The following is a 138,387-nucleotide window of genomic DNA, read 5'->3' as shown; positions in this document are numbered from 1 at the left end:
CAGCGCTGCAGACTCCGCCATTGGTCGTGCGTTGCAGCTGGAATCAGGCGGGAACGGGAGGTCGATTTAGTCCCCTGTCGTTCCGAGAGCTGACCATCGTCGGAGCCAAATTTAGTAACCTTCAGGGACAGTGGCAGAGGGGAATGACTGATATGGAACGGTCTCGATCCTGCGGCTCCTACCTCTCGGCGATGGAATTGTTTGCAGAACGATTTTCCGACCTCAGCTCAAAGTCCCTTGCTGCTGGGTATCTGGTTGACGCGCCGCGAGAGGGTGACTTGATAAATATGGAAGGCTTCCCACCTCAGCTTTCCTCTCCCCCTTTCTCATACCTTTAGTACAGACTACGCACGCATCTGGTCTCCAAACATCATGGCCGCTCCCCTGAAGTTCAAACCATATGTTCCCCTGCCGCAAAGGCAGCGAAAGAAAAAACACCCAGATCTCGCGCCCAAGGAGCGTCGTCATGATGCCACGTTACTAGAAACTTGCGGTGAAGACCGCTATTCACAGCAGAATGCAGAAGGCTTGTCGAAGATGAACGGTATGCCGCTGAAGGGAAATCGTACTGGAGATAAATTACTGCTGACATTTCAAAGACCAGGAAGTCGTGATGGCGCTCGATTGGTCCGGCCACGATTGGTCCGATGACATGCAGTTTGTCTCGCACCCCATGAACAGGTGTTATGCTTCCAATGCTGGTGGCGAAGAAGTCGACGAACACCTCGGCAGTGCGTTGAAGCCTGCGGCGGCTCAGCTTGCAGCGGACAATCCTCAGGCAATATCAGGTAGTCAGCCCCTGCCACACTGTTCATTTCGCGGGACTGACAGAATTTTATTCAGGTTCCATCGTACGGGTGGAAGATATCCAGGAGGGGGATAGCAAGGCCACTGAGAAGTCTCCAACGCTAATGGACCCGGCCGCTCCGGCAGCGGTGATGGTCCCTCCGGCAGATGTTGCCGATGACAATTTGATCCAGACAGCGTTGACCTGGCCCAAAGCCGGTACCGCCAAGCAGTCGGCGGATCTTTCAAGGCTCGGTATAGACCAACTCAGAGGTCCTCACTACTCCTCCCCTCTTTCCTCGCCGGGCTCGAGCGCATCTGCTCCTGCACCCGCCAATGCTGAGAGCTCTCTGAAGAGCCTCCTTGATGACGATGCGGGCTTCCAGCATTGGCTAAATGAAGGTCAACAGCACGTCATCGCACCGATATCCAACAGGACAAAGCGATTACTGGGGGACAGCCATCATGGCAGTGGCGTTGATGATCAACAGGAAACAAAACGTCTAAAGTTACCCTCCGCGGCTGAACGTCGCACTTTGCTGCATCAACCGGGTGTTTACGATAGTGCCTTGATCCCAGTCGACGATGGGATTGATTTTCAAGACCAGGACCTCAACTATTGGAGACTCGTCGCCTCAATGGCAGTCACGATCTCGATGACAATCGATCGGCTGTGAGGGCACTTGCCCGCTATCCCACGAGCGGCTCCCATCCAACCGCGGCTCATCAGGGCGGCCTTATCAGTTCTCCTGCAAGCTTTGGCTCTGACCCTATTGCTTTCTCTTCTGCGACGACGAGTCAACCTCCCCTAGACGGCACACAGCGGTCGCTGCAAAATGGGCCCCATTCCGCAATATCGTTCCGTGGAACGCAAGAGATGGAACAATCTGGACAATGTAAATCATGCGCGATTTTTCGTGCAGCTCTCTTTGAAGCACTGTCCTTACTATCCAACCCATTCCCTAAGGATGTTTCGGGCAAGGCAAGGCATAGCCAACCCGTGAGCAACACTCTGAAGCGGCATTACAACTTGCGCGGAAGGTCTACGGCTCCAGAGAGCAGTCGCAGAGTACCTGCCAACGCAGAGTCTCTGAGTCCTATCGACGAGAATCGCAATGGGAGTGATAATAGCATTTCTGGTAGCGACGAGGACGATCCTCTAATCGTCAAAAGCGGTAAAAGGGAGGTGCTTGCCAAGCGCCGCCGGTGGTCAGCGCTAGAGGAACGTCGCCTAAGAGCATGGAAGAGGGAGAACAAGTCGGAGTCCTGGATCGCTTCCAAGCTCAATCGGACGGTGTCGGCGGTCAAACAACAGTGGCGCAAAATGAGTGAGGAATAATTCAGCCCGAAGGGCGTTTATTCAGTCAGAAAGAGAGGCATAAAACCTCTTCTCATTGGCTAATTGGCCTCCCCTGTACTCAACTCGTGCGGGGAGTGGTCGGTTGGCAACGCCACCAAATGAAGGCCATGCCGCAAACCCCTGAGCGTTGACTAGGTAACGAGCTAGCCGTTTCCGAGAGCTTTTCTTCAATGCAAGTTTCCAAGCACACGCTTCCACTTCCATCGTGGGTCGAATCTATCGAACCCATCGGTTACTAACGGATTCTAGGTCAAATTTAGCTCCGCGGCCGACCTAGCTACAACATTCCCTGGCACCACCTGCGGGTGTGTATTGCTGCAGCCACGCAAGTCCTCGCAAAGCCTCCTGCCCGAGCAATATCTAGCAGTCTCGGTGGGAAAGAGGTGGATATATACGGTCAGATGGAGAACAATATGCCCGAGGCAGTCCGCAACTGTCGTACCTGCAAGCAAGATCTGCCTGAAGTCGAATTTCGAAGCGTCAAGGACCCTACGAAGTTTACAGGACAGTGTGCTAGCTGTAGGGCACACCGAAAAGAACGGGCAACCGAATCGCGAGCCGCCGTTACCGCGATGCGGAATATCGCCTCGAGACCATCGCTACGCAGAGCCACGAAGAGGACGGATTCGCTAGCTAACCTGACGCCTCCAAGGCGGACTGCGCCAACGCCTGCGTCTGTGACTGACCTACGACCTCCTGCCATGCCTGTTTTATTCCGTGGCCTGGCGCCTGCACCGGAACTGCCTATACCTCCGCTGGGGCCATCTACTCTAAGCCCTGTTGAGGGACCTTCCCCTTTTCCTCCTACCCTTGGCCTGCCAACAGTAGTTCTGGGCACGCCGATTCAAGACACTGCTTCTACAGCTCCTGTTGTGCAAGGCACTCCTATACCACAGGAATCGCTTCCTACCACTCCTTCATTATTGTCACAGGGTCATCACCGCGGCCGTTATACTCGTCAAGGCACACAGCCTCAAGCGCGGCTGTTTGATCAGAGTAGTGATCCGCCTTTTACAGGTGACCTTGACTTGCCCGCCCTTAGTAAGGAAGATCAGGCGCTTGTGCGAGAGTTCTATACTGCCCTGAATGACGACAAGATGCATAGTTGCATTCGCTGCCAGGAGCGTTGGTTCGATATGAAACGAAATAGCTTGAAAATCTGCAGCCGCTGCATTGGTCGAGACAGGAAGAAAGCCCTCGACGAGCCCTACTTCTTCAGCGCTGCGAATAACCTCGACTTTGGGGAAGTCCCCGGCAATCTACCCGATCTAACGATGGTTGAGGAGATGCTTATTGCTAGGATTCACGTACACGTCAAGGTCCTACAAGTGCGTGGCGCTCAATACAAATATCGCGGCCACGTTATCCACTTTCTTCGCAACATTGGTAGGCTATTTGAAGAGCTCCCAGTGCTACCGAAGGAGCTAGATATCGTGCTCCTACGGCCTCCTAATATGGAAGGCGACCTCGCTTCCAGCAACAGTTTGCTCGCGATTTCCGGGTACGCCGTTCATGCCTGTTGACCTGGCTGTATTACCTACAGCGCCACCACCCGGGCTATCGCGATATCGTCGTGAGCCAGGATCGCCTGCAACGGCTTCCTCTTGACGGCAGCATAGTTGCTTCCATTGCTAGCCAAGTGGCTGACATACCTGACGGCGAGATCCCACAAGGCCCTGTTGAGGAGGCTTGAAGAGGATCCTGCGATGCGGACGCATCAGCGATCCCGAACTTGCAGGTTACCGATACCGAATTAAACGCCCTGCAGTCCCGAGTCCTTGATGTTGCCCTGACTCTGAGCGTATGGCTAATGTTGAGTATATGTCGCATAGCGCGCAGGCTCACCACCAGATGCCATTGCCATCCATTCGCAGGACCCCTATCGACGAATTCAACCGTTCCCAGCCGCTGTTATCGCTTGCGTTCCCTACCCTCTACCCTGACGGCAAGGCCGACTTCGTGGAGCCTCGCCTACGGAGCATCACGTACCAGGACTACCTTGGCCATGCGATGAGATGGCATGACGGACGTTTTGCCCGCCATAAAACGTGGCCTTTCGTCGCCCTCAACACGCTGCTACGTGCGCAGGTCCGAAAGCGAAGTGACTACTTCGTCAAGCAACGCGACAGCCGCCGTCAACCCTTACACGCGCTGACCTAGAGGAAGCGATGGCTGAGCCTGATGAGCCAGAGGCTCAGGACCTGATCCAGTCGATCACGCGCCAAGCCGCGGTAATCAGGGGCACCCGGCCGTATTGGTATAAGCAAAGGAAGGAATTGGAAGCATATGCCTACAATCTGGGCAGACCTGGCCTTTTCGTTACTGCAAGTGCGGCCGATTACCACTGGGAATCACTATATCGTCACATGCCTCGATTCCAAGAGTGGAAAGCAGCTCCTGAGGCGGCGCGCATGGTCCTGTCCCGGCAACTACTGCGAGACAACGCCCACATCGCCGCCTACCACTTCTACAAGCGTTATACGCTTCTTACGACTATTGTCCTGAAGCAGAAGTTCAACCTAACGGACCTTTGGGGCCGCTATGAGTGGCAGGGCAGGGGGTCCAGTCACCACCATGGCCTATATTGGTTAAGTGGCCACCCAGACTTGGATCCTGACGATAATCGATCCCGGGAGCGATTTGCCCGTATCTGGGGATATCACGTATCTGCCGTTAACCCAGAGCCTCATCGAATACAGGCTCCTGGGGAAGGGAATCCCCTGATCAGCAATCTATTGGAGCAGCCCTCACCGTTCAGTTCCTATCGATGGTAGTCAACCGCGTGCAACGCCACCGCTGCAACAACTACTGTATGCAGCGCAATAAGCATACCAAGCAGGTAGAGTGCCGATTTGGATTTCCTCACGGACAGCGCCTACTAGCCTCCCTTGACAAGTTGCCTCACCCAAGCACTGGACCTTTAGGGGTGGGAGGAACGATGGCCAGATTAACCACTACAACCGCTTGCTTACCGTTGCATGGCTAGCCAATACAGATGTCTCTCCCTGCACGAGCCTCCAGCAGGTGATCGATTACGCAGCCAAATACTGCTCCAAGTCAGAAAAGAAGAGCGAGTCTTTTGCCCAGATTGGGAAGGCGCTGATGCCCCGGGTCAAGGACCACAACCCCCTGATTTCTTTCACGTCAAAGCTCCTGAATCAGCTAGTTGCTGAACGGGATTACTCGAAGCAGGAGGTTAGCCACTTACTCCTCGGCCTGCCGTTACAGGAGGGCTCACGAATCTGCCTATACGTTGACTGCCGTCATCCTGACAGACATTCCCGCTCCTTACGCATTGACGGCGATGAGGTTGACGAGGCCCCAACGTCTACGAAAAGTACGGTCAGCGCCCGGAAGCCCTGAAGGACCTGACCTACGTTTCCTTCCTCAAACACTGGAATTTCCGCTCTAGAGACCCTTCCGCATGGAAGCAATGGCGGCCAGGCAACGTTAACGGCAGGCCCCGTGTGTTGGTTTACTTTCCTCGCTATCAGGTTGCTCCAGAAGGCCAGCAGTGGCCAGATTATTGCCGTGTAAAGCTGACATTAAATCACCCACATCGCCGGCTTGATGAGCTCCTCACTTTCGACGGCCAGGCTTTTAGTTCCCACGTTCAGGCCTTCTCCTATTGTTGGCAGCATCACAATCATGGTGATGACCATTACGGCCAGCCAAAAGAGGCTCGATTACAGCCTCAAGATGATCAATATGAGGCTCTGCCTGTGGGGAAGAATTTGATGACGAAGACTGGATTCGCCTCGCTGCCCTTTACCTGACCACCCCTTACCCAGGAAGTTCTTGACCTTCTTGGCCGCCGCGATATCGACGTCAATTACGACTGGACACGGCATGTGGGTACATATCCGGAACTTCGAGATGGCTACTGGAAGGACCTTATCGCTAGCCACCCCATGGCCAACGATGTGGAGGTCCTTGGCCCTCAATGGCGTAATACGCTGAATCCACAACAACGGCTCGTGTACGACACATTCATGGGCCACTTCCAGGCGCGAAATCCCACTCAAATCCTTCTCCACGTTGATGGTGGTGGTGGCACCGGCAAGTCGTTCCTTATCAAGGTGCTTTCCTCCCATCTTCAGGCGGCCGCTCTACCGAATCCTAGCCCTATTTGCCGCGTAGCGCCAACAGGCGTTGCGAGTAACCAGATACAGGGCAGCACCATTCATTCATTGCTACGCCTCCCAGTAGGTGGTGCTTTACCGACCTTCCCCAGCCGACGCAGCCGCCCTTCAGTCCCGCCTACGGCACGTCAAATACCTCGTGATCGATGAAAGAGCATGCTGGGGATTGAGCAGCTCGCGCGGATCGATTCCCGTCTGCGACAGGCCTTTCCACAGCGTAGCCTCGAGTTCTTTGGTGGTGTGAGCGTCTTGCTTGTGGGCGATTTCTTCCAGTTACCACCAGTCCGGCAAAAGCCCCTGTATTCGACTAGCACCAGCCTGTCTTCGTTGGAAAGGAGAGGGCAGGTGGCCTACCGGTTATTTGACCGCACCGTCTTCCTGACCACGGTACAGCGCCAGGCTGGTGATGATCAGGCTCAGTTCCGTCGGGCGTTGCAGGAACTGCGTGAAGTCAAGTTATCCATACCGTCCTGGAACCTCCTTAGCAGTCGGGTACAGTCCAGGCTAACGCAGAGCGAGGTTGACAGCTTCAGGGCCGCTTTGCGGGTGTATTCTACCAGGCCCGGGTCAACGAATACAATTACGAGCATATGGTGCATCTCAACGCCCCGGCAATACAGGTGGAGGCAAAGAATCAGGCAAGGGCGCGGGCAGGCACCAAGCGACAATGCTGGCAATCTATCTAACAAGTTCCTGTTGCTAAGGGCGCCAGGGTAATGCTCACTACTAACCTATGGCAGCCAGCTGGCCTAGTTAACGGTGCCCAGGGTACTGTATACGATATCGCCTGGAACCCAGGCGCCGAACCATTGGAAGATCCCCCGGCCGTTATTATGGTGGACTTTGATAGCTACGATGGACCGCCATATCTAATAACTAACGAGGGCAGGAAAATCTCACCCATCCTCCCAGTCAGGCGTGATTTCTTATGGGCAACGAGACCTGCGCTCGCACGCAGTTTCCTGATGGTGGCGTTTGCTATCACTGTTCACAAATGCCAGAGCCTAACGAAGGAGCAAATAGTTACTGATCTCGCTACACGCGACTTCCAGGCCGGTATTAGCTATGTTGCTGTGTCACGGGTTACGTCGCTGCAAGGCTTACTCCTTGAGGCGCCTTTCGATCGTCAGAGCCTCTATAACCACACGCCGACAGAAGGTTTATAAGCCTGTCTCCCTACGTGCTGCGTTTACGGCTAACTACAAAGGCTAAAGCAGGGATGAAGATGCGCCTCGCTGACCAACAACGGCGTCAGGGTCAACAGCTGAGCGATGCACCGTATCCACCACTCTACCTTGACTAAACGACGTCTTCCTATAAGCTACAGGAAGGGGAGGTTCGATATAGGGTATATAGTTAGATTGGGCCAGTCAAGGAGCGGTTTAAACAGCTGGATGGCCGCCGCAGGCGAAAGGGGGGTTCTAGGGGGTCCCCCCCTAGGAAAGTTGAATTGCAGGAATACGATGTTCACCCTTCGGGCTGGATATTCAGCCGTTAAGCCCCTTGCCTTGGCAACTTAACGGGTGTTCGAAGTATTTTAGTGTACCGCATTTGTAACTATTGAGGGCCAACTCGCTCCTCCTACTTACAGCATGATGGATAACATGGACAAATATTCATAGGGCGAACCAAGTAGTATTTTATTCAGCCGAAGGCTGACTTTACATTAATCAGAATAAGTTTCCCAATATGAGGATTTGGTGCAGACAGTGTTGAAGGCTGTGTAGCGGATTGAGTGTTCATTAAAGGTTGAAGAAATCTTTAAGTAAAAACAGAGAAATGCCACCTTAATATATCACTTCCAAGCCACTGTCAGGGGCTCCTCAGAGAGCCTTTCAGGGGTTCAGGGGTTCTGATGACCCACTTCAACAGACAGGGATTATAAGTTTTTACAGATCTGATTGGCCGATGTTTTGTATGGGAGGTCTCTAAAGTAGGCTGGATTGGCTGGTGTCAGTAGATAAGTGGATATCGGGAAGCCACCAATTTCTCAGCTGCCCCTTTATTTGCTGTTGCGGCTCTTAGCCACGGAACAATTCTCTCGCAACCAAGCCCAATGCTCTCTCTCCACGATCAGGCATGGATCACGATTCTAGGGTTAATGATCGCCCTACGTCTGGTGTTGGAGTCCACTGTCCTTCTTGCAACCAAATAAAGCCGACGGGCGACTTCGTTAGCAGGAGGAAGTCTGCCAATAAAACTAGAACCTGCGTAGCATGTCGAGACCAGCGCAATTCTGAGGTACCTGACATTGTTGGTATGGTCTACTCCGAATATGCGTCCCTAACCCGATCAAGCGTGCCAGATCGAAAGCCGCAGTCCTCGCATTGAAGAAGCTGGCCCGTCGCCCCCCTTCACTCCACAGATCTACCCCGAAACGAACTGACAGAGATGCTGGCCTGTCCCCTCCTACTTCGAGGACCAGAATCGAGCCTGCATCGCCGGAGACGCTGCAACAACCTTCTGTAGTCAGCAGCTTATACGGAGAGCGCACCAGCCAGCCTCACGTCGTGCTAGGCACGCCGCTTCCAGCAACCCAACAAGGCTCGCGGTTCTTCCGGGCGCTGGCCCCGTCACCTGCTGAGCAGCCAGCGACCGATCCAGTCGCCTCCCGCTTTGATCCATCGAGTGCCCGAGGCAACGCAACCAGAATGAATTATTCTTACCTGGCTGCTAGATTCCACAAAGGCGGGAAGGTCTCGCAAGATGATCTCTCTACCGCCGGGGCTAGGGTTAAGCTGGCCGCTATCCAGCGCGACCATCGATCACGACGTCGTGCAGGGGAGACTGTGTCACTGACTCCTTCCATATCTCAACTCGGCGTCTCGGAAGGTTCGGCTGTCCTGGATAAGATATCCCTTGTGTTATCGTTGTAGCAGTGTGTTCGGGCTAATAGGGAAAGTAGATACGAGTCGAGATCGGCCGCAGCCGAGCGGGCTTCTAGATGGGGATCAGGTAGCCAAGGAAGGAGGCGATATAGACCAGTTTTCCGAACCCGATATGGATGCCGAGGACTATTTCAACCTGCTGCTTTCCCCCGTTCGACCGCGTCGCTACCGTGAACAATTAGGGGCTGATTGCGACTCCGATGCCGGGAACGAAGACGAGAACAACGATAACGATTCCGTGTATGAAAGTCCTGTTCGTAGTCGCTTGCAGCAGCCGTCTGCGCGGCCAAGACGCGGCCGCCGTGGTCCTGCCCCTGGCACAGGAGGGCGGCCGAGACAACCGGGAAGGCGAATCCAGAGACAACTTCGATGGCAAAATCGACTGTCGCGGCCGCCACGGCGTATTCGAAGTCCAGTTATAATTCCACCGGAAGAAATGGCGGTCTTCCGTGCACAAGATCCGGCGTGGACTGGCGACCTGGATACTTGCGCCTTGACGGACTGCGATAGGGCCACCCTCCGTGAGTTCTGGACCAAGCTCGACAATGACCAGATGGAATACTGCAGCCGATGCCGCGAGTGTTGGTTTCAGATGGAAATAGATTATGACGGCATTTGTTCGCGTTGCTATCGAAAGGATGACAAACGTGGCCCCGACGAGCCTTACTTCTTCTCTGCGGAAAACCTGCTCGACTTTGGCCCCGTACCGACCCGATTGCCCGAGCTCACACCTACCGAAGAGGCATTGATTGCTCGTGTCCATGTCCACGTGAACATTATGCTTGTGCGGGGGCAGCAGTACAGGTATCGGGGGCACGTCGTTCACTTTCTCCGCGAGGTTGGCTTGGTGTACAACCAGCTCCCTCTCCTGCCGCGGGAGTTGAACACGGTATTACTGCGTCCTGCCAACACGTCATCACACGCTAATCTCAGCCGGCAATTCACCCGCCAGTTCCGCGTGCGTCGCCAGGCTGTTATGATATGGCTAGACTACCTCCGCCATCATCATCCTGGCTATCGATCCATCGCCATCGACGACGAGCGACTGGGCCAACTGCCCGAGGACGGCAATGTGGTGGACGCCATCCCCCAAAGTCAGGTGGAGGCTGCCGATGTGGGACCGGAGGAAGATCAGGAGGCAGAGCCTGACCTAGAGGATGCGGCTGCGGTGCCTGACCTGTTGGCCAAGGACACGGAGCTCGATGCTCTGCGGTCTATTCTCGCGGGTGAATCCGAAGCGGATGCGGGGCAATCCCTTGCCACAGGCTCTCCAGGGCAGGCGAGGCACGAGCTCCAGCTTCCCAACATACGGCACACGCCGATCAATGAGTTCAATCGCTCTCATGCCCTGCTCTCCTTGGCATTCCCCTGCCTCTTTCCAGACGGCAGAGCCGACTTTGTGGAGCCTCGCTTGCGGTCCATTGAGTACAAGGATTACATCGAGCACGCGATGCGGTGGCACGACGGGCGTTTTGCGCGCCATCCAACCTTCCGTTTTGTCGCATTCAACACCCTGATGCGGTCCCAAGCACGTGCGCGGTCCAAATTCTTCGTGAAGCAACACGATGGCACCCGTGAGCCGCTCACGCGAGAGCAGCTTATTCAGGCGCTCGAACACGCTGAGGATCCACAGGCGCAGGCGCTGATCAACTCGATCACAAGGCATGCGGTGTCGATTCGCGGTACGCGACCCTTTTGGAATAGAAAGAGGCAGGACCTCGAAGCGTATGCCTACAGCTTGGGTTGTCCTGGCGCATTCGTCACATTTAGCCCGGCTGATTTACACTGGCGGAGCCTCTACCAACACATGCCCCGATATGAAGAATGGCTGGGCGCGTCCGAGCCGGAAAGGATGGCATTGTCGCGGTACTTGTTGCGGCAGAACCCTCACATTGCTGCTTTCCACTTTCACCGCCGATACTGTCTCTTTCGGGATATCGTGTTGAGAACGAAGTTTAACGTGACGGATTACTGGGATCGATATGAATGGCAAGGGCGTGGGAGTCCACACAACCACGGTCTGTACTGGATGGAGAATTGCCCGGTAACCGACATGAGGGACGAAACCGCTCGCGACCTTTTTGCACGCACGTGGGGATTCCACATCACTGCCATTAACCCGGAGCCGAACAGGACAATGCCCCAGGGTGAAGGGAATCCCCTGAGTGTGGATCCACTGGGCGTAGAGATGACATTCCTGCGGCTCTCGCAGATCGTCAACCGCTGCCAGCGCCACAGATGCAATACCGCGTACTGCTTGCGGGTACGAAAGAGAAGTGGGGACCTGGCGAACGATATGCAAGGGGCTGCAGCCGATATCGAGGCGGCCAATGTCGCCGATCCGGAGAGGGAGTGTCGTTTCAACTTCCCCCGTGCCTTGCGGGAGCTAGCCGCAGTCATCAGGAAAGAAGGTAAGTCATATTACATCTTCGAGGCTGCCCGCAACGACAGCCTCATGAACCACTTCAATCCTGCCATCATTCTGGGCTGGCTGGCCAATATCGACATATCGCCCTGCACCAGCTTACAGGCAGTCATTACGTATGCTGCCAAGTATTGCAGCAAATCGGAGAAGAAGACGGAGCCTTACTGCAAGCTCGCAGATCAGGTTTTGCCGCATACAACACACCACCAGCCTCTGTTGTCCTTCTCCTCTCGCCTTATGAATAAGTTGATTTCCGAGAGAGATTATTCGGCGCAGGAAATTTCCCACTTGCTGCTCAACATCCCTCTGCAGGAAGGCACTCGGATGGTTGTGTACGTCGACTGCCGCCCGTTGGAGCAGCATGCGCGGTCGTACCGCGTCGACGAGGATGTCAGCGAGGCTGTCGGCAGCTACCGGAAATATCTGCAGAGAAATGACCAACATGAGAGTATAACCTATCTCGAGTACCTGCAGTCCTACAATCTCAAGACGTGGAGGAGACTCGGTGCGAACGCGAAGAAGAGGGTCCTGTCCTATTTCCCTCGGTACAGGTCAGCGGAAGCGTCGCCCCAGTTTCATGACTTCTGCCGTGTCAAGTTGATGATGGCCCATCCGCATCGTTCTCCGGAAGAGCTGCTTGCTGTGGACGGGCGGCGGTTTGAGTCCTTTGCGGCGGCGTACCAGTGCTGCCGGCAGCGACACCATTTCCACGAGGACGACCGTTACGGGGAGGTGGGAGCAAATGAGCTGCAGGCAGAGGACGATGAGTTTGAGCGGGAGGAGTACGAAGAGCCTGTCGTGGAGGAAGACTGGCATGAACTCGCCCGTATGCTGCCTGACCATCCGCTGGAGGAGGACGATATCGACGTGCTGGGCCGGCGAGATGTCGACGTGAATTATGACTGGGCTGCCCACGTTGGACGGTATACCGATGACGGCATTCTCCAGGGCGACTTCTGGAAGCAACGCAAAGCCGAAAACCCCTTTCACCTTGATGTGGATCATCAGCCGCTCGAGGCTCGCGATTCCCTGAATCCGGAGCAGCGCCTAGTGTACGATACGGTGATGGGCCACTTTCTGACCCAGGCCTGTTCCCAGTTGTTACTCCATGTGGACGGTGGCGGTGGCACGGGCAAATCATACCTCATCAATCTGCTCTCGGCGCACCTTCAAGCCGCCTCGGGCGGAAGAGGGACGCCTGTTTGGCGTGCCGCGCCCACGGGCGTTGCGGGAAATCAGATATCGGGCACTACCTTGCACTCCCTGCTGCACCTCCCCATCAACAAGGACTTCAAGCCCCTGGCAGCGATCGACAAAGCTCAGCTACAGAAGAAGGTGAAGGACATCAAGTACCTGATTGTTGATGAGAAGAGCATGCTGGGTCTGCGACAGCTGTCATGGATTGATGACCGTCTCCGTGAGGCTTTCCCGAATAGGAATGAGGAGTTCTTTGGTGGTCTTAATATCCTCCTGGTTGGCGACTTCTTTCAGCTTCCCCCTGTACTGCAGAAGCCTCTTTATTACGACAAGGAGGTGCAGGGAGTAGAGATCAAGGGCAGGAACGCATATCGGCGCTTCGACAAGACGGTTTTCTTGAAGGTTGCCCAGCGTCAGCGCGGCGACGATCAAGGAGCGTTTCGTTCAGCTCTTGAGGAATTGCGGCTGCTTCAACTATCTACGGAGTCCTGGAAGCTCCTCTCCAGCCGTGTTCAAGCGAAGCTGGACGATCAGGAGGTTGCCAAGTTCGTCAATTCCCTACGAGTATACGCCACGAAAGACAGGGTGAACGAATATAATCACTACCACCTCGACCGGCTAGGCCGGCCTGTCATCCAGGTTATGGCTAGGAACGTTGGCCCCGGCGCTGCTGCTGCTCCTGACGACAAGGCAGGCAACCTTGCGAAGCAGATTCCCGTATGCATTGGCGCCCGTCTGATGCTGACGTCCAACCTTTGGCAGCCAGTTGGCCTCTGCAACGGCGCCCGTGGCACAGTATACGATATCGCCTGGGCGCCTGGAGCTGACCCCATGCAAGACCCTCCCTGCGTGATCATGATGGAGTTTGACAAGTACACGGGGCCGGTATTCCTGACCACCGCAGATGGTAAGAAGATTGTCCCGATTCTGCCAGTAGACAGGGACTTCCTCGTCGGAGCCACGCTCTGCACTCGTACGCAATTTCCCCTGATCGTATGCTACGCCATTACAGTTCACAAGTCGCAGAGCATCACCGAAGACATGATCGTGACGGATCTGTCCTGCCGTGACTTTCAGACCGGATTGAGCTACGTGGCCGTCTCGCGTGTGAAAACGCTGCAGGGTCTGATGCTGGATGCCCCGTTTGACCGCAATCACCTGACTTATGCGTCGCCGCCGGAAGGAGTTAAGATGAAAATGAGGGATCAGCAACTTCGCAAACGACAGATTCTCACCCAGAATCCGTATAAGATACGGTAGGTCACGCGTCTATGTAACTCCACTTGATGCTACCCGCGACAAGAACGACACTTTCCAAGGCACAGATGATTGTATAATTGTAGATACTGTACTGATTGTTCGGTGACTGCTTGTAGCCAGACTCGCAGCCTTCGGCTGATTGTACGCCTTGCACCACAGCCCTTAAAACTAAAGTGCAAGGTGTGGCGCAGTATTTTAAAGCTACTTCAAGCACGCTCCTATCTTACCTCTTCCCGACAAAGCCGTCGTGCAGCCAATCTCAAGTACGAAAAGAGCTGGCAGCGAGAATCCCCCGAAGCTTCAGCATCATCCTTCAATTATCTCACCTACACAACACAGCAACCAGAATCTACCCCTCGGACCTCGGAAATTCACCTGCACATACATTTTCCTGAGCACAGCCCGCTCCTCGAAGTACCCTGAGCCGCCCTGAGCCGATCCTGAGCCGCCCTGGGCTGCCCTGATGACCTGAGCTGCCCTGAGCTGCCGGATCACCGCCTGAGGCCCTTGGCTGCCCTGAGTTGCCGGTAAACAGTGACAGGCTTTACCCAGCTTGTGTGCAGGGTATCGACAAACCATTAATGACTAAGTTGGCACCATTTTCTAAGACACTGATTTCACTCGTTCCCACGCCCAGTACTGAGCGGCTGAACATTATGCTGCATGTTTGTCCGAGTCGGCGATACATAGAAGATCTGTGGCTTACCCTGCCTATCGAGCTTGCCAAAGTAGTATTGTCTGTCACACAGACCAAATGCCATAACTGTCAATTGCGCACCACTTGTTGGAGCGCGCACGCGCACGTTCGAGCCCTGTGAAGTGAGCAAACCATCACGAAGCGATAGAGCCAGTCCTGACTGAGGCAGGAGCAGCGAGTCCTAGCAACAAGCTGTGGAGCGCCGGCGTGGCACCTAGCACAGTGGCAGACGGCGGTAAATCGATTAAGTTATTCAGCTTGCTCCACCTTCACGCGACCAAAGGGGTCTGCAAAGTGCGAGTGCTGGAGAGGATGAATCGAGGGGGATACTAGATAGACTGGTGGATAGGATGGATGCATTCTGCTCCGGGACGGACGGCCTCAGTGGTAGTGAACGGGGACACGTCCGAGCAACAAGTCTTGCCCCAAGCAGGTCTGCCGCAAGGATCACCACTGTCGCCAATTGCGTTCCTGTTCTTCAACGCAGACTTGGTGCAGAGACGCATCAATGCAAAAGGTGGCGTGATCGCGTTGGTGGACTACCGGTACTACTCACTCAGCCTCGGTGACGGGGCCAACGGCGGAGGCGAACCGAGAGGGCATCCAATCAATCATTGCCGAAGCGCTCCAGTGGGAAAGATGCAGCGGCGCAACGTTTGAAGCGGGCAGAACGACTATCATTCACTTCACAAGAGTAATGGAGCGCACCTGCGACAGCGACACACCGTTCATGACCAAAGGACAAGAGGTCATACCGAAGAGCAGCGTGAAACTCCAAGGGGTGGTCATGGGCACGAAGCTTTCGGTGCATGGAGCAGATAGTTAGAGCGGCCGCCAAAGGGCTCACGGCCGCATGTCTTTGCGAAGACTGAAGACGATATCCTGCAAATGGCGAGAAAACTGTTTGTCACGACGGTAGCGCCAACCATGCACTACGCCTCCAGTGTGTGGATGCAGACGTGCGGCGTGAGAGAGGCGGCTCAGCTAGACAGGGCCCAGAAGGTTGGGGAACAGGCTGTCACGGGAGCCTCCGGCACAGTTGCAACAGTGATAGCCGAGGCTGAGGCCGGCATCGCATCGTTTCGAGAACGGCACGGTCAAGTCGCGGCGAGGTTCTAGATCAGCCTGCGGACGCTCCCCAAGACGCATCTTCTGGCATCATCAAAGGTCAGAGCGAGCAAGCGACTCGTCTCGTCGATGCGAAGGATTGCCTCGATCATCGCGGAGTCAGACACAGAGCGAATGGAGATCATCCACGAGTACTCTCTGGCACCACGGAACGACCGCGTCGTGGGCGAGCGGGATCAGACACAGGTGGTCAAGCCAAACGACGTGGAAGATATCGTCGTCGCCACTCCCAGCTCGCAGAGCGTGGTTGGAATGGGAGGTGTCGTTCACGACACTAGCCTCAACAGCACGAGCGAGCTGGCCAGCTACTCGGTCACCCTCGGATTGAGGGATGAGCAGAACCGGTACATAGCAGAAATCGCGGCAGTGGCAACGGCGCTGGCCGGCCAGACTGCGTCGCCGAGATTTGACGATCATGACGAGCAACTGCTCGGCATTGGAGGTAATCAGGCGGGCACGCCAACAGTCTGGCCAGTGCACAATCCTACAGATATACGACGCATCGATGCAACAGAATCCGGGTGGCGAAAAATATGCCTGTCAAACGATTGTCTACATCTTTTCGAACCCGGCACCAGATGCCCTCATTATGCAGCTGACCAACCAGTGCTTGAATGCTGCTCCGGCCTTGGTGTAGGTCCCTTCTCGTCGCCGCAATCCGATTGTAAATGTCTCGTTGGCTGGCAAGGTATTCGAATGGTTATGAAGGTATGTTATGATATCCGAGGATTACCAGACGCCACAAGATCTGAAATATTTGTAGCGTCGCGCTCTTCGAGTCGGCGATGCACTGGGCGCGCCGACGGGTCCCCGCTTGGTGAGTGGTTGTGCTCAGCGCACTCCTTGTCTGGTCGATGGCTGAGAGTCCAAGTGTGTCCATCTAGTGACTCTTTAGCTAATATTGAGAACTTGTAACCCGTTTTGCGACTAGAGGTTTGGCGTGCTCGTTCGACTGTGTCTTCGGTGGCAGTCTGTTCCGGTCGCAGTCTGTTCCGGTCGCAGGCGTACACTATTTTACCCTCCCATTTGGAGTCTTCTGGAGGCGGTGATGGTGTCGGGAAGAAAGACAGACATCAGATATGTGTCAATTGCAGCGCACCTGTTGGAGCGCGTTCCACTTTTGCCTGCGTGGCGCAATGGTCTTCGCAACAGATGGCCGAGCGGATTTCCTTTGCGATGGAAACGTTTGGGCTGTTGCCTACTAACCGCTTTGGAGCCAGGAAGAGGGGTTTCGCAGAGCAGGCTCTCGTGCTCCTGCAAGAGAACATTTACAAAACATGGCGAATGGGAAAAGTGCTTGGTCTTGTGAGCTTCGACGTCAAGGGCGCGTATAACGAAGTGTTCAAAAACAGGCTTCTACAACGGCTCGCAGCGAGAGGCTTGGCAGATGATCCCCTGGATGGGTCGATCGTCGTCGAAGAAGCAGGCCTCAGGAGCTCCCACGTCAAGGCATATCAGCACCGTGGAGAGCTCCTGCTAGGCCTGTACCTGTACGACTACGTATCGCTCGTCAGACTCAAACGCGATAGCAACGACGGGAGCTGTGCAGGTTGGGAGAGGCCCTGTCGAGGATGGGCGGCCGCCAGGAAGACGTTGGGTTCAGGTGCTCAGGCGGCCGGGAAAGCAGGCCACCGTCTGCCTTGACGGCGACCTGAGCAGGACTTTGCCCACGACGATGAGGATTCGTATCGTCGGGGGATTATGCGGAAACCGTTTCGCCGGCGGATATGGGAGATCCCAATTTTTTTTTCACCATTGAAAGGCAGCCGTGCAGCAACTTGCGCTATTTGTACCATGGGAGCTCTTCCTGTGCGAAGAAATGGGCGACATCAACAGCATCTGGGCGCGGGCGCGAAAGGCGCTGGCTCCGAGAATATCATGTCTCATCAATAACGTGCAACTGCTTCGACGACCAGCCGAAGACGCAGAACGCGACGCCAAGAGATGGGCATCCACCTCCGGAGATGGCTATCCGACGGTCGGACACGTGGGGAGGGACGATGCGGGCGCAGAATCTACAGTGACGTATCAGTCTATCAGCATCGGAAACGCAACGCGGCTGATCGACGTTGTCCGAGGTGCAGTGGACTCGAATCAGATGGCGGCTAAGTCGCCGGAGCTCATGGCGATGATGCAACAGCTCTGTCGGTTCCAACAATCCGTGCTGCGCTCGACGGCCGAGCTGGAGGCCGCCTGGTAACCCGAACGAGGGCGAGACGGATAAATATGTAGGGCGGGTATTTTCCGGGGCCGCACTACCACCGCAAAATCAGGTCAGGCCATCAAGTCGCAGCAGATGAGTGCTTCGAAGGAGAGGGAGAGGATCATCCAAAGCATACCGGTACAAGATATAACCGTGGTCCGGGAAAGCGACCGCCGCGCTGCATCGCGGAGAGTCATGGCCGGCCACGGGGAGGACGATGTCAAAATGGCGACGGCCGGCTTCGATGAGACCTGAGACCCCAGATGTGTCCTGGGACCATGTGTGTCCTGTCCTGGGATCCAATTGTGTCCTGGGACCGTGTGTGTCCTGGGATCCCTGGGACCATGTATGTCCTGGGATCCTCTTGTATCCTTGGGACCGTGTGTGTCTGTGTCCTGGGACCTTGGGACCGTGTGTGTCTGTGTCCTGGGACCGTTGTGTGTCCTGGGACCGTGTGTGTCCTGGGACCGTTGTGTCCTGGGACCGTGTGTCCTGGGACCGTGTATGTCCTGGGACCGTGTGTGTCCTGGGACCGTGCATGTCCTGGGACTATGTGTGACCCCGAATGCTATAGCACCTGCCGTCAGTCATGCGGTGTGTCCTGGGACCGTGTATGTCCTGGGACCGTGTGTGTCCTGGGACCGTGTGTCCTGGGACCGTGTATGTCCTGGGACCGTGTGTGTCCTGGGACCGTGCATGTCCTGGGACCGTGTGTGTCCTGGGACCGTGCATGTCCTGGGACCGTGTGTGTCCTGGGACCGTTGTGTGTCCTGGGACCGTGTGTGTCCTGGGACCATGTGTGTCCTGGGACCGTGTGTGTCCTGGGACCGTGTATGTCCTGGGACCGTGTGTGACCCCGAATGCTACAGCACCTGCGGTCAGTCATGCGGATCGTGCGACTGAGCCAGGTCTGAGTTGTGGGATCTGAGCGGCAGGCTATTACTGCATAACATCGCCCAGAGAGCTTTGAGAAGCAGAGCTTTCTCATAACCTGTGACCAAACTGTGCTGGCGGTGGATGGTGGCATCCGTCAAGGCCCTAACCGGTTAGGATTGAAGTTGCAAACATTGCCCTGACCCCGTTGCGAATTATGGGCAGGCTCCGCCCAGGGTTGCAAGCCAGATTCACTGCACAAACCCTGATTCTGCTAGGGTCAGCCTCGCACAAGGTTAAAGTCTGGCGAGCCCCCTTAGCCGTCCTGTACGCGATTTTTATTATCCCTGTACCTAGACCGTATGAAGCAAGGGGAAGGTAACTTACGTTGGGCACAGAAAACGCGGGGTGTCGCTCCTAGACCCTTCCCCGATCATGGGTGCCCGTGACGGCCCCCTTTCCGCTCCCTGTGCCCGATTTTTAGTCTCCCTGTGCACCTTACCGTACTTAGCAAGACTCCACACGTAGACGCGTAACACACCATAATACACACAATTGGCGTCGCGGCAAGCAGTGCCTCCTGATACAACACCACAAGCCAAAATAACTCGTGATAGCCACCCACCTCGCAATACCACATCGCGTCTGCGCAGCTAAGTTTCCAGAGGCACACAACCGCCACAAAGCAGCTAATCAAACCGTTCTTTTGTCAAGATGCTTCTCCAGCCCCCGCCAAACAATATGCCACTCTTTGAGACCTTTGACGATGCGTTTGACGAGCTCCAGCGGCATGCGCGCTGCCAAGGCTACGCCATAGTTAAGTTCAAGCCAAGCAACTACGAACATGGGCTCCACGCCGTTACGACATCGTATGCGCATGCGGCGGCCGTGAATACAAGTCAGCCTCGTTAGGACTCCGGAAGACTGGCACTAGGCGGACTTCCTGCCCGTTTAGAGTCAAGGTTGTGCGCCTGAAGCTAGAGGAGGCCTCTGGCGAGTCTCTGTGATGTGCCCAAGGCACAACCATGAGGCCAATAGGCCGGCGCCTTCCCAGAATACCGGCGCCTTCATCCACATCAACTCCAGCAGGTTAAAGATTTATCTCGCGATGCTGGCTTAACGGCGCGGCGGATCCTTCTTGCTCTTCGGGCTAAGAACCCGCGGCTACTTGCAACAGAGCAGGACATCGCGAATATCTGTGCCCGGCTTCGTCTCCGGGAGCTTGGGGCACATACATCCACACAAGCGCTTATTGCCAGGCTCGACGAGGAAGGTGCCTTCCATAAAGAGCTACTTGACGATGAGGATCGCTTCTTCTACCAGATTGTGGGCCTTGACCCTGCCTTGCGGCTTTGGGCACAACATTCACACCTCATGATGGCCGACGTAACGAACAACACGAATAGATATGGCCTCAAGCTGCTAGAGATCAATGGAATCACTGCCTTGGGCTCTATCTTCCTGTGGCTTTCTGTTTAATCCTTCCGAAGACACGAACGCATTTACCTGGTGTTTTATACAGCTTCGCGAGTGGTTACAGTCAAAGGCAAGGCTAAGAGGCGAGGCTGACGGCAATGCCTTTATCCCACACGTTATCATCACGGACTATGACGCTGCTGCGCGCGCTGCATTGTCGGCTACCTTCCCGGACTCGCAGCTACAGGTCTGTACGTGGCATATCATGAAGAACATCACTACAAACGTGAAGAAGCGCTGGCTTGGCGACTATGACGATGACGACCCATTTGACCCGCCGCAAGAGCCCCAAGACGATGAAGACCCCGGGCGCTCTGCAGCTACCGGAGCCACTGCCGGAAAAAGAGGCCCCTGTGCCTTCATAACAGCCTTCCGGTCCGTAGTGTATGCCCCGACCGAGGACGAGTTCAACAGCCGCTGGGGCATCGTCAAAGGCGCCTTCTCAGACCAGCACATTATTCTTAGGTATGTAGAAGAGATCTGGATGCCTGTACGAACACAATGGGCGCGCGCTTGGGTCTGCCGTTACCGCAACTTGGGCCACACAACGACCTCGCCTTGTGAATCCCTTCACTCAAGCTCTCGCACCTTCCTTCGCAACGGCCAGTCGAACCTGCTTGAATTATATCATGCCTTGCAACTACAAGCCTCAACCTCACGAGAACACCATGATCGGACCGTTGAGCGCGAATCACGACGGACTCGCGACCCGTTCCGGCTACCATTATATGAGGATGCCGTCGAGAAGGCGTCATATCGGTCTCTCGAGCTTGTACAGAAACAGGCACTAGCCGCCTCGGCCGGCCTCCTCAAACCACAAGAGCGGCCACTTGGGGAATGTGGGAATAGCTTCACTGCCCAATACGGGCTGCCCTGCAAGCATATTATCGCCTCGTACCTCCAGGTCCAAGGGGAGGGGACTAGCCGCAAAGTTATAGCTACAAGACCCTTGCCCTTGAACTTGTGGGACAACCACTGGCTTCTACGGCAGGATCTTGCCGTCACAGACCCATACAGACGAATTCGCGATCCTCGAGTCATTGCCCGGCGCCGCAGACCAGCCAGAGCCATAGCCTTTGCACCTGTGGCCACGACTGCAGCCGTTGCAACAGCCGCTGTAACTGCACCTGTGGCCTCGTCAGCAGCGGCAGCAGCAGCTACCCCACCAGCTTCGCAACAGTCACAGCCTCGCGGGCAACAGCAACAGCGGCAGCCAGTCTTGCAGACAGTGCTTTCGCGGCTTGAGGCTATTGGCAACTATCTTGGCATTGGGCCGGCTATAGCTTCGTGGTCGGTGTCAACACCACAAGCCGACATCGTGATCCGTCAAACGCCTACACAGCCGACCTCATACCAGCAGCCGCAGACTTTCCGGCGCTCAGAGTCTGCCACCCAACTTATGCGGCGGCTACCCCTCCGTCTTCGAATATCACGAGCCGCCGCGGCCGCCGCGTCAAGGAGGTTCTCAACGGGGGCATCGCGAGCGCCCTCGTCTCTTTACCCTTGGGTCCTCGACCCCTCTTTCTAGCACCCTTACATCAGTGGAAGGAGGATTCATGCCGCTCCCGGCTTCGCAGATAAGTAACGCTACAGTTAGAGGAAAGGGGGAACGCTCGCCACGGCGGAAAAGAGGCCACGCAATGCGGCAGCCGTATGAGCTTGTAATGCGGCTAGAAGATATGGAGGAAATGTGCGAATAGCTTCAAGTTCATAATGTTCAACGCAAGACTCTACAATCCGTGACTACCTTCTAATTGGTGTGTTGCACACACAAATGCATGTCTTGGCCGATTCGCGATGCTTCTACCTAATACGGTACCATGCACCACCACCCTTTCGCCAACCCCACCCTTTCGCCAGGCAAAAAAAAAAAACCACCACCAAAACTCAACTATTTCATTTATACAGAATTTGGCCAAAATAGAAGTTATTGGCAAGCGGTCACTTCTCATAGATATAAAATTGATTGGAATTCATTTTTCTGGTCTCGTGCAGTTGCGTGGGGCACGTGATGTATGCAAGCCATTGCAAGGAAATATCACCATCTTAATCACCAAATTCCTCACCGCTCTTTCCCAACATTTCTCATGCCAGTCTCTCACAACGCAATAAAAATGCCTTCATCGCGGCCTCGTTGGAAATATACAGAAGACGACGTGGCCGAGGCTATATTAGATATCACCGATAACGGCTGTTCACCCTCTCAAGCGGCTCAGAGATGGGGAGTGCCTCGAAGGACTCTGATCGACAGATTTAACGGCCTGACGGCCATGAAAGAGCAAATTCAGCCTGGTCAGCGTTTGTCCAAGAATCAGGAAGATAAATTGGCTTTCTGGATTCTTCGTCAGGAGTCTCTGGGATATGCTCCGTCCCACAATCAGATTCGCGCTTGCGTCATGGGCTTGTTAAGACATCAAGGCGAACAACCAGAATTAGGACGCAACTGGGTAGCCAGATTCATCGAGCGCCACCGAGACCTTAAGACTAAGATCGGTAGACGTCAGGAAGCTAATAGGTTTGAATCCTTCACGCCTAAGGCGGTTCATTGGTACTTCGATGTCAGGGAGGGCCAGTACGGCTGGATTCGGCCTGAGAACATTGTTAACGTTGACGAAGGAGGCATCATGATCGGTTTTGGCAAGCCGCCATTTCTCTTTTCTCTTTATTTTCGAAATTTGACTAACTAGACTCTCTTCGTTAGGGTTGGATAGCCTGGTGGTCGGAAGCGCGGACCCAAAGCGAAAGGCTCTTCTCAAGGGACCACAAACTCGAAATTGGACTTCGTTTATCGAAGCTATCACTGCGGACGGCCGTTCCTTGACTCCTGGCATAATATTCAAGGGAAAGGAACTCCAAAAACAGTGGTTCCTTCATGAATTCAAGAAGATAGCGAACTGGCATTACATAACTTCACCAAACGGGTGGACTGATGACCACATTGGTGTTGAATGGCTTGAAAGAGTCTATTTGCCCCAGACCAAGCCTGCCGAGGAGTCCAATGCCAGATTAATCATTCTAGACGGCCACGGGAGCCATGCAACGGTACTGTCTTTGTTTACCTAGCCAAAGGTCGCTGCTAACGGAGCGAAGGACGAATGGATGGCTACATGCTTTTGAACAACGTTTACTGTTGCTACCTTCCTGCCCACTGCTCACGGCCTCCAGCCATTGGACAATGGAGTATTCAACGCCTCCAAAGCTGCATATCGACGAGAGTTGGAAAAGTTCGCTTCCTGACTGATTCTGCTCCGATGGATAAGGTCAATTTCATCAGAGCCTACGCCAAGGCTCGTGAAGTGGGAATGACGAAGAAGAATATACTCTCCGGCTGGAGAGTTACTGGCAATTGGCCAATTTCGCGAGCCAAAGCTCTACGGCACCCAGAAATCCAAGAGGATAGGCGGAATGACAGCCCAAAAAGGACTCCGGAGCCGGCGCCGTATTTTGGCTCGGATGATACACCAAAAACCAGCCGCCAGATTCGCGATCTTGGGCTAAACAAAACACCAAAGACACGGAGACGGTATAACGTGATAGCCAAAGGCTTTGAGACTCAACAACAGACGTTAATGGCGCATGCCATGAGAATTGCTGGCATGGAGGAGGAACTGGCACGTCTGAAGAGAGGGAAGAAGAGGAAGGCTATTCCGAATCCCAATAAACGTTTCATGACTCTGAGCGAGGCTCTAGCCTCTGGAGAAGCCAATCCAGAAAAAGGAAGCGAAAAGAAGCATGTTGTGGTGAACCATAGCTCTTCGGGGGAGTCAGGGCCAGAATCGGAGGCTGCTTCAGTTATTGAAGTCAGAGAAGAAACCATACTACCTCAGCCCACCACACGATCGGGGAGGCCGGTCAAAAGCCCTAAAATCCAATAGATACATCAATTGTAAATTTACACCAGGCAACCATTTGCAAATAACTTTTATTTTGGTCAAGTTGTGTGTAAGTGTGGGAATGGTACTCATCCTTTGTATGCATCCGTCTCTGATCACATGATCGGTACATGACCCTTATGGTCACGTGTACGGCTGAGGACAGCGTGCCCCCTCTTCTCCACGCTGGCCTCGCCTCCCTAGATAGAGAGACAAATCCTCATAGCATAACACGACACACCGGTTGAACGACGTTCCCAGTTTGTCTCATGCTCGAGACCTACCGACAGTAAGTGAAATAGTTAAGTTTTGGTGGTGGTTTTTTTTTTTTGCCTGGCGAAAGGGTGGGGTTGGCGAAAGGGTGGTGGTGCATGGTAAGGTGCACAGGGAGACTAAAAATCGGGCACAGGGAGCGGAAAGGGGGCCCAGAAAATTTCCCCACCGCCGCGACCCACACTTATGGCAAGACAAACCGAGCACGATGACGGCGACGGGAGACCAATCGGTTCCACGCGAAGAACGGGTCCTGCTCGCCGTCAGGGCCTATCAGCAGGGCCAATTCGGAAGTACCCGCAAGGCTGCGGCCGCATACGACGTCCCTCAATCGACAGTATCTGATCGACTGCGCGGTGTCATTCGCCGACGCGACGCTCAGATGAACAACCTGAAGTTGACGGCGACGGAAGAGACTGCCCTGGTACAATGGATCTTGTCGATGGACGAGCGAGGATGCCGCCGACAGTGGCTTACACTCGTCGGATGGCCAACTTATTGCTTTCCGAGCGAGGCAAAGATCCTGTCGGGGAGAACTGGGTGCGGAAGTTTGTTGGCCGCCACGGCGAAATCAAGGCCAAGTACTCTCGCCGATACGATTACCAACGCGCCAAATGCGAAGACCCCCAAAAGATCCAAGGATGGTACGATCGAGTCGCGGCGACGAAACAGAAATGGGGGATTCTTGACGAGGATGTCTATAACTTTGATGAGACGGGGTTTCAAATGGGAGTCGCTTCAACGGCGAGAGTCCTTACCCGGTCTGACCGGCGAGGTCGGGCAATGCTCACGCAGCCTGGAAATCGTGAATGGGTTACCGTGATCGAGTCTATCAATTGCCAAGGTTGGGCTTTACCGGCGAAGGTTATCTTCCAGGGCAAGTTACACCAAGCAAGCTGGTACGAATCAGGAGTGCCCGATGACTGGCATATCGCCGTTAGTGAGAACGGCTGGACTTCCGACGACCTTGCTTTGAATTGGTTAAAGGAAGTCTTTGATCCGAATACACGGCGCCGTACGGTTGGTACGCATCGACTTCTTATTCTCGACGGGCACGGCAGCCACGTCACGCCGGAATTTGACAAGTACTGTACGGCCAATTCCATCGTGGTACTCCAAATGCCTGCACATTCCTCACATCTCTTGCAGCCTCTTGATGTCGGGTGCTTTTCGCCGTTGAAAACAATATACGGCCGCAAGGTTCAAGAGAAAATGCTCGCTGGGATCCATCATATCGACAAACATGACTTCCTTCCTATATACTTAGAGGCTCGCCGACAGGCACTTTCACCGTCGAATATCCGAAGCGGATTTATGGCAACAGGCCTCTTTCCGTTCGACCCGAACAGGGTATTATCGCGGTTACAAGTTCAGGTTGACAAAGTTGGTAACGATCACGGCGACAAGAATCCAAGCCCCAAGAAGAGCCTGAAGCAGCCAAGACTCCGTATAACGTCAACCAGCTTACCACTCACGCCGAAAGGCTTCTTCAACGCCGGCCACAAAATACAGACTCGCCAGTCTCACAAGCTATCAACCAGCTTATCAAAGGATGTCAAATGGCCATGCATAGCACCGCCCTCCTTGCCGACGAAAACCGGCAACTTCGGTCAGAAAACCAGCGGCGAAAGCAGAGAAAAGAACAGCGCCGTGAATACATTGGCGACGGCGGTACTCTATCGGTTGCAGAGGGCACGGCTAGGATAAAGCGACGGAGAGAAGAAGAAGAAGAGCGGGTTAAGCGACGGAGAGTGGAGGAAGAGGAGAGGACCAAGCGCCGGCGAGAGAAGGACGAGGAGCGGGCCAAGCGACGACAAGAAGAAGAAGAGCGGGCCGAGCGACGGCGACAAGAGAACGAGGAATGGTTCAAGCTACGGCGAGAAAAGGAAGAGGAGCGGGTCAAGAAACAGAGAGCAAAGGAAGATGAGCGGGCCAAGCGACAGCGGGAAGAAGAGGAGGGCCCAACGACAGATAGAAGAGGAGCCAAGTGTCCCAAGACAGCGTGCACCACCACGGTGTAGTAAATGCAGGTCTTTTGAACACACTGCCCGTACGTGTAATAGATAGTCGTAAATCGAGTTACTTGTCTCTTGGAGTAAATATGTCGTGGTATTGTGCTCAGTTTGTCTCGCCGTAAGGTACGGACGGGCCTTGTCGGTGGAGAATTTTTGACCGAGTAGGGGGTCTGACCGGGAAGGGGGTGGATTACGTTATTGGCTCCCAAAAGAAAGGTTGATGAGGCTTGTAGATATTGATGTGCCAGTGTAACAGTGCAACATGGGACACCCTGGAAAGCATATGGAGGGCAAACTGAACGCCGTAATGGATGATCTCGGAGACAACTCATTCTGCCCGTCATTCTGCTCAAGCTGCACCGAGGCCAAAATGACAAGAAAGGTCTCAAGGGAGCCAATGTCTGCGGTGACAGAAAAGCTAGAGAGAGTCCATATAGATCTTTGGGGGCCAGTTGAGCTATCACTTCAAGGAATGAAGTACCTACATGCTGACAATCACCGATCAGGCTACCGGGCGAGTTTGGGTTTATTTCTCTAGAGACAAAACGAGAATTACCATGCCCCACCCCCCTTTCGGTAACACCCACCTTTCGGTAGCGCATTAGAAAATATCCCCACCAAAAACCATCAATTTCACTTACACGGATTCCAGCCAGCTTTGAAGATATTCACAAGCCGTCACTTGGAGTAGATAGTGGATTGATTGAATTCTACTTTTCGATGGTTGAATGTTTGTACAGGGTCTGCGGCCTGTGCGTACCTTGCACGCGAAATTACCATCCAACCCCCTAATCTCCTTCCGCCTCCTGACGATGATTCTTCTCGTTATTCCTCCACCACATGACCAAAATGACCTTAAAGCGGCCTCGGAGTATTTATACGGAGGATATTATGGCTAATGCGATAATTGATGTCACAAAAAACGGCTTGTCGCAGTACCGCGCCGCCCAAAAGTATGACATACCTCAGCAGTCTATTTCCGACAGACTCAAAGGCCAGGTAGCCCTGGCTGATCAGATCCAGCCTCGTCAACTCTTGAGTAAGTCTCAGGAAGCTCGCTTGGTTTCTTGGATCCTCCGCCAAGAGTCTCTCGGCTATGCTCCCTCCCACAGTCAGATCCGCGCATGTGTGGAGGCTCTTATAAAGCAACTGAACAACGAGCGGACAGTGGGGCGCAACTGGGTCTCTAAATTCATCAATCGCCATCCGGACATCAAGAACAAGCGTGGAGACGTCAGGAAGCTAACCGATTTAATGCTTTTACGCCTCGGGCGGTTCACTGGTTCTTCGATATCAGGAAAAGGAGTATGGATGGATTAAACCAGAAAATACCGTGAATGTTGACGAAGGCGGTATTATGTCTGGCTTTGGTGAGTATTTGGCTTGTCTTTCATTACTTTTACTAACCAGACTCTTTTGCCAGGTTTGGATAGTCTTGTGGTTGGGAGTGCAGACCCAAAACGGAAGGCCCTTCTGAAAGGGCCACAGTCCCGCAACTGGACCTCATTTATTGAAGCTATCACCGCGGACGGCCGTGTCCTTACCCTGGCATTATCTTTAAGGGCAAAGAGCTTCAGAAACAGTGGTTCTTGACGGAATTCGGCAAAATAGCCGACTGGCATTACATAACGTCGCCCAACGGATGGACGGACAACCATATCGCTATTGAGTGGCTTGAGAGGGTCTATTTGCCCCAGACGCGACCAGCCGATGCCTCAGATGCTAGACTGATCATATTAGATGGACATGGAAGTCATGCAACGGTGCGTTTCTTTATCCACCTCTGTAGGAATTACTGTTAACCGAGACCAGGATGCATGGATGGCCACATGCTTTTGAACAACGTTTATTGCTGTTACCTTCCTGCCCACTGCTCTCATGGCCTCCAGCCGTTAGATAACGGTGTATTCAATGCCTCCAAGGCAGCTTACCGGAAAGAACTTCAGAAATTGACCTGTTTGACCGATTCTGCGCCTGTTCATAAGGTCAATTTTATACGGGCATATGCTAAAGCGCGCGAGGTTGGAATGACGGCAAAGAATATATTGTCCGGCTGGAGGGTCACTGGGAATTGGCCGATCTCACGATCCAAGGCATTGCGGCATCCAGAAATTCACGCGGACATTGTAGAGACGTCTCCAAAGTCCGCGCCATTTTTGGGTTCTGATGATACGCCAAGAAACAGCCGCCAGATTCGCGATTTCGGAAAGAACAAGACTCCTGGCACCCGGAGACGATACGCCGTGATAGCTAGAGGCTTTGAAGCCCAAGAACAGACGCTTGCCGAGCACAGCAACAGAATCGCGAAGCTAGAGGAAGAAGTGGCCCGGCTGCAGAGAGGCAAGAAGAGGAGAGCAATTCCGAACCCGAACAGACGGTTCATGACTCTCAGTGAAGCTTTGGTGGCTGAGGAAGCCATTCCCAAAATAAAAGCCAAGAGATAGCCGTTGTGCTGAATTCTGACACAGAGGAGGAGGCGGTCTCAGAGGTGGAGACAGCTTCAGTGATTGAAGTCAAGGTGGCACCTGAAGCCCTTCCAGTCACCACCAGATCCGGGCGAATGGTAAAAAGCGCCGGTACATATAAGAGCGTCCATTTTCTACGGAATGATATATTTTTGTGTTTATAATGTTAAGTTCTGATCATATTTCATGTAGTTCAAATGGTAGACTTTTGGTGGAGAATTTTTCAATTGCGCTACCGAAAGGTGGGTGTTACCGAAAGGGGGGTGGGGCATGGTACCGACAAGATCAAAGCCTGGGTAGTTGTGTCGCGAAGAACGGCCCATGGTCGAGTCAACCAGGTCACCCATGGGTAGCTAGGGCAGCAAGGGAGCTGATAACCAGGTCTGAACGAGGAGGCTGGAAAGCTCCTCTTAAAAGACTGGAACATCTCCAGTCGAGAGGCTGGGAACCCCAGGTCCCCAGCCTCCTGAACACATTACCTTTACTACGAAAGAGGGATATAAATAGGGGCTTGGGTTTAGGCAGAAAGGAGGAGGACAGAGACACGGAATACAATATGACCTTTCTGCTGACTTTCTTCGTGAGAGTTATGAGCCCGGGAGAAACAGAGTTTCTGGAACTTCCGTGTGCACAATATTGCGCCTTCAACAGTGCCAGCAGGCACTCCCATTTATCGAAGATCAAATCCATCTGATCACTCATACCTTTATCCCTTTACCCTTCAAATCGCAATGTCGAAGAACACCAATTCCACCCGCCGCACGATTCTCTCAGAACCTCAGGACTGGGATAAGTGGAATAAGGAGCTTCGTGCGAGGGTTGACGAGACCATCCATGGACTAGTATTTGAGGAAGGAACAGTCCCGTTACAATCCCCCGTTCGGCCTACGTTTTCCGAGTTTGCTGCCGGTGTTATAACCTATGCAGGCCTCACTTCGGCTCAGCAGAAAGCTTTCTCGGCAGCCACTTCACATTATGAAAATATGCGTAAGGAATACCTATATGAGAAGAAGCTAATTAAGGAAGCTAGAACGGCAATTACGGAGTCAATCGGCACAGCAAAGATGATTTCGTTGCGTGAGGAAGATACACTTCGTCAATGGATGACAACACTGGAATCTTCAACCGCCCCTACCAAAGGATTTATGACTGAGCGAATCAGGAAGCTTTACTCGAGTCATCTTCGAAGCTACTCAAAGAGCAACAACATCCCTGAGTGGCTTGTCAAATGGGAAGAGATCATACAGGAAGCTATACAGTACTTCCTAATGGAAGTGCTTACTGGCCAGTGGCTGCGAGATATTGCAACAATCATTAAGCCCTTAGTGATGGCTATGCAACAATCTTCCTTGAAGAGAGCAGGCGCCTTGACGAGGATGCGGCTAGAAAGATGCAACAAGCATTTGATCGACCTGCATATGTGGCAGCAGCACCCGTGGAAGCAGCAGCGGCCCCGCACCAGGAGTAGCGGCACCAGCACCCGCAGCCTCACCTTCCCGTTGGACGTTCCAAATTGTTGCAAGAAAAATCAGGGAAATTGCGGAACAACAACCGCAAAGAGGAATCAAGCGAGGCGGGGCTTTTCTTACAGATGACCCAATAGACGATTCGGAGCCAGAAGCACAGCCGAAAAAGAAGAGAAAGCGAAAGGAGGATACAAATCCTTCATCTTCGTCTCGAAAACGCTGCCCTGCTTGCGAAAATAGGCACGAGCTTTCAGAGTGCTGGCAGCTGTTCGAGAAAAACAGACCTTCCTACTACAGGGAAAACAGCAAGCTACGAGAGAAAGCAGAAAAGGCTCTAAAAAGTGACCCCGAGCTGCAGAGGAGAGTCAATGAGATCAACAAAGGTTTGGCTTAGCAACTAAAGCCAGTTGGAAAGATTGTTGGCACAGCAAATCCCGCCTTCGTCTATTCAGCCGATCAGAAACCGACCTCTATAGACTACCCACTCCGTCACTCGACCCTCCTAGACTCGGCGGCCTCCTTACACGTCTGCAATAACCTTTCCGCTTCCGCTCCTTTAGAAAGGCCAGGAACGAATATCTAGTCACAGGAGACACAGAAGTCCGGATAGAGGGTTACGGAAGAGTCAATGTTACGGTTACAGCTCCAGACGGAACCTCCGGCAGCTACGGTTAAAACGGGTTGCCTATTGCCCGAGATTCTCAGCCAACCTTGTTTCTTTTCAGTCTCTTCAGGAAGAAGGGATCTACTGGGATACCTTTACAAATCCAACCCAGCTGGCCTATAAGGAAGGGAGGAAACCAATTTGCGTCTTATTCCGAAAGCACCGTCAGTTTGTGCTAGATTTCCAACCTGCAATGCAAGACGACCTCGATGAGGCAGCTTTTAAAGCTACAAAGGCACGAAGAAGGACCTCTCGAGACCCTAGGCCTGTCGCAACAGCTGATTCGGACCTTTGGCACGCTCGCCTCGGTCACCCTGGCCCTCAAGCACTCGAAATGCTTGGCCAACGAAAGGGTATTCGCATTAAGGGCCCAAGGACCGTTGAGTGCGAACTATCGCACGGAGGATGAGCAAGTGGGCATAAAGATCAGGGACTGGAAGACTCTTGATTCTGCTATCTAAGGTGGGAAAGAGGCGAGATCTTTATAGACTGCCTGAATATGAGAATGGAAGGGAATGGTAGTGAATGGAAGCATCTGATCGGATCATCTGGAAGCCACTGATGCGTTGATGATGCCTCCTAGAAGTTTCTGTGGAAGAAATGTGGAAACGGACTGTGCGAATAGGGGTCAGACTGTTGGAGGCTGATATCCTATGTGTGACATACCCCCCCAGGTTGTGCTGGCTAGTGGGCAGTGCAAACTGAAGAAAGAAACTAGATCCCTAGCAACGTAGAGTCTGATACCAAGGAACCATTGTAATTCCCTTGGTCTGTCATCGCGTACTTCCTCTTGAGGGCTGCAACCATCTCATCAGCTGCGTCCTCGTTTTCCTTGCGATAGAGGAAAACAATATCGTCAACGAAGAAGAAAACAGTGAGCCAGTCGTTCTGGAAGATGCAGGGTTCGTCGGGACACTGTGTAAGACCAAGCTCTCTGAATGCAGCAGTGAGTTCCTTCTGCCAAAGAAGAGGGGACCGTCGGAGGCCATAGAGGGCTCGCATGAGGCGAAGAGCCCATCCCTGTCTGTAGTATCCGTCTGGGAAGGCTACATAGACCTCCTCCTCGTCTTCTAAGAGGGCGTTTGTGAAGGCATTAACTGCGTCGAGCTGTCGGGTCTCAAGGTCGAATTTGGCGGTGATGGCCATGAGAATCCGGAAAGAACGTCCTGCAAGGGTTGCTGCATAGGTGTCCTTGTCACCTAGCTGTTGAAGATCTCCTCGAACACAAAGACGGGCTTTGAACTTTGTAAGAAAGCCATGCTTGTCGAACTTATACTTAAAGACCCAGGTAAGTGGCAAAAGCTTGCCCGTGACCTGGTCTCTGGGGACCGCTCTGAAGGTTCCTCTCTGTTGGAGTGCTTTCCACTCGGCGTGGGCTCCTTCTCTGAACTGAGGACCAAATCTGTGGGTGCGAAGTTCCTTATACGTCGTAGGTTCGGGAGGAAGGTGTCGTCTGTGAAGTTTTTTCTCTGCCGAGAAAGAAAGAGCTGTGGAATTGACCCTTAGTGTTGGTCGAAAAGCACTGAGCTTGCGAGGCTTTGGAGTGCGGGCTGAGCGCCGTGGCTGAGAGTCACTCGGACCGGGGTCCGGTGTCGGATATGGGTGCTGAATGTCATGAAACTCATCCTGATCATCCGAGTCCTCATGATCAGATGGTTCGGGTTGTACCACAATCGTGGTGGCGTCTCCTTGGTCTGAGGTTGAGGAGATTGCTCAACGGGGTCAGGTTCAGGTTCATCGATTTGAGTGGGGATTTCCTCGTAATCCGACTCGTCCTCGATGTGGGCTGGAAGCTGTACTTCCACGCGCTGTGGGATAGGTTCTGGTGGCTGATCATTTCCGTCATAGAAGATGCTTTCATTGAAGGTCACATCTCGGACCCTTCGGACTTCTGATGTGGACGGAATCCAGATCCTGAAAATGTTCGTGGAATCATATCCAACGAGATAACCGATTTCTGTGTGAGGGTCGGTCTTTAGGTCCTTCTTCTGTCTGTTCTGAAGGGCCTGGGGTGTCAAGGATAGGCTCTGCAGCCGTATGCCTTGAGAAACGTGATGTCAGGCTGGTCTTGCTGGTAGCCTATGTCTCTGTTGTTGTCTCGCAGCCACTGATGAAGCAGCTGAAAGGCGTTCGGAAGCTGTGGTTCTGCATGGGCGATCTGTTGTGCAAAAACACTGCAGCTTTCCAAGTCTCTGGCCAAAGATCAGATGGTAAATTGGCATCAATTCCCATTGTTCTGGCCTGGGCAGATATTACCCCCCCAGATCGCTCTGCAGAACCGTTTTGAGCGGAGTGTAAGGGGCAGAAGGTTCATCTTGAATCCCCTTTCCTCGATCCAGCTCTCATACGCACTCTGAAGAGAACGATCGTTATCACGGTGGATAATGCAAATGTTGAGATTCCATTGGCGTTGAACCATTGCCTCGTGGTTTCTCAAAGCAGTCATAACGGACCCTTGTGTCGCGTCATTCAGAAGGTAGATGAAGATCATGCTTGTAAATTCATCTTTGATAAGAAGAACAGCTTCCTTGCCGTTGAATGAGGTGTTCATACTGAAGATATCAACGTAGATTCTCCAGAATGGTCTGGGGCTCGGTTTTGAGGGGTTCGGCGAGAGACGACCTTCTTTCCCTTCCCAAGGGAACACGCGGTGCAATCGATGGTAACTGGGCCTTTGATCTTCGAACCCGTCGTGTTCTCAACAAGATGCTCTAGGGCTTGAGCGTTCAAGTGACCTAGGCGCTTATGCCAAAGCGTAGCATCTGCTGTTTTCACTGCGCGAGGTGCAGATGAAGATGTGAAGTTGGAGGCGTGAGAGTCCTCCTTAATCGGGTTGAACTCGATGACCGGTTGACGAAAGCGGCGTTTCGTATGAAATATAATCTGATCGTCTTTAGAGACGCGTCCAGATAGTGGATTCCAGTTGTATCCCTTCGCAAGAAAGCGGTCGAGGGATGCGATGTTGGTGTGGAATTTTGGCACGAAGGCAACTTCGTTGAGCTGAAAAGTCCTCCTTCTTCAAGCTTCATACGGACTGTGCCGTAGCCAAGGATCTGAAGTTGACTATCGCCTGCAAAGAGCTCTTCTGGCTCTGCAAGGGCGGTGTAGTCAAGAAAACGGGATCGGTTGTTGCAAATGTGTGTGTCTGATCCGGAATCAAGGATAAAGGAGTCATACAGCGGGTAGACTGCCTTTCCCGTCGAGAAACTGGTTGATGGAGGTGTTGAGGGAGGCGGTGTGTTGTCAGGAGCTGGTAGAAGACCGGCAAACGCTGTGCCTTTAACGGAGGAGTCGGACGATTTCTCCATTTCCTTCTTCTTGAAGTCTTGTGCTTTCTCCGTCATCTTCTTTGCCCATGGATTGGAGTCGAGGATTTCTTGATCTTCTTCTCAACCTTCTGATCAGGAGTCCAGCCATCAGGCCGAGCTGATTTGATGAGATAGAAGCAATCTACGAAGCGGTGATATTCTCCGCAGACACACATAGGAACACCATCAGCGTTCTTGCTTGAAGACCACTTAGGCTTGTCCTCTTCCTCTCCGATTTCTCTCCCTTGCCTTGGAAGGCAGCTCCGAATGATCCTTTGCTGTTGTTGGCGGCCTTGATTCGGTGAGCTCGTTCAAAGATCTCACTGATCTTAATGCCGTCCGGGAAGTCGGTCTTCCAATCAGGCTTGCCGAATACGGCCTCGTCTTCCATTTTGTTGACCCAATAGTCTGTGAATGGGGCGTTGATGGACGAAACAGCCTGTAGGAAATCTTGGGTAGGGCGAAGGTCCTGGACATCAGGAAGCCCTAATTGCTTTGCCTCAGTGAGGACTTTCTGCCATTGGGTGACCCAAGCTTCGATCTTGGTCCTGTTTGGCGACTGAAGGGTGGAACGATAACGCTGAACAACTTCCTCTCGAGTGCCCAGTCGGTTGGGGCCACACGAGCCTGAAGCAAGGCAAGTTGCTTTGCAACGTCGTGTTCCTCGGCAATGGTGCTGTAGTAGTTGCCGATGGTCTTGACGATGTGTTGTTGAAGGCTGGCGAGTGCCTTCACTTGATCCCTATACCCTTGAAGCTTCGAGCGGTATTGGGTGTGGAGGAATTCGAGACGGCGAAATTCCTCCGAGGTCAGATCCACGAGATCAGATGCTTCGTGGTTGATTTGTCGGAATGTTGGTTCAACTGGCTGCTGAAGAACCGGCTTACCCTCCTTGACGGCAGGGTCCAGAAAGTCCCAAAGACTGTGGGACGTGGCGAATTTCTTGATGATAGAAATCCATTGTTTCCAGTCGCAAGGGCCGTTGAGCACGGTGCCCTTGGAAGAGCCATCAAGATCTAGAGCTGAGCTCATTGTGGAAGCTATTCTGCGCAGCGGAATGAACGAGAATAAGATACCCAGTCAATGGCAGACCGGGCTCATAACTATCGCACGGAGGATGAGCAAGTGGGCATAAAGATCAGGGACTGGAAGACTCTTGATTCTGCTATCTAAGGTGGGAAAGAGGCGAGATCTTTATAGACTGCCTGAATATGAGAATGGAAGGGAATGGTAGTGAATGGAAGCATCTGATCAGATCATCTGGAAGCCACTGATGCGTTGATGATGCCTCCTAGAAGTTTCTGTGGGGAAATGTGGAAACGGACTGTGCGAATAGGGGGTCAGACTGTTGGAGGCTGATATCCTATGTGTGACACGAACCATGCGCCCAAGGAAGGGCCTATAGACAGGTCTCAAGGCGAACCCCGAATAAGGATCGAAGTCATCCTTGCGAAGAAATCTGGATCGACTGGACCGACCTATCCCCTGATTATAAGGGATTCGTTCGAGTGATGTTCATAACAGACGCCTATTCAGGCATGATTTTCCCTACTTTCTCCGGACCTATCAAAACAAACACAACTGGGGGCACTTAGGGACTTCGTTAGCTGGATGAAGCTTCGATTTGACTATAGTGTAAAGACCATTCGTTCAGACGGAGAACTCTTTACTAAGGCAACTAAGAAGTGGCTTCGAAAGAAGGGTATCTCAGCAGAACCTCGTCCCCAAACACCCAATCCCAGAATGGAGGTGCCGAGAGATCAGGAGGTGCCCTAATGGAGAGGGCCCGCAAGATGAGGATAGCTGCAAAGCTTCCTCACGATCTTTGGAAAGAGACGTGGAAGCGGCCTGTTATTTGAAAAACAGGACCCCACGGAATCCAAAAGCCAGACCGGACTTATCAAGACCTTCTGATCAGGAGAATCTGCATCGACAGCTGTGGATGACCCCTTTGGAGCTATTTACAAAAAAGAAGGAACCCGACCACAACCAGCATGCAACTCTTCAGGCGTACGGCTGTAGGGCCTACGCAATGACTGCCAACGCACAGTTGAAGAGGAGAAGGCTACAAAAGCTCGATCCAAGAACTCACATCGGCTACCTGGTTGGTTATAGTTCTACGAATATCTTTAGGATATGGGTTCCCTTGCTTCGGAAGGTTATTTCAACCCGGGACGTTACATTCGACGAAAGAACCTTCTTCGACGGCAAGCTCGAGCAACCACCGCTGCTTGCAAATATCGACGAGCTAGTCGAAAAAGTCTCTATTCCAGAGGATCAGCAAGTAAATCAGGAAATCCTTGATGAAGAATCCGAGTCTGAGGAAGAAGACCTCTTTGAAGAAGAATCTGACGAGGAGGAGGCACAAGACCAAGAAAAAGCCAACGAGGAACTCTTGCTAACGCCGCCGCCATCTGAAGATGAATTTCAAGCCGTTCTATCAGTATTTCTTCCTGTCGCTACCCCTGAGGGGGTGGGGAGGAAATCTGCGTTAATAAATCCTTCGGTTTCGACTCCTAAGAAGAAAAGAGTTACCTTCTTGGAGCACTTAACGCAGGAGCCACTTGATCATACAGGATACGCCAGGAAGATCAATTTCAAGACCGATTTCGGGACTTCTATCCCCAGAAGATCAGGAATATGCTCCATGGAACCTTCAATGCTGGACGAATCTTCAAGCCAAAGACACAAGGGCCGCATAAGAAGAACCTACCCGAACCGCCAGAGACACAGAAGCAGCTCGAAAGGCACCCTTATAAAGAGGAATTCATCAAAGCTCAGAAAGACCACCTTGCCTCACACGAGGAGATGGGGTCCTTTCTCGAGGTTCCTTGGAAGAGGGCTGCCGGCAAGCAAATTCTAGGCTGCAAGTGGGTCTTTATTTACAAGACAGACAAGCACGGGATCCTTCAAAAGTGCAAAGCTCGTCTCGTGGTCTGCGGCAACCAGCAGGAAAAGGGGACCTTCCTACCGGGCTACGACCTTAGCCGGGATGTCGTTCAGGGCCCTAATGGCGATTTCGGCAGAATTCGACCTCGAGCTTGATCAAATGGATGCAGTCAACGCCTTCGTCAACTGCCCACTCGAGGACGAGGTAGTCTATATGAGGATGCCTCCCGGATTCGTTAAGCCAGGCAGAGTTCTGCTACTTAGGAAGGCCCTCTATGGCCTACGACGATCGCCACTCCTTTGGCAACAACACCTTACCGGGTCCCTTAAATCCCTAGGCTTTCAGACAGTCCCACAAGAACCCTGTGTTATGAGAAAGGAGCAATTCTTGTCTTCTTTACGTGGACGATATCATCTGGGCCTATAAGAAAGGAGACCAGGAGGTTGCAAAGGAAGCGATAAGAGGGCTTCAAGCTCGATATCAAATGACGCTTCTTGGAGAGCCTAGGTGGTTCCTCGGGATACACATCCTTAGGGATAGATCTCAACGAACGATTTGGCTGACGCAAGACGCCTATATCGAGAAGATCGCCCATAAGCTCCTAGACCCAAGCAGGCTCGTCTCAAATCCCCCTGATACTCCAATGGCATCTGAGGAACTGCTTCCCTCAACGAGCCAAGCAGAGAAGGGTTATTTACACAGATTTCTGCAAAAGGTTGGATCTATACTATTTGCGGCTATCTCAACGAGGCCGGATGTTGCTTTTGCGGTCTCTCGACTAGCAAGGCACAACCAGAACCCCGGCGAAATACACCAGCAGGCAGCCGACAGAGTGATCCTGTGACGGTACAAGTGCACGAACAAGGTCGAGTGCGACTTGGGTAAAGTGATTGTCTACAAGAGAGAAAGAGGTTCCTAAGGAAGACTCTGACTTTCGCTATTTACATGAATAAAAGCGGGACCTTTCATAAAGTATGAAAGTCACATGATCGTTCCTCACACATGGGCCTCCTTTACTCCATCGCTTCTGATTCTTCCACGTCTTGCTGAGCCTGTAGGCGAGCATTTTGCGCTTCTTGTTTCGTCGGTCTGGGTTTGTTTTTGTTGTGCTTCTCGAACTCTTTGATGGCGATGTGAGCGTTGACGACGTTGTGTAGTGGTTCCCATGTTGCCTGCTCAAGGTCGAAGCCTCTCCATAGTATATGGTACTGGAAGCCTTTCTGTTTTGTGCGTTTCGAGTCCAGTATTTCTTCAATCGCCCAGAGTTTCTCCCCCTTTGCATCTAGCGTTATTGGTGGGGGCGGTGTGTTGTATTGGCCGGGGAGCGGGTCGTTTGGTGACGGTCGCAGGAGGTTGGTGTGAAATGAATTGTGAATTGAGTCTAGTTCATGTGGCAACTTCAGTTGGTAGGAGTGAGGGTTGAGCACGCGCTCGATTCGAAAAGGGCCAATGAACTTGTGATCTAGTTTTGGGATGGGTCGGGCTGAATCAATGTTGCGTGTGCTAAGTAGCACCATGTCTCCAACTCGGTAAGCTGGCGCCGGTGATCTATTTGCGTTGGCGAACTGCTCTTGTGAGGCTTGAGCTGAGAGCAGGTTTGTCCGAAGTAGATCAGTGATTTCTTGCATCTTGGCGACAAATTCGTTCCCCTCGTTGCAGCGTTCTGCCAGGTCTTTGGATGCCGCGAGTGGTATTGCGCGAGGGGGACCAAAGCTCATTCGGGGGTGATAGCCTGTGTTCGCAAAAAATGGGGACATTCCCGTTGAATCGCTGACAACGTTACGGGCTGCGAATTCGGCCAATGGGAGCCACTCGTCCCAGTCGTCCTGAGCAAAGCTAACATATTGGCGAAGGTATTGTTCGAGAAATGAGTTAGCGTTTTCCGTCTGGCCGTCAGTTTCGGGGTGATATGCTGTAGAAAGGCTGATATTGATCCGTAGACGGTGGCAAACCGCTTTCCAGAATTCCGAGACAAACAGTGGTCCTCTATCAGACACGATTGAATCCGGTAGTCCATGGAGTTTCCAGACATCTCGTACGAAGAGTGTTGCCAAGTCATGTGTTTTCATGTCGGTCTTGCAGGGCGTGAAATGTCTGTCCTTTGACAGCCTATCGACTACCACCATGATTGCGTTGAATCCACGAGCTGTGCGCTGAATTGGGCCAATGAAGTCAACGGATAAGTCTCTCCATCTTTGCAAGGGAATTGGGAGCGGTTTCAATGTCCCCTGGTACCGCAACTGGGAGGTTTTGTTCCTCAGACATCCGTGGCAATTGCGTGTGAATTGTTTCGTATCGGCGCTAAGCTTTGGCCACCAATAAGAGCGTGAAATGAGTTCGTATAGTGTGGACAGGCTCTTCACTGCAGTGAGGTTATTCGAACTGGTTCAATTGGTTATATCTTGTGTAACTAGGGAAACGTGTCCCATACAAACTGTGTGCAAAGACCTTCCTCCCTGTGTCTCACCTCTTACTCGCACGTGACTAGCGCGGTCGATTAGTTATACGTGCGCGATCGGTGCCTAGTGCACAGGTGGATCCAACACTGGAACCTCTTTCTAAATCGATGATCGCGCACTAATCAATCCACCAAAACACACCAAACACAGCGAATTAAGATGAGATAGGAAAAACACGAACAAGAACACCAACAAACTCCTACCACGATGCATCACTATGTTGGATAGTGTGCTCTGACTGTAGCTCTCCTCCCCACACTGGGTGTGTTCTGCCACACGCCATCATGGGCCGCATTTCGAGCGCCGGATGCGCTAGCTGATTCCATCGGTCCCACGTTGGAATATGGACACGAGGATCTCCTCGTTAATGTGAATGGAATAAAAGAACGACGGTAAAGCAGAAGAAGGAACGAAAAAACCGATTAAATCTCGTCGAGAATTGTTGTGTTATTGCGATGAACGAATCCTTCCACCCTCACGTTTAGCTGATTGTCGCTAATAAACTGCGTGAGGGCGCTGTTTGGTGATGCCTTCGTCATAGCATCGGCAGGGTTATCTGCGCCGTTGACCCAACGGATTTCCGCAATATCCCTTGATTCATATGCCTGCCTCAGCGCCATGATATCTATCATGAGTCGCTTCTCTGTTGTGGTGCCAAGTTTGACGAGGCACTCATAGAGGCTATATGAATCTGTGCAAATGACGAGCGGGATTTGCTTCAGATCAAGGCGTTGTGCGATCGTATTGACCGTTTGCTTGATCACAAATGCGAGATCGAAGCCCGATGTCAATCCATAGATCTCTGATGCAAGAACGCTTCGAGTAACGCGCTTGCATTTAGTTGAGCTCCAATGAAGAATGTTTCCGCGGATGGAAAATGAATCGGTTGATTGCGCGGTCTCATTGGCGATGATAATCACAAAGCCGATTTGAGAGCTTAAATCCTTATTGTTGGCGAATGATCCATCGGTGAACACAAAGATCTTCGCGCTCGAGATCGATGGGTATGTAACATAGGCCACGGTCGGGATTGTTGATCTGCCATTCAATCCGCTTGTTCAAAGCCTTGAAGTCGGTATTAACGGGCTCTTGGGCTTGTGCCGCAACGGAACAATCGTATGTTGCTTCGGGTTGGCAAATCGAAGCGATATATGCCCCAGGCGCGTTGAGCAGCATAATCCTGATGCCTACTTGATGCCTGAAGATTGATCTCCTCGAGGTTTTGGGCTTGGCCCTTCTGCCTGACGATGACACAGCCATTTTGTATGGTCAGGCGGCTGCCGTTAAAGTCGCAGATGGAACCTTCTTGGAGAATCTCTTTTGGCTTGGCCTTAAAGCAGAGTTCTTTCTCCTCGATCTTGAGAAATGCATCTGTGCCAACAATGAATGTGTCATCCGTTTGCAAGGCCGCGATGCCAAACAGGTCCTTGTCGGCGATGTTGTTTGCCGTGATCAGAAGGCACGGGTCAAACGAAGAGGTTTCCATATTAAGCTTGCGGCAGTGATGGTCGTGATATGTGTTGAACCAGTGGGCTCCTGCCTCTGCGATGCCATATAGCGGCTTCACGATTCGCAGGATTGTTCCCTCTGGATATCTTCTTTTGAGTTCTTGAGGAAGGGCTGCAAGGATGACACGGGCCAGCTTGGTCTGGGATTGTGTGTATGCCATCGTGATGTCTCTGATCATGATGAACATATCCCGTGTGCAGAGAAACGGTGCTAAGGCCAAGGCCACGCGTTGTGCGGGCCGGCTGATGGTAGGGGCTTGTGTGAGGATCCCACGTTTCCCATCATCATTGTATCCTTGCACAACGAGGCGTGATTTCTCGTATGGCGTTGCAGTATTTCTTCCCTTAACCTCTCTGACCATTCGTGATTTGAAGACACGATATCCACCATGTTTATTCGCATCGAATTCTTCGGGTACAATGACCCCAGCGGCGAGGAGGTTCGTGAGCTCGAGTGTGTCGGAAGCTTCAAATGGGAAACCGGTGCTTGTGATCTTTCCTTCAGCTCGTAGCCGCTTGGCTAGGCCGAGATGTTCCATTTCTTTTCGAACAAGAAACGCATTAGCTTCATGATGAACGATAAATTGAACGGGTGAGCAAACAATAGTGGATTCTGATGTGCCATTTTGTGCAGCATCCTTCCTAGGTCGGCCACGCCTGCGCGGCCTCTTTGGCTCAGGGTATTCGAAAGGTTTGGGTTGGTCTTCTGTGGTAGGAAGAGGAAGAGGTTGTTGAGTTGTGGGTGGAAGGGAAGAGGGTTTTGAAGAGGATGTTGTTGATCGGATTGTGTTGAGGAAGGAGTGATTGTTGTGTTGATGGGTCTGTGCGGCTAGGGCTAGGGTCGGGTTGCAACTGAGGAAGGAGCGATTCCGGGTGACGATAGTACGGTTGGACGCATGTACTGCGAAATTTCGCTGGTCCGTTGTCCAGGTCAACTGCGATTTCCGTATCCGTCACCTCGAGCACTTTATATGGGCCTTGCCATCCGTGCTTCTCGCGAAATACGCGAACTTCGCTTCCTAGCGCCAGGGATAGGGGCAGGCGCAACGCTGTATCAGGCCCATTACGCGTATTTAACGCGGTCTGAACCTTCCTCTGGGCGTTGATCTTCCTCAGCTCTGACATCGTTCGCCACACCGCCTTAGCTCTTGCCATTGCGGAAGGTGTAGGCGGCGAATCCATCGTCATTCGAGGCAGAGCACCGAAGACGAGGAGGGTTGGAACGAGGCCATCCGGACCGGCTGTGTCGTTGACAGCCTTGAAAGCCATTTGAAGGACTTGATCAGGGCTCACGGTATCCTTCAGCTCTGCCTTTAATATATCATATGCTCTTCGGACGGGCACATGATACTTCTCAACCTTCCCAACAGCCCAATGTGCTTCCACAGGCACCTGATGACACGTTATTCCCATCAATTTCGCTTCTGCTTGGAACTCGGCAGCAGCGAAATTCGTGCCTGCGTCATGAGTGATCACATCGGGTGGTCCAAGGTATGTATCCATCCAACATTGTTTCAACGCGAGCCACGTTTCCTTGGCCGTCATGTTGGATAGGAATCTCCTGCCTGATAGGCAGTGGCTTGATCAACAACATGGAGGACTGGTCTGCCACCCAATGTCATGACATCAACGATGACTTCGTAATTGAAGTCACAATCATCCTTCAAGCTGAACTTGAACCTTCGTGGCGGGTCGGATTTCATCTGACAGTAGTGGCAGAACTTCTTGATCATTTCCAGAGCTTCGATTTCCACATCATGGCCAGCCGAATTCAGCAGCTTGTGCAGCCGATACACGGATGGATGACCAAAACGCGTGTGGAGGCGCCGCAATTCAGCCTCCGTGAGATATGCCACTGATGCCTCTTGTTTCCGCAAGAAGAACCACGCGTGACCCCATCTTCGAATCACTGGAACGCTCACACCATTGCCAACGAGCTCGTTCGTGACGTTATTTAAATATACGCCGAGCCGATCCATATCAGCTAGGCATAGGAGGAATGGCGTTGGCACGTTGACTATATGAAAATCAACCTCTCCCACTGGTGTGTTCAAGGTGATCACGCCAAGTGGTGTTTCCAATCTTCCTGCACCAAATCTAACTGGTTCGGGCTTGCGATCATCACGGAATTGGACTGGGGGCATCTCTCGTTGGAGAGCACGCAGTTGTTCGATTCCTCCGTCGATATGCATGCCGCACCTGTGTCCGGCATGATTCCTTGGAACGAGTCTTGAGAGTAACGATCTAGTATGAATTGTGTGGGTTCGTCACTGTTGAATAACTTGATGCCTACTGGAGAGATCCGATGATGGAAAGCTTCGTTGGACAGAAAGGTCGCAGCAGCGTAGAACGATTCATAAGGGTCAGAGGAGTCAGAATCATCGGATTCCTCGGTGCTCGAGTCATCCTGATCCTGTGATTCCCTTCATAGTCAGCCAAGAACATAGCATACGAACGAGATTGACCGTGGAAGCTCTCTCTCGTAGATACTTCTCTTTGGCTGCTTTTCTCTCGTTTTCAGGATGTCTCGTTGAGAAACAACCTTCCTTGCCGCAAACGTAGCATTTCTTCTTCCAATTTGGCTGACGCCTTTGTGATTGACCTCTTGTTCCGCCGGAATTTCGCTGAAATTTGCGATCCACGAAGTGCTGATCATGTCCTCTATCCAGGTCTTGGGGATATTGGCCACTGGGTTGTTCAGATCGTTCATCTTGCATGGCAGATAGCGATGATCGAAGCTGTGATGCCAATCCTCAAATGTAGGTGCGGAGAGTATATCGCGAGTCGGAATTCAGGCACACCACGGCACGCCCTGAGCGTTGCATCGATCAGGCCACCTTCGCCGCCAGACTTATCCCCGAGTGCTCTCCTACAGAGCCGCAATTTCGTAAGAAGGGCCTGGAGGACCTCGTCAGATGACTTACGGGCATCTCAGCCCGAAGTCGGCTGAAGGTGAGGGTGCTCCAGTGGGTATGATACATCTTCTGGTTGATTTCGGTGTCAAAGTGCTCTTTCATCTTCTGATACATCTCAGCGAAGGTTAAATCAGTGCTGATTTCGTGTAGAAAGAAGGACTGAGCTTCCTTGGCCAGAATCGAAGGGAAAACACCATGGAATTTAGACGGAGGAATGTTTGCTTGACGGCACACGCTCATGAATTTCCGGATCTTGTCATCGAAGATATCGTATGGTTCGCCGGTATAGGCTAGTTTCTTGTCCCATATCTTAATGAATCTAATCGTGAGATCGGCCTCAACTTCCTCGTTCTCGAATCGAACAGGTGGAATGCTCGTGTATGCATCTCGGAAGTTGGTAGTCCGTACGGGAGCGTCTGCTGATACCGAGGGGATTCGCGCCATTGATGCTGAGGCTCTTGCTGAGCGGGTTGATGGGTCTCAATGATCTGAGGGGATTCCGGTTCCGCCGGTCGGGTAATAGTTGGCTGCTGGATTACTACCGGTGCCGGTGACGATATAGCCGCTTTAACAGTTCCTTGGAGCAGCTTCTGTTTCACCTTATATGCCACGGTGTTTTCAGCAACCTCTTGACCAAGCAACTCGTTCTCATCCCATTCAGGAAGTTCGTTACTTGTTAGAAGGCCACATAAAGCTCGAGAGATGCTAGAGTTGGCCTTGCCCATATAGATCCCCCTAATTCTGAGAAGCGTCCGGAGTCTTGATCTAAGGCGTGGGTTGATTAGTTCGAAGTCATCATAGCTCCATCCCGTGAAGTCGTTATACAGATCCCCAAGCAGGGCAATTCCGTGGTTACGTTTATCCACCGTGTATGTTGCCACACAGCCTAAGAAGAAGCTGTTGCGGTGGACAAGGGAGGAGCTCTGGGTGATAGGTTCGTTGAGGAAATCCGCGTCGAAATGCCTGATCGGGAGTGAAGGAGCTCCACGATCGTCAGGTTCCGTTCAACGAGTTGCCTGTCTTCGAGAGACACGTTGGCCGGGGTATCCTGGGCTGTTGCCGGGGCTAGTGCGGCAGATGAATTGTCAGACATATTGACAGGCTGTGTGCTGAGAAACAGGGCACAGGGTGTCAATGAGGTTATCAATGTGCGATAGGGCACGCCTAAGGGTCGCTGATGACAGCAAAGCTTAGGCACGGTTGGATAACTAGAGTGGGCTCTGATGCAGAGTCTTCGTAGCAATCCGCGCGTTGTAGCAACTATCCTACCGTCAGGAGCTCGCTTTGCAGAGCGTGACGATAGGTTAGCTCTCTTCCGTCTTGCTGTTCTGTGTCACCTTTGCCGGGCGACACTGATCAGTGTGGACAGGCTCTTCACTGCAGTGAGGTTATTCGAACTGGTTCAATTGGTTATATCTTGTGTAACTAGGGAAACGTGTCCCATACAAACTGTGTGCAAAGACCTTCCTCCCTGTGTCTCACCTCTTACTCGCACGTGACTAGCGCGGTCGATTAGTTATACGTGCGCGATCGGTGCCTAGTGCACAGGTGGATCCAACATATAGCTTGTTTTTCCCGGGGTGGCCTGATTCGACGCTGTCATGGGCGAGTTGAGTGAGAAGGGTCCGTAGTTCGCCTGCGGGTACGTATAGCCTCTCTCGGAAATATAATCGGCCTTCGTTTATCATGCATTCCGATAGAGAAACTTCCTTTGAGTGGGGAATTCCATGGGGTTTGAGCATCTCGTCCTGATTTTCATCCACCATTCGTCCTCCTCATAGCCCTTGTCTAGAAGTCTTGTGATTTTGTGGTTGATTGGTTCTGGCTGAATTTCGTCAAGAATGGCGGGACATAGTGCAATCTCTTGTTCCCAGGAGAGATTTGCAAAGAGCTCTGAGAGCTCGGGGTCAAGCCTTAGTTGTTCTTGTACAGAGGAGTCTATGTTGGAAGGCTTAAGCAGCGACTGTTGTTGGTACTGGATGCGGTCGTCATTTTCATCTTTCGGTAAGTCTTGTGATCTCCGTGTGAGTGAGTCAGGCTTTCCGTTCTCTTTCCCAGGCACTGACTTGATAGCGAATTGGAACTGTGATAGAATTCGCTCCACCTGACTTGTCGTCTTGAAAGTTGCTTGGTTGTCATGAAATATCGAAGGTTGGCATGGTCAGTGATGACTGTAATCTGGTGGTGTGTGCCTTGGAGTTCGGGTCTCCAGCATTCGAAGCAGCGTACAATAGCCAAAAGTTCTTTGTCATATATCTCGTAATTGCACTCAGCGGGGTCGTACTTCTTGGACATGAAAGCCACTGGGTGTAGCACTCCTGATCGTCTTCCTGGGAGAGAATACCCGAAGACACAAAATCGGACGCGTCGCATTCGACAAACACTTCTCTTGCGGGGTCGAAGTGTCTGAGGATTGGCGCTGAAGTGAAGCTATTTTTGAGCATATCGAATGCTTCTTGGCAAGATGAAGTCCAGTTCCATTTGACTAGCTTCCGTGTCAGGGCAACAAGTGGTCGTACGATGCGTGAAAATCCCTTGATGAACCGTCTGTAGAAATTTGAGAATCCTAAAAAGGCTTGGACATCTTTGACATTGATAGGGGCCTCCCAGTTGATGAGACAGTTGACTTTCTCTGGGTCCATCCGTACTCCAGTGGTTGAGATGATCATGCCCAGGTATTTGACTTCAGTAGTCTCGAATTCGCATTTCTTGACGTCAAGTTGTAGGCCTGCGGCTTCAAGTGCTTGGAGTACTGATTTGACGTGGAGTCTGTGGGTGGCAAGGTCGTCTGAGTAGATGAGAATGTCGTCGATGTAGGCCGTGCAATATCTATCAAGGAATGGGCGTAAGACTTCGTTAATTCGAGCTTGAAAGGTAGCGGGGCGTTTGATAGTCCAAAGGCATCACCATGCTCTCGAAGAGACCATATCTTGTGTTGAACGCCGTCATCCATTCCTGACCCTCCTTGATGCGGATTCGATTAAACGCTGCGACGACATCGAGTTTGGTGAAATACTTGGCTTGGCTTAGCTGGGAAAGGGTCTCCTGGATCAACGGTAGGGGTAACGGTTCTTGATGGTTATCGCGTTAAGAGCTCGGTAGTCCACGCAAAACGAAGGCCCCTCCTGGTTTCTTTGCAAATAACACTGGCGAGGCTGCCGGTGAGGTGCTAGCGCGTATGAAACCCTTATCAAGGTTTTCCTGAAGGAATTTCCGGAGGACGAGAAGTTCGTCTTGTGACATCCCGTACAGAGGTCCATGTGGTGGAGTCGTTCCAGGTTGAAGTTCAATTTCGTGGTCGCAGTCTCGGTGTGGGGAGTTTATCCGCTTCTGATTGGTCGAATGCTTTCAAAAATTCATGGTAGTGTTGGGGTACTTTTGTTGCAGGATCGATCAAAGTCTTGGGTTCGAGGGCTTTGTGAATGTCTTCGAGTGGTGCCCTGAAAGGTACATATCGGCTGCCGTTTTCCGGGAAGCTCGGAGTTCCTGTGTTTGTTGGTCCTTGGGGTCAAGGGAGGTGATTCCGTCCTGTAGCTGGAGTTCTCGGTTCATCTTGTCCATGTCTGTGAGTGCAGAGTCGAATCGGACCCTTCGGCGTGCTTTAGGTTCTACGAAGGTGGAGGCTTCTGTGATGACTCCAAGTTCAGCCAGCCTTTTGTCGATCTCATACAGTGATAGTGAGAATACGTCGACGTCGCGGTTTTTGGTCAGCATATGGAACAGGCTGCGCCGACTCTTCGGGGATTGATGGGCGTGCCAGTATAGTCGTGGTTGCAGAAATTGACAAAGAGGGAGCTCCAGAAACAGGCAGTTGGTATTGTCCTTTCTCCATGCAGTATTTGCGGCAGTGATCAGAGTTGAAAGTGACCACATTCGTGCTCCAATTGACGATTGGGTTGTGATCTGTCAGCCAGGGTTTTCCGAGTATGACATTGTACTTCCCAAGCTTCGTTACGTAAAATAGCATCTTCTCCTGTGTCCCTTGATTTCCATGTTGAGTTTCACCACATGAGTGATATCGCCAGCCGAGGAGGGTCTTCCATCGACTACGTTCAGCCGGCGACGGTTTCGTAGTTCATAAAGCGTGAGTTTGTTGGCGTGCGCGAAGGATTCGTCTACAAACCCCTTCCAGTGGCACCTGAGTCAAGCATTGCTTCGGTTTTAATCAGAGTGGAATTGTCTTCGATTAGGTTACAAGGCAGTAGCAAATGAGCTTGGTTAGTGTCCAGAGAAGAGAGCAGTAGATCGCCCTTTTCTTGCGTCTCCTGCGGCGACTTCCGTCGGAGACTACACTTTCCGTCCTCCATGGTGCGGTGTCGCAATTGAGGGAACGATGTTTGCCTGAGCTGCACCAATGGCAGAGTCCATGCGCTGTGCAATAGGCTCTGCGTGCCGCTCTCTGCTTCCGTTTGGGGTCTACGACCAGAGGCGACATCTTTGGCCCCAGGTGATGACGCTCAAATCCATTGAATCCCCGCCGTTAGAGGTCGTCGATTGTGGCGTAGTGGAGGGTTGTAAGGTTGCATTGTGACTTGCTGAGTTGTCGGTGTTTTTCTTGAAGTAATTGGCATTGACTTGACGGCATTCGTTATCGCAGATACGGACAAGGTCCATAAATTGACTAATTTCGGTAGGAGTATCTTTGCCCTTAGTGAGAGAAAGTCTCCAGATAACGTTGTCGTGGAGGGCACGTCGGAGGTGAGCAATGAGCGCCCCACTATCCCAGTCGGTGAGCTTGGCGACGGCATACCATTCGGGGAGGAATGTCGTAAGGGATCTATGGCCTTGTTTCATGTCAAAGATTTTGAGTTGGGCGGTAGCTTTAGCGTCAATATCCCCGAAGGCTGACTGAAGGGTGTTTTTATGGCATTGACATCGTCGAAGAGAACCACCCCATCTTTAATGTTGTAGCGGACTTGGTCATGTGCTTTGCCTTTAAGGCATGAGACGACATATCCCATACGTTGAGGTTCCGAGTTCCACCAATCTTTATTCATTTCGAGCTTCAACTCGAGGTGCTGGAGGAAATTCGGCAGAAGCGTGGGGTCCTCTCCGGTGAAGGCCTCAGGATCAGGGTGTTCTGGTGTGCGGTGTGAAGCTCCTTTGACTGAATGATCTTTATGTACGCTTCATTTTCTGCCATAAGACGGGCGATCATTGCGTCTCCATCACTTTTAGAAATGAGCGTGTTTTCTAGGCGGGTTTGGAGGTCCTCCATTGCCCTATTTGTCGTCGTGGTCGAGGCACGTAGTGAATCGATTACCGCTTGCATACTGTATGCGGCATTGCATACGAGGAAGACTTCTTTCATGAGACCGGCTGGGTTAGCAACAAAGGCATTTCGGAACGTTTCATCGGTATTGCTGGCGTTGAGGAGGGGCAGGGGGCACTCGATCGACGGGTGTGGGGTAGCGGTAGCCATTGGGTTGTTGACGGTGATGGCTATAGTGCAGGTGGCGTTCGACAGTTTCGTTACGTTTTAGTTGACTTTGCGATTGTGATTTGTTGGTTTGTTGGTTTGCTGATTCGTTGATTGGTGAATTTGGTGCGGTGGTGGTGGTTTAGGTGGAAATTTGGTTGCAGGGTGTTTTGGTGAGGTTAGAGGTATCGAAATCAATAGTCACGTCGCGGACAGTGGTCTATTGAGGAAGGGTAGTCGGTAGACAATATGTGACGGTACAAGTGCACGAACAAGGTCGAGTGCGACTTGGGTAAAGTGATTGTCTACAAGAGAGAAAGAGGTTCCTAAGGAAGACTCTGACTTTCGCTATTTACATGAATAAAAGCGGGACCTTTCATAAAGTATGAAAGTCACATGATCGTTCCCTCACAGATCCTTTACCTCTACGCCACACGATCATATGGTATTAGGCTAGGGGGTAACATGGGTCGAAAGGCTGCTGCTGAGATCTTCCTCTGTTCGAGCGATGCAAGCTTTGCGGACAACTCAATCGATAGGAAAAGTTCCCAAGGTTACGTCATGACACTATTTGGCGGACCAATTGCTTGGAGAGCTTCGAAGCAGGCCACAGTCACTACGTCAAGCACCGAAGCCGAATTGCTAGCTATATCAGAAGCTGCAAAAGAAGCTATATTTATTAGTCGGTTGCTGCGATCTCTGCAAGTTCAAATCCCAGAGCCGTTGTTGCTTGAATCTGATAACACACATATCGCACGGAGGATGAGCAAGTGGGCATAAAGATCAGGGACTGGAAGACTCTTGATTCTGCTATATAAGGTGGGAAAGAGGCGAGATCTTTATAGACTGCCTGAATATGAGAATGGAAGGGAATGGTAGTGAATGGAAGCATCTGATCGGATCATCTGGAAGCCACTGATGCGTTGATGATGCCTCCTAGAAGTTTCTGTGGGAAATGTGGAAACGGACTGTGCGAATAGGGGTCAGACTGTTGGAGGCTGATATCCTATGTGTGACATACCCCAGGTTGTGCTGGCTAGTGGGCAGTGCAAACTGAAGAAAGAAACTAGATCCCTAGCAACGTAGAGATATCGATGAGACCGAGTTGTTTGACGAAAGTAGCAAATTTCTGGCCTGGCAGAGCTTTGGTGAGGCCGTCTGCAATCATCTGGGAAGTAGGCGTATAAGTGAGCTTATAGAGGCCTTTCTCAAATGCCTGCCTAGCCCAACAGGTGTGGATGTCAACGTGACGAAGGGCTGTGCGGAGGCGTGGAATATCCTGTGTAACAAGACGAATGGTTTGAAGGTTGTCACATTGGATCGTCGGAATTCCATCAAGCTTAAGAGAGAGCTGCTCAAAGAGACGGAAGGTTGCAATAGTCTCCTTTGCCGTGTGCGTGAGAGCAAGCAATTCAGCTTCTGTGGAAGAAGTGGTGACTGTATCCTGTTTACCGGCTTTCCAAGCAATAGGGCCACCGAAGAGGGTAAGGATTGAACCCTGGGATGACTTGCGAGTCTCTTTATTATCAGCGAAAGCAGCGTCGGATGCGCTTTGGAAATCGCTATGATGTTGAGCGTGGAGCTGAGGAACAACATCCTCGTCGAGGCAGGGTTTTCCTGAAAACTGGATGGCGAGATACCTAGTGGCGTAAAGGTAATCGATCAGATGGTCTGCGAGCTTGGAGTGATGCTCGGAAGGGTTGTTGAGGAATTCAGCTAGTTTAGACGCTGGCTTGGCTATGTCCGAGCGGGTGATAGCTGCGGCGTAGGTCAGTGATCCAACTTTGCTCTGGTATAGCTGAATTTGGTCTGGAGAAGCCTGCCCTGTGTGCGGCTGGACTTCGTTGCACGGGAAGGGGCTCCTCTGAAGTGGTCACGCCGTTCAAGGTCGAACCGTTGAACCATCCTTTCAATGTAGGAGTCTTGGCATAGCCAAAGCTTCCTGTTGGGTCTGTCACGCAGGACTCTGATACCAAGGAACCATTGTAATTCCCTTGGTCTGTCATCGCGTACTTCCTCTTGAGGGCTGCAACCATCTCATCAGCTGCGTCCTCGTTTTCCTTGCGATAGAGGAAAACAATATCGTCAACGAAGAAGAAAACAGTGAGCCAGTCGTTCTGGAAGATGCAGGGTTCGTCGGGACACTGTGTAAGACCAAGCTCTCTGAATGCAGCAGTGAGTTCCTTCTGCCAAAGAAGAGGGGACCGTCGGAGGCCATAGAGGGCTCGCATGAGGCGAAGAGCCCATCCCTGTCTGTAGTATCCGTCTGGGAAGGCTACATAGACCTCCTCGTCGTCTTCTAAGAGGGCGTTTGTGAAGGCATTAACTGCGTCGAGCTGTCGGGTCTCAAGGTCGAATTTGGCGGTGATGGCCATGAGAATCCGGAAAGAACGTCCTGCAAGGGTTGCTGCATAGGTGTCCTTGTCACCCAGCTGTTGAAGATCTCCTCGAACACAAAGACGGGCTTTGAACTTTGTAAGAAAGCCATGCTTGTCGAACTTATACTTAAAGACCCAGGTAAGTGGCAAAAGCTTGCCCGTGACCTGGTCTCTGGGGACCGCTCTGAAGGTTCCTCTCTGTTGGAGTGCTTTCCACTCGGCGTGGGCTCCTTCTCTGAACTGAGGACCAAATCTGTGTTTGCGAAGTTCCTTATACGTCGTAGGTTCGGGAGGAAGGTGTCGTCTGTGAAGTTTTTCTTCTCTGCCGAGAAAGAAAGAGCTGTGGAATTGACCCTTAGTGTTGGTCGAAAAAGCACTGAGCTTGCGAGGCTTTGGAGTGCGGGCTGAGCGCCGTGGCTGAGAGTCACTCGGACCGGGGTCCGGTGTCGGATATGGGCGCTGAATGTCATGAAACTCATCCTGATCATCCGAGTCCTCATGATCAGATGGTTCGGGTTGTACCACAATCGTGGTGGCGTCTCCTTGGTCTGAGGTTGAGGAGATTGCTCAACGGGGTCAGGTTCAGGTTCATCGATTTGAGTGGGGATTTCCTCGTAATCCGACTCGTCCTCGATGTGGGCTGGAAGCTGTACTTCCACGCGCGGCAGGATAGGTTCTGGTGGCTGATCATTTCCGTCATAGAAGATGCTTTCATTGAAGGTCACATCTCGGACCCTTCGGACTTCTGATGTGGACGGAATCCAGATCCTGAAAATGTTCGTGGAATCATATCCAACGAGATAACCGATTTCTGTGTGAGGGTCGGTCTTTAGGTCCTTCTTCTGTCTGTTCTGAAGGGCCTGGGGTGTCAAGGATAGGCTCTGCAGCCGTATGCCTTGAGAAACGTGATGTCAGGCTGGTCTTGCTGGTAGCCTATGTCTCTGTTGTTGTCTCGCAGCCACTGATGAAGCAGCTGGAAAGGCGTTCGGAAGCTGTGGTTCTGCATGGGCGATCTGTTGTGCAAAAACACTGCTGCTTTCCAAGTCTCTGGCCAAAGATCAGATGGTAAATTGGCATCAATTCCCATTGTTCTGGCCTGGGCAGATATTACCCCCAGATCGCTCTGCAGAACCGTTTTGAGCGGGAGTGTAAGGGCAGAAGGTTCATCTTGAATCCCTTTCCTCGATCCAGCTCTCATACGCACTCTGAAGAGAACGATCGTTATCACGGTGGATAATGCAAATGTTGAGATTCCATTGGCGTTGAACCATTGCCTCGTGGTTTCTCAAAGCAGTCATAACGGACCCTTGTGTCGCGTCATTCAGAAGGTAGATGAAGATCATGCTTGTAAATTCATCTTTGATAAGAAGAACAGCTTCCTTGCCGTTGAATGAGGTGTTCATACTGAAGATATCAACGTAGATTCTCCAGAATGGTCTGGGGCTCGGTTTTGAGGGGTTCGGCGAGAGACGACCTTCTTTCCCTTCCCAAGGGAACACGCGGTGCAATCGATGGTAACTGGGCCTTTGATCTTCGAACCCGTCGTGTTCTCAACAAGATGCTCTAGGGCTTGAGCGTTCAAGTGACCTAGGCGCTTATGCCAAAGCGTAGCATCTGCTGTTTTCACTGTGCGAGGTGCAGATGAAGATGTGAAGTTGGAGGCGTGAGAGTCCTCCTTAATCGGGTTGAACTCGATGACCGGTTGACGAAAGCGGCGTTTCGTATGAAATATAATCTGATCGTCTTTAGAGACGCGTCCAGATAGTGGATTCCAGTTGTATCCCTTCGCAAGAAAGCGGTCGAGGATGCGATGTTGGTGTGGAATTTTGGCACGAAGGCAACTTCGTTGAGCTGAAAAAGTCCTCCTTCTTCAAGCTTCATACGGACTGTGCCGTAGCCAAGGATCTGAAGTTGACTATCGCCTGCAAAGAGCTCTTCTGGCTCTGCAAGGGCGGTGTAGTCAAGAAAACGGGATCGGTTGTTGCAAATGTGTGTGTCTGATCCGGAATCAAGGATAAAGGAGTCATACAGCGGGTAGACTGCCTTTCCCGTCGAGAAACTGGTTGATGGAGGTGTTGAGGGAGGCGGTGTGTTGTCAGGAGCTGGTAGAAGACCGGCAAACGCTGTACCTTTAACGGAGGAGTCGGACGATTTCTCCATTTCCTTCTTCTTGAAGTCTTGTGCTTTCTCCGTCATCTTCTTTGCCCATGGATTGGAGTCGAGGATTTCCTTGATCTTCTTCTCAACCTTCTGATCAGGAGTCCAGCCATCAGGCCGAGCTGATTTGATGAGATAGAAGCAATCTACGAAGCGGTGATATTCTCCGCAGACACACATAGGAACACCATCAGCGTTCTTGCTTGAAGACCACTTAGGCTTGTCCTCTTTCCTCTCCGATTTCTCTCCTTGCCTTGGAAGGCAGCTCCGAATGATCCTTTGCTGTTGTTGGCGGCCTTGATTCGGTGAGCTCGTTCAAAGATCTCACTGATCTTAATGCCGTCCGGGAAGTCGGTCTTCCAATCAGGCTTGCCGAATACGGCCTCGTCTTCCATTTTGTTGACCCAATAGTCTGTGAATGGGGCGTTGATGGACGAAACAGCCTGTAGGAAATCTTGGGTAGGGCGAAGGTCCTGGACATCAGGAAGCCCTAATTGCTTTGCCTCAGTGAGGACTTTCTGCCATTGGGTGACCCAAGCTTCGATCTTGGTCCTGTTTGGCGACTGAAGGGTGGAACGATAACGCTGAACAACTTCCTCTCGAGTGCCCAGTCGGTTGGGGCCACACGAGCCTGAAGCAAGGCAAGTTGCTTTGCAACGTCGTGTTCCTCGGCAATGGTGCTGTAGTAGTTGCCGATGGTCTTGACGATGTGTTGTTGAAGGCTGGCGAGTGCCTTCACTTGATCCCTATACCCTTGAAGCTTCGAGCGGTATTGGGTGTGGAGGAATTCGAGACGGCGAAATTCCTCCGAGGTCAGATCCACGAGATCAGATGCTTCGTGGTTGATTTGTCGGAATGTTGGTTCAACTGGCTGCTGAAGAACCGGCTTACCCTCCTTGACGGCAGGGTCCAGAAAGTCCCAAAGACTGTGGGACGTGGCGAATTTCTTGATGATAGAAATCCATTGTTTCCAGTCGCAAGGGCCGTTGAGCACGGTGCCCTTGGAAGAGCCATCAAGATCTAGAGCTGAGCTCATTGTGGAAGCTATTCTGCGCAGCGGAATGAACGAGAATAAGATACCCAGTCAATGGCAGACCGGGCTCATAACTATCGCACGGAGGATGAGCAAGTGGGCATAAAGATCAGGGACTGGAAGACTCTTGATTCTGCTATATAAGGTGGGAAAGAGGCGAGATCTTTATAGACTGCCTGAATATGAGAATGGAAGGGAATGGTAGTGAATGGAAGCATCTGATCGGATCATCTGGAAGCCACTGATGCGTTGATGATGCCTCCTAGAAGTTTCTGTGGGGAAATGTGGAAACGGACTGTGCGAATAGGGGGTCAGACTGTTGGAGGCTGATATCCTATGTGTGACAACACAAACCATCAGACTGCTTGAAGAAGCTAGTGCAAAGCTCTCTACGAGACTTCGACACGTTGATATCCATCAGCATTGGCTTCGTCAAGAGACTCAACAAGGAAGGATCAAAATCCAATGGGTTCCAACGGCCCGAATGCGAGCGGACGGCCTTACGAAGGCCCTCCTTTCAAAAGCTACAAAATTTCCTCCGAATGATAGGGTAGCTGACTTACGGAGCCGATTACAGCGAGAAGCCCGATTGGAACTCCTAGCTGACAAGATCAGAGCCAGCAGGAAAGCAAAACCCCAACTAGCTTTGCAATAAAGGAGGATTTCCTCTGGCTTAGCTCAGTAATATTTGGGAGGTCACTTCCCTGCCGCGTATACATGGCCCTTTTCGCGAAGGAGTCCTACGGTTCTCCCTTCTTAATTCCGAAATGATGTCCTCCGTCTAGGAGGCCCTATAAGGCTGATCTAGCTGTTCCTATGGGGTAGGCTACAGCTAAGGGGTGTGTCATGAAGAACGGCCCATGGTCGAGTCAACCAGGTCACCCATGGGTAGCTAGGGCAGCAAGGAGCTGATAACCAGGTCTGAACGAGGAGGCTGGAAAGCTCCTCTTAAAAGACTGGAACATCTCAGTCGAGAGGCTGGGAACCCCCAGGTCCCCAGCCTCCCTGAACACATTACCTTTACTACGAAAGAGGGATATAAATAGGGGCTTGGGTTTAGGGCAGAAAGGGAGGAGGACAGAGACACGGAATACAATATGACCTTTCTGCTGACTTTCTTCGTGAGAAGTTGTTTCAGAGGCAGAGTGTCGCGAGTACGGAAAAAGCGAAAAGGTCAAGGCGATGCGCTTTGATCGCGGAAAGGAGTTTCTAAACGAGGCAATGAAGGTATTTTGCACGGGGAGAGCTATTCGGACCGAACCAACAGTGGGCTACCACCCGGAGGGGAATAGTATCTCTGAGAGGAGCATGAGAACCATATCAGAGAGGGGGTCTGCTATGCGTCACGAAATGGACCTCCCGGCAGCATACTGGGAGTTTTCGAACGCAACAGCGGCATCTGAGAAATAGGGGAGTTGTCAAGGGAATGGCTAAAAGCCCATGGGAGTTATGGCGTGGAGAGAAGCCAAGATCAGGGCACTTGAGAGTGTTCGGATGTCCTGCCTGGGTATTTATTCCCAAAGAAAAGAGAACAAAGCTTCTGAAAAGAGCATGGCAAGGAGTTTTTGTTGGATACAAAGAGGAGACAGATAAAATCTATCTAGTCTGGAACCCAGCTGATAAGAAGGTCCACGAGGTTCGATTCGTGGAATTCGATGAGAGCAAGTATATGGACAATGAAATCAGCCAAGAATCACAATCGCAGTATGACGATGAGAAGGAAGAGAAAAAGGAGCAAGGGAGCTCACTGATGATGACTCTGATGCCGAAGATTCGGTCAGGATAGGACCATGGACCAGGAAGCTACAGAAGCTGGGGAGGATGCCGGAGAAGCAGCGGATGGGAACCCGACCGACCAAGACACTGCAGATTCGGAGGAAGAGCTCCAAGGAGACACAATCATTGTCAATACAGGGAGGCGGATATAACCTCTGCTGAAAGGAGTCTGCCGAAAACAAGATCCCAGATTCGACGAGAGGCCGTGGCACTCAAAAGAGCAGAGAAGCAGCGAGCAGAGCTGGAATGGCGGCAAAGAGAAGAACAGCGCAAGGCAGAACGTCTGAAGAAGCGAGGGGAGAGTGGCAGGAAGGAAAGAGCCATGGTAGCAAGGACGCTTCTCCAGCCTAATACAGACCTGTACGACTTCGACCCGAAAAAGCTTACCTTCCGACAGGCGATGGAAGGCAGTGAGAAGGATCAATGGGTAGGAGCTATAGATGAGGAAGTTCAGAATCTCATTCGACGACAGACATTCTCGGAGGAAATCAACGAAGTTGACGTGCACGGAGAAGAAGTAGTTGATGCCAAGCTTGTGTTTGATCACAAGAAAGACAAAGAAGGGAAGATACTACGGTATAAAGCACGTCTAGTCGCGAGAGGTTCACACAGAAACACGGGATCAATTACGAGGAAACCTTCGCACCCACGATCCGGCTCGATGCGATGAGGATCATTCTAGCTTTAGCGGCGAAGAAAGGCTGGAAGGTATACCAGATGGATGCTGTGGCTGCGTTCCTTGCAGCAGACCTAAAGGAAAGGATCTTCATGAAAGTGCCAACTGAGCTCCAGCAATATTTCGGGAAATACGTTCAGATCCTGAAGAGTTTGTACGGATTGAAGCAAGCTGCAAGGATGTGGTATTTGCTAATATCAGAATATCTCAAGGAGATTGGTTTCTCACCGATGACAGTGGACCCGACAATATTCAGACATACAGAGTCGGGGTAATCATCGGCGTGCACGTGGATGACTTTATGATTACAGGGGGACGAGGATGCCATTGAACGGGTCAAGGAAAAGCTGAAGGAAGATTTGAGATGAAAGACCTCGGAGAAGCAGAGAACATTCTCGGAATTCGGATTCAAAGGCACAAAGGAAAGCTGATGATTGATCAATCACAATTTGCGAAGGAAATCGTGGCAGAATTTCTCTACGACGACTCAATGAAGCACGCAACCCCCATGGAACCTGGAGCTATACGGAAGTTCGTTGAGGAACCGGACGGCCTCTGAACCATGACGAATGGTTGAAATACGTGGAATTGCTCGGAAAGCTGATTTGGCTATGCAATACGAGGTTCGACATTATATTCGCAGTTAACAGAATGGCATCTTTCACGGTAGAGGCATGCTGGAACCACTGGAAGGCTTTGCTACGAATATTGGGTTATGTCGGCAGGACTATTCACCACGGTATCATATATGGCGGAAATAATGAGCACGCACAAGGAGTCGAAGGCAGCGATATCGACTATTATTCCATTGACCACAACATCGAAGGGCACGTCGGCTCTGCAGGCCTACAAGATGGAGAAGCGTTCTCTGACACCGACTACGCTACTGATCCAAGGGACCGGAAGAGTATCCTGGGGTTCGTCTTTATGGTCTACGGAGGCGCCGTCATGACGTATAGCAAGAAGATGAAATCAGTGGCAAGATCTACGACAGAAGCAGAGTATGTTGGGATGGGGAGGCCACAAAGCTGCTCTCTGGGGACGTCGACTACTTGCAGAACTGGAAGGAAAGGGGGAGCAAACAGTGCCACTACTGCTTGGAGATAATAAGGGAGCTGTACAGCTGACCCGAGGAGTATCGAACACGTCGAAAATCAAGCATGTTGATATAGAATTAAGAATTTCATCACGTCGTTGATGAGGTCAAGGAAGGGAGAATCCAAGTCTACTGGGTTCCAGGGGAGAATATGCTAGCAGATGGGATGACCAAGCCTCTGCCTAGGGAGGCTTTCGAGAGGAACAGGAGGAGGATTGGAATTGGACCCATACGCTATGAATAGCGTTGCCATTGTATTAGTTGAAAGTCTGACAGCTCTAGGGGAGTGTTGAGACATGGACCAAGACATGTTTAGGCAGCACCTACAAGTGGTGAGTCACTGGATAGTGGCACGGACGTGCCGCTATGTATATATGTATGTTGAGAGCTGTCAGACAGAATAGAATAGAAGCAAGTTCAATCGCAACACGTCCACGAAGCTGTGCTGTGATAAAAACAGGTCTCAAGCTATTATTATATAGCCGAATGATCTCAGGAAGGTATTGAGATACCACCTCCACCTTATACTTCGCCTGGGCCATTACCTCAATAAAGGGGTGATTGTGGCCTTCAGAGGAGCAAGAGACCGACCACACGCCCTCCACCTGGTCGAGCTTTAATATAAGCCGGTAGGGGCATTCCGTCATCTGCGTGCTCGTCTTGCGGCGCTTGGCGATAGCTTCATTGCCATAATCCACATACTTGCGGCCCTTTGAGCAGCGTAGATGGACGTAGGTTGGGTTGGCCGCGTTAGGCTTCTTCTTGCCCACAGTGAGGGCGAAGCCTTGTGCCTTCGCAATGGCATCACAGTCTGCCTGCGTGGCCGAAAGAGAGGGATAGGTGCGAGAGAAAAGAGACTCCATGATTTCACGAGACTATAGCAAAAAAAAGCGGAGCGAATAGCTTCAACTTGGGCGATACGGGGACTTGGCAATTAATGCAATGCTACGAAGTTGTCGAGAAGAAGGTCCGAACGAGTTGAGGTCTCTAGGTCTCTCTAGGTAATACAGCTTGAAACCAGGTAAGAAGGGAAGTCTGCAGACTGTTCTTTCTTCTTCCTGGACCACTGAGGCCTGAGGGGTCCGGAGTATCTCCTATTCGAACGGGGATCCTTTGAGGAGTCCGGCATAGCTATTACTGGCTCGGGGACCTCGAGAGACTGAACTATCGATCTCATAGCTAGCAGAGCTATTCGATCGGGGAGATGGAGCTGATGTTGCTGACGTAGATGACTTACGTGGCCTTCAGTAAGTGGCAAGAAGTGCCCTCTTCCTGATAGAATGTATACTATACCTGAAAACGGGATATCAACTTGGGAGAAGCTTGGAGGGATATAAAAGGGGCTGTTTGGACGGGAAAGGAGGCAACCGGGGAGAAAGGGATCAACACAATATCTGATCGTACGATACTCGACCTTCAAAAAGTCCCTTTATCCACGTTTATGCCCATTTTTGCTCTCTCCTTCGCGAGAGAAGTACATTGAAGGAAAAAGGTTTGCGCGAGGTAGGTGCGGGGCTGTGCGCAAAATGTGCGGTATCGGCGCAGCGCCTTGACCAGCCACACTTTCTCCACTTTTGGTCTGCCGGTTAGTCAAGCCCTTTTTATGTTATTGTCATGTGCCTCACAAAGTCGAAGGCACAGGTGCGTGCGATCATGTAGCACATTACAATGTGTGGTATACACATATAATTTAAAGTACCGTTAGATAATCATTTTTATTGGCTGGCGGCGGGGCGCACAGGGAGATTAGGGTGGCCCGTAATTAGCGCCATGCACCTACCTGATGTGACTCAATTCAGGGCTGCAGATATAATCGTAGGGCCACCCTAGTCGCACGGCCTCTCGGCGATTGTCGCACGGCCTCTTTGGCCGGATTAGGCAGTTGCGACACGAGAGACTTAGGGCCTAGGCAATTTTATTAGCAAATTGATGTACCTCTTGTACCGATGGTTGCCGCACCGTTAAACGCGTAAGACTCGTGGTAGTAACGCGTAAAAACGCAGTCTGTCAACGCAGTCTATCAACGCCGTCAACGCCGTCAACGCCGATATCACCAAAGCCGCATTCACCGCCTTATTTGAAGCCTTTACAATGGACTCAATGACACTGCCTACCGAGATGGCTGCGCCCTTCGATTTAGGGCCATTCGAGACCGCGGATGCCGCAATTGAAGCTATTCAGGCCCTCGCGAGAGACGAAGGCTACGCTGTAGTCAAAGTCAGATCCTCCAATAAGCGTATGGGTATTCCTCACCGCTGGGACCTCGCTTGCGCCCGTGGACCTATCCATCATGTGTCTATTGCAGCAAGGCTCCGCGAGTCAGGCACGAGGAAAGCCGGCTGCCCGTTCAAGGTCAAGATAGTGCAAATGACTACACTTGACGACCTGTGGCATATAACGGTGATGTGCCCAGAGCACAACCACGGTCCCGAGGATCCAATCGCCTTCCCAGAACACCGCAAACTCACGCAGGCCCAGATTGACGAAGTTGAGCTCTTATCTCGCGATGCTGCCCAAACGGCTCGAACGATCCATATATCCTCTCCGTTCGTAACGAGGGTATTTTGACAACGGAGAAGGATGTAACCAATCTTCAGACCCGGCGTCAAATGCGTGAACTTGGGGCTCGAACGTCAACGCAGGCGTTGGTAGCAAAACTAGACGATATATGATGCGTTTTTGCGTGTCCCTACGCACACTGGAGCGTTGGGCACGGCACCAAGCATCAAGGACACCGGCTGCCGCACGCACAGCCATGTGAACAGGCAGCCGTGTGAACAGGCAGCCGTGTGAAACAGGCAGCCGTGTGAAACAGGCAGCCGTGTGAACAGGCATCGGTATGTGGCTGCCTTGTAAACCGGCCGGATCGCCTAGATAGTCCGACCTGGCTGCCTCCTACATAAGGATGAGGCAGTCATAGCTTAGTTGGAGAGACATCGATCCCACTTCATCTCATTCATATGCAAAATGCATCAGATTGGTAGCAATTCCTACCCTTTGCTTTGATTAGCACCAGTGAGCCATTGTGTAAGCCTCACACCATAGCTCAAGTCTGCTTGGGCACCACACGTGAGCCGTTGACTCGGGCTCGCACCAAAAAACCACCAAAAACAACCATCGTGACTTACATAAGTCGCCCCCACGAGCTTACCCAAGCTCACCACCCCACGAGCTTATCCCAAAGCTCATCAATCTTTGGCTTGCTAACCAGCTAACCTTGTGGTGCGACCGACACCCTTGACAGCTAGCAGCCAACATTTCTTCACCCTCGTGATAACGCTATAGGGTCAATACCGTTGCATTAAGGTGTCTTTCGCTCGTGACGACTTTGGTGATAGGAAGTTTTGCGAAAGCCCGTGTAATCGTATATCACTATCGCAAGTGTCAGCTGGCAAGCAAACCGACCACACAATGGCCAAACCGACCAACGAAGGAAGCTCGGTCAAGCAAGCTGACGATAGAAGCTCGCCACGCCCGGCTGAAGAAGATGATGGACCCCGGCTACCGGACGCAGTCCAGCAACGCCGCCCGAAGCGCAACAGAGTCTCTCAACCCCAAGGACAATCATTCGCAATTGGCAGACCAATTACAGCAGCTCCCAGAAGCTCTCAACGCGTGGAAATGGTCCATCCGATTCCTCAAGCTGATGCGAGACAAATCTAAGGAAGCTCTCGATACCTTCACAGTCCGTGACAAGGAAGCATGTGAAGCCCTGGAAGATCTCCTTTTCCACGTCTGTGCTCATCAAATCAGCCTACGCGAAGTGTTGGCTGTACCACAAGCCGGCATCTCGGACCTCGAACATGTGCCTGCATGGAGAGCAGTGGTGGAAAAAGCCTATATTGTGCCGGAACCCACAGAGGACAACATGATGAAATTGATCTCGAAGATCACGCCCAAGGAAGTTGATTCGAGGTCAATGACATCCAATTTGGTATATCTTCCGGATGCCGACCAACAACTTCCCACGGAACAGCGAGGTATAAATTCTCAAGCTATGTTGCAGTCAACGGAACCCCCAAAGGCGCCAACTCAGTCACAATCACCTTCAGGCGTGAGGAAGCAGAAAGGAAGCCGGCATAGCCACCACAGCCGCCGCGACCGCCGCAGTCACCACAAACATCGCAGATACCTACGACTAGATGATTCAAGCGACTCGGAATCTTCTTCTTCCAGCAGCAGCAGCTCTGGAAGCAGCATTGGCATTGGATACGCTCACAGCCGCCGGGCGCCTCTCTCCCTACCACACAGACCTTTCAAACCTCTAGTGATGTGGAAGCTGTTGCCAAGAGGCTCAAACGTGACAACATGGGTGTTTTCAATCCCAATCACAAGGATCCTCATAAACAAGGCCTTGTGTCTCTCTCAAGCGGCAGCAATGTGTACACGGATGTATACCTCTTCTGCGAGCGCCTGCGAATGTACAAGGATCTCGACTCCTACGCCTTGTCGCAGCACTATATGTCTTTCCTTGCCGGCGGAGCTCTACAGTGGTTCATGAATGAACTTTCCATCGAGCAGAAGGATCGCCTTATGAAGTCATCAGTAGAGCGTTTCTGTAAAATGCTCATCAAGCGATTCCAACGCCCAGCAGCAGAGGTCTCAAGGAATTACACGGCATTCCGTATACCGTGTCAATGTGGAATGCTGGTGAAGTCTCCTTGCCTCAATGGATTCAACGGAAAGTCTCCTAGCAAGGCAAATCAACATCGAAAAGGACTACCAAATCATCCAAAGCATCCACCCCTTGATTGCGGTCCAAATCGCTACTCACCTCTCTGTGCCCACTAAACGCACGCCAATTGACAAGTGGGTACGAGAAATCGAGGAACGCCGACCCTGATCTCCGCGGCATTGGAATTTCGCGGCAGATACGATGAACGCCCCAAGGCCGTGACCGTGACCGCAACTACCAAAGTCGTGATCGTAGTAGTGATCGTGATCGCAGCTTTAGGAACGATAGCCGCGACCGCGACCGCAGCTATCAGCGAGATCACTACCAACGCGATCGAGGCCTTGACCGCAGAGACCGCAGCAACCCCAGCAGCGACTTACGGGCCAAGGAAAGGCGAGAGAGCCGCCCCAAAGATCCTCAGCGCAATGAGCGAAGCGGCGGCTATGAGAAAAAGGTCCGCTTTGAGAAAAATTACCTTGCCAGCGAGGATGAAAACAAGCAAGATGCTCCAGACGACAAGAAAACCGCCATTTCCGACAACGATGAAGCCAGTGATGTAGGATCAGACGCTTCTATCGAGGAATACTACGTCTGTATGACCTCAACTCCTGAGAATCTTGGCCAACAAGGAAACCACCAATGCCGGAAGTGTAACCGCAAGTTCCTCCCGCAGTGTGTTATTTGAGCACACACAAGCACGCTGCTGTGTGTCTGCTCAACAGCTCCAGCAGGAGGCGACCCCAGCAAGACCTTCGTTGTGTGGGAAATGCTACGCCCGATTTCCCTCACGCAATGCACTCTTCAGGCACCTTCCTGGTTGCGTGTCACAGCCCAAGGCCCACGCAAATGGAGAGGCATATAAAGCCGTAGAGCAGCACAATCCAATTCCTCCCCAGAAAGCCCAGTATCTTTGGGAACAGTCGCGAGCGCTATCGCAGAAATCCTCGAGCCACAGCCGCTCGAGCCGCCATCGCACAATGCCCTTTCGGCTACTCATATCTTCGCATCAAGATCAAGGCAGCTCCCACAGGACCAGAGACCGAGGTCTGTGCGGATTCCGGATGTGGCAACCCCCTGATTGACAGAAAGCTTCTCAAGAGCTTCGAGCACACCATTGAGAAGAAGCCTCCAACGCCAATTGCAGGCATCAGCGGCAGTGTCCGCTGCACAGACTGGGCCACGTTCTCCTTCTATGCAGAAGGAAAGAGGGCTGACGGCAGCAGCGCCGGCATAGCTAAATTCACCAGTTCCGCTTGGGTGACTACCGTGGAACCAGGAGCCTTGCTAGGCAATGCCTTCCTCAAGCCGTATGTTGGAAACATCCACTACGACAAGGAAGTCGTTCAAATAGGCCTCCTCGACGACTTCGGTATCCCTTTTAACATCTATAAGCCTCATAAAGGGGTAGTCCGACGCGTTCAGGCCGTCAGAAAAACCGTGGTCCCGGCAGGCAAGACAATGCTAGTCCCAGCTAGCTGGAAGGAAGTCCCTAAAGGCCGTTCCTTCGCTTTTCATTCCAATCATCCCTTGGCCGCTCATGCTCTCGTTGACCGAAACACTGTCCCGGCGGTCATGTTCACGAACACTACGAACCAAGATATCATCGTGAACCGCAAACAGCGCCTAGGGCAGATCAGAGAATGCGAGGAATCGGGCTACTTCGCTGCAGCCTCATGGAAATCAGCTCTGACAGCTTTGACAATGGCCACAGCGGCAAGAGCAGCTCCAACAGCGGCCTTGGCCCCAGCAACTTCTGCAATGACGATTGAAAGTGCTCCCCAGAGCCATGCATCGTATGATCTTGCTATCAACAGCACCTTCCACCTCTCAGACGATGTTATCGCAATAGCTGACGGGACCTTCACCCCGGAGGAAGCCCTGTTCTAGCAGCAACCGCAGAATCAATTTCAAGCTTATCAGAAGCTGTGTACGCGTACACAACAGCAGCCAGCAACGACAGCCAGCCTTGGTCAACAACAAGAAAGGAGCTCAACGTCACAAGCACCCAGCTTAGTGCAGCAGCAACAGCCGATACTCCTGACCTTGCCCCGAGACCCGAATTCCGTATCAAACGCACGTTCAACGCACGCCAGAGCTCCCAGAGGTGTGCACTGACGACGGAATTCACATCTATGCGCAAAAAGGCAGCTTCGTGACCAAGATCAAAGCCCTCGTTGAAAAACACGCCAAACTATGGAAAGACTCGGGCACAGCTCAAGTCGAAGCAGGCCACGAGCTCACAGTTCCCCTTATCAAGGATTGGCACACGCACAAGGTGGCTCAACGCCCCTATCCTCAGGGATTACGAGACAAACAGGTCATTGATGAAACCCATGACAAGCTCCACGCACAAGGACGCATGGAATACGTGCACGGGCCAACCCCTTGCAGCCCCGTCTTCGTTGTGTGGCGAACAGCCCGAGGAGAAACCAAGGGCAGGGTCGTCATCGATTTGCGAGCTCTTAATAAGGTCACCATGCCAGACAGCTATCCCTTGCCATTGCAAGAAGACATCATCCAAGAGCTTCGAGGCGCACAGTACATCACAGCAATCGACGCATCGTCCTTTACCACCAATTCCGAGTCAAACTCGAACATCGTGATCGTTTTACCCTCACGAGCCATAGAGGACTGGAAAGACTGACTGTTGCACCAATTGGCTTCTGCAATAGCCCGGCCTACGCCCAGCGCTATATGGATCGAGTTCTTCGACCATATAAGGGGTTTTGCAGAGCGTTTATTGACGACGTTGTGATCTATTCGAAAACGGAAAAGGAGCACTTACAGCACCTTAGCAAGATCTTCCAGCTATTCGAGCGTTTTAACCTCACGATGTCGCCAAAGAAAAGCTGGATTGGGTATCCCTCTGTGCAGCTCCTTGGCTTCCGCGTTGATGCCTTTGGAATGAGCACAACGGAACACAGGCTGGCAGCCTTTGCAAAGCTGGAATTTCCAGACCAGCTATCTGCGTTGGAAAGCTACATTGGAGCAACAGGCTACCTACGGCATCTCTTACCGTATTATGGAGCCCTCATTGAGCCATTGCAGCACCGGAAAACTCAATTACTAGCCCAAGGACGAGAAATTGGCAAAATTCAGCAAGGTAACATCAACAAACGCCGTGCCTTTGCGAGGAACACCAAATTCGAGCCTAGTGAAAAGGAGCGGTTGGCATTTGAAGCTATCCAAAAGGAAGTAGCCTCCGGCAGGATGATCCACCACATGGACCCAAGCAGGCAACTGTTCTGTCAAGTTGACGGGTCCTTGCAACGAGGATTTGCCTGTACCTACTTCCACCTTAAAGAAGGTTACGAATGGAAGCCTGGCCAAGCTATTTCCTCAACAGCGATGCAACCTATAGCTTTTCTCAGCCGCACCCTCACCAACGCAGAGATCATATGGTCCGTCGGAATTAGAAGTGGCCTGCCTAGTCTGGTCTATCAAAAAGATGCGCACAGTGGTCCAATCGTCAACGAAGCCCTTAATCGTACTTACGGACCATTCAGCCACACAGCAGATCGTCAATAAGACCTCCCTCGACACTTCAAGCACGGACAGAGCCAACAGACGGCTAGTAGTAGCCTCCATCTATCTCTCTCAGTACGAATTGCAGGTTGATCATCTTCCAGGGAAAATCAATTTCATCCCTGATGCCTTAAGCAGACTGTCAGCTCCTGAGACCGACCAATTGATCGAGCGGCAACGACCTGACTACACAGCGCTTGACGATGTGCTCCTTGCGTCTGAGGCCATCATGGATCCAGCATACCGCATCAAATTCAAAGAAGGCTATCAGGCTGATACCCATTATCGCAAGATCCTCCAAATGATCCAGGACAGTGAGAACACTGTCAAAGCTTCTAGGGCCCCAGAAATCGCGAAAATCAAGCGCAGAGGAATTCCTTTTCGTGGACCAGGGTCTGTTATATCACGAAGGAAAAGATGGATATGTTCGTCTCTGCGTGCCCGCAAGCCTCACGCACGAATTGATGCAAATGGCACACGACGACAAGCACCACTTTGGCGTTGTGAGAATGCTCAAGGAGTTGGAAACCTATTCGATCAGGAACGTATCTTGGCAAGCGAAAAGCACATCGCCAAGTGCAAAGCTTGCTGCCTTGGACAGACTGATCGACAACAGCTTGCTGGAAGCTATCTGCCCAATCGACCCCCGATGCTTCCAATGCAGTCAATTGCAATGGACTTCATCACAGACATGCCTGCCGTCTCAGCTATGGGCTCACCCTGGCATATTGAAGGCTTTAATGCCTTTAATCAATTACTTACAGTCACTTGCTTAGCTAGCAAGCGATGCCTACTGATTCCAGGCAATGCAAAGTATAGCGCCAAGGACTGGGCAGCCTCCCTAGCTAGGCAGCTCATGCTATGTGATTGGGGCATGCCGCGCACGATAGTCAGTGACAGAGACCGCAAATTCACCTCTGCTTTCTGGCAAGGGCTCTGGAAGGCCTTTGGCACCAGAATCAGCATGACAACGGCATATCATCCGCAGGCGGACGGCTTGGCCGAGCGGCGCAATCAAACAGTGGAAACAGCGTTGCGACTGGCCTATATTGAGGACCCCAACCTTGACTGGAAGACCCTTATTCCTTCGCTGCAGTGGCATCTAAACACAGCCTACAACACCAGCACGAAGACCTCAGCCCATGAACTAATGTACGGATTCCCCCTGAAAGGGCCCCTGGAGGCTGTTGATCGCACAGCCAGCGCAGAGGCAGACGAATTGCCCTACATCAAGGAAGCCTTGCGTAAGCAGGCCAGCCTAGCTATGGACCTTGCAGCGATGAAGGCCAGGCGTTGGTACGATGCCAAACACCGACCTATCCATCTCAAGGCTGGAGACAAGGTATATCTCAAGCTTCATCAGGATATCACCAGCCAGGCAGGCCGCCCAAGAAGTGGTCACAACAGCGGAAGGCCCCTTTGTGATCAGAAGGATGGTTGGAGACCTGGCCTGTGAATTGGACCTTCCAGAGCAAATTAAGGTCCACCCAGTGATCTCAATACACCACCTCAAGCCAGCTCACGAAGGCTGCTTTGAAGAAGCTCACCCCGGACCAGTAGAAGTCACAAGGGACTTTACGGACCAGGAAGGCGAATTCTACGAAGTTGACAAGCTTCTTGACGTACGGGTCAGGAAAATTGGAAGAAACAGGAAGCCCGTCACGGAGTACTTGGTCCACTGGAAAGGATGGGGCAGCATGCATGATCAGTGGGTCAGGAAGGAAGAGATATCGTCAAAGGCCCTGGATGAGTTCCACGGGCAGACGACGGGACCGCGAGTGGTTCGCAACAGCAAAGCAAAGGGACGATCGGAAAGTTCTGACATGTAGCCTCTGTTGAGGCAGTCACTGAGGACAGTGGAGTTTTCTTTTGAGGCCGGCATTATGATGCTTTTTGCGTGTCCCTACGCACACTGGGGCGTTGGGCACGGCACCAAGCATCAAGGACACCGGCTGCCGCACGCGCAGCCATGTGAACAGGCAGCCGTGTGAACAGGCAGCCGTGTGAAACAGGCAGCCGTGTGAGCAGGCATCGGTATGTGGCTGCCTTGTAAACCGGCCGGATCACCTAGATAGTCCGACCTGGCTGCCTCCTACATAAGGATGAAGCAGTCATAGCTTAGTTGGAGAGACAACGATCCCACTTCATCTCATTCATATGCAAAATGCATCATCAAGTCGCCCGTTGAAGTCCAAAGGAACCGCTTCATGGTAGAATGCATGCCCTCAACCATAGAGGTGGTTGTGTGGCCAAGGTGACGATATTGGTCAACGCAATATAGCACGATCTTTTCCTTCCAAGGTTCAAGCCAGGTTTTGACCGCATAATCCACTGCTGCTCGTGGGTGACGGCCTAGAGCAGTAAATGCTTGAAGTCGTTGATTGTAGGTTGCCTCATCAGGGGCATTGATAAGGGCATACCACTCTTTGAGGTAGGCCGTAAACTCAGGGGCGCGAATTACCAGACCCTTCTCGTCTCGCGTGGCCTTCGGAAAGTGCTTCTTCCCTTGGGCAAGAACGTTCTTGTTGACATGCCAGCGGCACAGTAGGTGAATTACTGGACGTAATTCTGGGAAGGAAACAAGGGCATTCATAAGAGCCAGCTCACGGTCAGTGACTATGACCCGTGGCATTAGAATACCCTCTTCTGCTGCTAGCTCGAGCAGGCACTGTAGGGCCCAACGGTACTGTGGCTCTGCTTCCCCATTGAGGAACACACAGGCCACAGAGAAGGTCTTCTTCTCATTAGTTGACCCACATACGTTGAGGAGAGGCATCTTAAACCGGTTGGTCTTATATGTGCAGTCCAAAAGCAGGATCCACGGGAAACGCCGCCAGAGCTCGATGCCGCTGCGCGGTGCGATGAAGAGGCCGGTCAGCTGACCCTCTTGGTCACGTGTATCCCTGAAGAAGAAGAGGGACGAGTCCTTGAGTTGGTCGTATAGGAATTGAAGGGGCGTACGGCCGGCGAGTTCTGTAACGCGGTAGATGGCAAGGGCGTTCCTAATGTGTTGTGCAAGTAAGAACCTGAGGTCTGGGTCATGTTCGGGCTTATGGGCAAGCCCACGGAGGTGGCAGGTGATAAGGGAGGGCTCGAGGCCACAGTTGTATAGATGGATGATATGGTCGAGGTTCTCTTCGATAAGTTCAGCGCGATACTTGCTATGCGTGACGGCAGGCGTGAAGGGGTGGTTGTGTGGCTCAGATGTTCGAGATGGAGATGCGGTCCATCTGCTGCCGCCATAGGCGGGCTTCAGCAGGGATGGACATCTTACGAACGGGAATCGAATCGATAGATTCATTCGATGCCAAGTCTTACGAATATCGAATCGAATTTCTTGGCGTTCGATTCGATGTCGAATCTGTCATGGTCCCATTCGATTCGCATCGAATCGAACGCGGTGTACCTCATTCGACATTCGACAGCATCGAATCGAACGTGGCGTTTTTCATTCGACAGACGAATCGAACAGGGTCACATTTTGGTCGCCATCGAATCGAACGGCTCCCAGGCGTTCGACCGGATTCGATCGATTCGATCGAATGAGTGACGCGGTTCGCGGAAATCACCGCGGGGAACCTTTAAGCGCGTCTTCTCAGACGCGTCAGTCAGCCCCTGTTGGTGGCTGACGCAACCAAGCGTGATTTAGCGTCTATCGACCCAAACCAGGTCAAGGCGTTAAGACATGTTGGTATGTACAGCCAAACCCCCCATAAATACGTGACATAATTAGTATCTTGAAACTCCAGCAAACATGCTCTGCGGAAACCCATTGATGGCTGCTCTATAAGATCACGACGAAGCTCTACAGTGTACGGCTATCATAAGCTCTATGGCGACGTTGCATACGTGCGGTATGTTGGAACGAAATCTCGGTCATCAGGTGGGATTGATGCCATAGGCGCCAGAGATAAGATAAGATTTCGATTGTCTGACCAGGGTATAGGGTAGGTTTACCCGGGCACCCGGTTCCGACGTTGAGTTTACTATACGTGCCCATCCTCTCTGTATTTCGACGGCTGCAAACAAGAAACCGACACATTTAGAGTATCTCTCCCGCAGAACTTGTATATCAGCACCTCAATTACCACAGCTATAATAACATTTCGACGTTGGAATCTCATTTGTGCTACAACTTTGACCGTCTCCTACAGGCCCTCCCAAATGTTCTCAAAATATTCATCGCCTTTTGTCACAGTAACTTCTGCCCAAACCCAACCAGCCTCTAGGCCGATGTACAAGCGACTTCAGAACACTCCCCCAGCTGCACTCAAAGCTCTGACTACCTCAAACGAGCTCAAGGCCGATTCAGATACGAGACGAGAATGGCACGAGAAGGGGGACCAGAGCCAAAGGAAACGACTCGTCACACGCCACGATGATCTGTGCACTAGGACGCAAGCCAATGGGGGCACTGGAAACGCTGATGAACAGGTGGATCTATCAGACAAGGTAGCCGGGGTCTTATGGCGCCTTCGATTTAACTGGCTGCAAGCACGGGCGGAGATGCCGTGCCTGACGCTTCGGAAGCCAGTCAAGCAAGCATCAATGCCGGAGGCCAGGGATCTTCGCAGCACCCCACGGTCCATCGTCGTTGTGCATTGGTGACGGAAGCTCTTTTCACTCGTCCAGACCACTTTAGCCAATGCAACGGAGATTGCGCCCCGACGGTTTTCTTCTTTTCCTTTCTTTTTCCCTTCCCGCGTCTACACGCGCGTGGGACGCGTTATGCCTGCTTCGCCGAGCTTCGCTGCCACGATGTGGCATGAGTTGAGCGCCGGCGAAGCCTCGATGGCTTCTACCTTCATTTGTCGGCCCGCTCGCTCAATTCGCACGATCGAACCAACGTTACGATGTCATCCGAACCACTGTCAAGCCCTTCCCCGTCGAACCGGTCAGATCTGATTGGGCGTGTGGAGTACTCGTCTTTACCACCCGCATCATCCCAAGGAACCTCGTTGCCGACGACTCCATCACCTCGTCCTCGCGGTACTGCTGTCGACTTTATACAAGTAGATTGGACGCTCTGGGGCCGCCAAGAGTGGGCGAAATGGCCTGGATTCGAGCGCTATACTGGCGGCCAGGATACGAGGGCGTGGTGGCAGCAATACGGGTATCGTGTTGAGGACCGGTCCACCTCGCGCCAGGGCAACAGGCTGAAGTGGATCTGCGCGGATTGCTTCGCCCGAGGCTTCAAGAAGAAGTCAGACTTCTGCTTCGTCTGCTCAACAGGAGCCGCTACCAAGAAGCACCTTCGTAACGCCCACGGAATTCTGGTAAGTGTGTGCCGTTCGGAGATATACCAGCAACATGAGTGTTCACTTGGCAGGCCCCACACGACGTTGCCGGAGGCGTGCGAGCCTCATCTCTAGATGGCCGGCCCATCACCCACTTCATTGGTGCCGACTTCAATAATCCGCACGACCAGTTCCTTGTCAGCAAGCTGCGTGGAAGATTCAACAGCAAGGGGCTCCGGGTGCTCCTACTCGACTGGATCACGTACCATAATCTGCCATTCGATATCGTCAACACCGAGAGGTTCCAACGGCTCCTTCTCTACGGCAATCTGCTCCTTGATGCGACCCATATACCCTCTGGGAAGACGCTACTTCGCATGCTCGAATCTGAATACAGAGGTGCCGTCGGGCCCGTAACGGAAGTACTTCGCACCGCTCGATCACAGGTTCACTTCTCCTTCGACGGCTGGTCATCCAAGTCCTACACCGCATTTCTGGGCATCAATGCTCAATTCATTGATCACGACTTTGCCCAACACCGCATCCTCCTTGGGCTGCGACCTCTCTCGGGCAAACACAACGGTGCGTCGCTTGCCGATGAGGTCGCCGATACACTGGCATTCTGGCAAGTCAACAACCCAGACACGGTCGGCTACTTCACGCTGGACAATGCTGCCAACAATGACACCTGCATGGAAGACCTTGCCTTTGAGCACGGCTTCTCACCCGAAGAGCGACGGATCCGCTGCGCTGCACATATCCTCAACCTCTGTGTGCGGGCAATGCTGTACGGTTCGAAGCAAGAGAATTTTGCTGCAATTGTTGCTGCCGATGGGGACGATCTAGATGACGAGGAGGAGCAAGTTGATCAAGCTATCGACGAGGCCCTAAATGGAGAGATGAAGGACGGTACGGACGAAGACCCAGGAGCAAACACTGCCGTTGACATCCCAGAAGAGGACCTCACATCGTCTCACCCGGCTCCGGACGAGATCAATGCTGCCAGCTTCAGGGAGTACAGTCAGAACGGCGCCCCCGGAATGCTTCATAACATCGGTCTTCAGCTGCGAAACACACAGCTGTACGAACATTTTCTTCAGTCTCAACGTAAGGAATCCGGCCACGGAACAACACTTCACTGGGCCTTCAACAATGCCACCCGGTAGAACCTTGGACATGCGTATGATGGAACGGGCTCTTCGACTCCGCCCGGCGCTCAATACCTTCCTCAATGACGTTCAGAACCGGTGGGAAACGGAGGGCCTCTGTGACAGAACGAAGCAGGCAGTTCTGCAGTACCGCTTAAGTGCGTACGACTGGAAAGTTATCGAGGTACTTGTCAAGCTTCTGAAGCCGTTCGAGATTTCCACCAAGCAACTTCAGGGCAGTGGTGTTCCCGGCGGTAGGTCCACATGTGGCAGTTTCGATGAATACTTCCCGTCTTTGAGATTTTGCTTGACCACCTCGAAAGTGCTATCGAAGGCACAATCTTCGAAGAGGTTGAGGATCCAGTGACTAGGAGAAGAAGGACGTCGAAGTAGCCATTTATGACGGGCTCGATAGCAGGACCCGCAGGTTGCTCAAGGTCTATATCAAGCTCGGATGGAAGAAGCTGCATAAATATTACAGCCGTCTGACTAGCGCTGCATATGTCGGGGCTGTTGTCTTCAATCCTGCGAAAAGTGGCGCCTTCTCGATCAACTGTGGTCTCGAGTACCCTCTCGGAAGACGAAGAGTTGGCGGTTGGAATACGAAGCAAAGCTCTTGGAGATCTGGGAGAAGTATAGGGAGCGCGACGTTGACAACGAGATCCTCGCTACGTCTGATGAGGCCTCCATGGATTACATTGAGCGGAGACTTGCTAGGACTGTAGCTGCGCCGCCATTCAACCAGGGCTCGTTCGGAGCATCAGGTGCCCGCAAAAGCAACCGAAAGACGAAACCGTCTACGGCGGGAGCGACTGGTGATGACAAATATGCTCGATATTGTGCCGAGGACGTCGTCAACAGCCGCCACTACAGAAGCAGACCGATTGACTGGTGGAAGATCAACCGGAGCCGATATCCGCGACTGTCTCTGATGGCAGTAGACATGCTTACGATTCCATCGACGTCCGCGGAAAGCGAGAGGACGTTTAGCAGCGCAGGACGTATGACGGCACCATTGAGAAGCCGGCTGCGGAGGGAGATCGTAGCGATGGCTCAATGCATTCGATCGTGGAGTAAAGCTGGGATCTACAGGCCTTCACTGCCGCTGTTTAGCCTCAACGAGGATCAATGGATTGATGCTCTTGCGTCGCTGAAGGGCGGAGTGACATTTAATCAGCTTGACAAGACAGCAATTGACCGTGCTTTCGACGTCTCATCTGCTGCAGCCATGATGTCTTTACACCCCTTGGCACTTCTTAAATCGAGGGATGTAGGAGTCCTCGTGATGGTGACAAAGACATGTATGATGTCGGTGAAACGCACGTTTGGTACCCCAATCTCTGCTGAAGTCCTACGTTCGATCGAATTCGTATCGAATTCGATCGAACCTTGGCATTCGATAGGTATCGAATCTACGGGACACGCGTTCGATTCGAGTCGAATCAAACGGGCAAGAAATTTCACGCGTTCGATTCGATGCGAATCTACTGGGGACACATTCGATTCGAGGTCGAATCGAAGGGGCAACAATTTTCACGCATTCGATTCGATGCGAATCTGCTGGAGCCATGTTCGATTCGATGCGAATCTGCAGAGGCCCTATTCGATTCGAACGCCAAGTCTTGGCGTTCGATTCGATAGATTCGTAAGATGTCCGTCCCTGTCACTGACCCTCAAGCCCGGCCACCGCCCAACCGCTGTGATCTTCAGCATCACTGCAGCGTCAAATCTAGTCTCGGGTTGCCCTGCCGCCACGATATCTTCAGACGCCTCAAGGATGCTGCTACTGCTGGCATGGGTGTCCGTGGCGCCGTTCCTTTCGAGTTGACTGACGTTGACGAGTTCTGGCATCGTCATCGGCGTCAAGGCTTGAGCCCTGACGCCGACGCTCCACTCGATCCACTGCCTGTACGCGGGAAAGGCCGGCCGAAAGGCTCATATAACCTCGAGAAAGGTGCCCGCAGCACAAGGCGGGAACCCTCTGCACACGAGATCGTTGAGGGCATCGAGAGTTCTGAGGCTGCAAGGCCACCGCCGTCGACAGCGCCGGCCGCACTCACAAGCACAAAAAAACGCAAGGCTGACAGCAAGGGTGCCGTCAACACCACCGCCAACGCCGGTGATATGACGAGACAGGCGTTAGAATACCTTCACGCCAACGGCGATTCATATGAGCCGGGCACAGAGATGCCCCGGGCATATCAGCGGCGCCGCACGCCTGAGTCTGACGATGAACTTGCTGGCGAGACCCAGGGCACAATCTACTGTCATCAGGCCACACAGCCGGCCACCCAGTGGAACACACAGCGAATGACGATGCCTTCAACCGGTCGTTATAGAGAGGACACTGAGGATGACCCTGTGGCCAATTTTGACAAGATGGAAGAAGAGGTAGACGAGGAAGAATGTATACAGCAAGAATTGGCTGACGAGGGCCTCTCATAGCCACTAGCAGTGCCCGTAACTTAAAATTGAAAGAGGTGCGGTTCTTTTGCAACATCAATTGTGCGCGCCGAGATTGTATGTCAGGAGCGCGCGCAAAATTGGTAGGGGCGCGCTCTACCGCGATCAGCCACAGTCCCCGCTTTTTTGGTGGATGAAGTGGTGGATTGATAACTACTCGTGCCCGCCCCCACTTTGGGATTCGCTTTGGCTCACCCACACAAGTGGGTGCTGATCACCCAAATGAACAGAGCATCCGAATGAACAAAATTCTTCATCTTCAACTTCACATCCTTGCATCACCCACAAAGACGATGGATGCCACGGTTTCGCCCGTCGAAATGCGTCTGAAAGCCGCTCTAGATCATGTTGAGCGCTTTCCTGACTCCAAATTGGCCAAGGTGGCCCGAGATTTTGACGTTCCGCGACTGCGCCTCCGACGTCGCCTGGAAGGCCGCGGACCTAGAAATGGGAATCCCGAATTCCACACCAAGCTGACCAAGGCTGAAGAGACGGCATTGTGTAGGTACATCGATCGTTTAGACAATATCAACTTGGCTGTGCGGAAGGAGTTTGTTCAGGACACCGCCAACTGCATCTTGAAGGCACGTGCTTCCAAGAATGACAGAAGCCCACCTCAAGTCGGCTTGAAATGGGCTGGACGTTTTATCAAGCGGCATGGTTACAATCTTTTCCCCTCAAAAGTCTTAGATGCCAATCGACAAGCATCGGAAGATGTCGAGATGCTCAACGAGTACTTCCAGAAGCTTCGAACTGTCATCGAAGCCAATGGGATCGTCTCAGAGGATATCTGGAATATGGACGAAACCGGATTCCAGATCGGTGTCGGCAAAGACCAACTTGTGGTCACAAGGAGGAGGCGGGCTCAGTACTTCGGTTTACCTATAAATCGAGAGTCTGCGACGGCGATTGAGGCTGTCTCGGCCGGAGGGAAGGTCATCCCGCTTTTCCTGATCTTATCTGGACAAATGCACATGAGTCAGTGGTACCAGGTTAAAGAGCTTGAAGGAGATACGGTGATTGGGACGTCGCCCACCGGCTACTCCAACGATCGTCACAGTTTGAGCTGGCTCAAGCACTTCGATCACCACTCGAGGAAAGAGACAGTGGGATCGAAGAGGCTATTATTGATGGATGGCTACAGCTCGCATACGACCAAGGAGTTCATTCAGTATTGTGATGATCACGATATCATTCCTTTTGGTTACCCTCCTCACTCGACGCATCTTGTTCAGCCGTTGGATGTTGTGGTCTTTCAGCCCTACAAACATTACCATGCGAAGGCACTAGATCTCGTCGTGCGAGATGGAGTCACGAACATCACCAAGCTTGAGTTCTTGGCATTGATACAGGGGGTCCGCAGCCTGACGTTCACAAAAACCACTATTCAAGCCGCTTTTCGGGAGACTGGTATCTTTCCGTTCAACCCACGAAAGTTTCTCGACAAAGTCGCTCGCCGTCGACAGTTGACACCACCCAACCCTGCTCCAAACGGACCACATTCGTCGCCGTTCCGCACGCCTGTCACCTTGAGACAAATGAACAAGGTAGCGTCGGAGATCAAGGACCAAATGAACTCGTTTCCCAACTTGAATGATGAGTTCAAGGACAATATCGACAGATTTCTCAGCGGAGCCTTGGCTCAGGGAACAGAACTCGTCCACACTCTGAGGGACCTGGGGCGCACACGATTGGCCGAGCAAACCGCTCAACGCCGTCGGAGCATGAAGAATAAGCAGCTGCAGTCGGGAGGAGTGCTCACAGTGGCCCAAGCACGTGGCATGGTGCAAGAAATGAGGAATGACGAGTTAGCGAGGGCTCGACGAGTGGTTGAGCGAGCGGAGAAACAGCACCAGAACGGGTGCAAGAAGTGGTTTTCGGAGGCCGCAAAAATATCCAGAAGATGGAGAATTGAAGGCAGACTACAGCCAATGTATGTAATTGACAATCCTGGCTCTGGGCGTTTACTGCGTCGAGCTTGAACATCAAAGAGTCAAATTTCTGTTCATTCGGATGCTCTGTTCATTTGGGTGATCAGCACCCACTTGTGTGGGTGAGCCAAAGCGAATCCCAAAGTGGGGGCGGGCACGAGTAATCCATAAGTTTTTTCCCAATAATGAGGCTTTGGTGCAGACAGGGGTCAATAAGTTTCCCGGGTTCTGATTGGCCTAATCTTTGTATGGACGGCCGCAAAACGTGCAACAACTGGACGACGGCTCTTAAAAAGTGGGACCCAGCTAGCAGGCCCCCCTGGTTTGTTTATGTCAGAACAACGGGAGCAGGGGTCACGTGCGATAGGGAGATAAGCAGATGGATGACTCATTGGACAGAGCCAGAGAGACCCCAAAAAGGGGCCCCCGGGCGCGCCGCTGAGAAGAAAACACACACAGACAATACACACATCTCTGCAAGCCTAATCGGCCTGCACTCCCACATACGATTGTTCCACTGCATCACAACTGTGCATTTCCTATTCAGGATCACCTAGAACCTTCGGTTCTGACAGTTTACTAGGAATGTGCTTCACATGGAAACTTCATTCACGCAACGCCTTTTCACGCCTTGCTTCGATAAATAATGAGCCCTAGGTCTACTTATTCAGGGGTTCGATGCTCGGCGCGGCTGCTGCTCCTGACGACAAGGCGGGCAACCTTGCGAAACAGGTCCCTGTATGCATTGGCGCCCGTCTGATGCTGACGTCCAACCTCTGGCAACAAGTTGGCCTTTGCAATGGCGCTCGCGGAGCAGTGTACCACATTGCCTGGGCGCCTGGAGCTGACCCCATCCAAGACCAACCCTGTGTTATCATGATGGAGTTTGACAAGTATAGCGGACCGGTACTCCTGACCACCGCCGATGGCAGGAAGGTTGTGCCGATTCTACCAGTGGAGAGGGACTTCCTCTTGACCGGCCCACAGACTCGCAGCTTTCGGCTGGTTGTACATCTTGCACCACTGCCCTAAAGTGCAAGGTGTGACGTAGTATTTTAATAATAAGTGGGTGCTGATCACCATCGCGGACAGATCACCAAAACGGACACTTTTCTGCAATACCTCCTTTCCAAGACGCGTATATACGGCAAAAATGGCCAAATCTCGCGATTCTACTGTCGAATTACGTGTAGAGAGGCTTTGGGGTACCTAGATGCGCACCCGGGTGCGAAGCCTACAACTGTCGCGCGACAGTTTGCAGTTCCTCGCGCGCGACTCCTCCGCCGCATTGACGGCATCTTTCCTCGCGCCGGTAATCCTGCAATAAATACGAAGCTCTCAAAGCCAGAAGAAACGGCACTCTGTCGGTATATCGATCGCCTTGATCGTATCAACTTACCTACCCGAAAAGCGTTTATTCGAGATACTGCCAACTACATTCTCCGAGCTAGGGCCTCGCGCGCGGAGCAGGCCGATCCTCCGATCGTCGGCAAGAAGTGGGTGGATAGGTTCATCAAACGGCACAAATACGACATCGTGCCATCTCATGTATTAGACGCTAATCGGCAAGCCTCTGAGGATCCGGAGGCTATAAATGCTTGGTTCTTGAAGTATAAGGCGATAGTGGCAGAGCACGGTATTGTCGCAGACGATATATGGAATATGGACGAAACAGGGTTTCAGATCGGCGTTGGAAAGGATCAAATGGTCGTTACCAAACGGAGACGAGCTCATTACTTCAGCCTTCCTACAAACCGCGAATCTGCTACGGCGGTCGAGGCGATATCGGCTACCGGCCGAGTTATTCCCGTTTTCCTGATTTTGTCAGGCACGATGCATCTGGCCAATTGGTACCGGTTGGAAGAGTCAATAAGGATACGGTTATTGGTACTTCACCGACCGGCTACTCGAACGACGAGCTATCGATGGCTTGGATCCAGCACTTCGAGGCTTATACCAAAAAAGGGGCTGTTGGTAGTAAGAGGCTGCTTTTGATGGATGGATACGGGGAACAGCGCTAGATGCTGCACCGCCGCCCTTTGCACCGTTAGCCGGGCCACGGGCCGCGTCGCCGTCCGACGGTACGCCCTCCGCTTTGCTATACGTACCTCCGATGACATGACTCCTCGTCTTCCTCGCCGAACTCCTTACTGAGGTACCCGTCTAGGCGTACGCTCGCCCCCTTACCCGGCCGTCTGAGCACTTGCGCCCAGTCCTTCCCCGGAGCCCAGCTCTCGTTAAAGGGTATCTCGCCCCAGGCCGCGCAGCCCTCGGCGCCTCCGCCATTCCGTTTCAGCCTTACGAGCGACGCGTAGTCGTAGAGACAGAGGCCCTGTAGGAGCCCGCCTCTATGCCGGTAGGCCTCGATGAAGGAGATCCTCGGCCCCGCCTCCTCGACGACGACCGTCTCGTCCGGCGCGTCGCTCGCCGTCGCCTCTACCCCGCTCGCCAGTCGGAGGTGCCGCCACTGGCGGAAGACGGCCCAGTAGAGCTGGTTCGTGTTCACGTACGCCCACGCCGCGCCGCTGCAAAACTCCGCGGATACCCCAGGAGGTCGGCGATCACCTCGACCTGGGATAGCGGGCGCTCCGTGAAGATTCGGTTCGCCGCCTTTAGTAGGAATACCCTCGTCTTGTTCCCCTTATAGGGTCCGCCGCGGCCTCCTCTCCGGCTCCGTTCCCCCCGCTATCGTTGCGGTCGGCGCTGGGGATACTGCTCTCTGCTGTCGGCTCTAAGGTCGGGAGTAACTCGGCCGCGGCGGCCACCCGCTTCCACGTAGGGTCCTCTACCTTAGTCGCATAGTTGGTGATGTAGTAGATCAGGGCCATGGTCTTGCGCTGCGTCGCGATGAACGAGATGTCGTGGTTGTGCCGCAGCCCTACCGCCATCGCCTTGTTCCACCGGTTCACCATGCTATGTGTCCGCCGGATCTCCAGCACGCCGTCCGCCGTATGCACGTGACCATTTGATCACGTGTACGGCTGAAGCCCCTGAGGCCCCTTAGCCAAGGTGGCCTCTCCCTCCCGAGATAGAAGAAAAGACGAATACAACAACAACACCGGTTAACCCCATCTTTGCATGCAGAGAAGCCTACCAACAAGAATCATCATTTTTGGACTAGCCTTAGTCTTTCACCTTCCCTTTATTGGGGCGACTGTCTGGCAGTCCAGGCTATCCGGCGTTGAATATTGGTGGGCTGCTCCAATGGTGTCTCACTTGGTTACCGTTATTATGGTTATGGCGATATGGAGGAAGACACAGTCTTTCCGTCGTTTTGACCGGCACTCTAACCAGCCTCAGCCAGAGCAGCCGACGTCAAACCAGGGGATGCCGTGGCTTGGAGCAGTGAGCGGATTAGTGTTCCTAGCATCATCTGTGCTCCTGATATGTTCTGTGACTGGTTGGGTGAGACACCAGTTTGGAGGTCAGTGTGGACTTTGTCTGGTGATTTTAATCGTGCCAGCAGTACCTCTGGACAGTATGATGAGAGAGCACCAGAGGAAACGGGTAGACAGAGAGATGCAACTGTCTGTGGTGACAGACCCCGGTACTGAACGGTCGACGGAGCACCTGGTATTATCCTGAGGGCACTGAATCAGACAGACGGTAATTACATCACTGTCCGCCCTCTGCCTACGGCTACTATCTTCAATTTAAGCGTCCCAAGTTTGGGCCACACGCAGATGCCGCATTGAGGTCGTGCAAATGCTCACAATAATCCTTTAAAGTTGGAAGCGCGACGCAAAGGTGCCTTCCAAAGCATTAAAGGAGGCCATGCTTTCCGCGTAAATTATCTCGTGCGTAGGATCTTCGGTTCAGTTACACTCTCCTCGACCGAACACCTACATACGTTAGTTCACGGAAATTTCCACCAGTCGTCTGAAAGACATGTCCCAAAGAAAGGCTTCCTCGGACTCGCAGAAGGGTTCGCTAAGGACAACCGGCTCGTCTCTCCCTAATATCTACGCTGTAGACAGTGTCCAGACGTCCAGACATGCTCAATTTACCTCCGCAAATGAAGTATCAATCGGATTCCAAACTCTGGGGGGCCACGAGCTCGCCGCGAACGACTACAGTTCTGATGGCAGTGAAAGCGGCGAGCCGAGCATGAAGTGGCGGTTGTTCCAGCGTACGACACCCCAACCTAGGGAAGGCAGCGACAATCACTCATCACGCTTATGGTGGAGAGTGCAAGAAAGCAACAGTCAATCTCAGACAGGGGATTTAGCGAGGAGCCTCGATTCAATTTTCTACATGCTCAAGTCATATGCGACCGCGGGAAAACCCGGGCAGTTCTATCGCCACGAACGACTCGCCGCAGTATGCTCACGGCCGAGTTGACCAACTCACTTAGAATTGGACTCGTGTTGGAAAGGCAACAGGGGGGACTCACAACCGACGCCGTCTTGGATCATCGACACGCATCGCATGATTCGGTGGCCCGAGGGCAACTCCCCGACAAGTCTCGCATGAAGGCGAGCGAGGATGCAAATGCCAGCTTGTGGAACCAACGTTTCCTGGAGGATGTATCTAGAGACTACTACCATTCTAAGGGCTGGTGAAGATAGGAGAATTCAACACTCCTCTACGACCAGTCGCTTGCTCCTCGAAATTTGTGAATCCGCTGTCGCTTGTGCTTTTTTCCATGACTTTGCCATCTTCGTCCAGGCGATCGACATTCTGTATCCACACTTCCGATTATCTCGTCATGGTCGCTTCGCTCGTATTGCCTGGTGTGTCGTGACGAGCCCGAAGGAGAAGACTGAGAAAGGCTGATAGTAATTCTAATAGGCTTGTAGAGAGGGAGGTCAAGTTCCATCTCAACCTGTTTGTCTTGTCCGTTCTCGACGGTACCGCTGGCCTCTACTCGATGGCAAGTATCGGATACAGTGACTCGAAAAACAAGCCCAGTAGGAGGACGATTCTCCTTGTCATCGCCGTAAGAGGAAGAGTAATCACTCTCTTCGAGATCGCTAGGTGCAAACAAAGGCTGTGTCTTTGGTGTAGGTGACACTGCAATCTCGTCTTGCAGATATTTGTCTCGACAGCTTGTGCCGTTGAACTGACTTTCGGTATCCGAGAATTCTGATGTGGGCAAGGCAGGACAAAGAAGCATATCGAGAGCACGAAGATGACCAGTTTGTCCACAGGCAATCGATTCAGTGGAACTTATATTCCCCTGCATTGTCGAGGTAGAGTCAGTCGACATGGCGGGAAGGAGGGCCTTGTTGGCTTTCAGAGAGGTGCAAGAAAATGGGAGGTATGGAAACCGGGACAAAGGGGGGTGGTGCCTACCTCCTTCACTTTCTACACGAGTATGAGACGGGCTGCCTTGGTCGGGATGAGAGCTCCAGCGAATCATCCAGAGAATCCCCAAGGCGCAGCTTTGGCCATCTCACCGCACATATCGTCGGGTGGGATCATGCGCCTTCCTCCACTTCCGGGCTGTGGTCCGTTGTTGCTTCGCTGACGCCTGCCGGCCACCCCTGAGATGGTTTATGCGTCTTTGACCAGGTTCAGCTTCTGCATCTATGCGCCGATCACATCCGCTAATGCTGCAAAATTACGAGGAGCCAACTTCTCTGTAGGCGCAGGGGGGCGAACCGAATCGTGCAGACTATTCCGCAGCCTCCCCTGCGCCGGCCCCCGGGGGCCCGGGGCTCAGGGAGGGAACGGGAGGCAGGACTTGTCCGTTAATTTCTCTTCCCTCGTCGTTGACCCAATGTATGACAATGTACATGTGCATGCCTGGGAAGTGTCGGGGGTGGCGAAGCTTGCAGCGGAGGGAGCCTGATGCGTTTTTGCGTGTCCCTACGCACACTGGGGCGTTGGGCACGGCACCAAGCATCAAGGACACCGGCTGCCGCACGCACAGCCATGTGAACAGGCAGCCATGTGAACAGGCAGCCGTGTGAACAGGCAGCCGTGTGGACAGGCAGCCGTGTGAGACAGGCATCCGTATGTGGCTGCCTTGTAAACCGGCCGGATCACCTAGATAGTCCGACCTGGCTGCCTCCTACATAAGGATGAGGCAGTCATAGCTTAGTTGGAGAGATAAGAATCCCACTTCATCTCATCCATATGCAAAATGCATCAGAGCCTCGCGACAAGGGAGGAGGGCTGCCCACGTCGGCATCAACTTCGGGAAGAAGACGGCGACCTTCGCGAGACCTACATTTCTATCTAACGAGGTAGCAATACTTCGCAATATATGAAAATTAGCCGGAAGTCCAAAGGAGCGGCTCTAGAGAGCCGTCAGGACACCCTTAGGGTGGGAAAACGAGACATCGCGATGTTTATACACTCAGCTTGTTAGACGCCACCATAGACTGCTGGTTTGTATGATTACCTGTCCGGCTTTCACGTCGTGTTTCCCAGCTCTGCTACCAACTCCGTCTTCCATTCATACCTTGACTCAACACTCGACTTCTAGGTCGTGAGTATCTTGCGGTACTTACGTCTTACACGCTACCTATAGGCACATGCGAGAGCTTGTGGTAGCGAATCTAATCGAGACAATGTCACAACCTCAGCGTCATCTTTTCGACTCCTACGCAAGTGCGAAAGGCTCTCGGCCCAACAACAACCCAACCTATACGCCGAAGCCACGACAGCTGCTCCAAAGCCCGAGCGCCAGGACGATAGTAAGAACGGCTTCGTGATATTTCATGGCGCCAGCGAACCTTTGGCTGATGTGAATGATACAGGAGACTCGGGTAACGCTGCGGGCGAGTCGAACAATGGGACTGAGCGCAAGCCCAAGACGGCACAGATCGAAGAGGCCATGAAATCTCAATCCAAGGGCCTCCGTCAGACATCCAGTCGTTTACCCGGCACATACTGAGGTCCCTACCGTCGCCTTCCAAACAATTATCTTTGGTATCATGCGGCAACTTTTCAAAGAGATTGAAGAGAATTCAGAGAGAGCACGCGTATTTGCGCAAGCGTGCTCATCAACACTATCACCTCGAGATCTCCAGGCGATTGCACAATTCCAAGGACAGCTTGGATCCTCAGACACACTCGGAGGAGACCCTCCATACCCTGTGGCCGAGAACATGGAGATTTCTCGTCGGTATGTCCTCTACGAGGGCGGCTGTTTTGATCGCGAGGACGGAGAACGCATTTGTAAGTTCTCCCAGAAGCAACCTTGATTGGGAACTAACCTAAGTAGCGACAGCTTTTTCAAGCTGTTGAGAATATAGCGAAGGAAATGAACCTTGTAAAACTGAAGAGATATGCGAGTGAAAGCTTGAGAGATATGGACGAAGATGCCACGGCGAGAACGAGCATGTAATAATATAAACTCGTCTTCTAACACTGGCTACTGCTACCTTGCGCCGTAGCTACATTGCCGTACGCCGTCGCAGTAGAGAACACTACAAAATAGATCATTGACATTAAAGTTGGAGGTCGCCTGTCTATGACCTCTTTTGCGGAATTCGCGAGGAATCCTGAACCACTAAGCATTCCGCGCCAGACAATGTCACACTCTCCATTGTACTTCGTAAGTCGCTGCCCCTCGATCGGCTGGGGTGGACAGTCAGCGAGGCGCATGAGGACGTGTAGTTATTTGAGACGCCGAAATGCATATCCAACCGTCACCTGTCCAAATATCCGTGAAGGCTGCAAGGGCTGCGCCATGGTTTGCATGCGTCTCGAGTAGGTATAGAAGGATTGGAGCCGCTGGAGCAATTCTTCCATCTCTTCCCCCCAACTCTCTTACACGCTCACAGATATTCTACTTGGAGACGCTTATTTTACAATCCTTTCCCGTTCATTAGTCAGGAGGGTGGCCCCAAACAAGCTTGCAAGCCAAATGTCAACCCTCGCGGTAAGTGACATCAACCCAGGTGATACCGTAGACTGGAAGGGCCTTAACTAACAGCAGAGTCCCTTTCTCTTTCTCTGCTCTAGCGCGAGAACAAATTAGCCGAATTCGAGACAACCAGAGGAGATCGCGCGCTCGACGGAGAGTATGTCCAGGACCTCAAACGGCGACTCAGAGAATACGAGACTCAGGGCATCGAGGCCTCTACCGAGGTCCAGATGGCCGCGAGAAGAGTAGCCGAGGAGAACAAGCAGCTCAGGAGCTCCTCAACAGGCATGGCATTAGCGACGACCAAATAGCCCGTTTCTTGCAGTCGGGCACCTTGCCACTTGATTCCAACCAAGGCCAAACCTTTCACGCCGACGACCCTACTGCCGCTGTCCAGTCGCTGCAACGGCTCCTGATGCCGCGACAACTGGCCAGTCTAGATGAAGACTTCTCCCTATATTTGTCGGGACAGTCGATTCGGAACCCTCCACCACCGAGGGTCGACGACAAGTTCGTCCGTCTGGGAGCCGTCGCAGCTCGTGACGTCCTCGTACGGCTATCAACATCACATGGGCGTGGCTACCGCAGTCATGGCATCGGCTGTTCATTCTCCGTATCCACCGACAACCCCATTGAGTCGCGCGAGCACCACGCGACAAGGCTGCGTCTATGGCGGGCAACCGTCCCCTTCGATGCACGACAGTCCCGGCCAAGCCATGGTAACAACACAGCCTACGTCTACTGGCGGCCGTACGGTAATGCACTTGCATTATTCTGTGCCGACTTATCCAAACGCAGTGGTACCGCATTATGATTCCCTAGGAGCACCTGCTGACACGCGTTGACGAGGGCCTGCAGGGCGTATCGCCGATTCCATTGGTTGTTTTAAATATATATTGAAAATTGGCACTGTTGGCCATGCCCTTACCGATTCACTAAAGCCTTTTGATATCCTTCTGTCGGTGGACCAGGGCAGCCCTGTTAGGGAGGGACCCGGAGAGGGGATTCCTGGCCCATGTAGCAGGAACGCATGAGGACTTCCTGAGTAAGGAAGGCAACCCTTTATGCGTGGGCACAGCCAAGTATGCATGGGTAGAGCCCCGTACCCAGGAGGTCTCCAGAACTCCCTAAGGCCTCCTGTATAAATAGCCCCTTCAGACTGCCCCTTTAGAGATAGAACATGCATCTTGAATCTAGCTGTGGTGACCCCCTTATTCCGATGTGTATTGACACAACATTTCACCAACACCGTCATATAAGAGTAGAACAGACTTCCCGATTCCCTCTCGAGCTTCTTTGTAGCCCCTGATGTGAGCTCCAGCAAATCATCTCGTGAGTCACAGCAATGCGACTCTAGCCGTCTAGTGGCATCTATCTGCCCGGGTTACTCATGCGCCTTCCTCCTCTGTCGGAACTGTGATCTACTAGTGCTTGGCTGATGCCTGCGAGCCGCCCCTAAGAGAGAATGCCTAGCGATTGGCCTTACTCTTTGGCCACCCTTCCATCAGATAATGCTTGCATCCTTGGCTGGAACACCGTCAGATTCTGCATCTATGCGCCGGTCATCCCCTCTCTAACGTCATCAGCAAGCCAACTACCAAGCAAGAGTAGGGACAGACTTCCAAAGTGATTAGGTAGTCTTAGGTCAGACTAGCCCACAGGATCCCCCGTAGTGAGGGTCAGGGGGTGGACCCGAGGCAGGATCACGCGTTGATCTCTACTCCCTCAGCTTAGTCTGAAGCAGGGCAATATAGATTGAAGTAACGGAAAGTGGCGAGGCTTGCAGGGAGGCTGCCTGCGTGGCAAGGGGCGGGATGCTCACGTCGGGATTAACAGCTTCAAGGAGCAGGTCAAGTTGGTGAACAGGTGGTTGCACGACGTGATGGTCACATTGCGTCTCCAATCTGCAAGGCATGGTCGGTCGCGTCTCGAGAGGATTCGTAGGAAGGAAGGTCGGCCCCAGGGTCGTGCCGGGAAGCCGGTATGACCAGAGGGCGGTCTGAGGGCGGTCTCGACTCGGGCTAGAGCCGGCGTAGCTACCCGCTCCGTGGTGTCGTTGGCTGGGATATTTAACGCCGGGGAGAAGGGGTGTAGGGAAAGTTTGCAATGGAGGGCGTGGAGAGGTGCTAGACGATGAGGCCGGATTCTGGCCACTTGATGCACCTCATATTGCCTTGTTGCTCTAGCCTGTAGCATCAGCGAGATATATCCTGCACGGCTGAATGAAAAGAGATGTGTAAGAGGCTGGGGAAGGCGAAATTGACAGGGAAGGATGGCTGCGATGGGAACCGCGTTGCCCATATCGGCACAACGGGAGTAAGAAGTAGTACCTCAATGAGACATGCGTTACATTTGGGACAAGAACTGGGCGTAATGGTTGGAGTTGTTGGTTACTTCCAATCATCCAGCCAGCCCCTGACGACCGTGACGCGCGCACTGCAATACAACCGTGGTTCTCTCAAGTCAGGAAGCTTTGCCTCGCCAGCTCTGTTATCATCCACTCGCCATCGATCGCAGGCTTCATTTCCCACCTCCGTTATTTCCAAATTTCACTCTACTATGTGCTATATATTTTGAGCAAAATATGACAACATGGCACGACAAGGACGGCGACAACAAAACGACGGAAGAAAGCCAAAGCGGATGCGGAGCAAATCTTCTCAATTAGGGCTCCAGGAAGACTACAGGCACCTCTAGATGTGCTGATGGTCTATTCGACGAGGATATGGACGTTCAAGACGGACTTCCGCCTTGTCATGGTCCGAAGTTGCATCCCTCTGCAGTCTGCACTCGCCAACGCATCGATCACCTGTAAAGATATGCTCGATGACCACTTGGAACCATATTCGGGCCACTCTGAGATCACGGCACATGTTTTCAAGGTTGAGATCGAGTCTGACCACTACGCTTTGAAGGTGGTAAGTAGTGGTGAGGAGCCGTGGCAGCTCGAGAGGTTAACTATGCCTTAGTTTATGCCGTACGATATTTCGTATGACTACCACCAATTTTACACTGCGGGTATCCGCTGCACTGAAGAAGAGTTGGAATGGCATGTTATGCCCTTTTACTCAGAATGCCGCGCATACAGTCGCATCAAGCAGGCGCAAGACAGGCGATTACTGCCGCATCAAGTTGCAGTTCCATGCCATGGCTATATCCGCTTGGAGGAAAAGACATCCGAAAACTGGAGGATGAGTGGAACCTTGATTTCAGTGTTGAACAGGGCAACGCCTTAAAGCACCAATCCGTCCGATCTGTGCCATTGTTAAAGATCTTGCAAGTGCAAGTTCCGGGGTCAATGCCAAAAGCTTGTTGCGCAAACTACGAGATTTATCATCTTTACACTCGATCGGGATATTTGTCCGTGACATCAAGTGGATGTCACAGGTCCGGCTTTGGTGGGCGGTCAGCGGATTACCCCGCAGATTACCGCCGATTACCCGCTTGCCCTTGACATCACCTCTGCCGGGTTGATGTCATCTTCGGAGCGCCATAAAGCGCGAAAGCCGGGACCGACGACGACAAAACCAGTTCGACTGGATAGCCTGCGTTTGTGCGATCAGAATGCACCCTGTCTAAGGTCCTACATCCTGTCGGTTGCGAGGTTGCGGTGATTTGAAGCATTTTCTAGCCTTGACGCGCTGGAGCTACAGCGGCGCTTAGCGGATGCATACCCTGTCTACAGGCCACTACCGCTGACTGTAGCGACGCAGCCCCTGACGGCCTGGGGGCACTTTCGCCGCCAAGGTCCTCGTCATTCTATCAGACGGGTGTTCAAAATCACTGCGCCATCGACTTTTCGCTACCACCGACGTTGAATTGCCCCGACGCACGTTTGTGTCCCTTTTCGCCTTGCCTGTCCTTTCGGATGGCCTTGAACAACTTATCCAAGAGCTGGGTCCACGTTCTTCGTCCATTTGCCTCGCCACGATATCTTCAGTTAAGCCGTCCGACTGGGCCCGCCTCCGAACCTCATCGACGATGATCTTGCGCGTGGAAAAGTAATTCTTCTCTGCAGATGGCCGCCATCGAGCACCCCAGTCTCGCTCAAGAGAATCCACAGAAGGCATTTCGCCCCAGCCCTGCCGCCAGAGACGCAGCAGCTCCTGTACAGATTTGACAGAACGGGGAGCTTGAAGCTCGGAGGTTCGCGCGGCCCAGGCGGCTCGCCATGCGCTCTTCCTGGGGGCTGGCCCGCTTGCACCATTCCCTGCTGCTGCTCTGAGAGCGGAGCGTATGTCGGACCGCCCGCTTGCGAAGGGCCTATCTCGGACCTGAGGACCGTCTCTCGTGGAGCGCGGCGCCTCTGTTGATGAGCTCCCGCGATCTCCGCATGTTGACCTGCAGCACCTTGGCCGGGGCTGAAGGTGACGGTGTAGGTGGCCTGCGCAAACTCATCCAACTTTGTGCATAGATCGGAAGAAGCCCCAAAGGTCTAGATGTCTTCGCTCAGCTAACTGCTCGGCTGCGACCTGTTGAGTCAGTACTGTGCGCAGCTTCTCCGCAACCACCGGGATCGCTTTTGAATGACCGTGGTATGGCTGTCTTCGTGGTCCCGTGTGCATGTGTCTTGAACTTTGCTGGCGAACGCTTCAAACTCGGGGCAAGAGAAGACCGGATCCTGAAAGATAGGATGGTCGGGGTAGGACTCGCGAAGGAAGACAGCGTCCTGCAGGAGCACCTCTCGAAGCCACTCCAGGAGTTCCAAGAAGGCGCCGGCGGCCATGTTCTGCTCCAGCTCTTTCCATTTGTCGAGTTGAGGCCAGACCTGCACGAGTAGCACCACAGGCGGCCTCACGGTGGCCAGGGCACGAAATAAGACCCCGACCATTCAGGGTCAAAGTCGGCCACGGCCCTCATGAATTCGAAGGCAGGAAGTCAGATAGCAGCCGGTCATTTGGTCTCCGTTATTCCAACGACCGGCTCGGCGGATCTGTATAGTTCAGGTCAGCCCAGGCCAGGGGTTGGCGGCTTGCCTAGGGCAGATGACATGCCTGGCCTTCATCCACTCCGGCCATGTCGGCGTTTTGCGTCGCCGCCACTCTAGGCGCGTGGCTGACCTTGGAGACCTTGATGCCGGCCTTCTTGTAGAACCTGGACGTCCATTCTCGGGCAGTCTGGCCCGACAACGGAGCTGTATATTCGGTGAGTGAAAGGGTCGATGCACCCTCTGAGTTATGGGATTCCGGTGAATGCCATCACGCTTACCTTGAGGCTCCTTCGCCGATCGGCGGAGCACCTTCGTTTCATACCAGTCTTCGCTTCTTTGGAAGACGGAAACCTTTCCGCCTTTTCTACCTGCCAGCGCCAGAAAAGCCAGAACGCGAGGGCGCCGATGAGACAAGATCGCGGATCTCGATGCCGCAAAGCAGATCCATACTCCATGCGGCCGTGCTGGTTGGTCTTCCCACAGTTCATCACGACAACCAGCGCCTTTGTGGTATACCCTGGGCCTTGAAGCCCTCGTTGGGTAAGTCAGGGAAAGCAGTCTGCCAACTCCATCGGCAGGCGGTTGCCGGACCGCAGCAGCATGTGGTTCCCGAGCAGAAAGTCCACCTGCGTCCTCAGGGCGCAGGCGATCTCTCTCTCGGACCATGCCACGTTGGTGTGGTCGGGTATCTGCGCCGGCGCATACACATCTCTCAGAGTTCCAACTCCCCTGTCCATGTATTCCTTCCTCTTCCGGCTCCAAGTCGTTGCAAGAATGCTGCGTTTGAGCGCCTTCAGTGCCACTATGGCCGGGCCGCAGGATTGACTCCCCGGCTCTTCTGCTCGTCGTAAAGCTTCTGTATGGCCGAGACGTAGCCCCGTACAGTATTATACTGTAGTTTGAGCGTGGACTCATACAACTCCAAGTCGGAGTCTGACTCGTATTCGCTACCTCCGCCGCCTACAACGATGGTATCTGCTGGGGGAAGCTGGGTGTTAGTATGATGGGCTGGCTCAGTCCGACGACCACATCCCGTGATCAACATCTGTTACCTGATGGTGCTCTGCGTCTTTCACGGCCCTCTTGGCTTCCTGAGCCTCGAGGTGTCGTTTTCTTTCATCGGCGACCCTCTTTCCTTTCTTTGGAGGACGTGATGCCACTACCTCCTTCATGAAGAGCAAGAGCTTTCCTTCATCGACCAGGTCTCCCGGTAGCTGTTGGCCCTGTGGTACCGAGGCCGGCCAAACGTCCGGGATCGCAGGCCAGTTGGCTTGACACCACTCCTGTGAGGCAGTCAATGCATGGATCTACATGAAGATTGCAGGGCGCGCATGCGGCTTGCCTTCCATTCTTCCTGCTTGGGACGATAATTTCGCTTCGTATTCTTCGGCTGGGTGTTCTCCAGATCTAACAGGTAGTGCTCAATGGCCGCCCTGACCCGGGGATCCTCTATCGCGTTTGACATGGTGCAGGCGGTCGCCGTCGCGACGGTGGCAATGGAGGAGGTGGTGGAGGAGGTGGGAGGAGGAGGTGGAGCGCAACGCGCGTGAGCGAGACCGAAATCGAAGGTCTCGCGCAGGGCCCCGGGCGTGGACCTTCGATTTTGCCGTCCGATGGCGGTAATCCGACTAAGAAAACGCCAGCCCCGCAGGGCCGGGCCTTCGAAAACGACATGGTTTTGCATGGGGCGGGGCGGTAATCCGATTACCGGATGACCGGTCAGCCGGCCCCGGGACCTGTGACACCAAGGAAGGTAACTATAGAGATGGGAAGCTTGTTGATTTTGGAGTTGCTTGGACTGAACCACACATTATATTGAACCACTATGGTGAACGTATGCAAGATGCAGTGGCGGAGAGAGTTGGGGATCTGGCGATGTTTGATGACATGGCCAGCACCATCGTCAACTTGAGCAAGGTCAGCGCCATGAGGAACTGGAACTACTGCCAGAAACCGCGCAGTCGTCGAAAGGGCTCAAACGAGTTCAAAATTTTATAGTGGCATGTAGCAAACATTGAGCTGACTGTTCTTTTTGATAAGAGAATAGATGTCGATGACTTGTAGAAGCAAATCCCGCCCAGGTGCAAGGTCGGACGAGCAGTCAAGAGTGACACGAAACGAACACAAGTCTCTGACAACAATTGCTGGCCCGCTGCACATTGATCCGGTGTAAAGCCTCCATGGTGCTGCAGCCAGTAAGCATTCGGAGTCAAGTGACATCCGCACGGGCGGCACGCATGGTGTGCCTGCCGGCTCCCACCAAACATGATTAGCATTCCCACGTCGGCCATCTCCCCCCTTAAGATACGTGTTGGCTATACTGTTTGCCTCAGACTCCAGCCTTGTGGTGAAAGACCAGGCACTATAAAGTCCAAGCCTGTCTCCGACTCAGGCTGCCTAGTCCATGTCACCCACGTCAACCCTTCGCCAGTCTTGAATCTCTTAACTACACCATCTCAGCCGTCTCCTGCACTGGTTCTCATCAATGGCCGATGAAGCTAGCCCTCGTACTGAGGATGAGCGAGCCTTTGACTTGGCCGACTACGCGGAAGGACTCCTCGTCACTGCCCTTGAATATGACTGCAAATTGTCGGGCCAGGGTGAAGGCAGTGAGCCGACCAGAATCCCTGCATTTACAACAAACAGCAAGAAGCCTTTGCATCCGGAGTGACACAAGAGCAGCAGAGGTCGGAATTCCCATATGCAGTAGCGCCATCTATCATGGAGCAACAACAGCCCGATTGCGGTCGATACTATGTATGTCTAGTGGCGGGATGCTCACAGGCATACATTGATGAACACGACTTGAGGTCCCATTCAAAAGTGTGCATTACATCACGTGGAGCACTCCGGAGCTTCCAAGGCCTAGGCGACGCTGAGAAACTACCTAAGTCCGTTTCCTAGTGTGGTGTGCGAATCGATCCCAACATATGGGAGTAGGGAAACAGATTGTGGCAAAGTAGGTGCAGAGCCAGTCGTACCTCCTCTTCGAGAAGCCACAACGTATATAGACTCGGCGAAAGCGATTCGGCTCCATTACGTCGGTTCCCGGTTTCCATGATATCCTATCTCGACGTTGCGGTCTCCTGCGCAAGGGACAAGCGACCCCTCATCAATGGCGACTACTGGGAGAAGCCCCCTGCCATCCACAGGTCGATCAAACTGAAGTACCAGATGCCGCGAGAAGGCTTCCGGTCCCGACTTCGACGCAGCGACCAGCTGCTGCCTTGCAGCAGGCGTTCAATTCTCCTCCCTCGCCGCTTCGGCGACGATCAAGCGCTGCCTCTGCAAACCGCCACGAAAGACCAGTCAGCAGCGGATTTCCGCAGTTGGCTCCGGTCAGTACCACCGCACACTCTGGTCGTCTACTCAGACGGATCGCTCTCCTCGGAAGCAGCCGTCGGTTATGGCTATGCCATCCATATGGATGGGCAAACCGTGCTAAGTGGCTGCGGCCGACTTGGGCCGGCTGAGGTTTTTGATGCGGAAGCGAAAGGCGCGCTCGAGGGCCTGCGCGCTGCCTAAGCCTCCACGACCGCAGAGAATAGTCGTTTGTCTCGACAACATCGCGGCGGCAACATGCCTCAGAGGCATGCCGGCAGACTCCTCCCAGGATGTCTTCCTCGAATTCCAGGCTCTGGCCACAGCACACGGTGTCACGGAGGTCCGCTGGACCCCCGGCCACACCAACATCCCCGGCAACGAGCAGGCCGATGCCTTAGCAAAGGCAGGAACCTCTCAACCCGAGCCCGCAGGCGCTATCCCAACACTGGCATATCTGCGCAGGGCTGCTAGGCAGCAGCCTAAAAGTGCATTTAAAGCCTGGTGGGAAGCCTCCGCACCCGAACAGTACAAGCCACTGCACCTAAGCCGACGACCGGCTGCCCCCTGGAGCTCAAACTCCCCCGACCGCTTCTCCACCACCTGCTTGCAGCCAGAACCCGTCACGGGGACTTTGCCGACTACCACGAGAGGTTCAACCACGACGATACGCGACTGACGTGCTCATGTGGCCGACGAAAGAGCCAAACCATGTCTTTTATTGCCGAAAGATCGAGCCGCGGCATCGGATGAGGCTGACGCCCTCACCGAATGCAGCAGTCAATCGCGCAATAGGCAGAGACTTCGACAGGTTCGTCAAGCTGGCGAAGGCGTCCTCCTTCTTTGAATGGGCTTGCCCTCGCCACTAGGCGGCTGCATCACACCTTTCCCTCACCTCTTTCCTTTGTTCAAATCCCCCCCGGATTCGGCCAGGCAGAGGGTGCTGCAACACCCTTTGCCCGGCCGGGCCAACTGAGGCTGCGCTCTGCAGTCTCCGACAACGGTCCCTTGGAGACCAAAACTGAATGGCAATCTCACCGCCGCGCCTGCACGACCCGCTGACGGGCACCAGGTTCAACACGGAGCGCCTCAGAGCCGATGAAATGCTGGATGGTGGTTGTTTACGTTTGCGAGACGAGACTGTAGACAGCCTACTAGCTCAGCACGTCCTGTGCCCCACCGGGACCTGAGCGGCCTCACGGCCGCTGGACGGAAAATACACATACATACACATACATAAATTCCTCCCCGATCATCCTCCCTGATCATTCAGACCTGATCTAACTACCTGAAAGACAGCTTCCCCATCGAGATCTATCCCGGTATTGGCGGGGAGAAGCACGGGCGAGACGGGGCCCAAGATATAGACGGTCATTCACCTGCAATTGCGCCATCATCGTGTCTATACCTCGGCCGAGCAGTCCATCAGACAACTAATCACTCCGGCATCCAAATCGACCACGTCTGCTGGCCCCCTACATATCCAGCAGCAGCAGCAGACACTCGGAATCCAAACCGCTCCCGGGCTAGATGGAAAGGCGCGGGTCTGACTCTGCGACGGAGCGTAGCCCAGAGGCTCTCAACGAAGAGTCCATACAACTAATATACTATCCTGATCTCTGTATATGTGTCATTGAGGCTGGTTCCGGTCAGTTAATGCCCACTGGCCTTGCATTCTCCTGGAAATAGCCCTCTGGGGGACTCCCCATTTCTGAGTAGCCAGACGCTGCGAGAGACCGCTATCCGTAAAATAAAAAATTACCCCAGCCATCACTCACTTGTTATAGATCAGATGAAGCCATTTTGAAGCCATTGTGAGAGGTGGTAGAAGATTGGTGAGAGAGGAAAGCGAAAGAAGGCAGGAGGATATGAAGGGTCCGAATTGCAATTTTTCGATGCCAGGGTGCCGCAGGCCACAACACTCTGCTCCACCAAATAATAATATAAAAATGAAGCCTAGTCATTCTTGTAGATGTGAGAGGCAACAGCTTGTCAATATCTTGAAAATTGGACAGATGCCGTGTAAGTGAAGTTGGTCAATTTTGTATGGGGCGGCGCCATTTTTGCTGAGCCTAAGGGAGGTGTGAGCGAAAGGGGGGTGTCAGATGGTATCAAGTATATCAAGTATATCAATTCAATTCAAGTTAATCAAGTTTGCGGACGATTTTATTTCAAGTAATCAAGTTACAGCCCCGAACTTGACTTACTTGAATTGAAGTCAGCGCTGTGTGCGCCTTACAGGCGTAGCCCCTACAAGTGTGAGCCAAAGGTGAGGATACGATGGTAGAGAATCAATGAGCATCCAGTCCTTCGAATCTTATGCCTGCTTCTCATCTTGTGACTCTCACTGTGATATCACCGGGGACCATCCTAGACGGTGACCATCTTCTCGCCCACGGGCTTGAGAACGTTGCTGCCGTACTGGTCGCCGAAGTTGCCTGTAATCATCGTGTCAGTACATATCGAACCAAATTTCGAAGGGGAAGGGGACTTACCTTGAGGGTTGTAGTTGCAGACAGTGTACCAAGAGTCGAAGGATGAGACAGTGCCAGCAGCGCACTTGACGGTGGCGCATCCAACCTTGGTAGTATCCTTCCAGACCACCTGGGTAAAGTGACCCCATTTCCCCAGGGAGGAACTCGAGGGAGGCTTGTCCTGGCCATAGAACTGCCAATTGGCCATCTCGCCGTTATACCACTGCATGGTAACAGCGGAAGCAGCAGTCTTGACCTTGATGCCGTCAATGCCGCCGCTGCTACCCGCGTAGGCGAGGTTTTGGCCGTAGCCGCCGCTGCCTTGCTTTCTATCGACGAGTCAGTCTTAGCAACCGGAGCAATAGGTCTGAAGTTTCTGAAGAATGCTGTCTTACATATCATGCTGGAAGACGCAGCTGTTGGCTATGTTCTCGGCGTACTGAGCCAAAGTGTTGTCCCACGCCAGGTCAGAGGCAGAGTGGTTGCGGCGGTGGACGTTGTGCTGCTCGAGCATCGTCTGCTCGTAGTCGCCAAAGTTGTTGGTGGGAGGCTTTGAGCCGGAGTTGGGCTGCGAAGTGGGAGTTGGCTTGGGAGGGGGAGGAGCTTGTTTGGTGGGCCTTGGCTTGTTGATTTGAGGTAGTGGAGGAGAATTAGTGTTGGTATGGCCGTCCTGAGGATAAGCAACAGGATTGGCCAGGCCGGCCTTAGTGGGAGGAGCCGTCTCGACTTCTAAAGCCGGAATGTTGGTCCGGTTGCTGAAGGCCACGGGTACCAGCTCAACCGGCTGTGCGTCGGCTGAGCTGCCCGGGGAAGGCTTCGAGCCGCTTTTGACGGTCGGTTTGTGCGGCAAATTGTGCCATTTGGAGGCATCCACCTCCTGGGGCGAGCCATTCCACTTGGACCCGTGCATGTCACTCTCGCCCTTGGAAGGGTCCCAGTACGTCATGTTTTGTTTGGACACCGCCGCGTCAAGAGGCAAGGCCACAATGAGTGGCAGCATCACAGTAAGGAGGAGCGTAAATTGCGCAATCAAACGCATCTTGTGGATAGCCAAAGAAGTGGCCAAGCAAAGGATGAACAGAGAAAATGAACAAAGTTGGACAACCAGCGAGGAAAGAAAAGATGGAATTCAGCGCAGTGGCTGTTGTAGATTTGGACAAATTCCCCAATGGAAATGGAAGAGGGAATGAAGTTCTCTTATCCCCAATCAGGTCAGTCCAGTGATTGCTGGTCGGTATGGCGCGAGGCCTTGTTGGGCAAACATAAGACCTTCGGCTCCGCACGATTGATTCATTTCAATAGCGCGAGGATGCGGGTGGGAGGGAGGGATGGGCTTGTACGAAATCTGGGCTCCCAATCCTAGATGTAGCTGCCTTGGACAGGTAAATTACCACAGCAGGTATGCGGGCGAGTGGGCTGGATTGCCGATTCGTGGGATGCTCCCGGGCTCCCCACATAAGTCGAAAAAGAGCCACGAGATTCGTTTCTGACTGGTCCCATCCCAGGTACACTCTGGTCATCTCGAATCCACCTGCATGGGCGTAAATATCCTCTAAAACGTAGCTTCTGTCATGTAGATTAAGGACGGGATGAAATGTGGTTTCAAGAACTCATAGCGTACCACTATCATCATTACTCGTGCGTGCGGGGACGCCTGCTGGGTCGACCCATCGGCCCAGGCCTGTTCAAGTTGCACGGATGTCATGTCCTGGCTTGAGCGGTTGATAAGGCCCAATTGTTCATGCGACTCAGTTGGACTTTTGCTCTCATTGGAGGCTTACTTCCGGGCCAGAGCAACTGATGTTGGTCGGGACAGTCGGGTAGCTTTGACACCCCGTCTTCCACTCCTGAAGTCATTCATTCCCTTTCTTTATTTTCTTTATTTGAATCCACCCTTCACTTGTTGAATCACAAGATTCTTCTCTTCTATTGGATTCCGTCGTCAAAATGCCGTCCATTCCCAAGGCATGTGCGGCCCTCCTCGGCACAGTGGCCGCAGCCCACGCACTGCCGGCTTCCGCTTCAGGGCCGCTGTATTCCAATACCTCCTCCCCTATTCCGATTGAGCAAAGCGAGCAGGCTTGCAGCTCCGAGGACTGCTCCAGCAGCTATGGCTGTCACACGAGCAGGCCCCTCGTCTCCTCTACCCCTGTGCCTGCTGAAGGCCGGAACCAGAGCAGCTCTGTGGGAGCACATGCAACCCAGTCTGCCACTCTTGCGCAGCCCTCAACCACCTTGGTGCAATCGACGCCTGTTGTCTCCTTGACTACCTTGACCCCTGCGAACCAAAACCGAGGCAGCACTGTAGGCGCACAAGCCACCCGGTCCGCAGCCCATGGACATCCCTTACCAACCTTGCTGCACTCGACGCACGTTATCTCCTCAACCCCAACGGCTCAAAATCGAAGCAGCTCCAGGGCGGAACGAGCGACCCAGTCACCCACGACCGGTGGACCCCAAACTACCCTATTGCCCGACATTCATTGGACATTTGATACGAAGCCGTCGGAAAACGTCAAGCCTATCCTTCCGGGCAAGGCCTCCCAGATGTTCTATGGTAACTCTGGTACGTGTTCACTTGAACGTTGCTGCACTCCTGACGTGACAGCCGTCCGTATATCGTTGGCTCTAACGGTATGTTTAAATAGACCCTGCCAAGGCTGGCGCCTTTGCCTTTGTTTCCTACTACTTCATTAGCCAGTCTGTCAACCTGGACCACTCGGACCATGTGTCGGTCAGCAGCGTTGGTGCAGACAGCTTGGCGGTGACGTTCAACAGCCAAGAAGCCTTTGAGCACGCATCCAACACCTGGTCCGCCAAGGACGGTTTGATCTTGATCGCATACGCCAAGGAATGCGGGGACTACGAAAAGGGTCAGCGATGCTACTTCGACGTGTCGAGCCTCGAGGTGGATGCCTCGAGTAGCATCCCCACAATTGTCGCTCGTGGCCAGTCCAAGCACCCGGACGATATCACCTCGGGCGGTGACACGGAATGGGGCTGGTGGAGCCCCCGGAACGGCAACGGCGCCGCACAGTCTGACCGTGAGAAAGGCGCGGGGCCGGACTTTAGCTGGAACGCCGGCCCCACTTCAACTCCGAGCTCCCGCTCCCGCTCCCGCTCCGGCGCGAGCAAGCCTTCTGGACGGCCCCCCTGTGCCGCGCCGTCCGATGCAAAGTACGGCCTTCCCTCAGCCTGCCTGGGTGAATACTTTGACATGGACCTCGACAATGGCCTCGGCTACGAGCCCCTGGGCGACAAAAGCAGGGCCCTCTTGAACGACCTGGCGCCCGGGCTCGACTTGGGAGCCGCTCCACAGTCATCTGGTCACGGCTTGAACAGGACGGCCGCGTTCTCGAGGAGGCACCAGCGCGACCTCCTCGTGAAGAGGGGCTTTTGGTCGTCGACTTGGTCTGGTGCGGTCAACACCGTCGAGAAAGTCTTCAGCGACGCCTACGAGAAGGTTGCCGAGGCCGTCAATTTCTCGGGCGGCTACAAAAAGGAGTTCTCGTGGGATCTACCCGATCCCAGCAACAAAAATTCGGAGGCCAACAAGCTCGTGGACAGTGGCGCCCAGGCGGTCGTTTCGCCATGGGGCAACGCCATCCTGCTCAAGTCGTTTGGCTCCCCCAAGGCCGAGGGCGACGTGACCAAGTATCTCAACATCTTTTGCGTCGACTGCGGCGCCAGGGGCAAGGCGAGTATCGCCGGCAAGGCGAGCTGGAGCATGCTGCACGGCATCACCGAGGGCAGGGTCGAGCTCAACACGGACATGCACTTTGGACTGAAACTCGGCGTCGACGCCCACATCCGCTACAAGTCCGAGCTCTCGACGGATCTGCTCAGGGTGGGCCTGCCGGGCCTCAACTACGGCGTCGTCACCATCGCCCCGCAAGTGTCGGTCGGCACGCGCGTCGGGCTCGAGGCGGCGGCCAAGGGCAGGTTGCTGGCCGGCGCCGAGGTGGGCCTGCAAGCAGCCCGCGTTGTCGTCGACATTGTCGACTCGTCCAAGAACGAGAAGAGCGGCTGGGAGCCCTACTTCAAGCCCACCTTGGAGGCCGAGGGAGAGATTATTCTGTCGGCCTCCCTGGCGCTGCCCGTCGGCCTCGAGTGCGGCCTTGCAATCAGCGAGTGGCACAAGACGGTGGCCATTATCTACGAACCTTCAATCAAGGCGACTGCTCAGGCCGCTGCGGCCATGAGCCTGGCGGATACCGGATCCTTCTCGGCCGGATTCAAGGAGCGAGACGGCTGCGCCGGCATCAGCACCCAAATCACATGGCGCAACAAGGTATTTATCAACGTGGTGGATTTAGAAACAGTCAACCTGCACGATACTGGAGATCGTGAGCTGGTTCGCAAATGCTTCGCGTGAGATTCCTCTGCCCCTATCCATGCTTTATCCCCCTACTCGCCACGATGTGAATTTGATCTGTCCTTGATCTCGCTGACACGACTCTATACAGCTTGCCTGCTTATAAGGGACCGTCACAACCCTTTAACGTCACTGAATCCAAGTCAAAGAGGTCAGAACCGTTGGCGCTGCCACCCGACTCTGTCTCCGACTTGACGAGGGAGTACCCGGCTCACGGATCCAAATACGTCACCTCGGCGCCGGAGCCTTTGAACGAATCGTCATACAGCGACGTGAATGGGTTCAACTACGCTCGTCTCGTCACCCCAGGAGGCAAAGCCATGGTGGTGTCGTGCGGCAACGGCAACCTGTACGCCGCCGACGCCGAGGGCGAGCGCAACCCCGATTGCTCCGAGCTGTTCCCGATCGGCCGAGACAACTCGATAGCCTCTGACGGCGCGCGCAAGCTGATGCACTACGACGCAACTACAATGAGCACGCTCGGCGTGTCCCGTCTGCGACTGCGGGCTGACAACGAGGTGACGCGGTCGGGCGTCGTCATCGTCCTGGCGCTCTACACTGACGAGAGCATGCCCGACAAGTCGTATTACCTGGGTGTGGATGTGGATGGCAACGTGCTGTACCCGACGATCTGCGACTTTACCGATGGCAGTGGGCCCAAGGTCTTCTTGGCGAGCGACCCTGAAAAGGGCCTCCACATGCTGGAGAGCGACGATGTCAAATATTTGGTAACCGGCGGAGCCGTGGGCAAATGCTACCCTCTGATGGTTTCGGGAGGGGGCGTCCAAGAGTCGCCAAACGAAATAAGTGGGCGGGTTGACTGAGCTTGGCTCTAGGGTGATTCTTAGGCTGGAGAAGTCTGATTCACAGCAAGATCTTCGACTCCGCGCTTCAGTTGCTCTGGGACCGCGGCCTGATCGAAGACGGCGAGTACCGCAACATACACGCCTCTGTTGTCCAAGGCAACGCCACCTTCCCTTCGGAATACAACCTTTCTGTCCAGGCCGCTCCCTGTCCGTACCGTGGGGGGCAACAACTGCCTCGCGAGCTCAAAGATCATTGCCAGATTTTCCTCGACGAACAGATTTGTATGAGTGATAAAGCGCGCCCCCCCCTTCCCTTCCTCGATTCTTCCCGTCTTTGTATTTGCGCGTGCTTTTACCTTGCAGGTGCAGGGGAGATGGGGCTGATCGAGGCCCTAGATACTTGTGCCGTCAATCTGCTCAACAGCACGCTGGGCTCCGGCCTCTCGGCAAATAGCGATACGCAAGGCCGTGCCGGTGCCGCCCCCGAGCCATCTCGCCTTTTTGGGCACGCTGGATGGCGGAGCCCTGCGCGGCGCAAGACGGGTGGAGGCTGGCAGCCCATCACCACCGACGCGTTAGACGCGTGGAGTAACGCCGAGAGGAAGTCCAAGACACGCTCCGTTCGCTGGAAAATGCAACAGCAAAGACGGCGAAGAGACCAGTGACTCGAGCGACGCGAACATCAACGACCGAAATCAATCTCGAACGAGCGGACGAGGAGAAAAATATGCGAAGTAAATGGCGAGACGGGGAAGGCGATGCTCCAGAGCGCGCTGGAGGTGTTGGGGAAGATGGGCGGTGAAATTGGGCAGCTGTTTTCCGAATAGAGTGACACCATACGCATGCAGAGCGACAGGCAGCATCTGAACAATGAAAAATGATAAGGAGCTTCAGAACCTCGACTTCATGGGAGACAATGCCCGCCATCACCGCAAGACGGTTTCCTTCCAGCGTACACACACGGCTAGGCCCCGCGTGAGGTCCAGTGGGTGCGACCCCCCAAGGGAACAACAACAGGCCTCACGTCTAGTTCTTCAGGAAGCTACCCTGGGAACGGATCATTAGTGGCCCAAGCAGACGACGGCCCGAAGCCGCGATTGTCCAATATTCTCCTGCCAGTTCAAGCTCCGTCGTCCTGTTGTGGAGCCGTGGCGACGTGCATTTCAGCCTTGGTCGGCGCTGCAGTCCATCGCTGCGGCCTGCGCATTCGGGTCTCACTGAACAAGGAAGCATTGTGGACATGCCCGGCCGCTGCTGCATGGGGTCGGGGGCGTGAACAACTTGCCGACACCACCGCGGCGCCCCTCGCGCCGCCGCGTCGTCCGGTCCTCGACGCGCAGATCACTGATGTGGCCGGTTGAATGCTGGTGCAAGTCCAGAAGGGGAGGGCGGGGAGGTTGTCGGGCCAGACGATTTCCCTGGCGGCGCAGTCGAGAAGGACATTCTGCTCGCCAAGCCATTTTAGACCAACAAAGACGTCGTGACCGCTTTCGGTGATGTGAAATGTCTGGTTAAGGAAGAGGCGGCCGTCGATTTCGAACGTGGCGACCATCTTTTGCTTTATTGACCCAGCCTTTCGGCCACGGTAGTCTTCTAGCGGGATTTCCTTTCTCAAGGGGAAGATCTTGGCATCAAGCTGCTCAGAGGCTCGCTTAGCGACAAGAGGACTGACGAGGAGGCGGGCGTCGGCTCCGGTATCACAGAGGGCGAGAGCAGGGATGCTAATGCCACCAATTTGGATCTGGGACATTATAGCAAACGATTTCCTACTGCTATTGCTTCTCTCTACTACCTTCGGGACCATCAAGGAGACTTGTGATGGTCCTACTCTTTTCCCGAGTGGTCATCGTTGCTGTCGCTGCTATCGGTGTCGGCGCCACGAATCCTGTTGATCTTATTGGGGCACTCGATAGACTTATGCCCCATCTTCCCACACACGAAGCAGGTGTTGGCGTCCCAGTGTACGCGCTTCTCGGCGTCCGTAAGGGCCCGTTTTGCGCTATTAGATGTGACTGCGGGTTGGCTAGGTCGGTCAGATCCGCTAGATCGGTGTCGTGGGCAGTTCTTGTTGGTAGAGCTGGAGGGTGTCGTCTTGGCCTTTTTCTCCTGCCGCCTCTGGTAGTTCCGCTGTTTACTATACACGCAGTCCTTAAGCTGCTCACAGAACATTTCGTACGTAATCGCAGGGTTACGGGCGGTGGAGAGGAGGCTGGCATCGAGGTCGGCAGTGATGTGGCGCCATAGCGTATTCTTCATCTGGGCAGGCGGGGACTGAGACTTGGCGGCGAGAGCGTCAAATTCGGCGATGAAGTCGTGGATATCCACATTACCGTTGAGCTTGAACCCCAGCTGAGCCAGCTGGTCGGCGGCGGTGGTGATCTCATTAGGGTCACCGAAGGTGGACTCTAAGACTTGGATCATCTCGGCGAGGCAGGAAAAAGGGCGAGTTTCTGACGAGTATCGGGTCTCGATGACCCGAAGGGCCTTCGATTCCAGTAGGCTGTAGAGTAACGCCATGCGGCTCGTCTCGGAGCGGAAGGTGCGTCGGTCCTCCCGGAATTTATCACGTAGGCGAACAAGAAAGGGTTCGAATTCGTCCCGATTGCCTCCGAACGATTTCGGCTTATCGACCCGTGACTTAGACCTATCCTCGTAGTCCGGGTTTTCGCCATCTGGGAAGGCCCAGTGTGTCCATCAACCAAGTAAAGCAGAAAATGACACCCTTACTTGACTTGGTTGAAGGATCCGTTTACTCGACTTGGTTTACTCGAAGAAATGGCTGTGCTTTACTTGGTTGGTTGACATTACTTGACTCCGGGAGCCGATTTGCTTGAGTGATCTCTATATCTTGTCCGCCTGTGACCTTGGGACGAGGGGAAAAAAAGTGCTCCTCGAGCATGACTACGATAGCATGCCAGATCGAAGTAGGTGCTTTTGGCATTCGATAGCTGCCACGGTGTTGGAGCTGAGGCGATTCCGCTCATCCGTGATGACCTTTTTGGTCTGAGAGAAAACCCGCTCACATTCAGCACTCATTGCTGGACAAGTGAACAAGTCGAAAGCCATTTGCGACAGAACTGGGTAGTCTGCCGCATGACAGATCCACCATTGCAAGGGATCTTCGACTTCCGAATCAGCCTTGTTATTCCTAGCCATAAACTCGTCGAGCTCAGAAGTTAGTCTCGCTCTTTTCCTCCTTCCCTTGCCGGACGCCGCAAGCTCAGCCAGCATCTGTCGGCGTTTGCGAGCTTCCTGGAGTGGGTCAAGGGCGACGAGATCATCGCCAGCCTTATCAGCGACGACTTCTCCTAGGGCCAGCGACGAAGCCTCCTCATGGTCCGCAGCGTCCGCTTCCATGTATGCGTCTTCGTATTCTGCGAAAACTTCTTGAACCACGCTCTTTGCCTCACTGATCCACTGCTTGTTGTGACTCCACTCAAGTTCGAAGTAAGCAAACTTATTCGCCGGATGCAATGCGACAGCGCACCGATAAGCAGGACTTATCGTGGGGTCGATTTGCGGAGTAATTTCGGGAAATCGTATGCGATTACATATCTACCATCTGATAAGTGCCCGGCGCCGCGCACGAACTGCGAGATAGTAATGCACTGATCCTACGGCCCTTTGATCCTCAAAAATATGTCTAGTTACATGGATATAAATATGTATAAAGACTCTACGAGGCGGCTGGCTTACGTCGACGAGGGGCGGTCCGCTTTCCCAGCCGGGTCCTCCGCCCCCGACGGCCCTGACCTCGAGTTGGACCTGGTCCCGGGCCTGGACCTGGGTCATCGGGCACGGGGGTCCCTACCTGTACCCGTATCTGGCCCTGGCCTGGCCCCGATCCTGGCCCCGCCGTCGGCGCTGTTTGAGCTCGTCGACGAGTCGGTTCAAGCTTCGGCCGGCGCGTAACAGCTCTAGCTCTGCAACGGCCGCCTCCTTGCATTTGCCGGACGCCATACGGGCCAACAGCTCGTCCCAGATCACCTTCCGGCGACAGAACTGCACTCTGACCCCGTTCCCGGCGCCAGCGCTTCCCACGTCTCTTCCAGCTCCCGTACGGCCTTCTGACCTGCAAACCCTTCCTCCACTCCTTCCAGACGTCCCCACCGTAAAGACCCTTGCCAGGGCTGTGACGATAGGCATGCCTGGTACCAGAGGCTCTGGGGCGGGGCCGGGGCCGGGCCAGGCTGTATTGAGATTCAAGGTAGGTACTGTTGACGGGGCCGGGGCCGGGGCTGGGGCCAGCGCCTCTGCTGACCCGGCTCCGAAGTAGCCGGTAAAGGTGATAGGGACCTTGCCTTGGAGGAGGGCATCGAGGCCGCCCTGAATCCCGTCCAGCCGGGCCTCAAGCCGGATGGCGAGCCGCTGACTATTCTGTAACAGGGCCTCCCGCGTGCTCTCTATGACGCCGCTTAGTTCCGGCAGCGCGCGTCGTACGAGCAGGCTTACCGGCTCCATAGCCCCTACCGCGGTGGACCGCACGGCGACGGCGAACTCGTCCCACTCGGGCCCGCCAAAGGGCGTAGGCGAAGAACGGTAGCGACGGGTAGCGGAGCTGTGGGACGGCCAGGTCCTGCAGAAGTACTATACGCAGGCGCCGCATAAGCAGGAAGCCGTCAGCGGCTGGGTCGTCGTCGTCGAGACCGCCTTCTGCCCAGCATTGCCGGCGCGCGCGCGCCTCAAAGCGGGTTCCCACTCCTCGATCCACGGCCACAGCTGCTTTTGTAAGACGTACGGGGTTCGTGAGCCGCACGCGCGAGTAGTCCCCGGGAGGCCGAGAAGCCGGCGACGATACGCATGAACTGCCGCGGTAGGTGCGTAAGATATGCCTGGCAGAGCACGCTCTGGTTCCAGCGGCCGGCCTGCGAGATCTGGGCGAGCGACGTGCCATGGGTCTCCGCGTCCTGGGCGCCCACCCTGCGCGGGAGGTGCGTCTTCTTCGACGCGATAAGGCCGGCAGCGCCGAAGATACGCCAGGTCTCTTGTAGCTGCGTCGGGTACGAGCTCCTGCTCGCGGTCCCGCCCGACGAGGACCTTGATCCGATACCAGTCCTGACGGCGCCGGAAGGACGGGGTTCGCCGGCGACGTGCCAGCGCCAAAGAAGAGCTGTGCTAGGGCCCTTGCGTACAGAATAAGGGGTCCTTGTGCCGGAGCGCGCCCATAAACTCCTTCCTCGCCGTCTTATTTAGCTTGCCGTCCCGTAAAGGCTTACCAGGCAACCACAGGGGTCGGGCCTCCGAAGGCGGATAGTCGAGTAGGGATAGGTCTGCAAGCTCCATCTTGCGGCGGTTCTCCCCGTAAGAGGTAGTAGTGGCCGAAGAGGAGGTCGACTCGCGTACGGAGGTTTTGCGGCGTATACGCGGCGCCAGTGAAGGAGATCCTGGATCCGAAGCCATTCATCGGGAGGTAGCCGGCCTGGATCCCGTCGCTTCCGCGGTCTTTAAAGGAGGCGCGGTCGTGCTTCCCCGCTGGCGGCCCCGTTGCTCAAGGAATCCTCGTACGGCGGCGCCCGGGATTCTCCGTATTCGCGTTGCCGTGAGCCACCTGGAGCCTCCATGGCTCGATAACGGCCGCGATATAGGCGTCGATAGTGCCCCTCGTAAGCAAAGACCCTTCGGTAAGGTCTACTGCAGCCGTCGCGAGGCCTGTGGGTGGCACGTAGCCCTCGCGGTCGTCAGCGAGCAGCTCGGCGGCCTCGGCCAGGGGACCTCAAAGCTTCGGCCAGGCTTTCGGCCTCTGCCATGGCCGCGGCCTCGAGCTGCTCCTGTTCGCGCTGTTGCCGTACCTGTACGGCCTCGCCGTTGCCGTTTCCCCTTCCCCGCGCGCGGCTTCTTCTTCTGCGGCGGCACAACGCGTCGTAACAGGATATCCTCTTTGAGCCACGCCGCCAGCTTGTCCGGCGTTACGAGCTCGCCGTCGGGCCAGCTATAGAGCGAGCCGTCTGCTGCAGCCCGAGGCGTATGGCACCAGGCCTATACGCATTTGTCTGTTAGCCGCCTAGGGGGCCGTACGTGACAGGGATCGAAGTGGAGGACCGGCCGGGGGACGCGCCTTCCACTCCCGCTGCTTCGCCGCGTAACTCCGCGTCGTGTTCGCCGGCTGTTCGTCCTTCTTCGCCTGGATGCCCGCCCTCCGGGCGGCACGGGCGCGCTCGTCAGCTGCCGTGTACGAGTCGTCCGCGGCCATCTCGGTCGATCGGGCAACCTTCCTACGGGGCGAATGTCTGGGCTCGGTTGGCCGGAAACCCGATAAGTCGGGTGGGAACTTATCAAATGCACTTATCAGGCGTCCTGCACACGATTTCACGGGCGGCGTTTTGCGGGCGATAAGTGGTCACGTGGTCTAAGTGAATTACGACGCAATTGCGGGCACCACCGATAAGCGAGTGGCGCGAACAAGCGAGTGGCGCGCCACATGGTAACTAGGCGACTCTCATCCCCAATAAATCAACCAAAACACCTGGAATCAATTGAAATCAATCGGAGTCGTCTTCCTCAGACATTTCCACTACTATCTCACAATTTCGTGCGTTATGTCCTGTCTTGCCACAGACGCCACAGCGCTGTTCCTTCACTACTCTCCTCGACTTGCGACCGCCATTTTGCCTCATTTCCTGCCTCAACTGCGCATCCATCTCGTTCTGAGCCTGCAGATCCTGTCCCTCGGATAGTGTCATGCTCCCTCCCTTTCGGAGACGCGACTTTTTGGCCTTTCGACGCCGGCTGAGTATCTCATTCTCCTCTCGAAGGATCCGGTTTTCAGACTTAAGCAGGGCAATCTGATGCATGATTCCCCGCGCCCCCTTCGAAAGCCGGTCGACAGCTTCATAAATAGATGTCGGCGAGCTATTCTGATGACGAGAGATTCGCCCCTTGATAAAATCCGTCTGGGAGCTCGCTTCAGTCGGGTTGTTTGGCGTCTTAGAAACCCAGGGTTCGGGTCTTCCGTGACCCTCTTCCGAGGGTGTCGGCGTCCGTGGCTTCACATCCAGGCGGGAAATCACAGCGTCAGGGTCAAGCGGAGCAATTCCTGCCCCTCGAAAACTTGACTGGATGTTCTTTTCTGTCATTGCCTCCTGGAATGCCGCGAAAAACGCGGGAAAGAAGTCCTCTTTGGTGATGTGGCTTGTACCGGCCCTCATCTTCTTCTCGATTTGCCGGCCATACGCTTGCTTGAGCGGGCCAAAACATCCAACGTCCAGAGGCTGGAGTATATGAGAAGAATGAGGAGGCATACAGAGCGTGACGATGTTGTTCCCCTTGCAGTAGAGCTCGAAGTCCGTCAGTGGTGACTCTCATGGCCGTCAAGGATGAGGAGGCGATAGTTGCCCGAAGAGCGCGGTTTGGTGTGCCTGTCAAAATGTCGAATCCATTCCAGGCCTCTCTCATTTGTGGTCCAACCGTTATCAGACGTGGAGATCACCCAGTCTCGCGGTATATCGCTGTCCTCGTACCAGGTCGAGAGGTGGCACTTGCCCGAAACAATGATGAACGGTGGGATAGTCCAGCCTTGGGAATTGACACCCTGGATCACGGTAACCCATTCCCGATTTCCAGGCTGCGCTAATTTCGTGTTTGAAGGCCTGTCTGCACTTGTGACGACCATGCCTGTCGAGATGATGCCCATCATAAAGCCGGTCTCGTCGAAGTTGTAGATATCCGACTCCGCGACGCCGTACTTCGCGATTGTGTTGCGTACAAGGGCAAACCAGCCACGGATGATCTCCGGATCTTCACACCGAGCCCTTTTGTAGTCGTATCTGCGAAAGAAGCGCGTCCGGAGCTGCGGTTGTCGCTTTACGAAGTTGGAGGCCCAGCGCTTCCCGACGCTAGGCGCGTCGCGCTCGGCGAGCAGTCGATTGGCCATGTCTTCCACTCCACAAAGCCGGGGAGGGAACGATCGCGCATCTAGGTCCAAGGCATATTGAACAATTGTAGTTTCCTCAAGGTCGGTCAAATTCCGTGATTTGGGCGCGGTATCGCGTCGTGAGGGCCGGCCGCTGAGTCGGCGACGAAGCGTCGTTTCCGGGACGCTGTAGATTCTAGCTGAAGCACGGACCTTGAGATTTGGATCATTTTGGATAGCCCGAATGGCTAGAATCAATCGACTCTCTTGGGTTCCCGATCCCATTTTTTTGTGGTAGAGAAACGCGGGTTTGAACGGGGGCAGTCGCGTGGTCGCGGTCCCCTGCGCCACTCGCTTGTTCGCGCCACTCGCTTATCGGTGGTGCCCGCAATTGCGTCGTAATTCACTTAGACCACGTGACCACTTATCGCCCGCAAAACGCCGCCCGTGAAATCGTGTGCAGGACGCCTGATAAGTGCATTTGATAAGTTCCCACCCGACTTATCGGGTTTCCGGCCAACCGAGCCCAGACATTCGCCCGTAGGAAGGTTGCCCGATCGACCGAGATGGCCGCGGACGACTCGTACACGGCAGCTGACGAGCGCGCCCGTGCCGCCCGGAGGGCGGGCATCCAGGCGAAGAAGGACGAACAGCCGGCGAACACGACGCGGAGTTACGCGGCGAAGCAGCGGGAGTGGAAGGCGCGTCCCCCGGCCGGTCCTCCACTTCGATCCCTGTCACGTACGGCCCCCTAGGCGGCTAACAGACAAATGCGTATAGGCCTGGTGCCATACGCCTCGGGCTGCAGCAGACGGCTCGCTCTATAGCTGGCCCGACGGCGAGCTCGTAACGCCGGACAAGCTGGCGGCGTGGCTCAAAGAGGATATCCTGTTACGACGCGTTGTGCCGCCGCAGAAGAAGCCGCGCGCGCGGGTAAGATTAGGGCAACGGCAACGGCGAGGCCGTACAGGTACGGCAACAGCGCGAACAGGAGCAGCTCGAGGCCGCGGCCATGGCAGAGGCCGAAAGCCTGGCCGAAGCTTTGGAGGTCCCCCTGGCCGAGGCCGCCGAGCTGCTCGCTGACGACCGCGAGGGCTACGTGCCACCCACAGGCCTCGCGACGGCTGCAGTAGACCTTACCGAAGGGTCTTTGCTTACGAGGGCACTATCGACGCCTATATCGCGGCCGTTATCGAGCTATGGAGGCTCCAGGTGGCTCACGGCAACGCGAATACGGAGAATCCCCGGGGCGCCGCCGTACGAGGATTCCTTGAGCAACGGGGCCGCCAGCGGGGGAAGCACGACCGCGCCTCCTTTAAAGACCGCGGAAGCGACGGGATCCAGGCCGGCTACCTCCCCGATGAATGGCTTCGGATCCAGGATCTCCTTCTCACTGGCGCCGCGTATACGCCGCAAAACCTCCGTACGCGAGTCGACCTCCTCTTCGGCCACTACTACCTCTTACGGGGAGAACCGCCGCAAGATGGAGCTTGCAGACCTATCCCTACTCGACTATCCGCCTTCGGAGGCCCGACCCCTGTGGTTGCCTGGTAAGCCTTTTACGGGACGGCAAGCTAAATAAGACGGCGAGGAAGGAGTTTATGGGCGCGCTCCGGCACAAGGACCCCTTATTCTGTACGCAGGGGCCCTAGCACAGCTCTTCTTTTGGCGCTGGCACGTCGCCGGCGAACCCCCGTCCTTCCGGCGCCGTCAGGACTGGTATCGGATCAAGGTCCTCGTCGGGCGGGACCGCGAGCAGGCTCTCGTACCCGACGCAGCTACAAGAGACCTGGCGTATCTTCGGCGCTGCCGGCCTTATCGCGTCGAAGAAGACGCACCTCCCGCGCAGGGTGGGCGCCCAGGACGCGGAGACCCATGGCACGTCGCTCGCCCAGATCTCGCAGGCCGGCCGCTGGAACCAGAGCGTGCTCTGCCAGGCATATCTTACGCACCTACCGCGGCAGTTCATGCGTATCGTCGCCGGCTTCTCGGCCTCCCGGGGACTACTTCCTCGCGCGTGCGGCTCACGAACCCCGTACGTCTTACAAAAGCAGCTGTGGCCGTGGATCGAGTGGGAACCCGCTTTGAGCGCGCGCGCGCCGGCAATGCTGGGCAGAAGGCGGTCTCGACGACGACGACCTAGCCGCTGACGGCTTCCTTAAGCTTATGCGGCGCCTGCGTATAGTACTTCTGCAGGACCTGGCCGTCCTACAGCTCCGCTACCCGTCGCTACCGTTCTTCGCCTACGCCCTTTTGGCGGGCCCGAGTGGGACGAGTTCGCCGTCGCCGTGCGGTCCACCGCGGTAGGGCTATGGCGCCGGTAAGCCTGCTCGTACGACGCGCGCTGCCGGAACTAAGCGGCGTCATAGAGAGCACGCGGGAGGCCCTGTTACAGAATAGTCAGCGGCTCGCCATCCGGCGAGGCCCGGCTGGACGGGATTCAGGGCGGCCTCGATGCCCTCCTCCAAGGCAAGGTCCTATCACCTTTACCGGCTACTTCGGAGCCGGGTCAGGAGAGGCGCTGGCCCCAGCCCCGGCCCCGGCCCCGTCAACAGTACCTACCTTGAATCTCAATACAGCTCCGGCCCCGGCCCCCGACCCAGAGCCTCTGGTACCAGGCATGCCTATCGTCACAGCCCTGGCAAGGGTCTTTACGGTGGGGACGTCTGGAAGGAGTGGGAGGAAGGGTTTGCAGGTCAGAAGGCCGTACGGGAGCTGGAAGAGACGTGGGAAGCCGCTGGCGCCGGGAACGGGGTCAGAGTGCAGTTCTGTCGCCGGAAGGTGATCTGGGACGAGCTGTTGGCCCGTATGGCGTCCGGCAAATGCAAGGAGGCGGCCGTTGCAGAGCTAGAGCTGTTACGCGCCGGCCGAAGCTTGAACCGACTCGTCGACGAGCTCAAACAGCGCCGACGGCGGGGCCAGGATCGGGGCCAGGGCCAGGGCCAGATACGGGTACAGGTAGGGACCCCGTGCCCGATGACCCAGGTCCAGGCCGGGACCAGGTCAACTCGAGGTCAGGGCCGTCGGGGCGGAGGACCCGGCTGGGAAAGCGGACCGCCCTCGTCGACGTAAGCCAGCCGCCTCGTAGAGTATTTATACATATTTATATCCATGTAACTAGACATATTTTTGAGGATCAAAGGGCCGTAGGATCAGTGCATTACTATCTCGCAGTTCCTGTAGCCGAGCCTAGCCCCCATTACCCATTCGCGGCGCTGCAACGCAAATATCTCGACGGACGGTAGCCTATACGGGTGCTCCTCGACCAAACGCGCCGCCGGGTGGATTAGTCCCCCAGGCCCCGGAATGGCCTCGATTGGGCTGCTGGCCGTGGAGATATTCGCGTGCGCGGCGCCGGGCACTTATCAGATGGTAGATATGTAATCGCATACGATTTCCCGAAATTACTCCGCAAATCGACCCCACGATAAGTCCTGCTTATCATGTACGTTAACGATATATAGGGCTAGGGTTACCTGGCTGGTCGAAAAACTCTACACATAGTAGATTCCACTGCTCACTACACTCCTCAGGCGTGCGTGCCCTAACGACTGAAGCCCAGGCATCACGGATACCGTCAGCTGTATGCTTAAAGGTCCGTTTTGGCGGCGGCGGCGGGATTGGGTTCCCTTCGTCATCCTGTTCTTCATCGAGATATTGGTCCGCTAGCTGGGAGGCATGTTGTATCTGTGCCTCGGCGGTATGATCGATCGGTCGGTCCTCGATAGCGTTGGCGTTCGTTCGGTCGTTTGCGAGGGCAGCCGCGGCGCCGAGGCGAGTGTCTGCTTCATCTGCCCTATCTCCGGAGTATAATCTCGGTACCTTCGAGGCTACCAACCCACTTCTTCTTGATATGTAGGATCACGTTTTTCATCATATGCCAGACGCAGAGTTGTTGCTGTGTAAAGGGGAAAACAGAGGAAAGGGCGTTCTTGAGGGCTTTGTCAAAACCAGTAATAACAACGCCAGGAGCAGGAATGCTGGCCCGTCGGCCGGTATCGTAGAGATGTGAGAGAATCCAGTTGAAGGCGCCTTCGTCTTCCTTGGAGGCAATACCAAAGGCTACACTGTAGCTCTTGTGTAGTCCCGTAGTCCCAATGATTTGCAGCAGTGGCATGTTGAAACCAGCGCTCCTAATAGTGTGGACCATTAAGAGGACTATTAGTGCACACTGTGGTTTACACTATTAGTGCCGCACTATTAGTGTAGTGTGCGTTTCTCACACCACACTGGTGGTTCAGTGTAGCTTGCCCAAACTGAACGGGTAGTTCAGTGCAAGGGTCCAGACTAATAGTTGCACTATTAGTGCGCCCCATGATTACCAGCAACCCGGATTTTACTACCTTGAAATAGGGTTTCGGATTGATTTCAACGAAAACATGTATAACCTGTAAGACGAAGTGCGTATTATCCAAGTGGCGGAACCCCGGTCGGGGAGTTATGATATACCCGTTATGTCACCGTACAAAGGCGGGGTGCCAGGTAGCCTCTGTTACGGCCAGGCACATACGAGCCTTGACGGCTATAAAGATGTATTGGCACTATGAACAAAGACTCAAAGCTAAGGAGCAAGAAAGGAAGACTAGACTACACGACCGAGCGGGCCCTTATATAGACACGAGGTCGCGCGTGGGCACGTGATGCTGCTTGGGCACGTGACACTGGTGAGGTGCTGCGCTGGCGGCTCTACGCTGGCGCCCAGGGTCGTGACAGCCTCTAACCTATCTGTCATCTCTAGGGTAGGAGGCAGGCTGGCTCGTCAATATTTATGCGAAGCAGTTGAGATGCCAATACATTCGCTTCTTTCCGTTGTAATTAAGCATACTGGTAAGCGTCTAAACACAAGCTTTGCTAAGAGCTTCCGCCTGTTATTGACTTTATTATGCTATCAAAACATGTTGCTAAGTTATCGTTTCTGGTCGAGAAAACCCATTATACCGGATGTTGCCCTGCCAATTTGTTCAAGTTTGTCAGTCGGGTTACAGTCCAAAGCGCAGATTGAGCCTCGGCCACACTTCTACGGCCCCAGCTACACCAATCATTAGCTTCATAGGTCGATGCACCGCAAGCCTTCTGATGCTCTTCTCGTCGAGGCTCAACTGAGGATCTCCACCGCCGTTGCGTACGCAAATTGGATGCCGACGTTAGGAACACTGGGGCGTGTCGCTTGGCTGGCACGAGATGAGCGCGAGACGAGCGCGAAGCGAGCACGTACGGAACAATTCGCGACGATGTAAAGTTTCGTTGTGCGCCGACGCTAAAGGGATATGACCGATCATTGGCCGGCAAACTCAAATTAATTGGATTCTGTGGTCCAAACCAAATCACTAGGACTTCCTAGGGTGGTCAAAAAGGAAGTTGTCCACCACAGAATGATCTGACCGGAGCTGCCACAAACAATCCGGTTTATCCCACCAATCCTGCTCTCCGCCAGATTCCCATGATCGCCACTCTTATGGTCTAGTGCATTCCCTAGAGGATCATGTCCTCCATCGTGGATCACTCCGAGGCTGGCACCTATATAGATGATTCTGACCTTATTAGTGGGACAGCGGCTTCCCCGTCACCGGCACCATCCTCTTCGCCTGTCCTTAGCGTCTACCGCCGAAAGACGTCTCCTATTTGGCAGTATTGTCGAAGAGAAGAAGGTAGGAGTATTCCGGCAGCTTGGGTTGATTCAATGGAACGAAATGGTGGCATTGCCAGCCCTGCTTCGACAAGAAAAGAGCGAAGAAATACAATTACTGTGGTGGGTCGTCCGCCATCGTCAATCATTTGCGAAAGGAGCACAATATCATTATTTCTGGGCGGCAGGAGACCAGGCGGGAAGTGACGCAAAGTCGCCTCGGAGACATCACCGCATTCCTGGCCAATGGAACTTTGGTCTCCACCAAGAAACGCAAGGCGACCGCAGAGGTAGATGCCTAGACCAAGCGACTCTCCGCGAACTGTACTGCCGTTATACAGTAGCCTGCAGCCTCTCATTTGCTCATGTTGAGCAGCCGGCCTTTCGCGACTTTATCCGGTATATCCGTCCGGCCGCCGATGATCTCTCCGAGGTCCGGCGACACGGTTAAAAATGACTTACAATGGGGCTACGACAACAAAAGGAGTTTGTAAAGCGAGCTCTGCAGAATGCTCTCTCGTCAATCCACATTGTTCCAGACAATTGGACATCGCCGAATTGTTTGGGCGTAATAGGGTTTACAGTTCAATTCGTTACCGAAGATCATGGTCTGCAGTCCCTGGTGGTGAGGATAAAAGAATTGGAAGGACAGCACAGCGGCGAGAACATGGCAGAAGCCATCATGGAGTTCATACGAGAATATGGAATAGCGACAAAGTTGGATACTTTATGATGGATAATGCCACCAACATGAATACCATGATCGACAAAGTCTCCGACGACTTGGAGCACGAGTTCGAAGTTTTCTACGATCCTCTTCCTCACCGACTTCGCTGTTTCGGCCACATCATTAACCTGGCCGTGATGGAGTTCCTCATAGGAAAGCGACCACCCACAGCAGATTCCTACCACGGACCGTCCGACGACGAAGTTAAGCAATGGAGAAAGCGAGGGCGATAGGCAAATTGCATAATATCGTGGTCTACATCACCTGGACTCCCCAGCGACTTCAGACATTCACTGGTCTCACTGACGGTCTACGGCTACGGCGCGACAATGACACTCGTTGGAATTCGTGGCATAGCATGGTTGAGTGGGCCCTTAGAACAAAAGTCCGTCAAGGCATCACCATATTTTGTGCTCAAGAGCCTGCCCTGCAAGACGATGCTCTGACTTCCTCTGACTGGGTTACTCTGGCTGAAATTCACAAATTTCTCGAACCTTTTCACGACGCTACAATGGCCAACGAAGGCACCGGCAATTCCATCTCTGACGTTCTGCCAACCATGGACTATCTCTTGCACCACATTGAAGCGGCCAAGGAGGCCACTACCATCCCCCACTTGGCTACAATGATGGAGACGACATGGGCCAAATTAGCCGACTACTACGAATTGACGGAAGATTCGCCAGTCTATTCAGCAGCGACGGTATTAAATCCTTCCTCAAGTGGGCATATATGGAGAAGACTTGGGACGACAAGAATGAATGGATTGAGAGAGCTAAAGCTCGGGTAGGGGAGCTCTGGAGGAGGCATACAAATCTACCACTCCTGCCCTGTTCTTCGACCAGCTTCCGCACAAGAGCCAAGTGCAAGACGACCAAATGGGTACAAAATGTGGATGAAAGAGCAAAGGCTACGATTTTCAACATGGATGACGACGAGTACGAAGTGTATTGCCGCGAGCCTGTGGTGATGGTATCGGATCCGTTGAAATGGTGGTTAGAGTCAGCGCAGCGGCGACGGTTCCTAACTTATCTTTGATGGCCATTGACCTTCTATCGATTGCGCCTATGTCTACTGAGACAGAGCGGCTCTTCTCCAAAGCCAAACTTTCGGTAACCGACCAGCGAGGATCTATGAACATTGAAACTTTAAATCTCTTGGAATGCCTACGATCCTGGGACCGGAGCGCTCTGATACTCCCATCCGAGGTAAGATTTCTGTTTCGTCAGATGAAGATTGTCTAATTATGGATTCCAGTGTCGCTATATCGATCCGGAAGCCACCGGTACCAGGTCTGAGCCTCTGATTCAGGAAAGGGGCGAGAAAGCTGCAGGTAAGGCAGGCAATTCGGTGAGGGCGCTGGAAAACTTGAAGGCAACCTTGCAGGTGCGACGGGTGCAATGCCAAATGTCAGACTATATGTTCACACTAATAGTGTAGACCACAGTTTGCACTGTAGTTCAGTTTGGCCGTGACGAACAGACTAATAGTTCAGTTTGAACATCTCAGGCACACTGGTAGTGTAGTGCGGCCAAGTCACACGCACTGAATGAGCAGTTTGAGGGGTCCAAACGCACTGGCCACACTATTAGGAGCATTGGTTGAAACGGTTGACAAGATACGTGTTATCCATGATAAGGAGTTCCGGGTTACGCTTCCAGTCAGCAAGACAGTCAGAGTATATCCAGAATATCCTCCAGATCTTGCCATTAGGGCCACGGTCAACTGCAAAGAAGGCGACTTCCCCGTCGGCCTTTGCAGCGAGGAGTACGTCGAGGAACGCTTGTGTAGATGTAGTAGCGCCGTAGCGTTGAAGACGAAGCTGGCGCTGAATGTATCCTACATCACGATCGTTGATTAGGACCTCAGGATGGTCGCGTTGGGTAGCCTCGGCAATATCCTTCCGCATATTAGCTGCGTTGCTACTATAGGTCTCAACGAGACGGTATAGTCGTTCGATGCCAAATTTGCGTTGACTGCGTTGACGAATAAGGGCAGAGGCAGCCGGCGCGAAGAGAGGCTCGTGGCAGTGGGAATTGACCTTGAAAGTAACCCTGTACGACTGCGAAGGTTGGTGGAATCGGATGTTACTGTAAAACAGGCATCCTGACTTTTTGGTTGACGTTTTGTACTTGCCCTCATTCTCCTCCCAGGACCTATAGCTACCACTATACTGGCACCGAATGGTGGCTGCTTTACGCTTAGCCTTCCGGAAGTCTTGCTTTTGCAACGTTAACGACGTAGCCTTGATCTTGCTGATCATTCCGAAGTGCCTCAAGAGCCTCGGCATATGTGCAAAAAAGTGTGTCCTGGATAGATATAGGCTCAGGGCCTTCGCCCTCGATCGTAGCCATCGTGGCGGCGGCGCGGCGGCGTTGGTATTGTGTTGAATGAGAGTGGTGATAGCTTCAAACGCTCCAAATCAAAGATATGCGGCGTAGGCAGTAGGAAAAGGGAGGCGCGCGTTGGCTACAGTGGCCGCGGCAGCCATCGCGTTGGGGAACGCGCGCGCCAAATTGTGGTGCGCGCCTACTCTTCCAAATGGGGTTTAAGTCTCCGTGCATGTTTCGAAATCGTCCGTGCATGTTTCGTTACTCCGAGATTATGGCGAAAAGTTTAAGAACAAAAATCGGCTATCTTTCGCATTTCCTAGGAGGGAAGACCGTGCACGACCCGATGAAATGGGCACCAGACAAGCAAGCAGTCAGAGCGACAATTAAGTTTGCGATGGCCACGAAAAGGCTCGACAGGGCCAAACTCAATGACGCGAGCGGCAGCTGACAATGCTGACTAATCTTCACTAACATTATCCAGCTTCGCAAGGCGACAGACCATGCTTCAGCTGCCGAGGATAGGATGCTGAACATTTGGAGAAATTGGCCTTTAAGCAGGCTTGTCATGGAAGCATCGACCGAGGCTGGACAACGAGCGAACAGAATCGTGGGGCTCTGGGTGTCATGAAGCAATGTACTGTTACCGTAGATCACTTACTGCAGTGGCCGTCTAGGAGATTCCTCCGGGCGTAATACAAATAATAATAAAAATACTTCGAACACCCGTTAAGTTGCCAAGGCAAGGGGCTTAACGGCTGAATATCCAGCCCGAAGGGTGAACATCGTATTCCTGCAATTCAACTTTCCTAGGGGGGGACCCCCTAGAACCCCCCTTTCGCCTGCGGCGGCCATCCAGCTGTTTAAACCGCTCCTTGACTGGCCCAATCTAACTATATACCCTATATCGAACCTCCCCCTTCCCTGTAGCTTATAGGAAGACGTCGTTTAGTCAAGGTAGAGTGGTGGATACGGTGCATCGCTCAGCTGTTGACCCTGACGCCGTTGTTGGTCAGCGAGGCGCATCTTCATCCCTGCTTTAGCCTTTGTAGTTAGCCGTAAACGCAGCACGTAGGGAGACAGGCTTATAAACCTTCTGTCGGCGTGTGGTTATAGAGGCTCTGACGATCGAAAGGCGCCTCAAGGAGTAAGCCTTGCAGCGACGTAACCCGTGACACAGCAACATAGCTAATACCGGCCTGGAAGTCGCGTGTAGCGAGATCAGTAACTATTTGCTCCTTCGTTAGGCTCTGGCATTTGTGAACAGTGATAGCAAACGCCACCATCAGGGGAAACTGCGTGCGAGCGCAGGTCTCGTTGCCCATAAGGAAATCACGCCTGACTGGGAGGATGGGTGAGATTTTCCTGCCCTCGTTAGTTATTAGATATGGCGGTCCATCGTAGCTATCAAAGTCCACCATAATAACGGCCGGGGGATCTTCCAATGGTTCGGCGCCTGGGTTCCAGGCGATATCGTATACAGTACCCTGGGCACCGTTAACTAGGCCAGCTGGCTGCCATAGGTTAGTAGTGAGCATTACCCTGGCGCCCTTAGCAACAGGAACTTGTTAGATAGATTGCCAGCATTGTCGCTTGGTGCCTGCCCCGCGCCCTTGCCTGATTCTTTGCCTCCACCTGTATTGCCGGGGCGTTGAGATGCACCATATGCTCGTAATTGTATTCGTTGACCCGGGCCCTGGTAGAATACACCCGCAAAGCGGCCCTGAAGCTGTCAACCTCGCTCTGCGTTAGCCTGGACTGTACCCGACTGCTAAGGAGGTTCCAGGACGGTATGGATAACTTGACTTCACGCAGTTCCTGCAACGCCCGACGGAACTGAGCCTGATCATCACCAGCCTGGCGCTGTACCGTGGTCAGGAAGACGGTGCGGTCAAATAACCGGTAGGCCACCTGCCCTCTCCTTTCCAACGAAGACAGGCTGGTGCTAGTCGAATACAGGGCTTTTGCCGGACTGGTGGTAACTGGAAGAAATCGCCCACAAGCAAGACGCTCACACCACCAAAGAACTCGAGGCTACGCTGTGGAAAGGCCTGTCGCAGACGGGAATCGATCCGCGCGAGCTGCTCAATCCCAGCATGCTCTTTTCATCGATCACGAGGTATTTGACGTGCCGTAGGCGGGACTGAAGGGCGGCTGCGTCGGCTGGGGGAAGGTCGGTAAAAGCACCACCTACTGGGAGGCGTAGCAATGAATGAATGGTGCTGCCCTGTATCTGGTTACTCGCAACGCCTGTTGGCGCTACGCGGCAAATAGGGCTAGGATTCGGTAGAGCGGCCGCCTGAAGATGGGAGGAAAGCACCTTGATAAGGAACGACTTGCCGGTGCCACCACCACCATCAACGTGGAGAAGGATTTGAGTGGGATTTCGCGCCTGGAAGTGGCCCATGAATGTGTCGTACACGAGCCGTTGTTGTGGATTCAGCGTATTACGCCATTGAGGCCAAGGACCTCCACATCGTTGGCCATGGGGTGGCTAGCGATAAGGTCCTTCCAGTAGCCATCTCGAAGTTCCGGATATGTACCCACATGCCGTGTCCAGTCGTAATTGACGTCGATATCGCGGCGGCCAAGAAGGTCAAGAACTTCCTGGGTAAGGGGTGGTCAGGTAAAGGGCAGCGAGGCGAATCCAGTCTTCGTCATCAAATTCTTCCCCACAGGCAGAGCCTCATATTGATCATCTTGAGGCTGTAATCGAGCCTCTTTTGGCTGGCCGTAATGGTCATCACCATGATTGTGATGCTGCCAACAATAGGAGAAGGCCTGAACGTGGAACTAAAAGCCTGGCCGTCGAAAGTGAGGAGCTCATCAAGCCGGCGATGTGGGTGATTTAATGTCAGCTTTACACGGCAATAATCTGGCCACTGCTGGCCTTCTGGAGCAGCCTGATAGCGAGGAAAGTAAACCAACACACGGGGCCTGCCGTTAACGTTGCCTGGCCGCCATTGCTTCCATGCGGAAGGGTCTCTAGAGCGGAAATTCCAGTGTTTGAGGAAGGAAACGTAGGTCAGGTCCTTCAGGGCTTCCGGGCGCTGACCGTACTTTTCGTAGACGTTGGGGCCTCGTCAACCTCATCGCCGTCAATGCGTAAGGAGCGGGAATGTCTGTCAGGATGACGGCAGTCAACGTATAGGCAGATTCGTGAGCCCTCCTGTAACGGCAGGCCGAGGAAGTGGCTAACCTCCTGCTTCGAGTAATCCCGTTCAGCAACTAGCTGATTCAGGAGCTTTGACGTGAAAGAAATCAGGGGGTTGTGGTCCTTGACCCGGGGCATCAGCGCCTTCCCAATCTGGGCAAAAGACTCGCTCTTCTTTTCTGACTTGGAGCAGTATTTGGCTGCGTAATCGATCACCTGCTGGAGGCTCGTGCAGGGAGAGACATCTGTATTGGCTAGCCATGCAACGGTAAGCAAGCGGTTGTAGTGGTTAATCTGGCCATCGTTCCTCCCACCCCTAAAGGTCCAGTGCTTGGGTGAGGCAACTTGTCAAGGGAGGCTAGTAGGCGCTGTCCGTGAGGAAATCCAAATCGGCACTCTACCTGCTTGGTATGCTTATTGCGCTGCATACAGTAGTTGTTGCAGCGGTGGCGTTGCACGCGGTTGACTACCATCGATAGGAACTGAACGGTAAGGGCTGCTCCAATAGATTGCTGATCAGGGATTCCCTTCCCAGGAGCCTGTATTCGATGAGGCTCTGGGTTAACGGCAGATACGTGATATCCCCAGATACGGGCAAATCGCTCCCGGGATCGATTATCGTCAGGATCCAAGTCTGGGTGGCCACTTAACCAATATAGGCCATGGTGGTGACTGGACCCCCTGCCCTGCCACTCATAGCGGCCCCAAAGGTCCGTTAGGTTGAACTTCTGCTTCAGGACAATAGTCGTAAGAAGCGTATAACGCTTGTAGAAGTGGTAGGCGGCGATGTGGGCGTTGTCTCGCAGTAGTTGCCGGGACAGGACCATGCGCGCCGCCTCAGGAGCTGCTTTCCACTCTTGGAATCGAGGCATGTGACGATATAGTGATTCCCAGTGGTAATCGGCCGCACTTGCAGTAACGAAAGGCCAGGTCTGCCCAGATTGTAGGCATATGCTTCCAATTCCTTCCTTTGCTTATACCAATACGGCCGGGTGCCTGATTACCGCGGCTTGGCGCGTGATCGACTGGATCAGGTCCTGAGCCTCTGGCTCATCAGGCTCAGCCATCGCTTCCTCTAGGTCAGCGCGTGTAAGGGTTGACGGCGGCTGTCGCGTTGCTTGACGAAGTAGTCACTTCGCTTTCGGACCTGCGCACGTAGCAGCGTGTTGAGGGCGACGAAAGGCCACGTTTTATGGCGGGCAAAACGTCCGTCATGCCATCTCATCGCATGGCCAAGGTAGTCCTGGTACGTGATGCTCCGTAGGCGAGGCTCCACGAAGTCGGCCTTGCCGTCAGGGTAGAGGGTAGGGAACGCAAGCGATAACAGCGGCTGGGAACGGTTGAATTCGTCGATAGGGGTCCTGCGAATGGATGGCAATGGCATCTGGTGGTGAGCCTGCGCGCTATGCGACATATACTCAACATTAGCCATACGCTCAGAGTCAGGGCAACATCAAGGACTCGGGACTGCAGGGCGTTTAATTCGGTATCGGTAACCTGCAAGTTCGGGATCGCTGATGCGTCCGCATCGCAGGGATCCTCTTCCAAGGCCTCCTCAACAGGGCCTTGTGGGATCTCGCCGTCAGGTATGTCAGCCACTTGGCTAGCAATGGAAGCAACTATGCTGCCGTCAAGAGGAAGCCGTTGCAGGCGATCCTGGCTCACGACGATATCGCGATAGCCCGGGTGGTGGCGCTGTAGGTAATACAGCCAGGTCAACAGGCATGAACGGCGTACCCGGAAATCGCGAGCAAACTGTTGCTGGAAGCGAGGGTCGCCTTCCATATTAGGAGGCCGTAGGAGCACGATATCTAGCTCCTTCGGTAGCACTGGGAGCTCTTCAAATAGCCTACCAATGTTGCGAAGAAAGTGGATAACGTGGCCGCGATATTTGTATTGAGCGCCACGCACTTGTAGGACCTTGACGTGTACGTGAATCCTAGCAATAAGCATCTCCTCAACCATCGTTAGATCGGGTAGATTGCCGGGGACTTCCCCAAAGTCGAGGTTATTCGCAGCGCTGAAGAAGTAGGGCTCGTCGAGGGCTTTCTTCCTGTCTCGACCAATGCAGCGGCTGCAGATTTTCAAGCTATTTCGTTTCATATCGAACCAACGCTCCTGGCAGCGAATGCAACTATGCATCTTGTCGTCATTCAGGGCAGTATAGAACTCTCGCACAAGCGCCTGATCTTCCTTACTAAGGGCGGGCAAGTCAAGGTCACCTGTAAAAGGCGGATCACTACTCTGATCAAACAGCCGCGCTTGAGGCTGTGTGCCTTGACGAGTATAACGGCCGCGGTGATGACCCTGTGTCAATAATGAAGGAGTGGTAGGAAGCGATTCCTGTGGTATAGGAGTGCCTTGCACAACAGGAGCTGTAGAAGCAGTGTCTTGAATCGGCGTGCCCAGAACTACTGTTGGCAGGCCAAGGGTAGGAGGAAAAGGGGCCCAGCGGAGGTATAGGCAGTTCCGGTGCAGGCGCCAGGCCACGGAATAAAACAGGCATGGCAGGAGGTCGTAGGTCAGTCACAGACGCAGGCGTTGGCGCAGTCCGCCTTGGAGGCGTCAGGTTAGCTAGCGAATCCGTCCTCTTCGTGGCTCTGCGTAGCGATGGTCTCGAGGCGATATTCCGCATCGCGGTAACGGCGGCTCGCGATTCGGTTGCCCGTTCTTTCGGTGTGCCCTACAGCTAGCACACTGTCCTGTAAACTTCGTAGGGTCCTTGACGCTTCGAAATTCGACTTCGGGCAGATCTTGCTTGCAGGTACGACAGTTGCGGACTGCCTCGGGCATATTGTTCTCCATCTGACCGTATATATCCACCTCTTTCCCACCGAGACTGCTAGATATTGCTCGGGCAGGAGGCTTTGCGAGGACTTGCGTGGCTGCAGCAATACACACCCGCAGGTGGTGCCAGGGAATGTTGTAGCTAGGTCGGCCGCGGAGCTAAATTTGACCTAGAATCCGTTAGTAACCGATGGGTTCGATAGATTCGACCCACGATGGAAGTGGAAGCGTGTGCTTGGAAACTTGCATTGAAGAAAAGCTCTCGGAAACGGCTAGCTCGTTACCTAGTCAACGCTCAGGGGTTTGCGGCATGGCCTTCATTTGGTGGCGTTGCCAACCGACCACTCCCCGCACGAGTTGAGTACAGGGGAGGCCAATTAGCCAATGAGAAGAGGTTTTATGCCTCTCTTTCTGACTGAATAAACGCCCTTCGGGCTGAATAATAAAACGGGAGAGGCAACCCAACAGGGTTGCGCAAAGAGCCTTGAGGAACGAAAAAAACGTCTAGACAAGGGGCAGACAGATGTACAGAGGCAGAAAGGTAACGACGACCAAGGGGCAGCCAGGCTGGACGAAAAACACTTCCCATTTAAGGAGTTATAGCAGCGTACGCTATTCCATTTCCGTAGCTTTCTTAGATAGGTGGCGGTTTCGAAGCGGACGGGCCGGCGAGCCCAAGCCATGGGCGACAATGGAATCGAGGGAAGAGTCCCGTAAGTCAGGACCCGGCTTAGGGTTGTCCGGCTCATGAGCGGCGGAGGCAGCCGAAACAGAGAACGAGTGGGTAGCAGAGGAGGCGGGCTTAGGGGAAGACGAGATCACCGGGGCCTTATGCAGCAGACACGGTCGCTTCGTCGGCGTATCGGCAGGCTCAGGGCAATATCGTTTCCCGGGCGGCGTAAGGTGGCCGGTCGAGGGCGAAGCCGAAGCCAAGGGTGGAGGACTGAGCGGGAGGGTGCCAGGGGTGATCAAAGACAAAGAGGCAGCGCACGTCCCGGAAGGCCGCGGAAGCGGAGGAAGCTTGTTGCCTCTGTGGCGTAGAGAGAAGCGGTGCCATCGTGGTGACGGCGGCGGCGGCCTTGTCGAGAAAAGTCCAGGAATCCGGGACGACGATAAAGACGTTGTCCCGGTCCGAGCCCGGGGGGTAGAGCATGACATCATGACGGAGCAGGCCAGCGACCTTGCCTGTGCAGGTAAAGGGGACGTTAGGCTGAAATTGAGAGTCCTGCCTCTCGGCCATCTTCCTACACAAGATGGCCCAGGGTTAGCGCGAACAGGAAGATAACGAAGACCTGGAACGGGTGGAAGCCCTTGAAGGGGACCTTATTAGGCATCCCAGGAGCGACATAGGTAGAAAGGCGGACAAATCCGCAACAGTTAAGTTGGGCGGCGCCTGGACCGGGCAGTAGGTCCCGCCGCAGCGAGGAGTGGCCGGTGCCGACGATAAGGCCGGTAAAGGAAACAATAGGCGGGATGCAGGAAGTCGCCCATGGAGGCAAAGAGCCTAGGAGAACACTTCAAGCCCATCTTAGCCATATACCGTTTCGTCGGCACTCGCGAAGGGTCAGGGCACGGCTTACGGCTGGTAGCCCTGATCGCGGACGACAAGGGCGGGCATCGTATAGAAAGGTGCGGCCCGTGTCAGACTCGAGGCCGTCGCGTTGCTCAACCTCCCATGCGAGCGCGTAGGGGTGGACGCGGGCATGCATGAAAAACCACTCTTCGGTCCAGTCGGAGGATCAATAGGCTGGCCGTAGATGGAGGTTGAGGCTAAAAAGACGGATGTCGGGGAATCATCGGCATCCGATCGGAGGGCGCATATTCCGTCGCGAGCAGCCAGGCGGGAGGAGGCAGGAAGACGCGGGCCATGGCCTCGGCGTTAAGACCCTGATGCGGTGGTCGTCCTGGTGGGAAAATCTAGCAGGACAGTCCGGCTGGACAAAAGACATCATAGACATCTCACCGCCAGCGCCCCTTTGGCTATCGAGCGGCTTTCGAAGGTGCGGTGCGGGCATATCGGTACGAAGTAGAGAGGAAGACATAGTGCATCTGCGCAGGTCGATAGGCCACTTGCACGCACTAAAGGACGGGTTCTCAGCGTCAAGAAAGGAGTAGGAAGAAGTCGAGCGTAGACGCACTTATAGTAGATCAATAGTGGTATGGATTCGCCGGGAAGAGCGAGGAGCCTTGCCGCTGTAAGTAAGCAGACGTCAAAGAGATGCGTCGTGGTGTTGCGGAGCTGGGTACTGATCGGGCAGCAAGGGCGACGCGGATTAAAGTGTCCGGCAGGGCTACCGGCATAGGATGGCGAAAACTAGGGCTGTCGGCAGATAGGCCTGTCGATAGGTACAAAGGAAGCCCGGCAGGTCCGAGAGAGGAGAGGTCTAATGCAGAAAGGGGATATTAACAAGGAAGGATATAACCGTTAGCAAGAAGAATGCCAACGCGGCGGAACGCCATTGCCAGGAAGCGAGACAATCTCGGGGTATATCCGGGCGAAGGCTTCCTAATCTATCGTTCGTTTGCGGAGCCTTGCCGATAAGACAGCACCAGCATGGGGAGAATCGTAGCCGCGAGGTAAGATCGGTGGCAGGAGAGTGCGAAACGGGGACAGCAGCAGCGGCCGCTGCTGCGACGAGGATATCGCGGCGGCGAGACCGATCGCAATGGACGAAGGGCCGAAGCGGGCGTCGGGCCACAAAGTCGAAACGCGGCACCCAGGTTCCGGCCTATTGAGGCAAGCCGGCCGCGGCGGCCGACGATGCCTCACGAAGAGAGCAGGCAGAGGCACTCAAAGAGCGTTGCCAAGGGAAGTCGGCGAGGCGGCTGGCCGCGGAAAGGACGACTAACGTCGATAGTTCCTCCTCGAAGGGAGGGCTCGTGGAGGGCGTCAGAGGGCACGTCTGGAAGGCGAAGCCGTGGTGCGCGGACAGGGCCAATGGGCTCCGAGGACACCCAAGCCGCCCAGGAGGACAGGATCGGCCGGCAAGCCCTGTCGGGAACTCGCCTAGAGTCGTCAGGAGCTTCTGGTTCGGCCAATCCGACCTCAAGAGATGGATGATGGCGCAGGAGATACGCAGTCATCCGGACGGTGGCCACCGCCGCCATCACGCCAGAAAGGACAGGGTCGGCCGGCAAACAGTGTCGGGATTTCGTCTACAGCCGTCAGGGAGCGCCTCATTCGGCCAATCCAACCTAGAGCAATAGAAGATAGAGCGGGAGATATACAGTCATCCGGATGCCAGGCGGGACAGGATTGGCCGGCAACCGCTGTCACGATGTCGTCTGGAGTCGTCAGGGAGCCCCTCGTTCAGCCAACCCAACCCAGAGAGATGCAAGGCAGGGCAGGAGATACGCAGTCATCCGGATGGTTGCCACCACGGCCATCACGCCAGGCGGCGGCGGGAGAACAAGATCGGCCGTGGCGAGACGAGGCAGCGGAAAGATCCTCGCAGGCCGTAGAACAGAGAAAGAGGAACCGCCAGCGTGACCGAGACCAGACCCCGACGAAACGTACTCGAGGAAGCCATCCGAGGCAGAGGAGGAGTGAGCTGCAGGCAGAGGATTTGGCCAGTGTCTTGCTTTACCTCGAAGGGAATTCGTCGCGAAGGAAAGGCTGTCTAAGGAGCAAACCTGGTGCACACCAATACCGCATGAGAGGAAGGTATCGACGGTGCGAAAGTTTTATCGGGCGTTCCACGATGTGAGCACCTTGCCGATAATGACCTGCAGGCTGTGTTACCGCAAGCGTACAAGGAAGGAGTTGAGGAGATTCCGTGGGATCAGTGGCTATCAAGTCCCGTTCCTCGGGGTGAGCGCTCACCATTTGCGTGCCGAAGCTGCTTTCCGGGGTGAGCCCGTCTCGGTTTGTGTGGAGTGTGCCCGATGCTTGGGGCGCGGAGCCTGTCGTCGGCGGTCCACCTTCACAGTCGCCTCGGATGCGAGCACATGTTCCCCGACGAGCTGAAGGGGCTGACGCCGGTCGAAGAAGCTCATCTCGTTGAACTCGTGTTACGGCTTTGTGACGAGGTATAACATTCCGGGCGGGCAGACGCAGGCAGTGAGGTATCCGAGACATGTCAAGGGCCACATCACGGTGTTTCCAAACAACGTGCAGGAGCTGGCGAGAAGGGTGCTCCCGCACCCGCTCTGGCAAACAATGGACGAGATCCACGTCTCGTGGCAGGGCGCGGAGAAGCCAGCACCGTGCGACTTATCGGGTCTCTTGTCGGTGAGGCGTCAAGTCGTCGAGAGAGCGCTTATCTGGTTGAAGAAGAATAACCCCCATTACGCCGATATTGAGATTGATAGGGCGGAAATGGATAGCTGGGAACACCATCACACGGTGTGCCGCGGGTGGTCTACGACCGCATGGAGCGGAACGAGCCGTCTGCGTGGGAGAAGACGCGAACGGCGCAGGTCGTGCCGCCCGCAGAGCGGGCCATGGACGACGATAGTCCGGCGGAGATCGAAGGAGTCCTCGCCCAGCTCCTCCAAGGACAAGACGTATTGGACAGGGGAGTCGAGAATCCGAGGAGTGGAGCGGACGGGACTGACGATGCTGAGCCCGATGACAGAGCCAAAACGATCAACGAGATCACCTCTTCCGGCATGTTTGCATTGGACGGACCGCCGGAAGTGTCGGACGCAGAGAAGCTCCGCTTTGCGTGCAATGCCGTGGGTGGCGATGGGGCCGAGAACGACCGCAAGGGCCGAGGGCATGGATAAGGTCGGCGGAGGCGGGTCAAGAAGGCACGGATGTCCGCGAGCCATACATCCACGTTTGTCGCGGAGACGAATTCGCCGACTCGCTCGACGCCTCGTTCTTCGCCAAGACCTTTCCCACCCTACTGCCGTTCGGATTTGGAGGACCACGGCTCGCGGAGGAAGTCATCTTAGGACCCGAGGGCCGGTCAATTGGCGGGTACGGCTGCTGGAGAAGAGACGGCGGCGCGAGATCTTCTGTCGTCTCGGAACATAAGCCTTCGGACCTGGGCCGGCATTGTGCTGCGGCGCCATGGTGGCCGATTCGCGACGCATACCATCTTCTCGTTTCTCGTTTTCAATATGGATGTGCGGTCGAAGAATCGTCGGGTCAGCATGCTCAGCGCGACGCGGAAGAACTTCGCCGAGGTGGAGCGCATCGTACGGTCGCTGACAGCGGATAGGTTAGCGGCCGCCAGGGCGGAGCTGGAGACGTCGGGCAAGACTACCGACGATGGCGTCAAGGAGCTTCTAAGATGCCTTTCGCTGTACGGCTATCGGCAGCCCATGTCGAGGGAGCTCCGTCTGAGCATGCGGCGCAAGATCCAGTCACTCATCTTATGTCGTGGCGTGCCTGCAATCTGGTTCACGCTCAACCCGAACGACATCACGAACCCGGTGAAGCTGAGACTGGCGGCATACCGCACGTGATCCCGCAGCGGCCGAGGCATTCCTGCAAGGCCTCGACAAGGCGTTCAAACGTGCGCGGCTGGCCATCTCGGACCCGTTAAGCTCGGCCGAATTCTTCCACCGAGAAATGACGTTGTTCTTCGAACATTACGTGAGAGTGGGCGAGAGTCGGTGTTCGGGCGCATCAGCCACTATTACGGTGCCGTCGAGACCAACGAGCGTGGAGCGCTCCATGTTCACGGACTGCTCTGGCTGCAGGGCAACGTGCATCTAAGCTCGATGCTTGCCGATATCGACGGCGAGGATCAAGCGGCATACCGAGAACGCATCGTCAGATACGTCGACAGTGTCTTTCCGAGGTATGAGCGGGGCCGGCGTGTTGACCTGCGTCCTCCGTCTGTCAAAGCCGAGAAAGCTGACGAACAAGACAGGATCTGGACCAGGAAGGCTTCTGCGCAATGCAGGCCGAGCGATCGGTGACGTCAGATATATCGCAATTTCTGGGCGACGAACGGCAATTTTCAGCCTCGTTCGACGAGGAAGCGAACTTCTGTGCCGGCGCGACGCAGATCCATACCCACAGCCCGACCTGCGTCAAGTACTCGCTGGGCAAAAGGGGCGCAAGGGCGATTTATGTCGTTTCAAGGCGCCGTGGGGACTGGTCGACGAGACGGCCTTCACGGGAGACGGCGTGCTGCGGATTCGGAGGTCGCACAGCATGGTGAATCGGTGGAACAAGGCCATTGCCGTGGGGCTTCGCCACAACCATGACATATCTTTCATCGTCACACAGCGTAAGACGATGGCCCTCATCTTTTACGTCACAAACTATGCGACCAAGGTGGAGGACCCTGTATGGAAGCGCGTCGCCGCCGCCGCGGATCTCTTGCCTCCCAGGGCAGGTGACGGAATGGCCGACGGCGCGGAGGTTCGTGGAGACAGTGGTGCCGGTGACGATGGCAGGCAGAATAAGACACGGCAGTTCCTGATGAAGGTGGCGAATCGCGTGTTTACGGAGAGGCCGTTATCGCAGGTCGAGGTCGTCGCGGACCTCCTGGGATGCGCGACTGAACTGACGAATGGCAGTGCTTGGGCGTTCCTGAACGTATCGTTGCTCTACTGGCAAGTCTTCCGACAATGGCCGCACCTTCGACGAAAGCGGCGCAGCCGTTGCAGATGGCTCTGTGGACGAGTCAATACTCGTCGAAGAAGCAGGCCAGAGGATTTGCCGTGTCGAGGCATACCGTCATCGGGAGACGTCCTTCGAGGGCTGTGTCTCTACGACTACGTTTCGCTGGTCAGGCTGAAGCGCAACGAAAGGGACGAGGCCCGCCGGCTGGGAGGTCCCGTTCGAGAGCGGCTGGGCTCCGGGAGGCCGTTGGGCGCAGGTGCTCAGGCGACCGGGCAAGCAGGCCACGGTCTGCCTCGACGGGTATTTGAGCAAGGATTTCGACGAAGACGACGAAGGGTCGTGCTACCGAAGGTGCGTTTGTCGTCGACGGGCCGGAGGCGCCGGGTCGAGAAGGCTAATTTCCATGGCGAAGAGCGGCTGTGCAGCATCTTGCGCTGTTCGTGCCGTGGAGTCTTTCTTAGACGAAGAAAGGGCGACATCAACTGCATATGGGGCGGCAACGAGCAGCCCTGGCCCCGAGGATATCATGTTTCGTCGATAACGTGCAGTTGCTGCGACGGTCGGCCGAAGATGCAAAGCGGGACGCACGGCAGTGGGCGGCCTCGTCCGGTGACGGCGACCCCACGGCAGTACGTCCGGACGAGGACGGCACCGGGGAGGTGGGTGTCGAGCCCGGATCGGGATACCAGGCCGACAGTGCGGGAAGCACGAATCGCCTAATCGACGTTGTCAGAAGCTCGATCGGGCCGAACCAAATCACGGCCGGCTCGCCGGAGCTCACGGCGATGATGCAGGAGCTCAGCCGATTTCAGCAATCGGCGCTGTCCTCTTCTTCCGAGGTCCAGGCCACAATACTACCCGAACGGGGCCCAAGACGAATCAACATCCCGGGCGGGCATTCTCCGGAGCCACCATACCGCCGCAAAGTGAGGTTAGGGCCATAAAGTCGCAGCAAATCCGCGCATCCAGGAGAGGGAGAAGATGATACGGGCATACAAAGCCTGTCCACGGCACCGGTGACTGGTCGCCGCGCGGCGGTGCGGGGCGTGCTCACGGGTTTCGGGGATGACGACGTCCAGATGACGGCAGCGGAGCTCGAGGAAGGAGTAGCGGGGGCCAGCGCGGGAATGGAGATCCGGTTCGGTGCCTCAACCTCCTTCCTCGAGGCGGGCAAGGCCCTGGCAGCGCGGCTCACGCTAAACAAGAAGCAGGCGATCGCCTTCCTAATTATATGCCGCCAGCTTGACCTGATACGGCGCGGGAGAAAAGCAACGTACGCCAGCTGTGCCAGTTCGTCGGTGGAGAGGGCGGAACGGGCAAGTCACGAGTCATCGAGGCGCTCGTCGAGCTCTTCGCGTCCAAGGATCAATCGAATCGTCTGATGATAACGGCGACGTCGGGGACGGCAGCAGCGCGGATCAACGGCATTACGATCCACTCCGCCTGCGGGTTCTCGAAAGATCTCGCGGCAGCCGCAAACGCGGCCAAGGATCTCGACGGGGTGCGACTGCCGAAACAGGCGGAGCGGTTCGTCGACGGGCAATCCCGGATGGACTGGCAGGAAAATGCCGGCTGCGCGGGTCGCACCAGGATTTTGGAGGTATTCCGATCGTCCTCTTCTGCGGAGACTTCCACCAATTCCGCCCCGTCCAAGAACGCTCGATCCTCCTCCCCAGCACCGCCGTCTCGTGGGACGTAGACAGCTCCTTCAAGGCCGAGACACGGCACCAGCACGACAAGGCGCACGCGTTGTGGAAGAGATTCACGACCACGGTCATGCTGGACGAGCAGGTGCGCGCCGCGGAGATCCGGAATTGCAGAGGCTGCTAAGGCGGATTCGACTGGGCGTGCAGGACCGCTCGGATCTGGACCTCCTCAACTCAAGATGCTACCGGGAAGGCAGGCGGATCCCGTGGGAGACGTGCATCACCGTGGTGACGCCGCTGAACAGGAACCGGTGGAACCTCAACATGGAGGCCAGCTTGGCGTTCCGGGCCCAGCAGCGGTCAGTGATGCGCATCTTCATCTCGGATCATACGTGGAAGGAGGCCCTGCCGACGGAGGAAGAGGCCATCATGATGCTGAACCAGGGCGACGACAGCGCGATCCCGGTGCCGGCCGTCTTCATGTTCGTGCCGGGGATGCCGGTCGTCGTGAACCATAACACCCATCAGGGGCTAAAGCTGGTGAACGGCGCCGGCTACACGGCGCTGGAGGTCGTCCTCGACAAGTCGTACCCGGGGCATCGTATCACGGCAGACACGACGGTCCATTTCGGGCCGCCGGCGGGGATAATGCTGGAGTCGGAGACGACGAACGACGTTCACTTCGTCGGGATGCCGCCAGGCACGGTCCTGTTGACGCCCATGACGGTCAAAATACAGTGCCAGCGAAAGAGGCCGTGGCAGCAGAACGACGTCAGCCGAAAGGGCCTGCCCTGTACGGCAGCCTTCGCGTGCACAGACTATAAAGTGCAGGGCAGGACGCTCGAGCGTGTAGCTCTGGAGCTGCGGGGAACGCGGACGTCAAACATCGACGGACGCGCCGTGTCCTCGCAGTGCGACCCGTACAGCCTGTACGTGCAGCTGTCTCGCTGCCCGACGCTGGACGGCATTATGCTGGTCTCGAAATTGCGGGAGAGGGACCTGGTGGGCAACAAGGTGCCAGACGAGATGACAGACGCAGAAGCGAGGCTGGGCCAGCTGAGCGACAAGACTGTCCGCGAGGCCTCGGGATGGCTAGACGTTGATTCCCTGGACTCTAAAGGCACGGGCCTGGACGTGTAGCTATCGCGATGCCGGGCGCAGGGCGCTGGACGGCACCATGCTCGTGTCAGGGGTGCGGGAGAGGGGTTTGGTCGGAAAAGGCCAAAAAACCGGTTTCACGAGGAGCTGAGTCCTAGTCGCGAGGTTAGGTCGCTGGCAGGACCGGAGAGGGCGAACTGCGCCGGAAGGCGAAACAAAAGGGGCTAGGACGAAAAGGGTAAGTAATCATTAAGCGACCAAAGGGAAGCCGGGATTTAAAAGCTCTCCAATCAGCAGCCAAGATGGGTTCTCCAATCAGAAGCCAAGGGTTTCGAGGGTAAAGTAGGTTTGGGGGTTTTTGGGGTTTTTTTCGCGTCCAGAAGAGCCTTTTCGTTCCTCAAGGCATAGTGCAACTGCCAGTGCGTAAAACTTACACTAAACAACGAGGAACCGTCAGTGTAGTAGAAAAGGCCCGCACTGAACCAGCAGTGTGGAGCAAATAAGCACACTACACTGGCAGTGCGCTGAACAGTCGGTCCACACTATTAGGAGCCCTGCTTGGGAGGCACTTGCAACATGCTTCTGCTGGGCAACAAAGGCGTCCCCTTGCTGTGTCGCATCATGGAAAACATACCGGTACATCATCGTTTGGACTCAATTGTGCCTGCCCTTATCCTTCCGCCCGCGCTCTAAGCTTGCTGAGCGTTACTCTAATTCAGGTGCCTGACTCGCAGGACTTGACTCGCACCGAAGTAAAGCACCGAAGTACCCAAGTACGAAGTACGAAAGTAATACACTGGTATAAATAGCAGGCCTTGTCTTCTATCCTTCGCCAGACTTCTTTCACGCCTCCCTTGCTAGCCAAAAGATCGTCTCTATATCGACCCAAGCTTCCACGCGCTCGTCTTCTACTTTGTTCCAAATCAGGCAGCAGGCTTCGAATCAGTCAAACCCCAACCAGGGTTTGTGTCAAATCAGCGGGTGTCGGCCGTCTCTTGCGCCAGTGACCTGGCGATTAGATCGACGCGATCCCGACAGTCCTGCCTTGGTTCGAAATGGCGGCCAAGACCAAATTTTACAATCTGCTCTGGCGCGTCGGAGTCGGAGTCTGTATTATCGTTCTACTCGCGAACTTCCGACTCCATAGCGATCCTCCATCAAATATCGAGCACACATTATCCCATATCTCGACAAATGTTGGATCCACCTGTGCACTAGGCACCGATCGCGCACGTATAACTAATCGACCGCGCTAGTCACGTGCGAGTAAGAGGTGAGACACAGGGAGGAAGGTCTTTGCACACAGTTTGTATGGGACACGTTTCCCTAGTTACACAAGATATAACCAATTGAACCAGTTCGAATAACCTCACTGCAGTGAAGAGCCTGTCCACACTGATCAGTGTCGCCCGGCAAAGGTGACACAGAACAGCAAGACGGAAGAGAGCTAACCTATCGTCACGCTCTGCAAAGCGAGCTCCTGACGGTAGGATAGTTGCTACAACGCGCGGATTGCTACGAAGACTCTGCATCAGAGCCCACTCTAGTTATCCAACCGTGCCTAAGCTTTGCTGTCATCAGCGACCCTTAGGCGTGCCCTATCGCACATTGATAACCTCATTGACACCCTGTGCCCTGTTTCTCAGCACACAGCCTGTCAATATGTCTGACAATTCATCTGCCGCACTAGCCCCGGCAACAGCCCAGGATACCCCGGCCAACGTGTCTCTCGAAGACAGGCAACTCGTTGAACGGAACCTGACGATCGTGGAGCCCTTCACTCCCGATCAGGCATTTCGACGCGGATTTCCTCAACGAACCTATCACCCAGAGCTCCTCCTTGTCCACCGCAACAGCTTCTTCTTAGGCTGTGTGGCAACATACACGGTGGATAAACGTAACCACGGAATTGCCCTGCTTGGGGATCTGTATAACGACTTCACGGGATGGAGCTATGATGACTTCGAACTAATCAACCCACGCCTTAGATCAAGACTCCGGACGCTTCTCAGAATTAGGGGGATCTATATGGGCAAGGCCAACTCTAGCATCTCTCGAGCTTTATGTGGCCTTCTAACAAGTAACGAACTTCCTGAATGGGATGAGAACGAGTTGCTTGGTCAAGAGGTTGCTGAAAACACCGTGGCATATAAGGTGAAACAGAAGCTGCTCCAAGGAACTGTTAAAGCGGCTATATCGTCACCGGCACCGGTAGTAATCCAGCAGCCAACTATTACCCGACCGGCGGAACCGGAATCCCCTCAGATCATTGAGACCCATCAACCCGCTCAGCAAGAGCCTCAGCATCAATGGCGCGAATCCCTCGGTATCAGCAGACGCTCCCCGTACGGACTACCAACTTCCGAGATGCATACACGAGCATTCCACCTGTTCGATTCGAGAACGAGGAAGTTGAGGCCGATCTCACGATTAGATTCATTAAGATATGGGACAAGAAACTAGCCTATACCGGCGAACCATACGATATCTTCGATGACAAGATCCGGAAATTCATGAGCGTGTGCCGTCAAGCAAACATTCCTCCGTCTAAATTCCATGGTGTTTTCCCTTCGATTCTGGCCAAGGAAGCTCAGTCCTTCTTTCTACACGAAATCAGCACTGATTTAACCTTCGCTGAGATGTATCAGAAGATGAAAGAGCACTTTGACACCGAAATCAACCAGAAGATGTATCATACCCACTGGAGCACCTCACCTTCAGCCGACTTCGGGCTGAGATGCCCGGTAAGTCATCTGACGAGGTCCTCCAGGCCCTTCTTACGAAATTGCGGCTCTGTAGGAGAGCACTCGGGGATAAGTCTGGCGGCGAAGGTGGCCTGATCGATGCAACGCTCAGGGCGTGCCGTGGTGTGCCTGAATTCCGACTCGCGATATACTCTCCCGCACCTACATTTGAGGGATTGGCATCACAGCTTCGATCATCGCTATCTGCCATGCAAGATGAACGATCTGAACAACCCAGTGGCCAATATCCCCAAGACCTGGATAGAGGACATGATCAGCACTTCGTGGATCGCAAATTTCAGCGAAATTCCGGCGGAACAAGAGGTCAATCACAAAGGCGTCAGCCAAATTGGAAGAAGAAATGCTACGTTTGCGGCAAGGAAGGTTGTTTCTCAACGAGACATCCTGAAAACGAGAGAAAAGCAGCCAAAGAGAAGTATCTACGAGAGAGGCTTCCACGGTCAATCTCGTTCGTATGCTATGTTCTTGGCTGACTATGAAGGGGAATCACAGGATCAGGATGACTCGAGAACCGAGGAATCCGATGATTCTGACTCCTCTGACCCTTATGAATCGTTCTACGCTGCTGCGACGTCCTCTCCAACGAAGCTTTCCATCATCGGATCTCCAGTAGGCATCAAGTTATTCAACGGTGACGAACCCACACAATTCATACTAGATCGTTACTCTCAAGACTCGTTCCAAGGAATCATGCCGGACACAGGTGCGGCATGCATATCGACGGGAGGAATCGAACAACTGCGTGCTCTCCAACGAGAGATGCCCCCAGTCCAATTCCGTGATGATCGCAAGCCCGAACCAGTTAGATTTGGTGCAGGAAGATTGGAAACACCACTTGGCGTGATCACCTTGAACACACCAGTGGGAGAGGTTGATTTTCATATAGTCAACGTGCCAACGCCATTCCTCCTATGCCTAGCTGATATGGATCGGCTCGGCGTATATTTAAATAACGTCACGAACGAGCTCGTTGGCAATGGTGTGAGCGTTCCAGTGATTCGAAGATGGGGTCACGCGTGGTTCTTCTTGCGGAAACAAGAGGCATCAGTGGCATATCTCACGGAGGCTGAATTGCGGCGCCTCCACACGCGTTTTGGTCATCCATCCGTGTATCGGCTGCACAAGCTGCTGAATTCGGCTGGCCATGATGTGGAAATCGAAGCTCTGGAAATGATCAAGAAGTTCTGCCACTACTGTCAGATGAAATCCGACCCGCCACGAAGGTTCAAGTTCAGCTTGAAGGATGATTGTGACTTCAATTACGAAGTCATCGTTGATGTCATGACATTGGGTGGCAGACCAGTCCTCCATGTTGTTGATCAAGCCACTGCCTATCAGGCAGGAGATTCCTATCCAACATGACGGCCAAGGAAACGTGGCTCGCGTTGAAACAATGTTGGATGGATACATACCTTGGACCACCCGATGTGATCACTCATGACGCAGGCACGAATTTCGCTGCTGCCGAGTTCCAAGCAGAAGCGAAATTGATGGGAATAACGTGTCATCAGGTGCCTGTGGAAGCACATTGGGCTGTTGGGAAGGTTGAGAAGTATCATGTGCCCGTCCGAAGAGCATATGATATATTAAAGGCAGAGCTGAAGGATACCGTGAGCCCTGATCAAGTCCTTCAAATGGCTTTCAAGGCTGTCAACGACACAGCCGGTCCGGATGGCCTCGTTCCAACCCTCCTCGTCTTCGGTGCTCTGCCTCGAATGACGATGGATTCGCCGCCTACACCTTCCGCAATGGCAAGAGCTAAGGCGGTGTGGCGAACGATGTCAGAGCTGAGGAAGATCAACGCCCAGAGGAAGGTTCAGACCGCGTTAAATACGCGTAATGGGCCTGATACAGCGTTGCGCCTGCCCCTATCCCTGGCGCTAGGAAGCGAAGTTCGCGTATTTCGCGAGAAGCACGGATGGCAAGGCCCATATAAAGTGCTCGAGGTGACGGATACGGAAATCGCAGTTGACCTGGACAACGGACCAGCGAAATTTCGCAGTACATGCGTCCAACCGTACTATCGTCACCCGGAATCGCTCCTTCCTCAGTTGCAACCCGACCCTAGCCCTAGCCGCACAGACCCATCAACACAACAATCACTCCTTCCCTCAACACAATCCGATCAACAACATCCTCTTCAAAACCCTCTTCCCCTTCCACCCACAACTCAACAACCTCTTCCTCTTCCTACCACAGAAGACCAACCCAAACCTTTCGAATACCCTGAGCCAAAGAGGCCGCGCAGGCAGATCGGAAGAAATACTGCAACGCCATACGAGAAATCACGCCTCGTTGTGCAAGGATACAATGATGATGGGAAACGTGGGATCCTCACACAAGCCCCTACCATCAGCCGGCCCGCACAAC

At 53.9% G+C, this 138,387-nt stretch overlaps 22 protein-coding genes across 22 annotated transcripts; 10 read left to right on the top strand and 12 right to left on the bottom strand.

The window, feature by feature from the left end:
• Positions 1-9,288: 9,288 nt before the first annotated feature.
• Positions 9,289-14,058, top strand: HRG_11212 (PIF1-like helicase domain-containing protein; the record flags this gene model as incomplete). The annotated part of the gene is made up of 10 exons (XM_044869682.1): positions 9,289-9,429; positions 9,500-9,560; positions 9,635-10,838; positions 10,881-11,042; positions 11,124-11,439; positions 11,500-12,126; positions 12,199-12,492; positions 12,550-13,383; positions 13,438-13,488; positions 13,561-14,058. The coding sequence occupies 10 exons, from the start codon at positions 9,289-9,291 to the stop codon at positions 14,056-14,058; spliced, it is 4,188 nt and encodes a 1,395-aa protein (XP_044715235.1).
• An 8,491-nt stretch (positions 14,059-22,549) lies between these two features.
• On the top strand, positions 22,550-23,122 carry HRG_11211 (tc5 transposase DNA-binding domain-containing protein; the record flags this gene model as incomplete). The annotated part of the gene is made up of 1 exon (XM_044869681.1): positions 22,550-23,122. One exon carries the CDS (start codon positions 22,550-22,552, stop codon positions 23,120-23,122), a length of 573 nt encoding a protein of 190 aa, XP_044715234.1.
• An 11,862-nt stretch (positions 23,123-34,984) lies between these two features.
• HRG_11210 (uncharacterized protein) lies at positions 34,985-35,530 on the bottom strand (the record flags this gene model as incomplete). The annotated part of the gene is made up of 1 exon (XM_044869680.1): positions 34,985-35,530. One exon carries the CDS (start codon positions 35,528-35,530, stop codon positions 34,985-34,987), a length of 546 nt encoding a protein of 181 aa, XP_044715233.1.
• Positions 35,531-36,530: 1,000 nt separating this feature from the next.
• Positions 36,531-37,543, top strand: HRG_11209 (Integrase, catalytic core; the record flags this gene model as incomplete). Its single annotated transcript, XM_044869679.1, has 2 exons — positions 36,531-36,941; positions 37,085-37,543. 2 exons carry the CDS (start codon positions 36,531-36,533, stop codon positions 37,541-37,543), a joined length of 870 nt encoding a protein of 289 aa, XP_044715232.1.
• A 13,212-nt stretch (positions 37,544-50,755) lies between these two features.
• Positions 50,756-55,260, bottom strand: HRG_11208 (reverse transcriptase (RNA-dependent DNA polymerase) domain-containing protein; the record flags this gene model as incomplete). Its single annotated transcript, XM_044869678.1, has 9 exons — positions 50,756-50,946; positions 51,142-51,447; positions 51,584-51,875; positions 51,969-52,307; positions 52,502-52,962; positions 53,951-54,106; positions 54,197-54,370; positions 54,553-54,714; positions 54,852-55,260. The coding sequence occupies 9 exons, from the start codon at positions 55,258-55,260 to the stop codon at positions 50,756-50,758; spliced, it is 2,490 nt and encodes an 829-aa protein (XP_044715231.1).
• Positions 55,261-72,055: 16,795 nt separating this feature from the next.
• On the top strand, positions 72,056-73,408 carry HRG_11207 (Ribonuclease H-like protein; the record flags this gene model as incomplete). Its single annotated transcript, XM_044869677.1, has 3 exons — positions 72,056-72,103; positions 72,153-72,281; positions 72,335-73,408. The coding sequence occupies 3 exons, from the start codon at positions 72,056-72,058 to the stop codon at positions 73,406-73,408; spliced, it is 1,251 nt and encodes a 416-aa protein (XP_044715230.1).
• A 2,765-nt stretch (positions 73,409-76,173) lies between these two features.
• On the top strand, positions 76,174-77,588 carry HRG_11206 (DDE superfamily endonuclease domain-containing protein; the record flags this gene model as incomplete). The annotated part of the gene is made up of 5 exons (XM_044869676.1): positions 76,174-76,437; positions 76,507-76,681; positions 76,748-77,263; positions 77,320-77,400; positions 77,554-77,588. 5 exons carry the CDS (start codon positions 76,174-76,176, stop codon positions 77,586-77,588), a joined length of 1,071 nt encoding a protein of 356 aa, XP_044715229.1.
• A 2,115-nt stretch (positions 77,589-79,703) lies between these two features.
• On the bottom strand, positions 79,704-80,696 carry HRG_11205 (PIF1 protein; the record flags this gene model as incomplete). The annotated part of the gene is made up of 3 exons (XM_044869675.1): positions 79,704-79,821; positions 79,893-80,309; positions 80,410-80,696. 3 exons carry the CDS (start codon positions 80,694-80,696, stop codon positions 79,704-79,706), a joined length of 822 nt encoding a protein of 273 aa, XP_044715228.1.
• A 7,612-nt stretch (positions 80,697-88,308) lies between these two features.
• HRG_11204 (kinetochore sim4 complex subunit FTA2 domain-containing protein) lies at positions 88,309-88,839 on the top strand (the record flags this gene model as incomplete). Its single annotated transcript, XM_044869674.1, has 2 exons — positions 88,309-88,521; positions 88,573-88,839. The coding sequence occupies 2 exons, from the start codon at positions 88,309-88,311 to the stop codon at positions 88,837-88,839; spliced, it is 480 nt and encodes a 159-aa protein (XP_044715227.1).
• A 1,027-nt stretch (positions 88,840-89,866) lies between these two features.
• On the bottom strand, positions 89,867-91,998 carry HRG_11203 (centromere DNA-binding protein complex CBF3 subunit; the record flags this gene model as incomplete). Its single annotated transcript, XM_044869673.1, has 8 exons — positions 89,867-90,005; positions 90,091-90,343; positions 90,524-90,536; positions 90,598-90,737; positions 90,812-90,897; positions 91,101-91,222; positions 91,697-91,816; positions 91,876-91,998. The coding sequence occupies 8 exons, from the start codon at positions 91,996-91,998 to the stop codon at positions 89,867-89,869; spliced, it is 996 nt and encodes a 331-aa protein (XP_044715226.1).
• A 4,226-nt stretch (positions 91,999-96,224) lies between these two features.
• HRG_11202 (cysteine-rich secretory protein family domain-containing protein) lies at positions 96,225-97,274 on the bottom strand (the record flags this gene model as incomplete). The annotated part of the gene is made up of 4 exons (XM_044869672.1): positions 96,225-96,292; positions 96,350-96,657; positions 96,724-96,896; positions 97,056-97,274. The coding sequence occupies 4 exons, from the start codon at positions 97,272-97,274 to the stop codon at positions 96,225-96,227; spliced, it is 768 nt and encodes a 255-aa protein (XP_044715225.1).
• Positions 97,275-98,875: 1,601 nt separating this feature from the next.
• On the top strand, positions 98,876-102,174 carry HRG_11201 (uncharacterized protein; the record flags this gene model as incomplete). Its single annotated transcript, XM_044869671.1, has 5 exons — positions 98,876-98,894; positions 98,977-100,699; positions 100,795-101,431; positions 101,578-101,791; positions 101,873-102,174. 5 exons carry the CDS (start codon positions 98,876-98,878, stop codon positions 102,172-102,174), a joined length of 2,895 nt encoding a protein of 964 aa, XP_044715224.1.
• A 455-nt stretch (positions 102,175-102,629) lies between these two features.
• Positions 102,630-103,259, bottom strand: HRG_11200 (uncharacterized protein; the record flags this gene model as incomplete). Its single annotated transcript, XM_044869670.1, has 1 exon — positions 102,630-103,259. The coding sequence occupies one exon, from the start codon at positions 103,257-103,259 to the stop codon at positions 102,630-102,632; it is 630 nt and encodes a 209-aa protein (XP_044715223.1).
• A 2,057-nt stretch (positions 103,260-105,316) lies between these two features.
• On the bottom strand, positions 105,317-107,699 carry HRG_11199 (centromere DNA-binding protein complex CBF3 subunit; the record flags this gene model as incomplete). Its single annotated transcript, XM_044869669.1, has 8 exons — positions 105,317-105,518; positions 105,771-105,912; positions 105,962-106,162; positions 106,248-106,564; positions 106,726-106,951; positions 107,015-107,221; positions 107,299-107,485; positions 107,565-107,699. The coding sequence occupies 8 exons, from the start codon at positions 107,697-107,699 to the stop codon at positions 105,317-105,319; spliced, it is 1,617 nt and encodes a 538-aa protein (XP_044715222.1).
• Positions 107,700-107,988: 289 nt separating this feature from the next.
• HRG_11198 (DDE superfamily endonuclease domain-containing protein) lies at positions 107,989-108,747 on the bottom strand (the record flags this gene model as incomplete). The annotated part of the gene is made up of 1 exon (XM_044869668.1): positions 107,989-108,747. One exon carries the CDS (start codon positions 108,745-108,747, stop codon positions 107,989-107,991), a length of 759 nt encoding a protein of 252 aa, XP_044715221.1.
• A 47-nt stretch (positions 108,748-108,794) lies between these two features.
• HRG_11197 (fot5 transposase) lies at positions 108,795-109,379 on the bottom strand (the record flags this gene model as incomplete). The annotated part of the gene is made up of 4 exons (XM_044869667.1): positions 108,795-108,864; positions 108,946-108,983; positions 109,035-109,075; positions 109,121-109,379. 4 exons carry the CDS (start codon positions 109,377-109,379, stop codon positions 108,795-108,797), a joined length of 408 nt encoding a protein of 135 aa, XP_044715220.1.
• Positions 109,380-109,924: 545 nt separating this feature from the next.
• Positions 109,925-112,430, top strand: HRG_11196 (centromere DNA-binding protein complex CBF3 subunit; the record flags this gene model as incomplete). The annotated part of the gene is made up of 7 exons (XM_044869666.1): positions 109,925-110,059; positions 110,139-110,291; positions 110,350-110,487; positions 110,571-110,908; positions 111,073-111,393; positions 111,544-111,678; positions 111,803-112,430. The coding sequence occupies 7 exons, from the start codon at positions 109,925-109,927 to the stop codon at positions 112,428-112,430; spliced, it is 1,848 nt and encodes a 615-aa protein (XP_044715219.1).
• Positions 112,431-112,510: 80 nt separating this feature from the next.
• HRG_11195 (MULE transposase domain-containing protein) lies at positions 112,511-113,475 on the bottom strand (the record flags this gene model as incomplete). The annotated part of the gene is made up of 3 exons (XM_044869665.1): positions 112,511-112,719; positions 112,934-113,140; positions 113,181-113,475. 3 exons carry the CDS (start codon positions 113,473-113,475, stop codon positions 112,511-112,513), a joined length of 711 nt encoding a protein of 236 aa, XP_044715218.1.
• A 3,824-nt stretch (positions 113,476-117,299) lies between these two features.
• HRG_11194 (uncharacterized protein) lies at positions 117,300-118,001 on the bottom strand (the record flags this gene model as incomplete). Its single annotated transcript, XM_044869664.1, has 1 exon — positions 117,300-118,001. The coding sequence occupies one exon, from the start codon at positions 117,999-118,001 to the stop codon at positions 117,300-117,302; it is 702 nt and encodes a 233-aa protein (XP_044715217.1).
• A 2,700-nt stretch (positions 118,002-120,701) lies between these two features.
• HRG_11193 (ATP-dependent DNA helicase PIF1) lies at positions 120,702-123,298 on the bottom strand (the record flags this gene model as incomplete). Its single annotated transcript, XM_044869663.1, has 10 exons — positions 120,702-120,822; positions 120,906-120,931; positions 120,974-121,026; positions 121,102-121,525; positions 121,735-122,127; positions 122,200-122,270; positions 122,351-122,579; positions 122,630-122,770; positions 122,861-122,890; positions 122,933-123,298. 10 exons carry the CDS (start codon positions 123,296-123,298, stop codon positions 120,702-120,704), a joined length of 1,854 nt encoding a protein of 617 aa, XP_044715216.1.
• Positions 123,299-128,353: 5,055 nt separating this feature from the next.
• On the top strand, positions 128,354-128,710 carry HRG_11192 (uncharacterized protein; the record flags this gene model as incomplete). Its single annotated transcript, XM_044869662.1, has 1 exon — positions 128,354-128,710. The coding sequence occupies one exon, from the start codon at positions 128,354-128,356 to the stop codon at positions 128,708-128,710; it is 357 nt and encodes a 118-aa protein (XP_044715215.1).
• A 339-nt stretch (positions 128,711-129,049) lies between these two features.
• On the top strand, positions 129,050-133,294 carry HRG_11191 (PIF1-like helicase domain-containing protein; the record flags this gene model as incomplete). Its single annotated transcript, XM_044869661.1, has 12 exons — positions 129,050-129,364; positions 129,635-129,735; positions 129,804-129,852; positions 129,960-130,405; positions 130,463-130,481; positions 130,765-130,859; positions 130,921-130,958; positions 131,016-131,439; positions 131,778-132,035; positions 132,185-132,299; positions 132,362-132,838; positions 132,893-133,294. 12 exons carry the CDS (start codon positions 129,050-129,052, stop codon positions 133,292-133,294), a joined length of 2,739 nt encoding a protein of 912 aa, XP_044715214.1.
• Between the last annotated feature and the right edge of the window lie 5,093 nt (positions 133,295-138,387).

This window comes from Hirsutella rhossiliensis (genome assembly GCF_020360975.1).
Source record: "Hirsutella rhossiliensis strain HR02 chromosome Unknown scaffold00019, whole genome shotgun sequence".
In the NCBI taxonomy this organism is placed as follows: Eukaryota; Fungi; Ascomycota; class Sordariomycetes; order Hypocreales; family Ophiocordycipitaceae; genus Hirsutella; species Hirsutella rhossiliensis.
The sequence above is the reverse complement of the archived record's forward strand: the minus strand, read 5'-3'. Positions and strand labels throughout refer to the sequence as shown.